At 33.8% G+C, this 144,179-nt stretch overlaps 6 protein-coding genes and 4 pseudogenes across 9 annotated transcripts; 8 read left to right on the forward strand and 2 right to left on the reverse strand.

Moving 5' to 3' along the window:
* The first annotated feature begins 8,414 nt into the window (after nt 1-8,414).
* LOC142618711 (disease resistance protein RPM1-like) lies at nt 8,415-17,849 on the forward strand (annotated as a pseudogene).
* An 8,690-nt stretch (nt 17,850-26,539) lies between these two features.
* LOC142620768 (receptor like protein 22-like) lies at nt 26,540-28,915 on the forward strand. The gene has a single exon (XM_075794079.1). The coding sequence runs from the start codon at nt 26,540-26,542 to the stop codon at nt 28,913-28,915; it is 2,376 nt and encodes a 791-aa protein (XP_075650194.1).
* Nucleotides 28,916-33,428: 4,513 nt separating this feature from the next.
* Nucleotides 33,429-36,120, forward strand: LOC142620769 (disease resistance protein RPM1-like; annotated as a pseudogene).
* A 15,191-nt stretch (nt 36,121-51,311) lies between these two features.
* LOC142621226 (receptor-like protein 7) lies at nt 51,312-54,233 on the forward strand (annotated as a pseudogene).
* Nucleotides 54,234-64,553: 10,320 nt separating this feature from the next.
* LOC142621360 (uncharacterized) lies at nt 64,554-66,570 on the reverse strand. 2 transcript variants are annotated; one of them, XM_075794681.1, is made up of 6 exons: nt 66,229-66,570; nt 65,897-66,106; nt 65,652-65,744; nt 65,448-65,549; nt 65,003-65,355; nt 64,554-64,879 (listed from the first exon to the last, which is right to left on the reverse strand). In XM_075794681.1, exons 2-5 carry the CDS (start codon nt 66,062-66,064, stop codon nt 65,089-65,091), a joined length of 630 nt encoding a protein of 209 aa, XP_075650796.1. In that variant the 5' UTR covers nt 66,065-66,106; nt 66,229-66,570; the 3' UTR covers nt 64,554-64,879; nt 65,003-65,088. The 2 variants fall into 2 exon arrangements, with proteins under 2 accessions (XP_075650796.1, XP_075650797.1); XM_075794682.1 differs by having other exon boundaries at nt 65,897-66,570.
* A 3,715-nt stretch (nt 66,571-70,285) lies between these two features.
* On the forward strand, nt 70,286-73,480 carry LOC142618747 (receptor-like protein 7). Its single transcript, XM_075791756.1, has one exon. It carries the CDS (start codon nt 70,346-70,348, stop codon nt 73,211-73,213), a length of 2,868 nt encoding a protein of 955 aa, XP_075647871.1. The 5' UTR covers nt 70,286-70,345; the 3' UTR covers nt 73,214-73,480.
* A 10,576-nt stretch (nt 73,481-84,056) lies between these two features.
* LOC142621005 (receptor-like protein 7) lies at nt 84,057-88,262 on the forward strand (annotated as a pseudogene).
* Nucleotides 88,263-101,467: 13,205 nt separating this feature from the next.
* Nucleotides 101,468-110,442, reverse strand: LOC142618846 (uncharacterized). Of its 3 annotated transcripts, none has more exons than XM_075791879.1 (10): nt 110,153-110,442; nt 109,891-109,958; nt 109,321-109,382; nt 109,073-109,222; nt 108,464-108,640; nt 105,872-106,084; nt 103,607-105,300; nt 103,067-103,132; nt 102,907-102,976; nt 101,468-102,418 (listed from the first exon to the last, which is right to left on the reverse strand). In XM_075791879.1, the coding sequence occupies exons 1-10, from the start codon at nt 110,347-110,349 to the stop codon at nt 101,726-101,728; spliced, it is 3,390 nt and encodes a 1,129-aa protein (XP_075647994.1). In that variant the 5' UTR covers nt 110,350-110,442; the 3' UTR covers nt 101,468-101,725. The 3 variants fall into 3 exon arrangements, with proteins under 3 accessions (XP_075647994.1, XP_075647995.1, XP_075647996.1); XM_075791880.1 differs by having other exon boundaries at nt 109,073-109,135; nt 110,153-110,427; XM_075791881.1 differs by lacking the exon at nt 102,907-102,976 and having other exon boundaries at nt 102,291-102,418; nt 110,153-110,427.
* Nucleotides 110,443-112,192: 1,750 nt separating this feature from the next.
* On the forward strand, nt 112,193-127,475 carry LOC142619934 (uncharacterized). The gene is made up of 9 exons (XM_075793323.1): nt 112,193-112,381; nt 112,520-112,601; nt 114,323-114,402; nt 121,530-121,632; nt 121,746-121,902; nt 123,222-123,350; nt 124,320-124,406; nt 126,490-126,534; nt 127,086-127,475. Exons 1-9 carry the CDS (start codon nt 112,276-112,278, stop codon nt 127,224-127,226), a joined length of 930 nt encoding a protein of 309 aa, XP_075649438.1. The 5' UTR covers nt 112,193-112,275; the 3' UTR covers nt 127,227-127,475.
* A 2,727-nt stretch (nt 127,476-130,202) lies between these two features.
* Nucleotides 130,203-137,844, forward strand: LOC142620770 (uncharacterized). The gene is made up of 3 exons (XM_075794080.1): nt 130,203-131,800; nt 135,650-135,788; nt 137,740-137,844. Exons 1-3 carry the CDS (start codon nt 130,203-130,205, stop codon nt 137,842-137,844), a joined length of 1,842 nt encoding a protein of 613 aa, XP_075650195.1.
* Nucleotides 137,845-144,179: the final 6,335 nt, after the last annotated feature.

Below are 144,179 nucleotides of genomic sequence, written 5' to 3' on the forward strand. Positions count from 1 at the left end.
ACCAGAAATTTTTCTTTGAGGGTAGAGGGGGAGTCCAAATCTTCTGTCCCACTTTTCCTGCTCCACTCTATGCTCCACCAATAAAAACTTGCCACATGTTCACCGCATTAATTAAATAATACTATTAATTAATAACGGTAGCATTAATAAGTCAATAATGATAATATTTAATTAATTCGGTGAACATGTGGTAAGTTTTTATTGGTGGAGCATAGAGTGGAGCAGGAAAAGTGGGACAGAAGATTTGGACTCGTAGAGGGGGGATGCCTTGGCTACAACCAGGGATGCCTTGGCTACAACCTACACTTTTACTTAAGGTCAACAACCTCTTTCTATTGTGTGACTTCAAAGCCTTGTTAAAAATCTTGAATTTGGTTATGCATTGGATATTTAGCTTCATCACATCACATATTTTACATATTTGGGAGTTGGAGTTTAATTTTAATGTGAGTTTGATTTTTTTTGCTTTTTTATTTTGAATTGTAATTTTGTTGAGTTGTATTAATTTTGAGGATACGTTTTTTTTATTTGTATTGTAGGGTGGAAAAAATTGTGTTTGAGAAAGTTTGTTTAAAACTTAGAGAATAATTTCCAAATTCTATGTACTTTTTAATGATATACAAATTGTTAAAAATAATTGGACAAATTACAACTTTACCCACATGAGGTTTGACCGAAATTTAAGTTGCCTACTTGTGGTTTGAAATCTCATGATGCAAGTGTTCCGCTGGATTTCTTTTTTCTTTTTTTCTTATCCAATCTTGTATTTTTATGTTTTGAAGGAAAGAGACATAAAAATGGAGCAAAATTACATATCTAACCTAGTTTTTAACAGAGGTGGGTTACAAAAATTTAACTGAGCTAATCTCAGGTGGGTACAATGTCAAGTTTCAAATCATAGGTGGACTACTTAAATTTCAGCCAAACTACATGTAGGTAAATTGTAATTTGCCCTTAGTAATTTTTATTAAAAAATAAATATTTTCACAAACTTACCTTTTGAATTTTTGAAAAAAATTGTACTATTTTCATTTTGGTGCGATAGAAATTTTATATATATATATATATATATATATATATATATATATATATATATATATATATATATTTAAGACTTTCCTCTGCATAGTGCATGTTAGCGACTAATTTCTTATAGCAACAAAGGAACCCATTCTAGTCTTGATTGTTCATCCACGTAGCTGTTCCCCAATTGAAACATACTTCTCACCTGAACTAACGCTAAAGAATTGTTGCAAGAGAAATCTCATCCAAGACAATAGTCATTTGATTAAACCGTTCCAAAGCTTCTTCCTCTAACTCAAAATATGCTAGTCCATTGATTAAATAAGTCTACAAAACTGCATTGTGTTATGTGAAGCTATCAACAAGACTACTACCAAGTACCAACTAGAACATCAAGAGTAGTTCCATTTGAACAATCCGTTCATGCAAATTAATTCCCCCATATATTCAACATCATATATATACGAAATTGTATTGTGTTCGATGGCATAGGTTATGGAATTTAGTCTAACACCTTGACTCCACATCTCAACAAAAGTACTAAGGCTTTGAACCCAAAAGTCATTTTAAAAGAAGATCAATAACATTGTGTTCCAAGACACAGAGTCACGTTTAGTCATCTAGTTGAACATTTCAAAACTCATTCCCACCCAATAAAATTTGGAGTATCCATAAATCATATTGTTCCCAACAAAACAAATTTGGATTTGGGATCCTCAAATACACTATCCTAGAATAACTCACTTTTCCCGACTTAAATTGTAATTGTAACTAGAAAATAAAGTTATGTAATCTTCTCTATCGTAAATTGAATCTAGATCAAATCTTTGTAAAAAACTTTCCAACAAATAAGTGGGTCTACAAAAAACGTCAAAAATAATTTTAGAGGTAATTGTCACTTTCTAATGAAACTTATTTCTATACTGTTAAAGGTAATTGAGCATTGAAATAACATTATTCCTGAGATGGTGACATGAACTAATATTTTGTAACGTATAAATTCTAATTAATTGAGATGGGTAGTCTAGACTCTAAAGAACCAAGTCTTCAAGGAGGAAACTTATGGATTTTGAATCTGTGAGTAGATGAAACTCATACAATCAACCTAAAGCCCATTATTATTAACTCACGAGCCATCCAAGTCCACAGGCTGCAAGTACAGCCCACACACTTGAAATAGCCATCCAAAATAATTCAAGATGGGTCCATAACAAGCCCCATGACATAAGCTTCAAAGCCCATCCATATGGACAATAAAGTCCTAAAGCCATTCCATGGAATCAACCAATTGAAGCCCACAAGATTAGCAACAGCTTATGAAAGCCCACAACTGTAACAACTAAGCTTAAGTACAAGAATTTCCCTCCATCACTGAGGAGAGAAACAGCCAGATAAGGGAAATAGAAGAGCAATGGGTTGAAGGGAAAAATGGCCTCTTCATGTCAATTTAGGACCCACCCAAAATTTGACAAATCAGCTTGGAGCACTTGTAAGTAAAAGAACTCATTAAAGAAAAAATTTGTGTGCATTTGGGAATAGCTTAGCTTTTTGATGAAAACTTTTTGTTAAAAGTGTGTTATAATATATTTATACTTTGAAAAAAATAAGAAAAATTAAGAAAAAAGTGAGGTTTTCAAAAAATTTATATAAAATATAAAAATTAAAAAGCTAGCTTATAATCTAGTCCCAAACACATACATAGATTCAGCCAATGTCATCTTTACCTCTATAAAACAAGGACCAATTATCATTAATGCAAAGCTACTGCAAACCTTGACTTCATCAAGTTCAAATTGGGGTCTTCCCCTTAAGGAGGTAGTTTTTAGAGTGATTAGTTAGCCATGTTGTTGTCCCTAAAAACAAGAAACAAACAATGTCTCCTTTTAAGGAGGAACACTACTTTGTTGAGAAATTGTCTTAAATTCCTATTATGGCTTGGAAAGCTAATTGGATTTTCTTATTGAAGAAGGAAAATTAAATTTGGTTATTTTCTTGAATTTCCTTTGTGTGGAAGGAAATATTATTCCTTGAAAGTCAAAGAAAGTCTATTTCTTATCAAAGAAGTAATGCACTCCTTCAAGTCTATTTCTTAGATTTGAAGTCTTATAAATAACTAGTGTTGCAAAAAATTTGATGGTTTTGGCCCAATGGTCCTTTCCTATCAGAAGAGGAGAAAAATAATAGAATTGGGCATGAAACGAAGAGAGAAAAATGAGATTTTTTCTTAGGAGGTACCCCAAGAAGAGAAACAACAAGGAAAATGAAAAGTGAGATAACTTTCTAAAATGTTTTTTGACTAAGTGAAAATTAAATTATTATGAAAACCAGACTTTTGCTTTAGGCATTGACTGGGTTATTTGGGTAACTTCAAAATTTGGAGGCCAAATCTGACTTTGTAAGAGATCGACAAAGTTTGGCTACAAACTTTGTTGTAGCCAATAGTTACGACTTTCACTAAAAATTTTAATATGTCTACATATTTTAAAAATATAACCGCTCGATTACATATTTTTTAAGTTCTTAACACTCAAGTCAAACTTCATGTCAATTAGATTTTATTTACTATTTGATCTATAGACTTTGTTTTTATGCATAATATTATAACTTAAAATTTCACTATTTGATTATTAATATATTTATTGATCTTTGATCTTTAGAAACTTTGTAAGTACGAAAAACATAAGAACAAAAAGCATTATGTCATGGAATGTTAGGAATAAGTTTTGCATATAAATTGTTGATGGAAGCAACTGTGATTGTGGCCAAACTACAGTTCTCCAATTTGCAAATATGAATTCTGTGTTTGTCTTGTTTTTAAATATGCTTATTCGTCATACAAAACAATATATTTAGTGCATTAGATCATTGATAAACAACACATCAGAATGCGCTGTTTGCATTTCTTTTGATGTAAAACATTTTCCTGACTGAACTTTCTTCAATTGAAAATATTTTTAAGGAAATTACTTATTTTCCAACGTTAGGTTGTTCTTGAAAAATTTTTGGAAAGTATTTTTTGATGTTTATCTCGTATTGAAAATCACTATTTTTCTACATAATCACCCTCTCTTCAAAAATCCTTGCCAATTGCTCAGTAATAACAACCACATATCAATTAGAGCATGCAACTGAATATCATAAAATTTTTCAACCCATATTAAATTGATTAATGATAAAATTCACATAAAAAATTAACAAAAATATTTCAAGGGAGAGAGAGAGAGCATAACAGGGATCAACCCATACCTACAATCATGGACGGAGCCATGATTGGACTTGGGGGGGCAATGACCCCTCCAAATTATTGAAAAATTTTGACATCTCCCTATTCCTAAAATGCTTTTTGGGTGGGGGGGGGGGGGGGGGGGTGTTTAAAGAGGAATGGGTTCGAGCTACAAGTTAGCAACATATGGATGTGTAAAGTTGTAATTTATAACTATTTTGTATTGGCTTTAATTTCGTGCCAAATTTTATTGTAATTTTGTTCAATCTTTTGTACCCTGTATTTCATGTGGGATTTATTTGTAAGGGTTGTGTGTGAGAGAGAGAGAGTGTGTGAAGACTCAAGGCAACTATTGAAAACAAAAGAAGATTTCGCGGGTAGCTTGCGAGTAGCTTTCCTGCGAAGTGAGGCATGTGCTCAACACATGACTGGAATGCGAAGAGTCAAGACAAATGGTGACAGCTGGTTTTCGCGAGTGTCTTGCAGGTAAGGCCTTCTCGCGAGATACCCGCGAAATATTCTGTTTTGCTATTTTATCATATCTGCTCCACTACATCCTCATACACACTATATATATCATCATTACATCCATATTGAGTAGAGAGCTTTTCAGATAGAAAACTCTAGCCACAAACCCTTGAGAGTGAGAGATTTGACATACCCACAATTCTCTACACTATCTATTGTGGTTTTCCTCTACTCTTACCTCTCCATTTTCAAATCATTGAGAGGTTGATAGTCCAAACACTTACCACACCCATACTGAGTGTCAAGTGAGCTTTTGGTGTTGTTGGGAAGTATTGGAAGAAGCGAAGCTTTGGCGGATGCAATCAGACGCATTGCGGGATCCGGAAAGCTAGACAAGACACTGTTCTGAGAAACCTTGTTGGAGTAGGAGTTTGGAGGGCTTAGGTGCACTGGATAGATTAGGCTTGGAGGGTCTCTTGCTATTCATGTATCCCAACTTATTGTCTAGTAGATCGATTTACCGCTTGAAGGGCGGCAGACATGGACGGAACTATGCTTGGACCAAGGGGGCAATGGCCCCCCTGGCCCAATGAGAAAAAGCAAAATTATATCATATATAAAACTTGTTTTTTTAATTTTTATGTTCTATTTTTGTTCAATACTTTCTTTATTCAAATTTTCATTAAATTTTGATTCTTTTTGTAGGTTTTTGTCTGGGTTTTAAATGATTTATGAAATTTATCTTAAAGCATTAGCATAGGATAATTTCAGTTTAAGTGTTTGATGAAGTTCCCCAAAGAAGCTTTATAAAACACACACACACACACACACACATGTACATATATATTCTTTTATAAGTTGATTGGATAAAACACATGGTTGTCTTTGGATTATAACAAATTATTTAAACATTTGGGTTTAAGTGTATCTCGCCTCCCCTCATTCGAAATCCTAGCTCCGTACGTGGCGGCAGAAAGATTTTTCACCGAGTTCTTTGGTTTTCTCTTCGATAACACATCGGCGTATTATCTTGTGTTTGCATTTCTCTTCCCTATTCTGTTAACTTTCATTTTACTGCTGTGTTTTGTTGGATATGGCTTAGAATAGTTTTATTACTTGTTCGCTCGCATTTACTCTATTCTGCACTTAGTTTAAGTTAGAGTAAAATCAACCGAGCTATAATTTGTTAATTTAGAGTCTAAACAACTCTTATGTTTTTAACACAAATCAGAGCATTCAGGATGATTTATTTTTTAAAAGGTAAACTACGTATTTGGTCCTTAATTTTTACATCATATTTCAATTTTGTCCATAACTTTTTAATTTGGTCCCTAACTTTTCAATATTGTATCAATTTAATTCATACCGTTATCTCTTGAATGAAAATTGTATACATGACTAATTGTCAAAATAAAAAATTAGTTTATTGTCACATTAACATAAACTAATTATTTATTTTGGCCATTAGTAAGCAAGAAGTACTAAATTGATTAAATTGAAAGGTTATGAACTAAATTAAAATATAGTATAAATGGTAGAGATCAAATACATAATTTATATATTTTTTTTTCCTATTGGGTCCCTTTGGAAGGAGAAAAAGAGGTGTGTATATTGATGAAAAAAAAAAAAAGCTTGATAAATGACTACAATGTATTTTGACCCGGCCAACATGAACGCAAAAGTCATAGAAGTTCAGCGGAAGACGAACCATTTGAAAACAAAATAAATGCGAGGAAAGCGTCTCATATTTGCAGTCCTCCCTATTTGTAATTCTTTTATCACCTTTAATTGTAAACTCCTCTTGTAAGTTCTCCAAGTGTACAATTCTTCTGAAGAAAATATTCAACTTCAAGAGTAATGTTCAAGTGAGTTTATGTTTCAAAAATATTTCATTACTGTATTTTGCATATTTAAAAGCATATATTAGAATTTGATTCTATATTTGATAATTTGTTGTTTTGGATCTCCTATGTTCCACTTCCAACATCTATCATCAAATTGAATATCATATGGTGCAAGCATTGGGTTTTAATTTCGAGCAATTTTGAGAAGTGGAGGTAGGAGTTGAAAATTTTTAAAATTTTTAATTATAGATTATTTTATTAATTTAAAATTTGTAAATGGTACTCCAATTCTACTTATTTACTCTTTGTTAATTACTGAGGCCAAACTTTTTGAGGTTGAGGTTAGGTCAGTTTCAATTTCAATTTTTTTCCCAATTGTTCATCCGTTTTATTAGTAAATTTCATTTGTAAGTGTGGGTCTGTTTCACGAGGAATAGAGTATGAGATCAAGATTTTCTTCATTTCTATCTTCTCACTTGATTTAATCACTTCATTTTCTATATCAAATCTCCTATTTCAGTCTAGTTGGTCACACATTGTCGTAGGACATGTTTGGTACACAAAAAATGATTCAGCCATTCAGGAATGAAATGACTGCTCCTTTGTGAGGCGGAACTAGAATTTTGAGAATGGGGTGTACAAATTTTCCGTTACCTACTCGCCAACAAGTACCCCACCTTAGGACTTCCAAACTTTTATGTATGCTTCTCCTAGCATAGGAATGATTATTCCCCAATTTTGCTTTAGGATCACATTATGGGGTATACTTTGCATTGTATATTTGTCACCAAAGAGGAGGGGTTTGTCAAAAGTCTCCAACCTTGCTTTGCAAGCATAGCCAGATTAAAATCTAGGAGGTTACGAAAGCCTATTCTCCCTTGTAACTTATGTGCACATCTTAGACCAGCCTAACCATGCAATTTTGGGTTTCTGCTATCTTTTAGCCCACCAAAAATTTTGCATTATACCCTCTAAGTCTTCACGTAGGAAAGAAACTCATTGTATATGTTGACACTAACTAAGCAACAGTTTTGATTAGAATCTCTCTCCCTCCAATTTAATACTTAATAAAAAAGAAAAAATTATTTTCATGGAATCATTGGGCGTCTACATATCTACCATTATTAAAAAATTAACAACCAATAGCATTTTATCTCTCATTTAATGTTAACTAATCTTTTTATGACCAAACAATATTAATCTAAGATGATCCTATGCATTGTATATGGTAACATCGTGGATCAACCAATCAAATTTGAATATTAATACAACCATGATGTGGGCATTGTTTTATACACAGAAAGAGACCAATTTTCTTGGGAGTGCACTATCACCACTTGGAATATGGAATTTGTCTGCCAAGGTCATTTAAGAAAATTTTACTAACGGAAAATGATGGCTTTTCCCATATTGCTTAGAAGGTAAAAAAATGATGAAAATGCAGAGAATAAAGGATTGCAAAATGATGTGACTACATAAATATAAGATCATATAATGATTTCATTAATACAAAATGTAAGGAGACAGCTTTCTTGTTATGTTTGAAAATTCATGTGCAAAAATATTGTAATATTTCTCATAGTTAACTTTGGATAAATACAAAACCAAAGTGTTAAACTTAGGTGCCTTGTATTGCTACACATTTCTTTTAGAATTAAAATACCTTTAAGCATTGTTTTTCTTACCTTTATTCTTTTTGTGTAGGTCTTCTAGAAATGGAAAGCAACATGCAAGTCAAAGCATGGCACTCTCTTTCTCTTCTTTCCATTAGTCCATATTAATGTGATATGATTGAAAGAAGGGGACCCTAAAAACTCAGCAATTGAGCTAGAAGGGTGTTTAGTTCAAAGGGAAATATGGACTTGGCTATAGTAAGTAACTTGATTAACAATATCCTTTTAGCGCTTGATACTAAAACATCGTTGTTATGGGGGGTTCGTGATGCAGTTGATCAAATAAAAGATGAATTGATAAGCATGCGATCTTTCTTAGTAGATGCTGATAAAAAGGGAGTAGGCAATGAAGGAGAGAAAACTTGGGTGGCAAATGTGAGAGACATGGCATATGAGCTTGAAGATGTTATAGATCAGTTCATGTATCACATCATTAGCCAACAAATTGGTGGTCGATCTGCTAGGTTCCTTCACCACACTATTTCCTTTCCACAGAATCTATGGATGAGGCCTCAAACTGCTACCAAGTTACAGAAAATCAATAAGACAATTAAGGCCATTCCAGAGGTGAACCAGAGATATGGCATTAATCATATAGAGGGTACAAGTTCTAAAAATAATCATAAATGGGTCGTGCATCGTGGTGAATCATCTCTTTTTCTTAATGAAGATGAACTTGTTGGGATTAAAAATAAAAGAAAACTGTTGATGGACCGATTGATAGATGGAGAACCACAGCAGACTGTCATTTCAATAGTTGGGATGGGAGGATCTGGCAAGACCACACTAGTTGCCAACACCTACAACAATGATGTTGTAAAAAGATATTTTGATTGCTATGCATGGACCACTGTTTCCCAATCATTTGACATAGAATACTAATTAAGGACTATGATTAAGGAGTTCTATGAGTTGAGGAAAGAAGCGAATCCAACAGACTTGAGTTCCATGAACTACATATTATTAGTAAAAATGTTGATGAAGTTCTTAGAGAAGAAAACATATCTACTTGTCATAGATGATGTTTGGGACACCAACCTATTGGATGAAATAAAGGTACCACTTTGAGACAGTTGTCTTGGGAGTAGAATCATCCTTACAACTCGAAAAAAGACGTAGCTTGCTATCACTTGGGATGTAAACAACACATTCATCATATTCAACTGCTGCAAAAGGAAGAGGCCTGGGAACTCTTTTGCAAGAAAGCATTCTCAAGCAATCCAAATGGAAGCTGTCCACCAGAGCTTGAATCGTTTGCTCAAAAACTGGTGGGAAAATGCAAAGGACTACCTCTTGCAATAGCGGCTTTGGGCAGTCTTATGTACTCCAAGAATTTGTCTCAATGGGATGAAATTTACAACAACTTGAATTTGAGTCTAAGTAACAATCCTAAGCTAGAACCAGTGAAAAACATTTTGTTGCTTAGTTTCAATGATTTGCCATATCAATTGAAGCATTGTTTCTTATATTGCTCCCTTTTCCCAGAAGGTCATGAGATTAGAAGGAGAAAGCTTGTTATGGATGGCAGAAGGATTTGTAGAACAAGTTAAAGGATCCACTGTAGGAGAAGTTGCAGAGAGCTATCTAGTAGAACTCATTTTTCGAAGCATGCTTCAAGTTGTAAAGAGGAATGAATTTGGAAAACCAAAGAGATGTAAAATGCATGATCTTATGCGGGAGCTTGCTGTATCAATATCTGAGCGAGAAATGTTTGGTGTTGTACATGATGGAGGAGAAGAAATGAAAGAATGCAAAGCACGCCGTATTTCAATTCACAAAAGTGATACAGAACTCGAATTGTTTACGGGTATGTCAAAACTTCGCTCTTTTCTTGTTTTTAACAAGTCACTGAAAACACTACCTTCTAAAAGTAAAATGTTAAGGGTCCTTGATTTGGAGGGTGTCCTAATTCATGATATGCCTATTAAAATTGTCAACTTATTCAACTTGAAGTATTTGAATTTAAGGGGAACTTGACTTAAAGAGCTCCCAAATTCCATAGGGAGACTCCTTAATCTTCAAACCTTGGACATCAGGAACACACAAATAAAGACCCTTCCTTACGGAATAGGAAAATTGCAAAACTTGAGGCATCTAATTATGTATCGCTAAACTAATAATTGGAATGATTTGAGATATGTTAATGGGACACAAGGACCATCAAATATCAGTAGGTTAAAGAACTTGCAAACTGTAACTCTTATAGAAGCAAAAGACGACTTGATAAGACAAATTCAGAGCATGACCCAACTCACCTTGATTGGTATTTCCAATGTGAAAGAAACAGATGAAAATGACTTATGTGTCTCAATTGAAAACATGAGACTTCTTCTCGACTTGTATATCATGGTAAACAATGAGGAGGAAACTCTCCGAATGGATGCACTCACATCTCCTCCTCCCAACCTTCAAAAGCTTGTTCTAGTTGGAAAACTAGAAAAGGTGCCACATTGGTTTTGTTCACTCCAAAGGCTCACATTTTTGTCTCTGTGCTGGTCAAGATTGGCAGAAGATCGACTCTCTCTTATAGCTGCTTTGCCCCATATGGGTAATCTTTCACTTACTAATGCCTATATAGGAGCACAACTATGTTTCAATACAGGATTTTCTAAGCTTACACAGATGTTGATTCGTAATTTCCCTCAATTGAATGAGATAATAATAAAAAAGGGGGTGATGCCAAATATAAAATTCCTAGATATTGTCAGTTGCATGGAGTTAAAGACAGTACCCAAGGGCATTGAATACCTTAATCTCCAACAACTGTTTTTGAGATCTGTCTCAATAGAACTTAAAGATCGCATCGAGGGAGAAGGTGGAGTGGATTTTCCAAAGGTGCAACACATCCCAAAGATCTATCTCAGGTAGCAATTTCAGGTTCCATAAAGATTTGCCTTGATTCTTTTAGAAAGGTGAGCTTCTTCATTTTATTTGTTTTTCTTCTTCTTTTTATCTTGAAATGAATGCTTGTTGAATTAGTAATCTTATCTAACGATTCATTATACAGTTACCATATACCTCACAAAATTTACCATATCGCTGTTTTATTGTTTTATTGTTTTATCGTTATCAGAATCTTGCTGAAGAAATTATAAGTTTGCCTAGTTTGCTTCAAAAGGATGGGTCCCTATTTGGAGTTCCAATTCCAAGTATTGTTTGGTGAAGGGGATAAAAATAGTAAATGGATGGAGACAGTGAGGACGGATCGACCCCATGAGTGACCCAGCTATGACGGTTGGGTGTTGCTGAATATCCGTCCTGTATAAATTAATTATGGATGCCACGTGGCATGTCGTTTGATATATTTCAGATAAGCCTTTGCTTTATCCCCACGCAAACGTGTATATTTGGACTTCTTGCGACGCACGTTTGGGAAGACTCCTATATGGAAAGGAACTTGAGAAGGAAGTTGTATCCTTAAAGAAAGGTAATTCTACTCAATATAAATACCCCAGAAACCCTAGGTATGAAGGTACGCATAATATTCTTAACTCTAGCACTCTAGGGTTAAAGGAACAAGATTCTAACTTGACCTTCGGAGGGTATTTGGCCGACACCACACCGGTGCTCTCTTCTAGGTCCTTCGTTTTCTTTTTGCAGGTGTTGCTTTCGTTTGAGGAGCGCTTGCAACTCACTGGTGATATTTTCGGCATTATCATTTGGGTTTATGGTTTATTGTTCAATAAATTAATACTCAAGACTTTGTTTCTAAATTGTTTGTAATGAATGTAAATGTTTGAACTCTATGATGGATTAGTGGCCGGTTGTCAGAAGCTTACTACTAGTTCAACCATGGATTTGCTAATCTTCTGTGTTGTATGTAATTTAACTAGTGCAAAGAATTAACATCCCTAATCATTTTTTTTCTTTTGTTTCTGAGGAAATTACCAAATTAACTTGGCAATAGTTTAGACCGCCAAATTTTAATCGCGGCTAAGTTAATTAATGTTATTCTATCAATTAATACAGAATATATGTAATTAACTAAATTATCTGAGCTTGGATACTAACAATTGCATGGATAGGCATACTGAAAAATTAAATGAGCAATTGACAGTAAGTAAAGACCAAAGAGAAGCAAACCAAAGATAATACTTGATGTGTTATAAAATAGGAAAACCGGAGTACACAGTTCTATTCTAGCCAGTTCTTGTGTTTGTTGTTCTTATAGGGGGATGCAATCAACCTATCAACTCGATAAAGCCAATCCAATCAATCCATAACTCAGGTTGATGTTTTGTAGGTTGAAAAAAAAATGGGATAATTACAGATTACCCACATGTGGTTTGCCTCTAATTTGACTTGCTTATCCGTGGTTTCAATTTTGACACTTTACCCACCTGAGATTACTTCCGTTTAGTCTCTGTTACCCACCTCTGTTAATAAAGAGGGGTAAATAAGTCTTTTTACTCTCACTTTATGTCTCTCTCATCCCAAAACAAGAAAAACAAAAGAAAAAGCAAAAGAAAACAAGATCAAACTAAGAAATAAACACAAAATTCCTCAAACTAAGAAATAAACCCAAATTTCCTCAAACTAAGGAACCCATCATACAGACAAAACCAATAAATCGACTTGCCCCTTGAGCCAAAAAGCCAATTCAATCTAACTAGCCCCCTGAAATAGAAATATTCAAAGTAAACCCAGCCATATACCCAAAAAAACAAAACCCAAATCATGAAGAACATACCACTTTTTGGGTATGTTCTTGAGAGTTTGGTAATCAAACATCATCAACCACCCAACCCCATCTTCAGACTCTCTGACCTTCACCTCATTGTAGAACCTCTTCCCCATTATCGAACCAGTCATAAACAACATCGGCATCGTCACGGACAACGACGATGTCGTCTGGGAATTGGAGCTCGGCCCCTTAACGTAAATGCTATTGTTGTTGTCGTTTTTGTGGGTTTTACCATCGGATGAGAATGTGAAGGTCGAGGAAGATGGGTCCTCGGATTGGGGCTCTTGGGCGTTGGCAATGGAAGTGAAGAGACGAGTTTGGATTTGGGATTGGGATTGGGATGAGAATGTTGTGAAAAAATTTGGGTTTCTTTTGATGGAGTTTAAGGTTTTGATAATCAGTAAATTCGCCATTGAATTGGGATTTTGTTTTCTGTGCTCTGGGTTTTGCTGGAAATGTGTTTAGGGTTTTGACTATTTTTACTTCCCAAAAAAACTTTTGCATTTGCAGAGGAATTTTGCTCTTGGAAAAGCTTTGGGCTGGTCGATCAGCTCAATGTTTGGGCCTGTATTGGATATTGTTTTTGGGTTCAACTTCCTGTAATTTTTTAGATTTTTGGGTATGTTCTTCATGTTCAAGATTTGTGGGAAGGTCAAATCTTTCTTCATTTATTTATTTATTAATTTAATTTCTAGATTGATTTATTAGCTATCCATTTGGTTGTTGAGAAAACTGTGGATCTTCGTTTGGCCTGTAGTATGGGAAATCTCAAGCGCATTGCATTGTAGCATCTAGGATCTTAGTTTGGTGAGCAGGTTGGATGTGAGTGAGTTTTGGGAGTGAGGAGTATTTTGATCTGATTGGGCTTTTGTTTTTGACATATTATTTGTTAGAGTAACGGCTGAAGAAGAGGTGGGTTACGGATTAGTAACGGGGGGAATCACAGGTGTGTAAAGTGTCAAAATTGAAACCACGGGTAGGCAAGTCAAATTAGAGGCAAACCAGATAATTTGTAATTATCCACAAAAAAAAAATATATATATATATATATATATAGAGAGAGAGAGAGAGAGAGAGAGAGAGAGAGAGAGAGAGATGATAAGTTCAAGTTACACCAAGTGTAACTCTAAGTGCATGTTTGGATAGCACTGAGAATGAAATTTTCAGCTGCGTTTGGCATTTTGTGTGGGTCCTATACACTATTCACAGGACCCAAAGTATGGATTTCAGCAAATTTTTCTTTAAAACTAGGTCCCATAGCACTATTCACACATTTAAAAATTATTTTGCAACAATGCTTTCAATTGTCAGTTTTCAGCAATAAGCAGTATCCAAACAAACCCTAAATAATATTATATCACCCAATAACTTGTTATTAAATTTATATTTTGAAAATTTCACTGTTGAATTACATATTCTATATATTTTTAACATGTCTGTCAATTTTTATGCTAATCGAATGCTATTTACTATTTGATCCACAAACTCATTTTTTATGAATTATTTTTAATTCAAAATTTTGAATTCAAAATGACATATCTATTGATCTTTTATCACCTTGAAATTTAGTAATCATGGGGAATATATACAAAGATAAGTAATCCAATAGGGAATTTGTCAAAACTCGTATCAAATTAAAAAAAAAAAAAAATTAGTGGTATAAGTGTAACATTTCTTAGAGTTATACTAGATGTAACATGAACCCAAATCTATAATTACACTTCCTTCCCTTGAGATTTGGGAAAATGGCATTCTACCCCAAAATTGAAGAGAAAAAACATTTTTCCCTCCTGGCCTCCAATTGATCAAATTTTGTCAAATTAATATTAAAAAACTTGTGTACTAACCTACCCTTAAGCAAATGGCAAGTTTCCAAAATTATCTTATTTCACAATTAAAATTCATTGTTTTAAAACTTTAATTAAAGTGTATTTTAAAAATATTAAATGTGAATTTTGCTTCTTCTTTTTTTTTTCCTTTTTTCAATGGGTTATGGAGAGATTTTTTATTGATGCTTGATAAATTTTGCATTTTTATTCTAAATTTATCAATTATTTTTCTACTAACCATTTTTAAACTTTTGTAAATATACACTTATAAAAATTTAGAATATTTCATTACTAATATAAACAAAAGGGGGGAATGTTAATTTCTTCAAACCTCAAGGGAGATGAATGCTTTTTTTCCCTTCAGGTTTGGGGTGGAGTGTCATTCCCCAAATCTCATGGGAGGAGAATGTAATTACCCTTTAATAATTTCAAAAATAAATGTATTTTACATTTGTTAGTTTAACTTATTTTGAATTTCACAACTTGTTTTAAATTTGTTAGTTTGATTTGTTATGGTATTTTGAGATTTAGTTTAGATGAAATTGTAACCATTTATTGAATAATGAGGTTAAAAGCTTAATGAAAACCATTTTATTTTATAAGGCTTAGCAATAACTCCATTAGAGCTACCATAGGTTATGTTGGGTTAGATATTTTGCCTGTTGAATTTAGTTTAGATTGAAAAGTATCACAATTCCAACCCAACACACACACACACACACACCTCTCTCTCTCTCTCTCTCTCTCTCTCTCTCTCTCCAGCCAAACAAATTTAGATGCCTAAGACGATATTTTCATAAAGGGCGTTTTTGTTATTAAATAATATTTAACTAGTGTTTTATATTATAATTTTCCATTCTTTTTACTTTTAGTATGACTTTTTTTCTTTTTTGGAAATAGCTAAAGCTACAAAATAAAAAATTGCTATAAAAAACTTACAAATTGATGTAATCTAACGGTAGATTTGTCAAAATCTATATTCAATAAAAAATATTGAGTAGTGTAACATTTCTTAGAGTTACACTTGAGTTGGATTCGAGTCAAGTTGACAAAATTTCTACCTAAATAATTAGACCCAATCCACACTATTAATTAATAATTTCAAAAATAGATGTATTTTACATTTGTTAGTTTGACTTATTTTGAATTTTACAACTTGGTTTAAATTTGATAGTTTAATTTGTTATGGTATTTTGAGATTTTGTTTAGATGAAATTGTAATCATTTATTGAATAATGAGATTAAATAGCTTAAAGAAAACAATTTTTTTTAAGGCCTAACAAAATAGCTCCAGTAGAGCAACCATGGGTTATGTTGGGTTAGAGGCTTGGGAAAGAAAGCATTCTCAAGCAGTCCTAATGGAAGTTGTCCAACGGAGCTTGATAAAACAAATTCAAAGCAAACCATTTTTCTATTGCAACAAATGATGACTTGATAAAACAGATTTAAAGCATGACCCAACTGACCTCGATTGGTATTTCAAATGTGAAAGTAGTACATGAGAAGGACTTGTGTATTTCAGTTCAAAACATGAGACTTCTTAGGACCTTATCTATCAAGGTAACTAAAGAGGAGGAGACCCTCCGAATGGATGCAATCTCATCTCCTCCTCCCAACCTCCAAAAGCTTTTTTTGACTACTAAACTTGATAAGGTGCTACGGTGGTTTCATTCACTTCAAAGCCTAACATTTTTGTATTTGCATTGGTTGGGACTGGAAGAAGACCTACTTCCTCATATCGCTGCTTTGCCCCATTTAGGACATGTTGCACTTAATAATGTCTATGTTGGAAAGCATCTACGTTACAATACAGGCTTTACTAAGCTTACAAGCATGCTAATTTGTGTTAGGATATATGTGGTTCACTTGTTAAGAACATATGTCATTCTTTTATGTAATTGACTAATCCTTTGACAAAATACACTTTACTTGTATTTTGGTAGGTCTAGGATGTGTTTAATACTTCAAAGAACATATTGTTCAAGTCTAGTATTAAAGCCATGAAGATTAGACCAAGAAACAAGTGAAGAAAAGGCGTTTACTAAAGCTGGACAGATAGCTGGACACTTGCGGATAGCTGTGGATAGTTGCTCGACAGCTTCTCGACGGATAGCTATCTATCGAGGTTTAATGAGGTTCGAAACCTACTATCTATCGAGGTTACAAGAATTCAAATTTCCAGATCTAATTTTCGGCCTATGTTTTTGTATTTGTGTAGGGTTTCTTTTCTCACAACCCTAGACATATATAAAGCATATTTTAGAGGTCGTCACATAAGAGAATACAAGGAGAACATATGTAAAAGGTGACTGAAGCCTTATTCTCTCATAAAGAAGCTACTGCGTCTTTGCGCATTAAGGTTTTGTAACCAAGTGTTTCTTGATCTTCATTGTTGACGAAGTGAAGAACTTTGCAGCCAACATTCTTCTTTCTCAAGTTGGTGAGTGAGTCACGTACTGGATTCGTGCAAAAGAGTGAGTCACGTACTGGGATCCATGCATCAAAGGGTGGCGTCCACATATTGAAGAGTTCAGAGGTTCTGAAGCGGTAGAAGGTTTCTACTATGAGTTCATCTACGGGGATTGTAGAGTTTAGGGACAAATGTTTTGTACTAGATCTGAAACTTCTCTTTACTATAGTAAATTAATTTTCAGGAAGGTTTCCCCTCAGGTTTTTTACTGTGAAACTGGTTGGTTTCATTGGTTTTCCTAGGTCATCATATCTTGTCTTATTTATTTTTCCGCTGCTTATGATTTTGACATGATATTGATGTTTGTTTGTTTTAACAAGTTTTATGCATAATAAATCTAATTAACAACTTGGGTTTAAAACTTGTTAATTCTATCAACCGGAGTCTAAATTTCTCAACAAATTTGTAATTTTCTTCAATTGAATGAGATAATAATAGAAAAGGAGGTGATGCCAAATCTGAAATCCATAGTGATTGACAACTGCATGGAGTTAAAGACAATGCCCAAGGGCATTGAATACCTTCAAAATCTCCAACAACTGCTTTTGAAATTTGTCTCAATGGAACTTAATAATCGCATCTGCAACATGGATTTTCCAAAGGTGCAGCACATCCTAAAGAAGTACAGCTGGTAGTAATTCAAAATGTTTTGTGAAGGTAGCTTCTCAATTTTTTTTTTTTTTTTATATAATCTTTTAGTAAACTAGTTGTTAACCCATGCTTCCCATGAGTTTTTATTTTATTTATAAATTTGTAATTATTAGTTCGTAAATAGCTACTACATTTTTTTAATTTGAATTTCTTAAGAAATATAATGAGTGTCGTCATTTTTATTGATAATAATTATAAAAACCTATAGTGTCTATTTCATGAAATTCATTACTTAATAGAAGTTTATATTAAATTTTTCTGTATGAACCAAGTTAAATAAAAACTAAAAAGAAGATTTCAATTGTTAATCAACATGAAGGCAATATCCTATGATTATATATCCACCATCTCCCATTTAGTAATTATGAGTGATTTTTTTCATGTTAATTATGAGTAATTTTTTCTTTAACTTGGACTTCCCAAAATGTCTAAAGAAAATTTTGACATTAGAAAATATTTCAATTTATGAAAGAACATAATTCTATATCCATTGTTACTTTTTTTTTTTTTAATTATTATTCATACGTCGACTATAAAAAATAATTTCCCTCATCATTGGAATCTATATTTATATTTTATATTTCCATATTATTATTTTTAAACATATTCATTGTCTATTTTTTTCCATACACAAGCACAAAAATATTTGTACTACCAATAACGTATATGGGAATAAATTAATTATCTTCATCATTGTCACATTATGGGATATAATTATAAAAAATTTGAAGATTATATGAAAATTAAGGAAAGTAATGCTCATTAATATCATAAGGTTTTGAATTCTCAACGTTGTAGACTTATCATTTGAAAAGTTTACTATCTTGGATAGTTTTAATAGGGAACAATAATGATAATAACCTATCAAAAAATTGTAAAATGAAAAAGATTGAGAAAAAAATGATGGTGAAGTATTGTTTAAGAAAAATATTAATAATTCAACCATGGTAAATACTTTTCTTTTTCTCTCATTTTCTAGCACCTCCATGATAATAGCGGCACCTTAATTAAAAACAATTGTATCAACATAAGATTGAAATCATGGAAGAAAACAAAGAGCTAGGCCAAAGACATGTCATTCCTCAAATCAATTATTATACCTGCAAGTACCAAAACCTCCCACATCGTCAACGCACACACAATATATAAATCCAAATGTAAATTGAATCTAAAAACAAATAGATTTAAAGATTAAAAAAAAAAAGTTTCTCAACATCAAAATCTTCTCTTATTTCTCCCATGTGAACTTTAGGTCACTATGCTTAGGGTGGGTCAATCACTAAGCATGAAGATCAAGTAAATTACGGCTCTTGCTCTCCTCCGTAGCATGTAGATCAAGAAAAGAGTATTCATGATTCAGCAGTGTTGAGGAAGGGGAAAAATTGGGGAAGAGGAAGATACCCTGGATGTTTTGGTAATTGAAAATTTTATTTGCAACATACAAGTTGCATAGTTAATTTGATAGTGTGTGTGTGTAAACTCATCCAATTCAATGTGGTAGCATAATAGCAAGTATGAATAGAGGACTTTTAATTTGGGCTACTATTTAGGTTTTTGGAAAATTTGAGACTTTTCATATTCATATTTTTTTTTACCAAAAATGTTTATAGAGAGAAAATAATTGCCTTTATAAATGATAATTAGATTTTCTATTCCATATTTTCATAGTTATTGTCAATATTATATATATATATATATAAACATTTATTGTTTCTTTTTTTCAATTAGATGGAAGAAATATATAGGTAGTGGATTTTTTTATCTTTTTTTTTTTTTTTGAAAACTAAAGTGGATTTTTTTTTCTTTCAATTACACATATTCAGCACATTTTAAAACATGCACTTTAGGATACTCCAAAAAAATGTCTTTTAGGCTCCATTTGGGAGTTCATAAGGAAAGGGAATTGAATGGAATGAAATGATCATAAGGGAAAGGAATGGAATGTAATGTATTTAAATAAGATAAAGGAATGGAAAATAATGGAATGGAATGGAATTAAGTAACCTTATTTGGATGTTTTAAAATAAAGGAATGGAAAGGAATGAAAATGAATAAAATGTAAGTAATCTTGTTTGGGAGTAATATAGAGGGAATGGAATGGAATCATTTTATAACAATATTACTATTAGACCCCTATTTTAAAATAAATAGTTGAATATATAAGAGTATTTTGGGAGTTTTAGTAAAAAATTCATTAAATCTAATTTCATTCCCCCTCATTCCTCCCAATTTCGGAGGGAATGAAAATTTGAGGTTTTAAGAGAATAGAGAGAAATGAGTGTTCCCTCCTACCCATTCAATTTCCTCTCACTTAAACTCCCAAACAAGGGAATGGACTTTCCATTCCCTCCATTAAAACTCCCAAACAAGGGAAGGGAAAAATATTCTAAAATTATTCTTTTCATTCATTTCCATTTCATTCCATTCCCTTCTCCCAAACGAGGCCTTAGGTTACTGACGAAAAAAAAAAATTGAGGGAAAAAGGAAAGGGAAAAAAAGTTTATGGAGTATTTAAAAGAGCTTACAATGAATATTTATTATAATTGTGGAATTTATTGTTGACAATGGCAAAAAAAATTGACATATACTAATAATTGTATGTCATGTGACGTTACCTTTCCAACTTTATATGTATCATTGTTTGATGCATTGTCAAAAGAACACATGTCACTATTGTGTGCATCCTCCAATTTGAGGATCTAACTTTTATAATATACTAGATAAATTTCCTATGCAATGCGCAGATACTTTGCAAATTCATTTGAAATCATTTTTATGTTTTTTAAGACCTATTTATAATACACATTTTGTTGCATAATTAATATTTATGTTTTCCCACAATATTAATGAATGCTTTGAAAATCAATTTTCTTAATTCGTATTTTATATTTTTTTAAAAATTGTCATAGAATTGGTTTCCAAATATTGGGTGAAATTACTCTACTAATCTAAATTTCTGAGGTTGGAACAGTTAAGATTTTTGGACATTTCTAGGAGACTAATATATTATATTATATGTAGACTTTATTTTTTAAATTGATTAAATGATTTTGAAATTTAAATTTATAAAAATTCAAAGCATAAAATACTTTCATATCCTAAAATTACAAAAATTCAATCAACCTTCCAAATACTTCATCTACTACTCCATTTTTCACAACCAAATACTAACCCACAAATCTCAAACACAAATTTCATTATCTCAATGAAAGGAAATCATTTATTAGTTCCGGCGAACGTGATAAAATAGAGAAAAAATGATTTAAAACATTTCCATTTATAAAGATTTAATTGCCTTTAGCTAGGCTTCCACATAAAATAAAATAAAATAAAAACACTTTGAAATTATCAATATTGAGTTTCACTTTTATCATCATAGCACATATCAATATTGCACTAAATAGCAATAAAAAAAACTACAAAGAAACCTACAAATTATGAGTTCTAAAACAAAATATATAAAAAAATAAAAAATAAAAACAACTAATCTCATCAATGATCAATTAGAATGTTTCTTTCATGCCTTTTTAGTTCTAAAACAAAATACAATTATGACTTTCTCATACCAAACACCTAAAGACCCAAAGCCAATCACATCCTTTATAGAACTCAAAACATCTGACCTTAGCATCAAAACAATAAGTCAATGTTGTCACTCAATAAAAAAAGCAGGATTTATTTCTTGGTTTTAGCCAACTCACACAGGTTAAGATTAGATGAGACAGCAGAGTTGAAGCTAGGTAGATATCATTAAAAGGTAGAAGATATATGACATCATTCTTGGTTGAGATGTATTTGAAATGAGATGACATGAAGGGTAGGCATGTATATATAAAGGAGTAAAAGTGCAAGAGCTTTTTAGCTTGAAACATTGAACCAAATAAAATAAAAAGTACACTAACACGCCAACACCAAAACTCATGCGGCAGTTAGTGTCGCAGAACAAGTGATAAACTCCTTCTCAATATCACACCTTACCGATGTGGGACGACTCAATAATACTGAGTATCCTTTTTTTTTTTTAGAAAAACACACCCACACACACATATATAGGGGAAGGAAATGTGATACAGGAATACACTATATATGTGTGTGTGTTTTTCTCAAAAAAAAAAAAACAAAACAAAACAAAAAGTATTACAAAGAATCCTTATTCTTTAATAGGAAACCAAAAGTCTCTATTTTTTTTTTTTTTTTTGTTCTTATCTAGTGGTTTTAAAAATTATTTCAATTATTTTTTCTAAAAGAAAGACCACTACAGAATCTCATACTCTTTCACATTAATTTTTTACTTTTATATATATATATATATATATATATATATATATATATATATATATATATATATTGATTGATTATGGTTATTGCATTCATTTTTATCATTTATCATTAAAATAAAAATAAATCATCATTTAAGCTATTTAACAAATTTATACATCAACGTAACATGCTTGATTTATATTATTAATTCACTTTGAAATGGCTTATTTTTTTTGGAATTAATGTTTTCTGACATGATAAATAATTAATCTTTTCTAACGATTAATTTTCCTTTATCGTATCTCTGTTTTTTTTTTTTTTCTTACCCGTGGTAAAATCAGGCCCACTAAATGCTTTCTACTGCTTGTAGTTTGTTTTAGCTACCATCTTCGCGTAAACACACCAAGTTCCTCAAAATAGAACAAATTAGATTCTGGGTCTGACTCAAAATGTTGTGTATAATTGCATTATATTCTTATGAGTTGAACCTTGACGAAATTGACCATATCTCCGCTTCTTTTCTTTTCTATTTTGGTCGTGGCAGAGTCATGCTGAAGATTATGAGTAATGAGTTTTCCTGTTTGCTTCAAAAGGATCGTTTTGGAGCTCCAATACTAAGTATGGTTTGCGTATTCTGTTTATTGTTCAATAAATCAATTGTACAATAAACTGTTTCTAAATTGTTTGTAATAAATGTTAAAAGTTTGAACTCCAAGATGCCCTAGAGGCAATTTACTGGAAGGTTGTATCAGAATAAAGGCAAGGAAAAGAAGCAAGAACTGCTGGCTCACAGCGGGACTTCGACAGAAAAGGACCAAGAAAGCAAGAGAACCTGCAGAATTGATTTAGAGAAAAACGACAGTAGCTTAGTAAAATGTAATGTAAACGACTTGTAGCTGATTAGTTTTTCTGTTTTTCTGTTAGTGATTAGCACGTGTAGATGTTTGTTAAGTGCTACTGTACACTGTACAGCACGTGTATAGATTAGTTAGTTAGGCTTTGCCGTTACTATTTTTCCTTCCTCTGTACAGCTTATATATCAGCTTTGTTATCTTTTCTAATTAATTCAATCAATCAGTTTTACCAAAATATCTGATAGGTTGCTAGTGGTTCACTGTTGGATTTGTTCTTCTCTGTGTGAATGTAATTTAGCTTGTGTAAAGTGTAAGCTATAAGTATCAACATCCATCTTGTTTTCCATTGTTTTAGTGAGTTTTACAGTTCTATTTATTTTTCATTGATGTGTAGATAGAATCCGCGAACTCAAAGAATTCGATCCAACCCAATCCAAACTAACACCTCAGGTTGGTTTTTGTGGGTTGAATGGTTGGGTTGGGTCCTATTATTTTTTTTATTTTGAAACTTGGGTTGGATTGGATTCTAGTTGACAATAATTTCAATCCAAGTAGCTCAATCTGTAATCCATGCTATTAATTAATAGTTTAAAAATATGTGCAATTTAAATTTGTTAGTTTGGTTTATTTTGAAACTTAGGTTGGGTCGGGTTTTTGCGAGCAATTTATTCCAAATCTGCTGAAGATCGACATAAGATTGATTCAATTGTGTCAGCTGAGTTCTGCAGTAATTCTAAGCAAATAGATTGGGAAAATTTCTTCAATATTGAGTACTTATTTGTTACTTCCCTAGTTAAATGATTGTTATTATTATTATTATTATTATTATTATTATTATATGAGAGTTAAATGATTATGTGATGAAAAGGACATCTTGGTCCCAAATTCTTAGGACTAGCAAATTAATATATGGTATAATTCTTTAAAAGTTTCAAATCTTCCCAACTATAGATTATTTCATCCTCTTCTAGAAGAAGAAAGAAAGAATGAAGAAGAAGAAGAAGGCAAAAATGTTGTTGGTGGTGGAGTGGGTATGAAGAAGAAGTAGAGAAAAAGAAAGAATGAAGAAGAAGAAGACAAAAATATTGTTGGTGGTGGAGTGGGTATGAAGAAGAAAGAAAGAAGTAGAGAAAACCAAAAAATAAAAAAATAATAAATAACAAAAAATAACAACAACAAGGAAGTTGGTAGAACTCAGTAGACGAAGAAAGAAAGAATGAAAAAGAAGAAGACAAAAATGTTGTTGGTGGTGGAGTGGGTATGAAGTAAAAAGAAAGAGTAGAGAAAAGCAAAAAAAAAAAAAAAAAAGAAGAGAGGAAGCCAGTTGATTTGACTGCACACAAGCTATGGGCCTCATAGAGTTTGAAAATTTACAGTAATACCACCAAGTTTCATATCTCAGTTTTTGAAAACATCCCCTTCTTGTTTCCTATTTTCATTACTCTAACTCAAATTTTTGAGTTTTGAATGATGAAAATAAGGGTTAAAAATCAAGCCAAACAAGAATTTTTTTGTGGGATCCACATGTTTTGAGAACTGAGTTTTGAAAACTGAGTAATATGATTCAAAAACACCCTTACCCAAACAGGCTCTAAGTTTTCAAAGAGAACTTCACACATATATATATTTATATCAAACTAAAGTAGAATTCATATCTTATATCAAAAAAATTATTTACAAGTCCCACAACGATTTTTCTACAAATGTCAAGTTTTTTTTTTTTTTCCATATTGCGGGTCCTACTCTATTTGTTTATTACAATATTTTAAGCAAAAAATTACAGCTTATTTTATTTAACTTCCAGCTTTTAGAATGGTTTTAATAAGGTTAGGTAGCCAGAGCTGTTGGTCCGACAGTCAGAATTGTAGTTCAATTAATGGACAACGTTCAATCATTGGACCCATGGACGTAGCTAGCCCCCCTAATTTTTTTTTAAAAAAATATTATTATATATATGTGTACTAATTTTAGCACTTTTGTTCTATAAAATTACATTTTTTTCCCTTAAACAATATTATTGATTTTTTTAAGAGTAATGCTATACTTACAAACTTTTTTACAACATTTTTACAAATTGTTTTGGTAGCAAATTCTTATTGGTTTGCACATGGACCCACCACTCACATCATTTTTTTATTTACTAGTAACCACTTATTACATCGATAATTTATAATAATAAAAAGTTTGTAGCGCTAGTATTTTCCTCATTTTAATAACTATAAAAAAATTTATAGATCTAAAATCTAAAACAAAATATACAAGCCAAAAAAAAAAAAGTTCAACAACAAAAATTACCAATAATAAAACTTTAAAAAAAAAAACTCAATTTACCAATTTTATTAAAATAAATAACCTGGACATTTAAAAAATTATAAACAAAAATAATTTTGTTCTTACCAACTAAAAAATTATCTCTGTAGCTAAGTAGTAGTAGAGTCAAATATTGAAACTGCTGCACATAGCTAACAGTAAAGCCGCCCTCATTAACTCAAAGCTTTGGTTCTGTCCCTTATTGGACCTCTAGCATCGTTGGTTCTAGTGTTGAGCCAGCAGTTTTGGTGGTTTGTATTTGAAAAATTTTACATATTACACTAAGGATCTGCTTATTTTGCTGAAACTGAAAACTTTTTGCTAAAAGTACTGTAGATAAAAGTAAATGTTAGTTGTAATAGTACAGTAGGACACATGAATAATACCAAAAAATAAAGTGAAACCCATGAATATTAGCAAAAATAAGCTAAATAGTAAAATAAGTTGACAAAAAATAAGTTAGTCAAACAGACACTAAATGCCTAAAAATATTTTACATGTTAAATATTTTAGTAAAAATGATCTACATATTAGATATTTTACTGAAAATGAAATGAAGCTTAAATATTCGTTTTCCATGTTCGGCTTCAGAATTCTATGCATTAGGGCTTTAATAATAATTTAGGTGGCCCATTTACTCCAGTATTGTCGCCCAAGCCCACATTTTGCCAGCTCTCAGCATTACTTTCAATTTCATCCATCAAACTTTTTGACTTCGTCGCGAAATTAGGGGAGATTTGACCCCTGTTTGTTAGCGGAGTCATTTCTCTTTCTTTTTTCTTTTTTTTGAAACTTTAGCGGAGTCATTTCGAAACCCATCCCAAATTGTCATTAAAATTTTTTTTAAAAAAAACATAAAATCTATAGAAGCCCCTTGCGTGACACAAATGCGAGACTCACCATCTCACTGCGTATGTCATATGGGGACCATATCCTTACATTCACACCAAACTACTTATGAAAGAAAAATACAATAGAGCAATTGGATGGAGTCTACACTACAGTACACTCACGCGGAAAAGTGACTAGTCTACTCGACCAAGACTTTCATCATTGAGAATGACACATTTATCGTTTGAAATGGATGGCAATTTCTTATGGAAAATGTTAAGGAGGACTGAATAGAGCAATTGGATAAGAAATGAATGACGTGTGAGGGTGACGTAGAGATTGGTTTAGAAAATCCCTATTCTCTTTTCTATTTATTTGCTTCTCCAGCGTTACAGCAATACAAACTCCAATAGAACATTATGGGTTTATCACTTTCTTTCGTGATGTTCATGCAGTTTCTCTTTCTATTGTCTCTGCTTTCTCTTGTTTCTGCTGGCTCTTTTTCTTCTACGCAGCCACTATGTCATGATGATGAGAGCTTTGCCTTGTTGCAATTCAAAGAAAGCCTTATCATCAATCAATCCACTTCCGCTTACTCAAAGATTTCGTCGTGGATGGCACAAAGTAGTGATTGCTGCACGTGGGATGGTATTCAATGTGATGAAAACACGGGTCATGTGATCAGCCTTGACCTCAGTAACAGTTCTCTTTATGGTTCTATCAACTCCAATAGCAGCCTCTTCCAGCTTGTTCACCTTCAAAAGCTTAATCTCTCCATCAACAACTTCAATCACTCTGAAATCCCCGTTGGAGTAAGGCGGCTTTCAAAGCTTACTCACCTTGACCTCTATTTTTCTGGATTTTCAGGTAAGATCCCATCAGAAATTTTACAACTCTCTAAGTTGGTTTCCCTAAACCTCGCTCTGAATCCGTTGAAGCTCCACAAGCCTGGTCTCAGAAGTATAGCTGAGAAGTTAACAAACTTGGAAGAACTAATTCTGAGTGAGGTGGACATATCGTCCACTATACCCAGTATCTTGGCAAACTTATCTTCTTTAACAACTATTTTTCTTATTGATTGTGGTTTGCATGGTCCAATTCCAACATCTATTTCCAGCCTTTTGAATCTTCATATTTTAAATTTGTATTCAAATAACTTGAGTGGCACAATAGAATTTGACTTGTTTCGAAAGCTCAATAACCTCTCCTACCTCGATTTATCTTTTAACAATCTTTCATTGGTTATTGATCCTAGTACCGATTCTACCTTTCAAAAATTTAAGGTATTAGGACTGGGGTCCTGTAACTTAAGTGACTTCCCAGAGTTCCTTGGAAACCAAGATCAGTTGGAAGTTTTGGTCCTTTCTAGCAACAAAATTCATGGCCAAATACCGAAATGGATCTCAAACTTGAGTAAAGACACTCCTGTGATTTTAGAGATGTCTGACAACCTACTCACAGGTTTTGATCAAATCTCAGATGCTCTCCCTTGGACCAATCTACAAGTTTTGTACCTTTCAAACAACAAGCTTCAAGGGTCACTGCCAATTCCACCTCCATCCATCTTTTATTATTCTGTCTTTAACAACATGTTGAGTGGAAACATCTCTCAAATGATTTGTAAATTGATTTCTCTTTCTTATCTTGATTTTTCATACAACAACTTGAGTGGCTTCCTTCCCCAATGTTTAGGGGACTTGAGAAACCTTTCTATTCTTAATCTTCAGAACAACAACTTCCATGGCCGCATTCCTCAAATATTCATGGAAGGATGCAAATTAAGGATGATGAGTTTGAATCAAAATCGTTTCCAAGGGGCTTTACCAAGGTCACTGACTAGTTGTACTATGTTGGAAATTCTTGATATTGGAAACAATTATATAAGTGATATTTTCCCCTCTTGGTTAGGCATTCTTCCAGAGTTGAGGGTTCTTATTTTGCAATCGAATGGATTCCATGGTTCTATTGGAAAACCTGAAACAAATTCTAGGTTCCCAAAGTTACATGTCATTGACCTCTCTAACAATTATATTACTGGTAAGCTGCCATATGAATATTTCCAAATTTGGAAAGCCATGCAAATCCTTGATGTAAGTGGCCTAGCATATATGCATACAACTCAAGTTCTCCAAAGAAATGGCTGGATTTACTCCTACCATTACCCAATGATATTGACAAACAGAGGCATAAAGACAAAATATTGGAGAATCCAAGATTTCTTTGTGGCCATTGATCTATCAAGCAACAATTTTGAAGGAGAAATTCCAAAAGTTGTGGGAAATCTAAATGCGCTTTACATGCTTAACCTTTCCAACAATGTTCTTACTGGTTTTATTCCATCGTCTTTGTCAACCTTAACAAACCTAGAAGTACTGGATCTTTCTCAAAATATGCTAGTTGGAGAGATTCCTCCACAATTGGTGGAGCTCACCTTTCTTTCTTTCTTGAATGTGTCTTATAATAATCTTACTGGACCTATACCACAAGGGAAACAATTTCTCACATTTCAAAACAATTCATTTGATGGAAATGTAGAATTGTGTGGAAGCCCATTGTCCAAAAGATGTGCCAGTTCGGAGGACTCACCAACCCCACCTTCAAATTTTGAAGCAAACCAAGGCTTCGAGTTTTCATTTGAGTTTGGCTGGAAGGTAGTTGCGATGGGATATGGATGTGGATTTATAGTTGGAGTTTTTGTTGGACAAATTATAATCAAAAGGAAGAGCAGTTGGTTTATTAAGTTTTTTGCAATTGGCCATCCAACAGGAAGAAGGGTGAAGCGGAGGAGACATTAAAAATGAATTTAGTTGGATAAGAATTTTCCCTTATAAATAAACTCATGCATATGTTGCTTCCATTACAAGTGTTCCCATTTTATTTCAGGAGTTTGGGACGGGTATTTGATTATTTATCATACTAGATAATGTTTATTATTATTATTATTATTATTATTTTGGTGAGAAGCTGTGTATTGTATACTTAATGTAATACGTTTTTGTGGTGCTTTTCTTATTGCACTTTTTCCTTTTGGTGATCTTGGTTTCATCATAAATGATAAAATGGTGTTTTATAACGTTTTTTAAATTTAAAAACTTGAGGAAAAATATACAGTCTTTCTAAATCTTTAAATATATTTAAGTTTCATGTATAACGGTTTTAGGCCAGTTGGTGATGAACTAAGCCTATTAATTCCAATCTAAGTAAATTGTGTGGATTGTGTGCCATGTTAATAAAATCAAGGTATTGACCTTGTCAGCAGCAGAACCAGAAATTTTTCTTTGAGGGTAGAGGGGGGATGCCTTGGCTACAACCAGGGATGCCTTGGCTACAACCTACACTTTTACTTAAGGTCAACAACCTCTTTCTATTGTGTGACTTCAAAGCCTTGTTAAAAATCTTGAATTTGGTTATGCATTGGATATTTAGCTTCATCACATCACATATTTTACATATTTGGGAGTTGGAGTTTAATTTTAATGTGAGTTTGATTTTTTTTGCTTTTTTATTTTGAATTGTAATTTTGTTGAGTTGTATTAATTTTGAGGATACGTTTTTTTTATTTGTATTGTAGGGTGGAAAAAATTGTGTTTGAGAAAGTTTGTTTAAAACTTAGAGAATAATTTCCAAATTCTATGTACTTTTTAATGATATACAAATTGTTAAAAATAATTGGACAAATTACAACTTTACCCACATGAGGTTTGACCGAAATTTAAGTTGCCTACTTGTGGTTTGAAATCTCATGATGCAAGTGTTCCGCTGGATTTTTTTTTTCTTTTTTTCTTATCCAATCTTGTATTGTTATGTTTTGAAGGAAAGAGACATAAAAATGGAGCAAAATTACATATCTAACCTAGTTTTTAACAGAGGTGGGTTACAAAAATTTAACTGAGCTAATCTCAGGTGGGTACAATGTCAAGTTTCAAATCATAGGTGGACTACTTAAATTTCAGCCAAACTACATGTAGGTAAATTGTAATTTGCCCTTAGTAATTTTTATTAAAAAATAAATATTTTCACAAACTTACCTTTTGAATTTTTGAAAAAAATTGTACTATTTTCATTTTGGTGCGATAGAAATTATATATATATATATATATATATATATATATATATATATATATATATATATATATATATTTTTAAGACTTTCCTCTGCATAGTGCATGTTAGTGACTAATTTCTTATAGCAACAAAGGAACCCATTCTAGTCTTGATTGTTCATCCACGTAGCTGTTCCCCAATTGAAACATACTTCTCACCTGAACTAACGCTAAAGAATTGTTGCAAGAGAAATCTCATCCAAGACAATAGTCATTTGATTAAACCGTTCCAAAGCTTCTTCCTCTAACTCAAAATATGCTAGTCCATTGATTAAATAAGTCTACAAAACTGCATTGTGTTATGTGAAGCTATCAACAAGACACACACACACACACACACACACACACACACATGTACATATATATTCTTTTATAAGTTGATTGGATAAAACACATGGTTGTCTTTGGATTATAACAAATTATTTAAACATTTGGGTTTAAGTGTATCTCGCCTCCCCTCATTCGAAATCCTAGCTCCGTACGTGGCGGCAGAAAGATTTTTCACCGAGTTCTTTGGTTTTCTCTTCGATAACACATCGGCGTATTATCTTGTGTTTGCATTTCTCTTCCCTATTCTGTTAACTTTCATTTTACTGCTGTGTTTTGTTGGATATGGCTTAGAATAGTTTTATTACTTGTTCGCTCGCATTTACTCTATTCTGCACTTAGTTTAAGTTAGAGTAAAATCAACCGAGCTATAATTTGTTAATTTAGAGTCTAAACAACTCTTATGTTTTTAACACAAATCAGAGCATTCAGGATGATTTATTTTTTAAAAGGTAAACTACGTATTTGGTCCTTAATTTTTACATCATATTTCAATTTTGTCCATAACTTTTTAATTTGGTCCCTAACTTTTCAATATTGTATCAATTTAATTCATACCGTTATCTCTTGAATGAAAATTGTATACATGACTAATTGTCAAAATAAAAAATTAGTTTATTGCCACATCAACATAAACTAATTATTTATTTTGGCCATTAATCAGCAAGAAGTACTAAATTGATAAAATTGAAAAGTTATGAACTAAATTAAAATATAGTATATAAATGAAAGAGATCAAATACATAATTTACACTTTTTTTTTTTTCCCATTGGGTCCATTTGGAAGGAGAAAAAGAGGTGTGTATATTGATGAAAAAAAAAAAAAAAAGCTTGATAAATGACTACAACATATTTTGACCCGGCCGACATGAACGCAAAAGTCATAGAAGTTCAGCGGAAGACGAACCATTTGAAAAAGTGAAAACAAAATAAATGCGAGGAAAACGGTGGAAGACGGTGGAAAGCGTCTCATATTTGCAGTCCTCCCTATTTGTAATTCTATCACCTTTAATTGTAAACTCCTCTTCTAAGTTCTCCCAGTGTACAATTCTTCCAAAGAAAATATTCAGTTTCAAGAGTAATGTTCAAGTGAGTTTATGTTTCAAAAATATTTCATTGCTGTATTTTGCATATTTAAAAGCATATATTGGAATTTGATTCTATATTTGGGTTTCAATTTCGAGCAATTTCGAGAAGTGGAGATAGTAGTTGAATTTTTTTTTAATTTTAATTATTTATTATTTTATTAATTTACAAATTGTAAATGGTACTTCAATTCTAGTTATTTACTCTTTGTTAATTACTGAGGCCAAACTTTTTGAGGTTGAGGTTAGGTCAGTTTCAATTTCAATTTCTTTCCCAATTGTTCTGCTATTTAATCCATTTGTTCATCCGTTTTATTAGTAAATTTCATTTGTAAGTGTGGGTCTGTTTCACGAGGAATAGAGTATGAGATCAAGATTTTCTTCATTTCTATCTTCTCACTTGATTTAATCACTTCATTTTCTATATCAAATCTCCTATTTCAGTCTAGTTGGTCACACATTGTCGTAGGACATGTTTGGTACACAAAAAATGATTCAGCCATTCAGGAATGAAATGACTGCTCCTTTGTGAGGCGGAACTAGAATTTTGAGAATGGGGTGTACAAATTTTCCGTTACCTACTCGCCAACAAGTACCCCACCTTAGGACTTCCAAACTTTTATGTATGCTTCTCCTAGCATAGGAATGATTATTCCCCAATTTTGCTTTAGGATCACATTATGGGGTATACTTTGCGTTGTATATTTGTCACCAAAGAGGAGGGGTTTGTCAAAAGTCTCCAACCTTGCTTTGCAAGCATAGCCAGATTAAAATCTAGGAGGTTACGAAAGCCTATTCTCCCCTGTAACTTATGTGCACATCTTAGACCAGCCTAACCATGCAATTTTGGGTTTCTGCTATCTTTTAGCCCACCAAAAATTTTGCATTATACCCTCTAAGTCTTCACATAGGCATTTGGGTAAAAGAAAGAAACTCATTGTATATGTTGACACTAACTAAGCAACAGTTTTGATTAGAATCTCTCTCCCTCCAATTTAATACTTAATAAAAAAGAAAAAATTATTTTCATGGAATCATTGGGCGTCTACATATCTACCATTATTAAAAAATTAACAACCAATAGCATTTTATCTCTCATTTAATGTTAACTAATCTTTTTATGACCAAACAATATTAATCTAAGATGATCCTATGCATTGTATATGGTAACATCGTGGATCAACCAATCAAATTTGAATATCAATACAACCATGATGTGGGCATTGTTTTATACACAGAAAGAGACCAATTTTCTTGGGAGTGCAGTATCACCACTTGGAATATGGAATTTGTCTGCCAAGGTCATTTAAGAAAATTTTACTAACGGAAAATGATGGCTTTTCCCTTATTGCTTAAAAGGTAAAAAAAATGATGAGAATGGAGAGAATGAAGAATTGCAAAATGATGTGTCTACATAAATATAAGATCATATAATGATTTCATTAATACAAAATGAATGGAGACAACTTTCTTGTTATGTTTGAAAATTCATGTGCAAAAATATTGTAATATTTCTCATAGTTTACTTTGGATAAATACAAAACCAAAGTGTTAAACTTAGGTGCCTTGTATTGCTACACTTTTTTTAGAATTAAAATACCTTTAAGCATTTTTTTTCTTACCTTTATCCTTTTTGTGTAGGTCTTCTAGAAATGGAAAGCAACATGCAAGTCAAAGCATGGCACTCTCTTTCTCTTCTTTCCATTAGTCCATATTAATGTGATATGATTGAAAGAAGGGGACCCTAAAAACTCAGCAATTGAGCTAGAAGGGTGTTTAGTTCAAAGGGAAATATGGACTTGGCTATAGCAAGTTACTTGATTAACAATATCCTTTTAGTGCTTGATACTAAAACATCGTTGTTATGGGGGGTTCGTGATGCAGTTGATAAAATAAAAGATGAATTGATAAGCATGCGATCTTTCTTAGTAGATGCTGATAAAAAGGGAGTAGGCAATGAAGGAGAGAAAACTTGGGTGGCAAATGTGAGAGACATGGCATATGAGCTTGAAGATGTTATAGATCAGTTCCTGTGTCACATCATTAGCCAAAAAATTGGTGGTCGATCTGCTAGGTTCCTTCACCACACTATTTCCTTTCCACAGAATCTATGGGTGAGGCATAAACTGCTACCAAGTTACAGAAAATTAATAAGACAATTAAGGCCATTCCAGAGGTGAACCAGAGATATGGCATTAATCATATAGAGGGTACAAGTTCTAAAAATAATCATAAATGGGTCGTGCGTCGTGGTGAATCATCTCTTTTTCTTAATGAAGATGAACTTGTTGGGATTAAAAATAAAAGACATCTGTTAATGGACCGATTGATGGATGGAGAACCACTGCAGACTGTCATTTCCATAGTTTGGATGGGAGGATATGGCAAGACCACACTAGTTGCCAACACCGACAACAATGATGTTGTAAAAAGATATTTTGATTGCTATGCATGGATCACTGTTTCCCAAGCATTTGACATAGAAGACTTATTAAGGACCATGATTAAGGAGTTCTATGAGTTGAGGAAAGAAGCGAATCCAACAGACTTGAGTTCCATGAACTACAGATTATTAGTAAAAATGTTGATGAAGTGCTTAAAGAAGAAAACATATCTACTTGTCATAATTAATGATGTTTGGGACATAAACCTATTGGATGAAATAAAGGTACCACTTCGAGACAGTTGTCTTGGGAGTAGAATCATCCTTACAACTCGAAAAGAAGATGTAGCTTGCTATCACTTGGGATGTAAACAACACATTCATCATATTCAACTGCTGCAAAAGGAAGAGGCCTGGGAACTCTTTTGCAAGAAAGCATTCTCAAGCAATCCAAATGGAAGCTGTCCACCGGAGCTTGAATCGTTTGCTCAAAAACTGGTGGGAAAATGCAAAGGACTACCTCTTGCAATAGCGGCTTTGGGCAGTCTTATGTACTCCAAGAATTTGTCTCAATGGGATGAAATTTACAACAACTTGAATTGGAGTCTAAGTAACAATCCTAAGCTAGAACCAGTGAAAAATATTTTGTTGCTTAGTTTCAATGATTTTCCGTATCAATTGAAGCATTGTTTCTTATATTGCTCCCTTTTCCCAGAAGGTCATGAGATTAGAAGGAGAAAGCTTGTTAAGTTATGGATGGCAGAAGGATTTGTAGAACAAGTTAAAAGGGTCCACTGTAGAAGAAGTTGCAGAGAGCTATCTAGTAGAACTCATTTTTCGAAGCGTGCTTCAAGTTGTAAAGAGGAATGAATTTGGAAAACCAAAGAGATGTAAAATGCATGATCTTATGCGGGAGCTTGCTGTATCAATATATGAGCGAGAAATGTTTGGTGTTGTACATGACGGAGGAGAAGAAATGAAAGAATGCAAAGCACGCCATATTTAAATTCACAAAAGTGATACAGAACTCAAATCGTTTACGGGTATGTCAAAACTTCGCTCTTTTCTTGTTTTTAACAAGTCACTGAAAACACTACCTTCTGAAAGTAAAATGTTTAGGGTCCTTGATTTGGAGGGTGTCCTAATTCATGATATGCCTATTAAAATTGTCAACTTATTCAACTTGAAGTATTTGAATTTAAGGGGAACTTTACTTAAAAAGCTCCCAAATTCCATAGGGAGACTCCTTAATCTTCAAACCTTGGACATCAGGAACACACAAATAGGGACCCTTCCTTATGGAATAGGAAAATTGCAAAACTTGAGGCATCTAATTATGCATCGCTACACTAATAATTGGAATGATTTGAGATATGTTAATGGGACGCAAGCACCATCTAATATCAGTAGGTTAAAGAACTTGCAAACTGTAACTATTATTGAAGCAAAAGACGACTTGATAAGACAAATTCAGAGCATGACCCAACTCACCTTGATTAGTATTTCCAATGTGAAAGAAACAGATGAAAATGACTTATGTGTCTCAATTGAAAACATGAGACTTCTTGTCGACTCGTGTATCATGGTAAACAATGAGGAGGAAACTCTCCGAATGGATGCACTCACATCTCCTCCTCCCAACCTTCAAAAGCTTGTTCTAGTTGGAAAACTAGAAAAGGTGCCACATTGGTTTTGTTCACTCCAAAGGCTCACATTTTTGTCTCTGTGCTGGTCAGGATTGGCAGAAGATCGACTCTCTTATAGCTGCTTTGCCCCATATGGGTAATCTTTCACTTACTAATGCCTATATAGGAGCACAACTATGTTTCAATACAGGATTTTCTAAGCTTACACAGATGTTGATTCGTAATTTCCCTCAATTGAATGAGATAATAATAAAAAAGGGGGTGATGCCAAATATAAAATTCCTAGATATTGTCAGTTGCATGGAGTTAAAGACAGTACCCAAGGGCATTGAATACCTTAATCTCCAACAACTGTTTTTGAGATCTGTCTCAATAGAACTTAAAGATCGCATCGAGGGAGAAGGTGGAGTGGATTTTCCAAAGGTGCAACACATCCCAAAGATCTATCTCAGGTAGCAATTTCAAGTTCCATAAAGATTTGCCTTGATTCTTTTAGAAAGGTGAGCTTCTTCATTTTATTTGTTTTTCTTCTTCTTTTTATCTTGAAATGAATGTTTGTTGAATTAGTAATCTTATCTAATGATTCATTATACAGTTACCATATACCTCACAAAATTTACCATATCGCTGTTTTATTGTTTTATTGTTTTATCGTTATCAGAATCTTGCTGAAGAAATTATAAGTTTGCCTAGTTTGCTTCAAAAGGATGGGTCCCTATTTGGAGTTCCAATTCCAAGTATTGTTTGGGTTTACGGTTTATTGTTCAATAAATTAATACTCAAGACTTTGTTTCTAAATTGTTTGTAATGAATGTAAATGTTTGAACTCTATGATGGATTAGTGGCCGGTTGTCAGAAGCTTACTACTAGTTCAACCGTGGATTTGCTAATCTTCTGTGTTGTATGTAATTTAACTAGTGCAAAGAATTAACATACCTAATCATTTTTTTTCTTTTGTTTCTGAGGAAATTACCAAATTAACTTGGCAATAGCTTAGACCGCCAAATTTTAATCGCGGCTAAGTTAATTAATGTTATTCTATCAATTAATACAGAATATATGTAATTAACTAAATTATCTGAGCTTGGATACTAACAATTGCATGGATAGGCATACTGAAAAAATTAAATGAGCAATTGACAGTAAGTAAAGACCAAAGAGAAGCAAACCAAAGATAATACTTGATGTGTTATGGAAGAGGAAAACCGGAGTACACAGTTCTATTCTAGCCAGTTCTTGTGTTTGTTGTTCTTATAGGGGCATGCAATCAACCTATCAACTCAATAAAGCCAATCCAACCAATCCATAACTCAGGTTGATGTTTTGTAGGTTGAAAAAAAAAAAGGGATAATTACAGATTACCCACATGTGGTTTGCCTCTAATTTGACTTGCCTATCCGTGGTTTCAATTTTGACACTTTACCCACCTGAGATTACTTCCGTTTAGTCTCTGTTACCCACCTCTGTTAATAAAGAGGGGTAAATAAGTCTTTTTACTCTCATTTTATGTCTCTCTCATCCCAAAACAAGAAAAAAAAAACAAAAAGCAAAAGAAAACAAGATCAAACTAAGAAATAAACACAAAATTCCTCAAACTAAAAAATAAACCCAAATTTCCTCAAACTAAGAAACCCATCATACAGACAAAACCAATAAATCGACTTGCCCCTTGAGCCAAAAAGCCAATTCAATCTAACTAGCCCCTTGAAATAGAAATATTCAAAGTAAACCCAGCCATATACCCAAAAAAATAAAACCCAGATCATGAAGAACATACCACTTTTTGGGTATGTTCTTGAGAGTTTGGTAATCAAACATCATCAACCACCCAACCCCATCTTCAGACTCTCTGACCTTCACCTCATTGTAGAACCTCTTCTCCATTATCGAACTAGTCATAAACAACATCGGCATTGTCACGGACAACGACGACGTCGTCTGGGAATTGGAGCTCGGCCCCTTAACGTAAATGCTATTGTTGTTGTCGTTTTTGTGGGTTTTACCATCGGATGAGAATGTGAAGGTCGAGGAAGATGGGTCCTCGGATTGGGGCTCTTGGGCGTTGGCAATGGAAGTGAAGAGACGAGTTTGGATTTGGGATTGGGATTGGGATGGGAATGTTGTGAAAAAATTTGGGTTTCTTTTGATGGAGTTTAAGGTTTTGATAATCAGTAAATTCGCCATTGAATTGGGATTTTGTTTTCTGTGCTCTGGGTTTTGCTGGAAATGTGTTTAGGGTTTTGACTATTTTTACTTCCCAAAAAAACTTTTGCATTTGCAGAGGAATTTTGCTCTTGGAAAAGCTTTGGGCTAGTCGGTCAGCTCAGTGTTTAGGCATGTATTGGATATTGTTTTTGGGTTCAACTTCCTGTAATTTTTTAGATTTTTGGGTATGTTCTTCATGTTCAAGATTTGTGGGAAGGTCAAATCTTTCTTCATTTATTTATTTATTAATTTAATTTCTAGATTGATTTATTAGCTATCCATTTGGTTGTTGAGAAAACTGTGGATCTTCGCTTGGCCTGTAGTATGGGAAATCTCAAGCGCATTGCATTGTAGCATCTAGGATCTTAGTTTGGTGAGCAGGTTGGATGGGAGTGAGGAGTATTTTGATCTGTTTGGGCTTTTGTTTTTGACATATTATTTGTTAGAGTAACGGCTGAAGAAGAGGTGGGTTACGAATTAGTAACGGAGAGAATCACAGGTGTGTAAAGTGTCAAAATTGAAACCACGGGTAGACAAGTCAAATTAGAGGCAAACCAGATAATTTGTAATTATCCACACAAAAAAAAAAAAAAAATATATATATATATATATATATATAGAGAGAGAGAGAGAGAGAGAGAGAGAGAGAGAGAGAGAGAGAGAGAGAGAGAGAGAGAGATGATAGGTTCAAGTTACACCAAGTGTAACTCTAAGTGCATGTTTGGATAGCACTGTGAATGAAATTTTCAGCTGCGTTTGGCGTTTTGTGTGGGTCCTATACACTATTCTCAGAACCCAAAGTATGGATTTTAGCAAATTTTTCTTTTAAACTAGGTCCCATAGCACTATTCACACATTTAAAAATTATTTTGCAACAATGCTTTCAATTTTCAGTTTTCAGCAATAAGCAGTATCCAAACAGACCCTAAATAATATTATATCACCCAATAACTTGTTATTAAATTTATATTTTGAAAATTTCACTGTTGAATTACATGTTCTATATATTTTTAACATGTATGTCAATTTTTATGCTAATTGAATGCTATTTACTATTTGATCCACAAACTCATTTTTTATGAATTATTTTTAATTCAAAATTTTGAATTCAAAATGACATATCTATTGATCTTTTATCACCTTGAAATTTAGTAATCATGGAGAATATATACAAAGATAAGTAATCCAATAGGGAATTTGTCAAAACTCGTATCAAATTAAAAATAAAAAATAAAAAATTAGTGGTATAAGTGTAACATTTCTTAGAGTTATACTAGATGTAACATGAACCCAAATCTATAATTACACTTCCCTCCCTTGAGGTTCAGGAAAATGGCATTCTACCCTAAAATTGAAGGAAAAATACATTTTTCCCTCCTGGCCTCCAATTGATCAAATTTTGTCAAATTAATATTAAAAATTTTGTATACTAACCTACCCTTAAGCAAATGGCAAGTTTCCAAAATTATCTTATTTCACAATTAAAATTCACTGTTTTAAAAATTTAATTAAAGTGTATTTTAAAAATATTAAATGTGAATTTCGCTTCTTCTTTTTTTCCCTTTTTTCAATGGGTTATGGAGAGATTTTTTATTGATGCTTGATAAATTTTGCACTTTTATTCTAAATTTATCAATTATTTTTCTACTAACCATTTTTAAACTTTTGTAAATATACACTTATAAAAATTTAGAATATTTCATTACTAATATAAACAAAAGGGGGGAATGTTAATTTCTTCAAACCTCAAGGGAGATGAATGCTTTTTTTCCTTCAGGTTTGGGGTGGAGTGTCATTCCCCAAATCTCATGGGAGGAGAATGTAATTACCCTTTAATAATTTCAAAAATAAATGTATTTTACATTTGTTAGTTTAACTTATTTTGAATTTCACAACTTGTTTTAAATTTGTTAGTTTGATTTGTTATGGTATTTTGAGATTTAGTTTAGATGAAATTGTAACCATTTATTGAATAATGAGCCTAAATAGCTTAATGAAAACCATTTTATTTTATAAGGCGTAGCAAAATAACTCCATTAGAGCTACCATAGGTTATGTTGGGTTAGAGATTTTGCCTGTTTAATTTAGTTTAGATTGAAAAGTATCACAATTCCAACCCAACACACACACACACACACACACAAATCTCTCTCTCTCTCTCTCTCTCCAAACAAATTTGGAGGCCTAAGACGATATTTTCATAAAGGGCATTTTTGTTATTAAATAATATTTAACTAGTGTTTTATATTATAATTTTCCATTCTTTTTACTTTTAGTATGACTTTTTTTCTTTTTTGGAAATTGCTAAAGCGACAAAAAAAAATTACTATAAAAAACTTACAAATTGATGTAATCCAACGGTAGATTTGTCAAAATTCACATCCAATAAAAAATATTAAGTAGTATAACATTTCTTAGAGTTACACTTGAGTTGGGTTCAATTCAAGTTGACAAAATTTCTACCTAAATAATTAGACCCAATCCACACTATTAATTAATAATTTCAAAAATAGATGTATTTTACATTTGTTAGTTTGACTTATTTTGAATTTTACAACTTGGTTTAAATTTGTTAGTTTAATTTGTTATGGTATTTTGAGATTTTGTTTAGATGAAATTGTAATCATTTATTGAATAATGAGATTAAATAGCTTAAAGAAAACAATTTTTTTTATAAGGCCTAACAAAATAGCTCCAGTAGAGCAACCATGGGTTATGTTGGGTTAGAGGCTTGGGAAAGAAAGCATTCTCAAGCAGTCCTAATGGAAGTTGTCCAACGGAGCTTGATAAAACAAATTCAAAGCAAACCATTTTTCTATTGCAACAAATGATGACTTGATAAAACAGATTTAAAGCATGACCCAACTGACCTCGATTGGTATTTCAAATGTGAAAGTAGTACATGAGAAGGACTTGTGTATCTCAGTTCAAAACATGAGACTTCTTATTATCTATCAAGGTAACTAAAGAGGAGGAGACCCTCCAAATGGATGCAATCTCATCTCCTCCTCCCAACCTGCAAAAGCTTTTTTTGACTAGATAAGGTGCTACAGTGGTTTCATTCACTTCAAAGCCTCACATTTTTGTATCTACATTGGTTGGGACTGGAAGAAGACCTACTTCCTCATATCTCTGCTTTGCCCCATTTAGGACATGCTGCACTTAATAATGACTATGTTGGAAACATCTACGTTACAATACAGGCTTTACTAAGCTTACAAGCATGCTAATTTGTGTTAGGATATATGTGGTTCACTTGTTAAGAACATATGTCATTCTTTTATGTAATTGACTAATCCTTTGATAAAATACACTTTACTTGTATTTTGGTAGATCTAGGATGTGTTTAATACTTCAAAGAACATATTGTTCAAGTCTAGTATTAAAGCCATGAAGATTGGACCAAGAAACAAGTGAAGAAAAGGTGTTTATTAAAGCTGGACAAATAGCTGGACACCTGTGGACACTTGCGGATAGCTGTGGATAGTTGCTCGACAGATAGCTATCTATCGAGGTTTAATGAGGTTCGACACCTACTATCTATCGAGGTTACAAGAATTCAAATTTCCAGATTTGATTTTCGGCCTATGTTTTTGTATTTGTGTAGGGTTTCTTTTCTCACAACCCTAGACATATATAAGGCATATTTTAGAGGTCGTCACATAAGAGAATACAAGGAGAACATATGCAAAAGGTGACTGAAGCCTTATTCTCTCATAAAGAAGCTACTGCATCTTTGCGCCTTAAGGTTTTGTAACCAAGTGTTTCTTGATCTTCATTATTGACGAAGTGAAGAACTTTGCAGCCAACATTCTTCTTTCTCAAGTTGGTGAGTGAGTCACGTACTGGGATTCGTGCAAAATAGTGAGTCACGTACTGGGATCCATGCATCAAAGGGTGGCGTCCACATATTGAAGAGTTCAGAGGTTCTGAAGCAGTAGAAGGTTTCTGCTATGAGTTCATCTACGGGGATTGTAGAGTTTAGGGACAAAGGTTTTGTGCTAGATCTGAAACTTCTCTTTACTATAGTAAATTAATTTTCAAGAAGGTTTCCCCTCAGGTTTTTTACTGTGAAACTGGTTGGTTTCATTGGTTTTCCTAGGTCATCATATCTTGTCTTATTTATTTTTCCGCTGCTTATGATTTTGACATGATATTGATGTTTGTTTGTTTTAACAAGTTTTATGCATAATAAATCTAATTAACAACTTAGGTTTAAAACTTGTTAATTCTATCAACCAGAGTCTAAATTTCCTAACAAATTTGTAATTTTCTTCAATTGAATGAGATAATAATAGAAAAGGAGGTGATGCCAAATCTAAAATCCATAGTGATTGACAACTGCATGGAGTTAAAGACAATGCCCAAGGGCATTGAATACCTTCTAAATCTCCAACAACTGCTTTTGAAATTTGTCTCAATGGAACTTAATAATCGCATCTGCAACATGGACTTTCCAAAGGTGCAGCACATCCTAAAGAAGTACAGCTGGTAGTAATTCAAAATGATTTGTGAAGGTAGCTTCTCAATTTTTTTTTTTATATAATCTTTAAGTAAACTAGTTGTTAACCCATGCTTCGCATGAGTTTTTATTTTATTTATAAATTTGTAATTATTAGTTCGTAAATAGCTACTACATTTTTTTAATTTGAATTTCTTAAGAAATATAATGAGTGTCGTCATTTTTATTGATAATAATTATAAAAACCTATAGTGTCTATTTCATGAAATTCATTACTTAATAGAAGTTTATATTAAATTTTTCTGTATGAACCAAGTTAAATAAAAACTAAAAAGAGGATTTCAATTGTTAATCAACATGAAGGCAATATCCTATGATTATATATCCACCATCTCCCATTTAGTAATTATGAGTGATTTTTTTCATGTTAATTATGAGTAATTTTTTCTTTAACTTGGACTTCCCAAAATGTCTAAAGAAAATTTTGACATTAGAAAATATTTCAATTTATGAAAGAACATAATTCTATATCCATTGTTACTTTTTTTTTTAATTATTATTCATACGTCGACTATAAAAAATAATTTCCCTCATCATTGGAATCTATATTTATATTTTATATTTCCATATTATTATTTTTAAACATATTCATTGTCTATTTTTTTCCATACACAAGCACAAAAATATTTGTACTACCAATAACGTATATGGGAATAAATTAATTATCTTCATCATTGTCACATTATGGGATATAATTATAAAAAAATTGAAGATTATATGAAAATTAAGGAAAGTAATGCTCATTAATATCATAAGGTTTTGAATTCTCAACGTTGTAGACTTATCATTTGAAAAGTTTACTATCTTGGATAGTTTTAATAGGGAACAATAATGATAATAACCTATCAAACAATTGTAAAATGAAAAAGATTGAGAAAAAAATGATGGTGAAGTATTGTTTAAGAAAAATATTAATAATTCAACCATGGTAAATACTTTTCTTTTTCTCTCATTTTCTAGCACCTCCATGATAATAGCGGCACCTTAATTAAAAACAATTGTATCAACATAAGATTGGAATCATGGAAGAAAACAAAGAGCTAGGCCAAAGACATATCATTCCTCAAATCAATTTTTATACCTGCAAGTACCAAAACCTCCCACATCGTCAACGCACACATAATATATAAATCCAAATGTCAATTGAATCTAAAAACAAATAGATTTAAAGATTAAAAAAAAAAGTTTCTCAACATCAAAATCTTCTCTTATTTCTCCCATGTGAACTTTAGGTCACTATGCTTAGGGTGGGTCAATCACTAAGCATGAAGATCAAGTAAATTACGGCTCTTGCTCTCCTCCGTAGCATGTAGATCAAGAAAAGAGTATTCATGATTCAGCAGTGTTGAGGGAGGGGAAAAATTGGGGAAGAGGAAGATACCCTGGATGTTTTGGTAATTGAAAATTTTATTTGCAACATACAAGTTGCATAGTTAATTTGATAGTGTGTGTGTGTGTGTAAACTCATCCAATTCAATGTGGTAGCATAATAGCAAGTATGAATAGAGGACTTTTGGGCTACTATTTAGGTTTATGGAAAATTTGAGACTTTTCATATTCATATATTTTTTTTTATCAAAAATGTTTATAGAGAGAAAATAATTTCCTTTATAAATGATAATTAGATTTTCTATTCCATATTTTCATATTTATTGTCAATATTATATATATATATATATATAAACGTTTATTGTTTCTTTTTTTCAATTAGATGGAAGAAATATATAGGTAGTGGATTTTTTTCTTTTTTTTTTTTTTTGAAAACTAAAGTGGATTTTTTTTTTCTTTCAATTACACATATTCAGCACATTTTAGAACATACATTTTAGGATACTCCAAAAAAATATGTCTTTTAGGCTCTATTTGGGAGTTCATAAGGAAAGGGAATTGAATGGAATGAAATGATCATAAGGGAAAGGAATGGAATGGAATGTATTTAAATAAGAGAAAGGAATGGAAAAGAATGGAATGGAATTAAGTAACCTTGTTTGGATGTTTTAAAATAAAGGAATGGAAATAAATGAAAATGAATAAAATGTAAGTAATCTTGTTTGGGAGTAATATAGAGAGAATGGAATGGAATCATTTTATAACAATATTACTATTAGACCCCTATTTTAAAATAAATAGTTGAATATAAAAGAGTATTTTGGGAGTTTTAGTAAAAAAATTCATTAAATCTAATTTCATTCCCCCTCATTCCTCCCAATTTCGGAGGGAATGAAAATTTGAGGTTTTAAGGGAATAGAGAGGAATGAGTGTTCCCTCCTACCCATTCAATTCCCTCTCACTTAAACTCCCAAATAAGGGAATGGACTTTCCATTCCCTCCATTAAAACTCCCAAACAAGAGAAGGGAAAAATATTCTAAAATTATTCTTTTCATTCCTTTCCATTCCATTATATTCCCTTCTCCCAAACGAGGCCTTAGGTTACTGATGAAAAAAAAAAATTGAGGGAAAAAGGAAAGGGAAAAAAAGTTTATGGAGTATTTAAAAGAGCTTACAATGAATATTTATTATAATTGTGGAATTTATTGTTGACAATGGCAAAAAAAATTGACATATACTAATAATTGTATGCCATGTGACGTTACCTTTCCAACTTTATATGTATCATTGTTTGATGCATTGTCAAAAGAACACATGTCACTATTGTGTGCATCCTCCAATTTGAGGATCTAACTTCTATAATATACTAGATAAATTTCCTATGCAATGCGCAGATACTTTGCAAATTCATTTGAAATCATTTTTATGTTTTTTAAGACCTATTTATAATACACATTTTGTTGCATAATTAATATTTATGTTTTACCACAATATTAATGAATGCTTTGAAAATCAATTTTCTTAATTCGTATTTTATATTTTTAAAAAAATTGTCATAGAATTGGTTTCCAAATATTGAGTGAAATTACTCTACTAATCTAAATTTCTGAGGTTGGAACAGTTAAGATTTTTGGACATTTCTAGGAGACTAATATATTATATTATATGTAGACTTTATTTTTTAAATTGATTAAATGATTTTGAAATTTAAATTTATAAATTTAAATTCAAAGCATAAAATAATTTCATATCCTAAAATTACAAAAATTCAATCAACCTTCCAAATACTTCCTCTACTACTCCATTTTTCACAACCAAATACTAACCCACAAATCTCAAACACAAATTTCATTATCTCAATGAAAGGAAATCATTTATTAGTTCCGGCATATAGAGAACATGATAAAATAGAGAAAAAATGATTTAAAACATTTCCATTTATAAAGATTTAATTGCCTTTAGCTAGGCTTTCGTATAAAATAAACTATAAAAAAAACACTTTGAAATTATCAATATTGAGTTTCACTTTTATCATCATAGCTCATATCAATATTGCACTAAATAGCAATAAATAAACTACAAAGAAACCTACAAATTATGAGTTCTAAAACAAAATATATAAAATAAAAAATAAAAAATAAAAACAACTAATCTCATCAATGGTCAATTAGAATGTTTCTTTCATGTCTTTTTAGTTCTAAAACAAAATACAATTAGGACTTTCTCATACCAAACACCTAAAGACCCAAAGCCGATCACATCCTTTATAGAACTCAAAATATCTGACCTTAGCATCAAAACAATAACAACATTGTCACTCAATAAAAAAAAGCAGGATTTATTTCTTGGTTATAGCCAACTCATACAGGTTAAGATTAGATGAGACAGTAGAGTTGAAGCTAGGTAGATGTCATTAAAAGGTTGAAGATATATGACATCATTCTTGGTTGGGATGCATTTGAAATGAGATGACATGAAGGGTTGTGGGCATGTATATATAAAGGAGTAAAAGTGCAAGATGGTTTTTAGCATAAAACATCGAACCAAAGAAAACAAAAAGTATTACAAAGAATCCTTATTCTTTAATAGGAAACCAAAAGTTTTTTTTTTTTTTTTTCTCACCAGTGGGATCAACCTACAAAATCAATGTGGATGCAGCTGTGTTTAGTGAGCTGAATGCATCAGGAATTGGAGCAGTAGTTCGTAATGATAAAGGCGAAGTAATGGCAGCTTTGGCAGCAAGAGGAATCATGGTGCAGGATAGCGAAGAAGCAGAAGTGTTGGCGTGTAGAAGGGCCGTGGAATTTGCAATGGAAGCAGGTTTTGTGGAGATTATATTTGAGGGGGATAATGTTAATGTCATTAAAGCCATTATGGACCCAAGGACTAACAACTCCAGGTTGGGAAATATCTATGAAGATATCTACTATATTGGGAGGGGTTTTAGACAATTTTCTGTTAGCTATGTTAGGAGCGTAGCAAATTCTATGGCACATTCTTTGGCCAAATTTGCTAAACACATAAATGGAGAGAGGATATGGTTGGAAGAAGATCCACCTCCTGCTCTTGAGGCCTTGTATGTTGACAATTGCAATATTATAAATGAATGATATGGTTGGTTTTGGTTTCAAAAAAAAAATTCAATTATTTTTTCAAAAAGAGCGCCACATGGCAGAATCTCGTAGTCTTTCGCATTAGATTTATACTTTTATATATATATATTGATTGATTATGGTTATCGCATACATTTTTATCATTTATCATTAAAATAAAAATAAATCATCATTTAAGCTATTTAACAAATTTATATATCAACGTAACATGCTTGATTTATTTTTTTTTTGGGGTTTTGCTTGATTTATATTATTAATTCACTTTGAAATGGCTTATTATTTTTGGAATTAATATTTTCTGACATGATAAATAATTAATCTTTTCTAACGATTAATTTTCCTTTATCGTATCTCTGTTTTTTTTTCCTTACCCGTGGTAAAATCAGGCCCACTAAATGCTTTCTACTGCTTGATTGCTTGTAGTTTGTTTTAGCTACCATCTTCGCGTAAACACACCAAGTTCCTCAAAATAGAACAAATTAGATTCTGGGTCTGACTCAAAAAGCTCTGTATAATTGCATTATATTCTTATGAGTTGAACCTTGACGAAATTGACCATATCTCCGCTTCTTTTCTTTTCTTTTCTATTTTGGTCGTGGCAGAGTCATGCTGAAGATTATGAGTAATGAGTTTTCCTGTTTGCTTCAAAAGGATCCTTTTGGAGCTCCAATTCTAAGTATGGTTTGCGTATTCTGTTTATTGTTCAATAAATCAATACTCGAGACTTTGTTTCTAAATTGTTTGTAATAAATGTTAAAAGTTTGAACTCCAAGATGCCCTAGAGGCAATTTACTGGAAGGTTGTATCAGAATAAAGGCATGGAAAAGAAGCAAGAACTGCTGGCTCACAGCTGGACTCGACAGAAGAGGACCAAGAAAGCAAGAGAACCTGCAGAATTGATTTAGAGAAAAACGACAGTAGCTTAGTAAAATGTAATGTAAACGACTTGTAGCTGATTAGTTTTTCTGTTTTTCTGTTAGTGATTAGCACGTGTAGATGTTTGTTAAGTGCTACTGTACACTGTACAGCACGTGTATAGATTAGTTAGTTAGGCTTTGCCGTTACTGTTTTTCCTTCCTCTGTACAGCTTATATATAAGCTTTGTAATCTTTTTAAATTAATTCAATCAATCAGTTTTACCAAAATATCTGATAGGTTGCTAGTGGTTCACTGTTGGATTTGTTCTTCTCTGTGTGAATGTAATTTAGCTTGTGTAAAGTGTAAGCTATAAGTATCAACATCCATCTTGTTTTCCATTGTTTTAGTGAGTTTTACAGTTCTGTTTATTTTTCATTGATGTGTAGATAGAATCTGCGAACTCAAAGAATTCGATCCAACCCAATCCAAACTAACACCTCAGGTTGGTTTTTGTGGGTTGAATGGTTGGGTTGGGTCCTATTATTTTTTTTATTTTGAAACTTGGGTTGGATTGGATTCTAGTTGACAATAATTTCAATCCAAGTAGCTCAATCTGTAATCCATGCTATTAATTAATAGTTTAAAAATATGTGCAATTTAAATTTGTTAGTTTGGTTTATTTTGAAACCTAGGTTGGGTCGGGTTTTTGCGAGTAATTTATTCCAAATCCGCTGAAGATTGACATAAGATTGATTCAATTGTGTCAGCTGAGTTCTGCAGTAATTCTAAGCAAATAGATTGGGAAAATTTCCTCTATATTGAGTACTTATTTGTTACTTCCCTAGTTAAATGATTGTTATTATTATTATTATTATTATTATTATTATATGAGAGTTAAATGATTATGTGATGAAAAGGACATCTTGGTCCCAAATTCTTAGGACTAGCAAATTAATATATGGTATAATTCTTTAAAAGTTTCAAATCTTTCCAACTATAGATTATTTCATCCTCTTCTAGAAGAAGAAACAAAGAATGAAGAAGAAGAAGAAGGCAAAAATGTTGTTGGTGGTGGAGTGGGTATGAAGAAGAAGTAAAGAAAAAGAAAGAAAGAAAAAAGAAAGAATGAAGAAGAAGAAGACAAAAATATTGTTGGTGGTGGAGTGGGTATGAAGAAGAAAGAAAGAAGTAGATAAAACCAAAAAAATAAAAATAAAAAATAACAACAAGAAGAAGGAAGCCGGTAGAACTCAGTAGACGAAGAAAGAAAGAAAGAAAGAATGAAGAAGAAGAAGACAAAAATGTTGTTGGTGGTGGAGTAGGTATGAAGTAAAAAGAAAGAAGTAGAGAAAAGCAAAAAAAAAAAAAAAAAAAAAAAAGGAAGCCAGTTGATTTGACTGCACACAAGCTATGGGCCTCATAGAGTTTGAATATTTATAGCAATGCCACTAAGTTTTATATCTCAGTTTTTGAAAACATCCCTTTCTTTTTTCCTATTTCCATCATTCTAACTCAAATTTTTGAGTTTTGAATGATGAAAATAAGAGTTGAAAACCAAGCCAAACAAGAATTTTTTTGAGGGATCCACGTGTTTTGAGAACTGAGTTTTGAAAAGTGAGTAATATAATTCAAAAACACCATTATCCAAACAGGCTCTAAGTTTTCAAATAGAACTTCACACATATATACACTTATATTAAGCTAAAGTAGAATTCCTATCTTATATCAAAAAATTATTTACCAGTCCCAGAATGATTTTTCTACAAATGTCAAGTTTTTTTTTTTTTTTTTTCCATATTGCGGGTCCTACTCTATTTGTTTATTACAATATTTTAAGCAAAAAATTACCGCTTATTTTATTTAACTTCCAGCTTTTAGAATGGTTTTAATAAGGTTAGGTAGCTTATAGAATGGTTTTAAAGCCGTTGGTCCGACAATCAGAATTGCAATTCAATCATTGGACCCAGGGACGTAGCTAGCCCCCACTAATTTTTAAAAAAATATTATTATATATATGTGTACTAATTTTAGCAATTCTATTCTATAAAATTACATTTTTTTTCCCTTAAACAATATCATTGATTCTTTTAAGAGTAATGCTATACTCACAAACTTTTTTACAACATTTTTACAAATTGTTTTGGTAGCAAATTCTTATTGATTTGCACATGGACTCACCACTCACATCATTTTTTTTATTTACTAGTAACCACTTATTACATCGATAATTTATAATAATAAAAAGTTTGTAGCGCTAGTATTTTCCTCATTTTAGTAACTATAAAAAAATTTATAGATCTAAAATCTAAAAAAAAAATATACAAGCCCAAAAAAAAACTCAACAACAAAAATTACCAATAATAAAGCTTAAAAAAAAAAACTCAATTTACCAATTTTATTAAAATAAATAACCTTGACATTTAAAAAATTATAAACAAAAATAATTTTGTTCTTACTGTCCAAAAAAAAAAAATCTCTATAGCTAAGTAATAGAAGAGTCAAATATAGAAACCGCTGCACATAGCTTACAGTAAAGCCGCCCTCGTTAACTCAAAGCTTTGGTTTCATCCCTTATTGGACCTCTAGCATCGATGGATCTAGTGCTGAGCCACTGGTTTTGGTGGTTTGTATTTGAAAATTTTTACATATTACACTAAGGATCTGCTTATTTTTTCTGAAACTGAAAACTTTTTGCTAAAAATACTATAGATAAAGGTAAATGTTAGTTGTAATAGTACAGTAAGACACATGAATAGTACCAAAAAATAAGTGAAACTCATGAATATTAGCAAAAATAAGCTGAATAATAAAATAAATTGACAAAAAATAAATTAGCCAAACAGACACTAAATGCTTGAAAATATTTTGCGTGTTAAATATTTTAGTAAAAATGATCTACATATTAAATATTTTACTGAAAATGAAATGAAGCTTAAATATTCGTTTTCCATGTTCGGCTTCAGAGTTCTATGCATTTGGGCTTTAATAATAATTTAGGTGGCCCATTTACTCCAGTATTGTCGCCCAAGCCCACATTTTGCCAGCTCTCAACATTACTTTCAATTTCAGCCATCAAACTTTTTGACTTCGTCGCGAAATTAGGGGAGATTTGACCCCTGTTTGTTAGCGGAGTCATTTCTCTTTTTTTTTTTTTTGAAACTTTAGCGGAGTCATTTCGAAACCCATACCAAATTGTCATTAAAATTAAAAAAAAAAAAACATAAAATCTATAGAAGCCCCTTGCGTGACACAAATGCGAGACTCACCATCTCACTGCGTATGTCATATGGGGACCATATCCTTACATTCACACCAAACTACTTATGAAAGAAAAATACAATAGAGCAATTGGATGGAGTCTACACTACAGTACACTCACGCGGAAAAGTGACTAGTCTACTCGACCAAGACTTTCATCATTGAGAATGACACATTTATCGTTTGAAATGGATGGCAATTTCTTATGGAAAATGTTAAGGAGGACTGAATAGAGCAATTGGATAAGAAATGAATGACGTGTGAGGGTGACGTAGAGATTGGTTTAGAAAATCCCTATTCTCTTTTCTATTTATTTGCTTCTCCAGCGTTACAGCAATACAAACTCCAATAGAACATTATAATGAGTTTATCACTTTCTTTCGTGATGTTCATGCAGTTTCTCTTTCTATTGTCTCTGCTTTCTCTTGTTTCTGCTGCCTCTTTTTCTTCGGTGCAGCCACTATGTCATGATGATGAGAGCTTTGCATTGTTGCAATTCAAAGAAAGCCTTATCATCAATCAATCCACTTCCGCTTATTCAAAGATTTCGTCGTGGATGGCACAAAGTAGTGATTGCTGCACGTGGGATGGTATTCAATGTGATGAAAACACGGGTCATGTGATCAACCTTGACCTCAGTAACAGTTCTCTTTATGGTTCTATCAACTCCAATAGCAGCCTCTTCCAGCTTGTTCACCTTCAAAAGCTTAATCTCTCCATCAACAACTTCAATCACTCTGAAACCCCCGTTGGAGTAAGGCGGCTTTCAAAGCTTACTCACCTTGACCTCTCTTATTCTGGATTTTCAGGTAAGATCCCATCAGAAATTTTACAACTCTCTAAGTTGGTTTCCCTAAACCTCGCTCTAAATCCATTGAAGCTCCACAAGCCTGGTCTCAGAAGTATAGCTGAGAAGTTAACAAACTTGGAAGAACTAATTCTGAGTGAGGTGGACATATCGTCCACTATACCCAGTATCTTGGCAAACTTATCTTCTTTAACAACTATTTCTCTTAGAGATTGTGGTTTGCATGGCGAGTTTCCAACCGGAATTTTTCAGCTACCAAATCTCAAGATTCTCAGTGTGCGCTACAATCCAAAACTCACTGGCCGTGTACCAGAATTTAATAGAAGTTGCCCCCTAGAAGATTTGAGACTTGCGGGCGCAAGTTTCTCTGGAAAGCTACCAGATTCAATGGATAACCTCCAGTCCTTATATGAATTGGATGTTAGAAGTTGCAATTTCTCTGGACCAATACCATCATCATTTGCTAACCTGACGAAGCTCAGGTATCTAGATCTTTCAGAAAACATTTTTAGCCGTGGGACTCTCTCTTGGGTTGGTAAGCAAACCAAACTCACTATGTTACTTCTAGCAAATATTAGTTTATATGGTGATATCCCGTTTTCTATTGGAAACCTGACTAAACTTACATCATTAGTACTTGGTCGGAATGAATTAACCGGTCCTATCCCATTGTGGCTAGCAAACCTCACCCAACTAAAGACTCTATGGTTTCCATACAATAAATTGTTTGGTCCAATTCCAACATCTATTTCCAGCCTTTCGAATCTTCATATTTTAGATTTGTATTCAAATAACTTGAGTGGCACAATAGAATTTGACTTGTTTCGAAAGCTCAAAAACCTCTCCAACCTCGATTTATCTTATAATAATCTTTCATTGGTTATTGATCCTAGTACCGATTCTACCTTTCAAAAATTTAAGGTATTAGGGCTGGGTTCATGTAACTTAAGTGACTTCCCAAAGTTCCTTCGAAACCAAGATCAATTGGAAGTTTTGGAACTTTCTCAAAACAACATTCATGGCCAAATACCAAAATGGATCTCTAACTTGAGTATAGACACTCTCGTGTTTTTAAGCATGTCAGGAAACTCACTCACAGGTTTTGATCAAACCCCAAATGCTTTCCCTTGGCGTAGTCTACAAATTTTGAACCTTCTAAACAACAAGCTTCAAGGGGCACTGCCAATTCCACCTCCGTCCATCTTAGCCTATTCTGTCTCTAACAACATGTTGACTGGAGACATCTCTCAAATGATTTGTGAACTAAGTTCTCTTTCTTATCTTGATGTTTCATACAACAACTTGAGTGGCTTCCTTCCCCATTGTTTAGGAGATTTGAGAAACCTTTCCGTTCTTAATCTCCAAAACAACAACTTTCATGGCAGCATTCCTCAAATATTCATGGAAGGATGCAAATTGGGAATGATCCAATTGAGTCAAAATCGTTTTGAGGGGTCTTTACCGAGGTCATTGGCTAATTGTACAATGTTGGAATTTCTTGATATTGGAAACAATCATATAATTGATTTTTTCCCCTCTTGGTTGGGCAATCTTCCAGAGCTAAGGGTTCTCATTTTGCAATCAAATGGAATCTATGGTTTTATTGGAAAACCTAATACAATTCAAAAATTCCCAAAATTACAAGTAATTGATGTCTCGAACAATAATATTAGTGGTAAGTTGCCATCTAAATATTTCCAAATTTGGAAAGCCATGCAAAGCTTTGATGAGAGTCACTTAACTTATATGCAAGCAAATGGTCAACTGCAAAAATATGGAAGCAATGGTTGGTCAGTGACGCCGTATGCCTACTCAATGGCATTGACAAACAAAGGCATAAAGACAAAATATTTGAAAATCCAAGATTTTTTCGTGGCCATTGATCTATCAGGCAACAAGTTTGAAAGAGAAATTCCAAAAAATTTAGGGAATCTAAAAGCGCTTCACATGCTTAACATTTCCAACAATATTCTTACTGGTTTAATCCCTTCATCCTAAATCACTAGACCTTTCTCAAAATATGCTAGTTGGAGAGATTCCTCCACAACTAGCGGAGCTCACCTTCCTTGCTTTCTTGAATGTGTCTCATAATAATCTTTCTGGACCTATACCACAAGGGAAACAATTTCTCACATTTCAAAACAATTCATTTGATGGAAATGTTGAATTGTGTGGAATCCCATTGTCCAAAAGATGTGCCAATTCGGAAGACCCACCAACACCACCTTCAAATTTTGTAGCAAACCAAGGCTCAAAGTTTTCATTTGAGTTTGGCTGGAAGGTAGTTGCAATGGGATATGGATCTGGATTTATAGTTGGTGTTTTTGTTGGACAAATTATAATCACAAGGAAGAGTGGTTAGTTTATAAAGTCTTTTGCAATTTGCCATCCGACAAGAAGGGTGAAGTGGAGGAGACATCAAAAAAAAATTTAGTTGGGTAAGAATTTTCCCTTATAAATAAACCCATGCATATGTTCCATTACTAGTGTTTCCATTTTATTTCAGGAGTTTTAGAGGTGTGTTTGATAATTTATCGTCCTAGATAATGTTTGCTGTCTACTCAATGAATATGTTTTTGTGGTATTATTCTTACAACACCTTTTCCTTTTGGTGACCCTGGTTTTGTAATAAATGAAAAAAATGGTGTTGTGTTTTAAATTTAAAAACTTGAGGAAATAATGAACTAAGCCTATTAATTCCAATCTAAGTAAATTGGGCAGATTGTGTGTCATATTTAAGTAAATTGGGTAGATTGTGTGCCATTTTAATAAAATCAAGTTATTGATCTTGTCAATGGCGAAACCAGTGTGGGTGATACCGTACCGTACCGGCCGGTATATACCGTACCGGCTAATGCACCGGTACAGGTACACCTCCTGTTTCGTACCGGAAAAAATACCAGCCATACCGGCCGCATACTGGCCAATATGACGAAATCCGACTGTTTCAGTCGGTAAATGGATACCAGGCCAAAACACGAAATCCAAATCTGAGTAAGCTAAGAAGGAGAAAAAGCCAGCAAAAAACTAAGAAAACCCAACAGAAAGAAGGAGAAAAATAAAAGAAAAATGCAAAAGGTAACTGGTGAACATATATAAATTCCAATTTTACAACATATATAAATTCAAAAAAAAAAAAACAAATAAACAAACAATCCTCGGTAGCAAAATTGGTACCATCCCAATTGCGCTGTTTGCCATGGCCAGTTAACCACGCCACTAGTGTTCTTGCTGGGAGTCTGTAATGCCACTCCTCGGTGGTGACACTAGTACAACTCTTTTTCTCTTGCCACTGTCGTTTATTTGCTCAACACTGCTGTGAAGCAGCTGCAGTTTTTTGACGAAAGAAGATAGAAGCAGCTGCAGTTCTCTTTGACCGAACAAGCAAACTTCTAGACTAAGTAAAGACTAAAGAGGTGTTGTACAGTTGTTTGGTTTACCAAACGAAAAAAAAAAGTGTTGTACAGCTGTTATTAAAATTTTACTTGGGATCAACCACCTCTTTCTATTGCGTGACTTCAATGTTTTATTAAAATTTTTTAGTTTGATTATGCATTGGATATTTGGCTTCATCACATCATATTTGATATGTTTTATACATTCGGGAGAAGGAGTTTGATTTTGATTAGAGTTTTATTTTTTTTCATTTCTTTTTTTTTATTTTGAATTGTAGTTTTATTAATTTTGGGGATACGTTTTTTGATGTTTTGTATTGTAGGGTGAAAAAAAAAAATAGGCTTGAGAGAAAGTTTATTAAAGCTGAAAGCATAATTTTCAAATTTTATATACCTTTTAATAATACACAAATGTTATAAATAATTTTTAATAAAAAAATGAATATTTTCACAAATTTACCTTTTGAATTTCTAAGAAAAATGTACTGATTTAATTTTTGGTTCAATAGAAATTATATATATTACATTTATTTAAGACTTTCCTTTGCATATTGCATGTTAGCGACTAATATCTTATAGCAATAGAGGAACCCATTCTAGTCTTAATTGTACATCCATGTAGCTGTTCCCAATTGAATTTTGAAACATATTTCTCACCTGAACTAACGCCAAAGAATTGTTGCAAGAGAAAACTCATCCAAGACAATAGTCATTTGATTAAACCATTCCAAGGCTTATTCCTCTAACTCAAAATATGCAAGTCCACTGATTAAATAAGTCTACAAAACTGCATTGTGTTCTTTAAGCAATCAACAAGACTACTACCAATTTTTTTTTTTTTTTATACAAGATAGAATTTCTACTCTAGCCTAACCTAAGTGTATATGTGTATGACGCTCCCTCTCAAAAACTTGAACCCTGGTCCTTGCCCCCCACACCCCACAAACATTTATACTTGTAGAGTAACCACTGCACCAAAGGGAAGCGGCGATAAGACTACTACCAACTAGAACATCAAGAGTAGTTCAATTTGAACAATCCAATCATGCAAATTAATGCCCCCATTCAAGATCATATGTATACGAAATTGTATTGTGTTCAATGGCATAGGTCATGGAATTCAGTCTAACACCTTGACTCCACATCTCAGCGCAAGTACTAAGGCTCTGAACCCAAAAGTCATGTTGAGAGAAGATAGATAACATTGTGTTCCAAGACACAGAGTCACATTCAGGCATCTAGTTGAACATTTCAAAAGCCATTTTCACCCAATACAATTTGGAGTATTCATAGATCATACTGTTCCCAACAAAATGAATTTGGATATGGGATCCTCAAATACACTATCCTAGCATAACTCACTTTTCCCAAATTATATTGTAACTAGAAAATCTATTTACGTAATCTTCTCTATCTTAGATTGAATCTAGGATCAAATCTTTGTATAAAACTTTCCAAGAAATTAGTGGGTTTACAAAAAGCGTCACAAGTAATTTTAGAGATAATCGTCACTTTCTAATGAAACTTATTTCTATACTGTTAAAGGTATTGAGCTTTGAAATTAAATTATTCCTTAGATGGTGACATGAACTAATATTTTATAACATATAAATTATAATTAATTGAGATGGGTAATCTAAACTCTAAAGAACCAAATTTTCAGGGAGGAAACTTATGGATTTGGAATCTATGAGTAGAGAAAACCCTACCATCAGTCTAAAGCCCCTTATTATTAACTCACGAACCATCCAAGCCCACAGTCTGCAAGTACAGCGCACACATATGAAAGAACCATCCATAATTAATTCAAGATGGGTCCATAATAAGCCCCACGACATCAGCTTCAAAGCCCGTCCAAATGGGCAATAAAGTCCTAAAGCTACTCGATGGAATTAGCCAATTGAAGCCCACAAAAGATTAGCAACAGCCAATAAAAGCCCACAGCTATAACAAATATCAAGCTTTTTAAGTTCAAGTATTTCCCTCCACTAGTGAACCATGCTCACTGAGAAGAGAAACAAGCCCAATAAGGGAAATAGAAGAGCAATGGGTTGAAGGGCAAAATGGCCATTTCGTGTCAACTTGGGCCCACCCAAAATTTGACAAAATCAGCTTGGAGCACTAAGACCATTGGGTCTATAGTTTGATGCCATGTGTAAGTAAAAGAACTTATTAAAGCAATAATGCATCTATTGTGATACAAATTTGTGTTTTTAAAAATAGCTTAACTTTTTTGCTGAATTTTTTTTTTGTTAAAAGTGTGCTAAAATATATATTTGTATTTTTTTTAAAATGAGAAAAATTAAGACAAAGTGAGGTTTTAAAAAACTTTATATATATAGCTTAGCTTTTTGCTGAAAACTTTTTTGTTAAAAGTTTGCTAAAATATACTTGCACTTTGAAAAAATGAAAAACATTAAAACAAAGTGAAGTTTTAAAAAGCTTTATATAAAATATAAAAATAAATAAAAGCTAGTTTATAAGCTAGTCCCAAACACACACAAAGTTATAGCCAATGTCATCTTTACCTCTATAAAACAAGGGCCAATTACCATTAATGCAAAGCTGCTGCAACACTTGATTTCATCAAGTACAAGTTGGGGTTTTCCCCTTTAAGGAAGCAGTTTTTAGGATGATTCGTTAGCCATGCTGTTGTATCAAAAACAAGACATAAACAATGCCTCCTTTTAAGGAGGAACATTACTCTGTTGGAAAATTGTCTCAAATTTCTATTGTGACTTGGAAAGCTAATTGGATTTTTTTTATTGAAAAAGGAAAAATTAAATTTGGTTATTTTCTTTAACTTCCTTGGTGTGGAAGGAAATATTATTCCTTGAAATTGAAGAAAATTATATTTCTTGTCAAAGAAGTAATACATTCCTTGTGTATCAAGGAATTTGATTTGAAGTCTTATAAATAGACAATGTTGCAAAGATTTTGTTGGTATGAGAACAGAAGGAAATATTATTCCTTGAAATTGAAGAAAATTTTATTTCTTGTTAAAGAAGTAATACATTCCTTGTGTATCAAGGAATTTGATTTGAAGTCTTATAAATAGACAGTGTTGCAAAGATTTTGTTGGTATGAGAACAGAAGAAAAATAATAGAATTGGGCGTGAAGCCAAAAGAGAAAAATGAGATTTTTGTTTGGGAAGTACCCCAAGGAGAGAAACAACAAGGTTTGGGTCTTCTCTACAAAGCTTTTGTAAAGCGCACAAATCAAGGAAAAATTTGAGGTTTTGATTCATGTTGTGAAGTGAAGAATAGAAAAAAGGTATTGCCGCAATGTGAATATAGTGAAGAGCAAAATATTGTGTGAAAAGAAGAAGGAACCACAGTGAGTGCAGTGAGTGTGTGTGAGAGCAAAGAAAAACATAGAGATTTTTTCTTTAATTGCGAAACATACACAAGGGAGATAAATTTGAGATTTCTTGAGAAAGATATTGTAATTGAATCTATAATAATTAATTTATCTAGAGTTTGCCCCGTGATTTTTCTCTTCAAGGAGAAAGAGTTTTCCAATTAAATTTATGCGGTCTTGCATGTGATTGATATTTTGGCTTGGTGATTTTGGTGATTGATTAAAATTGTTAATTGATTTTCTTAATTGACACAAGACTAGATTGGGACCCAACATACTCAATATCAAGGAAAGTTAATACTCAATGGCCACAACCGATATTTCCCTCATTCAATAGGTCTTTAATTGATTTAAACATCGCCATAAATAAGAAGTAACCCGAAATGTGGGGGGGTAGGGGGCTAAAATTAACTCTAGACTAGAAATCACAACACACATACATTACACACACGTTTGAAAAAATAAAAATTGAAGCATTTATACATCTTGGGACATTAGTTACATTCAGTGGAGGCGCAAACCATGTTTTTGAGCTCTCAATTACACAAATAGAAGTGCCCCTTTCTCCTTCAACTTATTAATCCCACTTTCCCTTATTTCTTGGAGCTAACATCTATTTTCCTCAAGTTGTGTAAGCTGTTTTTTTCAAGTTTTTATAGTTGCTACCGTTTCACACTTGATAGTATGAATCCTTGGGGCTAGAATTACTGCATGCACATCATTATTTGTTTCGGCCAAGAGAGAAGTATGAGTTGCTTGTAGCTAAGATAGGCTTCTAATACTCACCACCTTATATATACATGCTTGGCGTTGCTTGTGAATTGTGATAAGCGACAATTTATTCGTCTATGCCAAAGTTAATATGAGCTGCTTGTCAAATATACCTGCTTGTCATTGCTTGTGATAGACTAACATAATCCTTTCATATTTATTTGCATATGCTTCATAGTTTAAATTATCTACACATAAGAAAAGTATTTTTTTTCTCATTAATTTATTATTTCTATCCCTCATTATTTTATGTTTTTTGCCAAAGAGAAACACAATGGTAGCGGTTATTCTTATTAAAAACAAAAAAACAAAAAACAAAACAAAAAGGTAGTGACTATCTGGTAACAATTGGTGTGAGTACCTAACTTGACTGTCACAAAAAATACTCAAATCTAACACGTACTTATCAAAACACAACTCGTGTCACGACCAAGAAAAGACACTAAACAAATCCCTAGTCTCAGATCAAGCATCCAGCTATGTGTGACAAATGACAGTTTCATCTATGCATCTCGTGTATTATCAGGCGAAAATAGCAAATTAGCCATTACTTTCCAACTATATAGTTAGTAGTTCCTGTTTACAAACTATATTTTTTACTAGCATCTCGAGTTTTAGAGGCTCGATTTTGGGCCAAAAATCGAGTTTTTGAGGGTCGATTTTTAATGTCTGATGTGGCATTTTTTTCCACCTGGAAATCGAGTCTCTAAGACTCGATATACAAACCCACCACCATGGGAAGATCACAACTGAACAGAACCCAACACGTACAAAAAAAAAATAAAAAAAATAAAACCAATGCCCCAGATCCACAGCTGCCTGGGTCGCGGCGGCCTGGGTCTCACGACCTGGGGCGCGCCGGCCTGGGTCAGCGTGGGTCGGCGGCGGCTGGCTGGCTTGTGCTGGAGGAGGAAGAAAGAAGCAGATGGAGATGGAGAGTAGTGAGGTAGAAAGAAGCAGATGGAGAGTAGTGAGGAAGAAAGACATGATGATCAGATGTGAAAGGCAAAATAGATATAAGATATAAATCGAGTCTCTAATACTCGATTTCCAACTAGACGCCACGTGAAAAATATGCCACATTAGACAAAATTAGACCATGAAAATCGACGCTCAAAAACTCGATTTTTGACCCAAAATTGAGCCTCTGAGACTCGAGATGCTAGTAAAAAATATAGTTTATAAACAGAAACTACTAACTATATAGTTGGAATGTAATGGCTAATTTGCTATTTTCGCCGTATTATCACAAAACAATTTACTGTAGCGAAGATTCTGTGCTTTCCTTTTCTTGTGATTATTTTATTATTAGTTAATATATATATTCATATCACTTCTTTTTCTTTATTTATTTATTTTTTCAATTCAAAAGCTAGTCTGATTATCTAGCATGCAAATAATGATCAGAAAAAGACAAAGCCCATGCAGTGTGAAACCGAAAAAAGGTGGAACTTAAAATTGGAGCTATTTTCAAAGAATATATAATATGCAGTCCTACCATTTTCCTTAGTACACGGGGTCCTTATTGGTGATTAGTCCTTAATTAGTCACACGATCCACACACCTGAGGTCCCACGCGGTATAGCATGTGGAAATTGGCAATTATTGTCTTTAACCAACCAATTAAGGCTGTGGGTATGGGCTCTTATCCTTCCTTTTGATGATGATTGCTAATATATTTTTTGAAAATAGCCCCAATTATAAGTTCCACCCTTTTTTGCGGTTTCACTTTCACACTGCATGGGCTTTGTCTTTTTTTGATCATTCATTTGCATGCTAGATAATCAGACTCGCTTTCGAATTAAAAGTAAAATAAAAGAAAGAAAAAGAAGCGACATGAATAGCTAGTGAAAAAGACATAAAAGTTGGTAAAGAAGTGGCCGCAACAGCTAGTGGAAGCCTTGCTTTTGTAAAATGATATATGCAAGTCTCTCCCACGGTTACCTACGAAATCTTTTTTTTTTTTTAAGAAAAATTAAAATCAATTTCTGAAATTTCCAGTCTCTTTGGCATTGTGATGATAATGCTCCCTCCTATTATTATTATTAATAGGTTATTATTAAGAGTGCCAAAGTTTTCTTGTAGTTGATTTTTTTTTTATGTATATAAAAGGGGAAAGTCTTATTTATTTATAAAAGTTTATACAACAACATGTGCAAAGACCTTCAAGGGACATAGTCTCTAGTCCTGAGGTACTGTGTTGTATATATAGGTATATACAAGGTAAATTGTAATAATGATGTTTGAGTTTGGAGAATATAATTTCATAAAGTGAAAATTCAAGTTTTGGAATTTTCTAAGTGAAAATTCGAAAATTAGTATTTTCAATCGGTCGAAGTTTTGGCTCAATCGATCGAAAATGGTAAAGAAAAAATCCTAAAGTTTTTGGATGTATTGATCTCTGTTCAATTCTTGTTCGATCGATTGAAAATAGTACTCGATCGATCGACAGTAATTTTTAACTGATCAAAAATTGTGAAACAGGATTTTCTGTAGAATTTTCTAGTGACTGTTCAAAAAGATTGAAGAGGTTTCAAGCCTTATTAACGGTTTTATGAAACGTTTTAACCGCACAAAATAGTAAGTTTGAGAGAAACACAAGAAATCCTGTTGTCATTCTCCAAAATTGCTATCTGTAGAACCTAACATCTTGATTGTATCTTGGGGATAAATTGCAATAACCCTTTAACAACAATAGTGTGGGGGGCAAATATTGTCTAAGGAAAACGATATAGTGCCTCCAAGTTATCTATTTTTTGTTTGTCTTTTGTGTTAATCTTGTTTTTACATTATTACTTTGTGTAATATCCCCAACATGCTGCATATCCCAAACAAAAGGTGCATGCACAAAGGATGGGCAGGTATCATAAATTTTCAAAAGGCATTGTTGTTGACGACCCCTTTTTGCTAGACCATCCGTGCAGCCATTAGCCTTATGGTATATGTTAAGCAGCTGGATGGGTCCACGCGCGTGCCATAAGGTTCCCGCAACCAAAGAGTAATGGGATAATATCTGGTGATAAATCATTAGTAGTAGTTAGCAAGGAAAGAACCGTCATAGAATCAATCTCATGGTGAATAAATTTAAAACCAAAATCTCATGCCAATATAAGACGTAGTTCGCAAAAGACCACCTGCTCCAACCAACCCAGGATTACCTAAGGAGCTACCATATGTATTTAATTTTATAAAAGGATCAAGTGGAGTGATTCATTTAATAATCCTAGGTATACCTATTTTAGTTGTTTTAGCAGGGCAAGCCAAATAAAAATATTTTGTAGCTAAATGAACTGCTTTGTGGACTAGATGAGGTTGGGAGCTAGATTGATTATGAAAAATACGCTCATTCATAGCTAACCAAATATGCCAACAAAGGAAAGAAAAGAGCACCTTCCAAGGAAGCTGATGACCTGTGAGAATATTATCTGATGTAGAATTTGTTTAAAGCCAAGGTTAGAGTGGTAGTTGAAAGAACGAAAGAGGCAAGATACTCAGAGATTGAAGCCAAATCTCCTTAGCCCAAGGGCAATTTCTTAAAATATGAATAGTGGTTTCAGGATTGTTACACCTAGGGCATCGGTCACTAACATCCAGGCGAGAGAAAGATAGATATTGCCGAGTGCTAAGCCAATCACACATCGACTTCCAAATGAAGAATTGGAGTTTCTTGTAGTTGATTCTTCAAATAGTTCGTAATTTGTATTTCTTGGGTCAATGTGTAATTGGGTTGAGGTTTCATGAGCTAAAATTAAAGTTGTACAAGCTAGAAGTTCAGTCAAGCGAATATGGAGAAGTGTGACAATAATTTGAAAAGCTATTAAGGCAGTGATTTTGCAGGATGTTCACCTAACACTTGATCAAGAAAATTTTTCGCATAAAATTCTGTTACAAATTCATCTACTATTTTAGCATTTTCCCATCATATATATACCTCATTTCCCATGAAACAAAACCCTAATATTTATCTAAAGATTGTGAGAAGCCCCAACAAATTTTTGAGAGCCAAACAATATCAGTTTTCTCTATCTTCTGCCTCTCAAAATAGCCATATCCTATAAAAACATATTAAGACCACATCCACATCCATCATTAGCTTTGAGTTTTGTTTGTTGATTGGAGCTTGGAATCATTGGAGCAGCCCAAAATCAAAACTGGAGGTTTGAAGTTGCAATTAGAGTTCAATTGCGGATTCAAAAGCTAGAGTTGTGAAATGATCACTTGCAAAGTCCATTGCGAGCAAGAGCTTGAAGGGCTTGAGTACATAATTAATACTAGATTTGGAGGGTCTTGTAAGTAATATGTACTGCATCTATTTATTCTAGTAGATCATTTTCGACGGTGAGGCTATGGAGAGGTCTTTACACTTAGTACTCGAGTTTTTCTCTTTATTAGCACTTTGGTGTGTTGTGGGTGTTTACTTTACTATGATTTCCATGTTAATCCTTGCTTACTAATGTTAATTGGTTAATTATGTACACATTTAGGCTTTGAATTGTTAGATTTGCTTAAAATTAGCATTAGTTGTAATTGTAATTTGGGGTCTAAATCATAATCATAGTTGAATTTGATTATGTCAAAATGTTTTCTTATGAGTTCCTAACACTACAAGAAATCTGGGTTTAGGCGACGTTTCTAAAACGTCACTAAAACCCCAAAAAACGTCACTATAGACACAAATGATCTATAGCGACGTTTTTTTTTGCGACGTTCAAAAACGTCGCAATAGAGCAGTCACTATAGGTCTATTGTGACGTTTCGAAAAACGTCGCTATATGTTAATCTTTAGTGGCGTTCAAAAGCTTTTAGTGACGTTTTCTAAAACGTCACTGAATTATATAACATTTTCGTATATAATGTAAGAAAATACATTTAGCGACGTTTTTAAAACGCCACAAATAATTGCACCTATAGCGACGTTTTTAAAAACGTCGCAAAAGCAGTTGTCCTCTTGTTTTTTTAGTGACGTTTTTTAAAACGTCGCTATAGGAATAAGGATTTCTCTTACTTTTTAGTGACATTTTTAAAACGTCGCAAAAACCTGCTCATTATTTTTTTTTAATATTAAAAATGCTACATAAACCTGCTTAAAATTCAACAATAACTACCACAAACTTGTAATAAATCAAATATACCTATTGATCATCAATATTCCACAATAACACAATAACCATAGATTCAATATATATATATATATATATATATATATATATATATATATATATATATATATATATATTTGTTTAATACCAATACATGTATCATCTTGAATTGAACAAAACACTTGTCTACCTACACAAAAAAAAAGTGTGGACAACCATCTAAACTATGACAATATTAAACAAAATACAATACTTCCAAAATAAATGTGGTTGTAACAAAACACTTTTCTACCTATACAAAAAAAACAACCACCCAAACTATGGCAATATTATAAACAAAGTATAGTAGTTCCAAAATAATTGTGGTTGTTCAACTATGTAATAGCCCATGGAGTCCTTAAAACACTGCATGTACCGCTATCCACTAGCTTCTTGATGGGATGAAGCCTGTGACCTATAAGGAGTTGGAGATTCACGATCTAAACCGAAACCACCCTGAATACAAATTAAAGTATCTAGTAAGTTCATAAAGAAATCATTTCGAGTAACAAAATAATAGTTGCTATACTTAAAAAATTTAAACGCTAAATATATTCTTAAAACATTAAAATTTAATACCCGACTAGCTTCTGAAGAATGATTTTGTTGATTTTGCACCAGTTGCATGAATTGGGTCATTTGCTCCTTCAAGTTTTCATAATCCTTCATTTCTCCATTAAAAAACCCACTTGATTCTTCAATTGAGTCACTTCAGCATCCCTTTCTTGGCTTCTTACTTGAGCAATTGCAGGAGTGCTCTTGGCAGGATGCATACTTGGAGTTGGGCCAAATCCCACACCCCGAACACGACCATTGCGCTCATTACCAAACACTTGAGCATATACATCATCTGGTGCCCATGAAATACTACCAGTAAGGTCAGATGACTGCACACGATTTGAGGACTCACTCAACAGTTCGTTGATTTTTTCCTAAGATTCAAAATTTGAACACAATAACACATTAGAAATTAACAATGTTAATAGATTCAATATTACACTTAGTAAATCATGATATTACTTACAATGTTGCTTTGTGCTTCGGCATTAACAGGAGTACCATCTTTACGAAGATGGAGTTTTACATATACATCTGCACGCTCTACAGGTTTCCCAAGTGTTGTTACCTAAATTATGGTCATTACATTTATTTAATTAGGAATAATGGTTTCATACAAACTTAAGAACAATCTAATAAGTCATTTACAAGATAATTATCGAGTCAATACCATTTCTTTTGCATGCGAAGCAAAGCTTTTTGAACCACCAGTATGTACATTTTTTTGCTTGGAACGACTGTCCTTGTTTTTCAAAGCAAGATCCTACGTTCAAAAAAATTACATATTTAAACAAAGTATTATTTGAATATATTTTTCATGGTAGATATTCAATGTAGAATAAGGATATCTATATATAATGTTCTTGTTCTGATGATGATGTAGAACAATTAAAGCATATCAATATAGAATAATACCTTCGTTTTTTGTAAACTCCAATGCTGAACAATGGCTTCATAATCTTCCTGAATTACATTTGGCGGTGCTCGTGCTCTATTTCCTCTTCCTAGGAAATACTTCTTCTTCAAAGTTGACTTGTGGTTCCTCCAATATGTCGCAATTGAGGACAATGTCCTATTCTTCATTGCCTTCAACCTAGCAGGTTCTTCGGGCAAAATCCATTTTGACTACATGCAATAGCTTAGTTAGCAAAATCCATATCTAGTAAAATCCATATCAAGCTAAACACTTGTGTAAAACTGAGTACAAGATAGAATAATACACATATAGTCTATAACTTCCTAAATACCTGAACAATATCCCATATTTCTTCCTTCAATTCATCTGGAATTTCTGTCCAATTCTTATACTTAATTGGGCATAAATGAGGTTTTCGTGCAATTGTACCCAACCAACCTGAGAAGTGCCTCCCTGCCTGCTGAATTGGCTGATTTGAACTAGTTAATGGCAATTCAATCTTGTGATTTTCAGGGAGATTCCAAATGAATGAGTACTTGCTAGGACCGCGAGTAGCACGTACTGGTAGCGGCACAACTGTAATTGATGGATTAACTGTGGATGATTAGCCAATTTCTTGTTGTGACTCATGATCCACATTTTCATTAGAGGCTTGTTGTGACGACCTTACCGGCTATGGTGGTGGCAATGGGTGGTGGCTAGAGAGGGAAGAGCTTGTAGATCGGTGGGTCAGCGGTGGCTATGTGTGGCAAGGGCGGCGGCAGCGGTGAAAACAACTTCTTAAACACCTAGTTTCATAAACATGCAAAAAAATTACACATAACCTTAAATATAATAAACAACTCATATCAACTCTATCCATATCTTCATTCACACAAATGTATTAAGTCTTGAAACTTTCAAAACTTAAGCAAAAACCATGCCAATAGGATTCCACATAATCTTAAATATAGTACACAACAACTTCATAAACACTTAGTTTCATAAACATGCAAATAAGATTACACATAACTTTAAACTTCATAAACAAACCATAGCTTAGTCAGTTTGATTATGTACCAAACTAACACATGTGATGGAAGCTTTAGAGTTTAGATATACCTGCTATAGCTAAGAGACTTGATTATGTATCAAGATTTTAGGAACTTTTTGTTTGTGATGTAATCTCTTTTATGCAAACTGCCAACACCAAACCAAACTTTCATCCCTTAATGTAACATGAAAACAATGTCCAATATGCATTAGGTGTCAAATTATATATAGGGAACACAAAAACCATTATAACCACATGGCAACGAATCAAACATAGAACATTAACTACACATTAGATTAGACAACTATCATTGAAGTCGTTGTGACTTAGAAATCTACTGAAAAACCATGGCATTATAGGCACTTTATAATACCAACTAATCATGTACTCAGATGCCCATGACAACACCTAGTAGTTAAAAGTTCATCAAGAAACTTTTATCACAAACAAGTTGAAAGGAGCCTGACAATCACCCAAAAAGAAAGTATCCATTATATTCATTTCAATAAGTTTTTTAGGAGTTTCTATATAGTTGCAATCAGAAACAAAGTGAATCATCCAGTAATTTAACTAAATCCATTGTGATACATATATGGGTTTGGACCCTCTAATAGCATGAATAGGATAAAAATAACCATAAAACTTATGTATAATATTTTAATTGCAATATATTAGAATTAAATTCTCTAATTAAATTAAGAAGGCATAGTTACATCAAACTTAATTATCTTTAGAAAAAATAACATTATTTATTTATTTATTAGTTAATGCATTGCAACCATGTATTTAATTGGGGAATCTAATGTATTGCACAAAAAATTGTACTTAGATTTTGCTCTAAAAATAATACTACTAAGCATATGCATGACCAAACCCATTAGGCTTGGCTTTTCACATGGTGCCCTCCCCCCTGTGCAAACTACACCATTTGAATGAGTCAAAGATAAATTTGGTTTGGGGTATGGAGAACAAGTCCCACCAACAACAAGAGCTTGGACGTAGTTGGACTTATTAGATATTGTAAAGCCAAAGAAGGTGGGCAAAGATCATGTTACCATCCACGGACCCACACCCCATATGACTATTTCTCAACACTCATCAATTAGCTAAATGGGACCCCACGACCTTCATTTACTTCTTCAATTTTCCTATCCATTCATGCACTCCATTTTCATGATTTTCAATAGTCAAGCCTCCAAGTTCACATTAATTAGTGAAATGGGACCCCACCACCTTCATTTACATTAAATAGTCAAGCCAACTCTCTTTTTGGCTGTATCTTTTTTTCTAGTGTTCATGAAAAAGGTCATCAAGAATAAATTATTAAACACATTTTTCATGGGTCTTTTTTATGTTGAAATTTGGACTCACTTTGCTTCATGCGGCTATCTACTTCAATCTTTTCTTAACTAATAAATCTCTCTTTCACATACACTCACAACACACAGGCAGAAGCTTACATAAGGAAACTAAGTGATACATTTTGATGACTAATGGGTTCTACAAAAAGTAATGGAAGAAACCCAAATGGTCATTACCTTGCCCCACCAACACCATGACTTACCTCTGGGTATTAATCTTGTGATTTTTTAAAGTGATAAAAGTAACAAAAATATAACAAAATAGTCTATTAAATGAAAGATTCTAGAGTTTTCTTGCAATTTTCCTAGTAACCAAACAGAAAGTTAAGGGATTTAGAAAAAAGAGAGGAGAAAGAAGAGAATAGTACAAACCTGCAGAGATTGTTGAGGAGTTTCTGGGGAGGGAGGCCGCTTTTGAAAGCAGCACGGTGGCTAGGACGGTGGCCGCTGGGGTGGTGGTTAGGGGTGGCGGCTGGGAAAGAGAAGAGGTGTGATGGGGAGACACACAGAGAAGTGAGAGCTGAATGAAAAGAAAGAAGAAAAAAGAAAAGAAAAGAAAGAATGAAGTGTATAGGACAAAAAAATAAATAAATAAATAAAGTGTATAGGACAAAAAAAAAAAAAAAAAGAATAAAGTGTATAGGACAAAAAAAAAAAAAAAGCAAAAAAGTGGGAAAAGAAAATTTCCGGAAACGTTTGTGCGGGAAGAACCAAAAATGGGTTGCATTTAGCGACGTTTTATAAAACGTCGCTATAGAATTTTTAATTCTTTTTTATCTTGACTGATGGAGTCTTCATAATAGCTATAGCAACATTTTATAAAACGTCGCTAAAGACCAGAAACACGTCACTGAAAATGAACTTGTTGCGGCGTTTTGGGAAACCCCGCTATTGTTCTGAGTTACAGTGACGTTTTTTAGAAAACGTCGCAAAAGCTCACTCTTTAGCGGCGCTAGTCAAAAACGTCACTATATACCACGTATAGCGGCAGATTTGAAAACGTCGCTAAAAAAAACGCCACCTAAACCCAGATTTCTTGTAGTGTAACTATAAGAGTTTAGAGTGTCTTTGCGAAGCTGTAAGATTTTCATCTATTCCTCTTTCTTTCTTTTTTTCTTAATTACTAGGCAAAAAAAAGTTCCCTGCCCTTTCATTTCCGTCTGATTTGATTATTTCATATTTGAACCAGCAATTCAGTAGGTAAAAGAATATTCAGTTTTGTAAAAATAGCTTGCAAGCCTCTTTGGGTATGATTTTCTAGAATATTTAAGCTATAAAGGAACAAGATGTATGGTAAAGAAGTGTTAAGCATCACAAGAGCAACCTAGGAGTACTATACATTAATTTAAAAACTTTGGATTACAGCATTCTCTAACAAATTGTGAATAGGCAAAATTCTGGACGCGTTGATCCATGGGTTTGTTATCTTTCTGAAACGTACCTATACTCTCTTCCCCTTTGTATAAATGGAGAGAACATTATAAATAAACTTCTTGTGTTAGTGATTGTGTACATTACATTACTAATTAAGCACTCGGACATATACAAAAAGAAATGCTAAAGCCACTGCATTTTATTATTTTAATAGCAATTTCATTATCAAACTAAGTAAGTCATAATTAATTACAAAAATCACATCTGAAAAATACAAATTACATGTGGAAATTTTGGAAAATGTGTAGACTAAAATACCTTCTACATAATATAAAACTAATCTACAATACAATTTCTAATACACTTTTTTTTCCACTACAAAAACCTGTAAGCCTTAATTAAATAAACACTCGATTGGATCACAGAAATATTCTCTAACAAATTGGAAGGTGATTTCTTCTCCTTCTTTTTCCCTCATGAAATCATATTCCTCCTTTTACCTTTTCCAAAAAGTGAAAGCGAAAATGGTAACACGGAGACGACTTTGACTTGCATGAATACCACATGTGCATGCACAGTGATATTAAGTGGACGAGACTTCAATTTCAGTATATAAAAAGCTCCTTGATTCACCTCCATGCGTATGAAAAGAGTGCTAAACAAAATCCAGTAAAAACATTATGGGATTATCTCTTTCTTTCTTCATGCGCTTTCTTTTTTTACTGTCGTTGTTTTCTCTTATATCTGCTGGCTCTTTTTCTTTAGTGCAGTCACCCTGCCATGATGATGAGAGATTTGCCTTGTTGCAATTCAAAGAAAGCATAATTATCAATCGGTCTGCATCTGATGATCCTTCTGCTTATTCGAAGGTTTCATCATGGATGACACTAAGTAGTAATTGCTGCACCTGGGATGGTGTTCAGTGTGATGAAAACACGGGTCGCGTAACTAGCCTTGACCTCAGTAGCAGTTATCTTTATGGTTCCATCAACTCCAGTAGCAGCCTCTTCCAGCTTGTTCACCTTCATAGGCTTAACCTTGCCTCCAATGATTTTAATCACTCTCAAATCCCAGCTGGTGTGAGGCGGCTTTCAAAGCTTACTTACCTTAACCTCTCTAATTCTGGATTTTCAGGTCAAATCCCATCAGAAATTTTACAGCTCTCTAAGTTGGTTTCCCTAGACCTCGCTTTGAACCCATTGAAACTCCACAAGCCTAATCTTAAAAGTATAGCTGAAACGCTTATGAACTTGCAAGAGCTAGTTCTTAGTGAGGTTGACATATCATCCACTCTACCCAGTACCTTGACAAACTTAACTTCTTTAGAGGCTATTTGTCTTAGAAATTGTGGTTTGCATGGTGAGTTTCCAACAGGAATTTTTCAGCTACCAAATCTCAAGTCTCTCAGTGTGCATCTCAATTCAAATCTCACTGGTCATTTACCTGAATTTAATAGAAGTATCCCCCTTGAAGATTTGAGGCTAGCGGGTACAGGTTTCTCTGGCATGCTACCAGATTCAATCGGTAACCTCAAATCCTTACATTTCTTTGATGTTGGAGGATGTAATTTCTCTGGACCAGTGCCGTTCTCATTTGGTAACCTGACGGAGCTCACTTTTCTAGACCTTTCAGATAACAATTTCAACAGAGGGACTCTCTCTTGGGTTGGTAAGCAAACCAAACTCACCTTTCTAAACCTATATGAGACCAATTTATATGGTGGCATCCCGTTCTCTCTTGGAAACCTAACCCAACTTAAAACTTTAAGTCTTTCTTCAAATGAATTAACTGGTCCTATCCCATCTTGGTTAGCAAACCTCACACAACTTACTCAACTGTGGCTTCAAAAAAATAAATTGCATGGTCCAATTCCTACGTCTGTTTACAAACTTAGGAATCTTCAAATTTTAGATTTGTGTTTAAATCGCTTGAGCGGTACAGTGGAATTTGGCTTGTTTCGAGAACTTATTAGTCTCTTTTACCTCCAACTATCTGATAACAATCTTTCATTGCTTATTGATCCTAGCACAAACATTTCTACTTTTCAAAAATTTAAGGTATTAGGATTGGCTTCTTGTCACTTAAGTGAATTCCCAGAGATTCTCAGAAACCAAGATCAATTGCAAGTTTTACTACTTTCTCGGAACAAAATTCACGGCCAAATACCGAAATGGATCTCAAACTTGAGTAAAGACACTCTTGTGTCTTTAGATCTGTCTGAAAACTTCCTTACAGGCTTTGATCAAGCCCCAAATTCTCTCCCTTGGACCAGACTAGTAGTTTTGTACCTTTCAAATAACAAGCTTCAAGGGCCACTCCCAATTCCCCCACCGTCTACTGTCTATTATAAAGTTGATAGCAACATGTTAAGCGGAGAAATCACTCAAATGATTTGTAATCTGAGTTTTCTTTCTTATCTTGATTTGTCATACAACAACCTGAGTGGTTACCTTCCCCAATGTTTAGGCAACTTGAGTAACCTTTCAATTCTTAATCTACGGCACAACAACTTTCATGGCCACATTCCTCAAATGTTCATAGAGGGATGCCAATTGAGTATGATCAAGTTGAATCAAAATCATTTTCAAGGGGCTTTACCAAGGTCATTGGCTAATTGTACCATGCTGGAAATTCTTGATGTTGGAAATAATCATATAGGTGATATTTTTCCCTCTTGGTTGGGCACTCTTCCAGAGCTAGGTGTTCTCATTTTGCGATCAAATCACTTCCATGGTGCTATTGGAAAACCTGAAACAAATTCTACATTCCCAAAATTACATGTCATTGACCTCTCCAACAATTACATTACTGGTAAGTTGCCACTTGAATACTTCCAAATTTGGAAAGGCATGCAAAGTTATGATGCAGGTGGCTTAACTTATATGCAAGCAAGAGTAAAAATCCATATACCAAGTTGTGGATGGTTATACACCTACACTTACCAAATGACATTGACAAACAAAGGCATAAAGACAGAATATTGGAAAATCCAAGATGACTTTGTGGCCATTGATCTCTCAGGCAACAGGTTTGAAGGTGAAATTCCAAAAATTGTAGGAAATCTAAAGGCACTTCGTATGCTCAACCTTTCCAACAATGTTCTTACTGGTTCTATTCCGTCGTCATTGGTAAACTTAAAAAACCTAGAATCACTTGACCTTTCTCAAAACATGCTAGTTGGAGAGATTCCTCCACAATTGGTAGAGCTTACATTCCTTGCTTTTTTGAATCTGTCTCACAATCATCTTACGGGAACTATACCACAAGGGAAACAATTTCTCACATTTGAAAACAGTTCATTCAATGGAAATGTAGAATTATGTGGAAGCCCATTGTCAAAACGATGTGCCAATTTGAAGGACCCACCACCTCTACCTTCAATATTTGTAGAAAATCAAGATGCGGTGTCTCTATTTGAGTTTGACTGGAGAATAGTTGTGATGGGGTACGGATGTGGATTTATATTTGGAGTTTGTTGTGGGAAAATAATTACCAAGAAGAAAAATGATTGGTTTATGAAGACTTTTGCAATTGGCCATCCACCATGAAGAAGGGTGAATTAGAGGGGACATCGAAAGGCAATATATATGTTTCCATAGTAAATAATTAAATCCATGCATACGTTGTCACTATTTCTATATTTTCCTTTGCTTTTAGTTTAAGGGTTTGGGAGGGGTTGTTAATAATATTACTGTATTTGATGGACTTGTTTGCATACACCAAATCTATGTAATATTTGCTTTTCATTTTTCTTCTCCCACCCTTTTATTTGGGAGATCTTGGTTTTGCCATGGAATAATGTGATATAGTGTATGATAGCGTATTATGTTAATTTTAGGCTAAAATGTAAAACTCACATTCTATGTTTTTTCAAAATTTATTTTAGTCTTCTAACTTTTAAATTAATTCAATTAAGGCTTTTCTATCAACTGTTGTTACATGTTGTGATTAATTTTCCAATTTTTCAAATTTTTCTTCAAAATTTTTTAATTATAAAAATTCAATTGATGATTGAAAAATATTTTTCAATTTCTTTTTCAAAATTTTATTAAAAAAGTTGACGAAAATGCCTTAATTAAATAAATATGAAACTTGGAGAACTGAAATGAACAAAAAAAAATTAAAAGACTAAAATGAATTCTAAAGAAACTTAGAAGATGTGTTTTGCATTTGAACCTTATTTTTAAGTAAGCATTCAAGAGACCGTTTGGAAATGTGATTTTAGTCGGTTAGTCTTTGTTGATAAGCTTTGTGTTTATTAAGTCTTATTATGTGTCTCTAGTAATTATTAATATCTGTCTGGGTGCAAGTTGTAGTAATTATAGGGAATGATTTTAGTCTAAATATATGGTAAAGATGTGGAAATTCAAATCAAGCTTCTTCTTTTTTTCTTATTGATGTTGGAATCCATATCTTTTGGTTGATCAAAGCTACCTTGTACCTCTAAATTTTATAATTCTATCTTCCTTTCTTTTTCACCCACATCAAAACAATGTTGCTTAATTTATTTTATGTTGAAAAACTTTTTTTGTTGTTAAGAATCTTTTTTTTTATTTGTAGATAATTACAATATGCTGCTAACCTTGCAACTTGAACCATTTTCCCTCTCGACCCTCAAACACTTTGTGTATAGGGTAAACCTATAAACCTATAAACCTAAAAAGTAATTTGAAATCGTCATTCGTACGTATTTTGGTGATGTTACTATATATTGTTCTTGTCACAATAATTGATCTATGCACTTAACTTTTTCCTTTATGAATCTGTAAAGAGAAATTTACAAAGCTTTCATTTAAGAAAGCCACAAAGTAATAATGGAAACCTTTGGAATATGTTAAAAGGAATTAGGTCTTACTGCAAAATTGTTTGTTGAACTTATAGAAATGTATAATAATTAATGGGTAATTTTAACCAGAAGCATAAAGCATGAGTAACGTACTTTAAAACATGACTCACCCTTTTAAAAAAAAAAAAAAAAAATTGGTTGACACCTCACCCTTTTACACACACCTCCAACTCTCATGGCCAGCTATTCCCCCACCCAATTTTTATATCCTACACTTTTTCTCTTCATCTTTCTCTTTTTCAAGAACAAAGCACACAACCCTTAGATTTCAAGAGGCAAGACACAAAATCTAAATATTTACCTGGTTGCTTTTTGTTTCAGCTTCTTGTTTTGAATCTAAATGAGGTATTTTGAGATTTTAGGCTAAGGAAGTTCTGGAAATTTTTATTGTCTTGATTGTATTCCATGTTGATTGAGTACAAAAACATGTTGATGTTGAAGGATTACTATGTTTGTGATAATGTTCTGTTTCTAAACTGAATTTTGCAATTGTTTGGTAGTATCTTATAATAGAAATGGGGAAATAAATTCTTTAGTATTACTCTATTATAGGTCTAGTCTTTTTATATTAAAATTTTATATTGAAATAAGGAAAATTATTGAATACTCCAAGAGTACCATAAATACATATTCCCCTCTCTCTCATGAATTGTGGGACCCATTATAAATTTAATTAGTGGGACTCACATTATGTGAGGGGGATACGCATTTATGGTACTCCGAAAGTACCCAATAATTACCCTTGAAATAATACCATTAACATGTCTTGTCGATTTTACAAAGAATAATGCAGTGGTGCCTATAGATAGTTTGCTATTGTTATGGATCAAACCATAATATGGTGTACTCTCACATTAATTGTTGTGCCCTTTTTTTTTTGGGTGGGTGTCATTGGTATGTGTCAATTAATTAATATGATAAATTACATATTTGATTTCTAACCTATGTCAATTTGGTCTCTAGCCTTTCAAATGTGTCAATTTAGTCTCTAACATTTTAATATTGTGTCAAAATAATCTCTGCAGTTAGGTGATAAATGAAAAATACTAACACGACTAACACAAAAATGAAATATTACTTTTATGTCATATAGACTGCCATGTGAACTGACACATGGCCTAAATTAAAAAACTAAAGTGACAAATTAGCTATTTTAAAACCTATTGCCACGTCAAATTTTGGGTGTGGGAATTGCATAATAATTTGTCGAATTCTCTAAGTGTTGGTAATGGCTGGTGGGTCATTGAGCCTAGGGTTTTTGAGAAACGAGGACGTATTGAGGAAGATGTGGTCAAGTCAAGGTGGTATAGCTTTGCCAATGTTGTGTAGAAAAAAATATGAGGGTTGTGGTAGTGAATGGGTGGTGGCTATGCCACTTGTGAATCACAGTCCAGTGTAGCCTCTGTTACGGTTTCAAAAGAAGGAGATAATAGTGATAGTGGTAGGGACAGACCCACAAGGGGACTCAGGCCCCCCTAGTCCAAAGAAATAAAGGGAAAAAAATATTTTGGCCCCCTAGCCCAAAGAAAAAAAAAAGAATTTTTTTTAATGATTATATTTTTTTTTTCTAGAGTTGTTCCTCGCTCTTCCAAAAACTTAGACTACTTCTCTTTTAATTAGCCTAGCCCAACTAGCAACTACCCAACTAAAAAACTTAAAAAAACAAAATTTTAAAATAAACAAATTTTGAAATAGAAGAGCAATGGGTTGAAGGGCAAAATGGCCATTTCGTGTCAACTTGGGCCCACCCAAAATTTGACAAAATCAGCTTGGAGCACTAAGACCATTGGGTCTATAGTTTGATGCCATGTGTAAGTAAAATAACTTATTAAAGCAATAATGCATCTATTGTGATACAAATTTGTGTTTTTGGGAATAGCTTAACTTTTTTGCTGAAATTTTTTTTGTTAAAAGTGTGCTAAAATATATATATATTTGTATTTTTTAAAAAAATGAGAAAAATTAAGACAAAGTGAGGTTTTAAAAAAATTTATATATATAGCTTAGCTTTTTGCTGAAAACTTTTTTGTTAAAAGTTTGCTAAAATATACTTGCACTTTGAAAAAATGAGAAACATTAAGACAAAGTGAAGTTTTAAAAAACTTTATATAAAATATAAAAATAAATAAAAGCTAGTTTATAAGCTAGTCCCAAACACACACAAAGTTATAGCTAATGTCATCTTTACCTCTATAAAACAAGGGCCAATTACCATTAATGCAAAGCTGCTGCAACACTTGATTTCATCAAGTACAAGTTGGGGTTTTCCCCTTTAAGGAAGCAGTTTTTAGGATGATTCGTTAGCCATGCTGTTGTATCAAAAACAAGACATAAACAATGCCTCCTTTTAAGGAGGAACACTACTCTGTTGGAAAATTGTCTCAAATTTCTATTGTGACTTGGAAAGCTAATTGGATTTTTTTATTGAAAAAGGAAAAATTAAATTTGGTTATTTTCTTTAACTTCCTTGGTGTGGAAGGAAATATTATTCCTTGAAATTGAAGAAAATTATATTTCTTGTCAAAGAAGTAATACATTCCTTGTGTATCAAGGAATTTGATTTGAAGTCTTATAGATAGACAATGTTGCAAAGATTTTGTTGGTATGAGAACAGAAGGAAATATTATTCCTTGAAATTGAAGAAAATTTTATTTCTTGTCAAAGAAGTAATACATTCCTTGTGTATCAAGGAATTTGATTTGAAGTCTTATAAATAGATAGTGTTGCAAAGATTTTGTTGGTATGAGAACAGAAGAAAAATAATAGAATTGGGCGTGAAGCCAAAAGAGAAAAATGAGATTTTTGTTTGGGAAGTACCCCAAGGAGAGAAACAACAAGGTTTGGGTCTTCTCTACAAAGCTTTTGTAAAGCGCACAAATCAAGGAAAAATTTGAGGTTTTGATTCATGTTGTGAAGTGAAGAATAGAAAAAAGGTATTGCCGCAATGTGAATATAGTGAAGAGCAAAATATTGTGTGAAAAGAAGAAGGAACCACAGTGAGTGCAGTGATCAGTGTGTGTGAGAGCAAAGAAAAACATAGAGATTTTTTCTTTAATTGCGAAACATACACAAGGGAGATAAATTTGAGATTTCTTGAGAAAGATATTGTAATTGAATCCATAATAATTAATTTATCTAGAGTTTGCCCCGTGATTTTTCTCTTCAAGGAGAAAGAGTTTTCCAATTAAATTTATGCGGTCTTGCATGTGATTGATATTTTGGCTTGGTGATTTTGGTGATTGATTAAAATTGTTAATTGATTTTCTTAATTGACACAAGACTAGATTGGGACCCAACATACTCAATATCAAGGAAAGTTAATACTCAATGGCCACAACCGACATTTCCCTCATTCAATAGGTCTTTAAGTGATTTAAACATCGCCATAAATAAGAAAGGAACCCGAAATGTGGGGGGGTAGGGGGCTAAAATTAACTCTAGACTAGAAACCACAACACACATACATTACACACACGTTTGAAAAAAAAAAAAATATTGAAGCATTTATACATCTTGGGACATTAGTTACATTCAGTGGAGGCGCAAACCATGTTTTTGAGCTCTCAATTACACAAATAGAAGTGCCCCTTTCTCCTTCAACTTATTAATCCCACTTTCCCTTATTTCTTGGAGCTAACATCTATTTTCCTCAAGTCGTGTAAGCTGTTTTTTTCAAGTTTTTATAGTTGCTACCGTTTCACACTTGATAGTATGAATCCTTGGGGCTAGAATTACTGCATGCACGTCATTATTTGTTTCGGCCAAGAGAGAAGTATGAGTTGCTTGTAGCTAAGATAGGCTTCTAATACTCACCACCTTATATATACATGCTTGGCGTTGCTTGTGAATTGTGATAAGCGACAATTTATTCGTCTATGCCAAAGTTAATATGAGCTGCTTGTCAAATATACCTGCTTGTCATTGCTTGTGATAGACTAACATAATCCTTTCATATTTATTTGCATATGCTTCATAGTTTAAATTATCTACACATAAGAAAAGTATTTTTTTCTCATTAATTTATTATTTCTATCCCTCATTATTTTATGTTTTTTGCCAAAGAGAAACACAATGGTAGCGGTTATTCTTATTAAAAAAATAAACAAAAACAAGACCAAAAGGGAGTGACTATCTGGTAACAATTGGTGTGAGTACCTAACTTGACTGTCACAAAAAATACTCAAATCTAACACGTACTTATCAAAACACAACTCGTGTCACGACCAAGAAAAGACACTAAACAAATCCCTAGTCTCAGATCAAGCATCCAGCTATGTGTGACAAATGACAGTTTCATCTATGCATCTCGTGTATTATCAGGCGAAAATAGCAAATTAGTCGTTACTTTCCAACTATATAGTTAGCAGTTCCTGTTTACAAACTATATTTTTTACTAGCATCTCGAACTTTAGAGGCTCGATTTTGGGCCAAAAATCGAGTTTTTGAGGGTCGATTTTTAATGTCTGATGTGGCATTTTTTCCACGTGGAATCTACCTGGAAATCAAGTCTCTAAGACTCGATATACAAACCCACCACCATGGGAAGATCACGACTGAACAGAACCCAGCACGCACAAAAAAAAAAAAAAACCAATGCCCTAGATCCACGGCTGCCTGGGTCGCGCGACCTGGGGCACGCCGGCCTGGGTCATCGTGGGTCGGCGGCGGCTAGCTTGTGCTGGAGGAGGAAGAAAGAAGCAGATGGAGATGGAGAGTAGTGAGGAAGAAAGAAGCAGATGGAGAGTAGTGAGGAAGAAAGACATGATGATCAGATGTGAAAGGCAGAATAGATATAAGATATAAATCGAGTCTCTAATACTCGATTTCCAACTAGACGCCACGTGGAAAATATGCCACATCAAACAGAATTAGACCATGAAAATCGACCCTCAAAAACTCAATTTTTGGCCCAAAATCGAGCCTCTGAGACTTGAGATTATAGTAAAAAATATAATTTGTAAACAAGAACTGCTAACTATATAGTTGGAATGTAATGGCTAATTTGCTATTTTCGCTGTATTATCACAAAACAATTTACTGCAGTGAAGATTCTGTGCTTTCCTTTTCTTGTGATTATTTTATTATTAGTTAATATATATATATATATATATATATATATATATATATATATATATATATATATATTCATATCACTTCATTTTCTTTATTTATTTTTTCAATTCAAAAGCTAGTCTGATTATCTAGCATGCAAATAACGATCAGAAAAAGACAAAGCCCATGCAGTGTGAAACCGAAAAAAAAAAAAAATATATATATATATATATATTCATATCACTTCATTTTCTTTATTTATTTTTTCAATTCAAAAGCTAGTCTGATTATCTAGCATGCAAATAATGATCAGAAAAAGACAAAGCCCATGCAGTGTGAAACCGAAAAAAGGTGGAACTTAAAATTGGAGCTATTTTCAAAGAATATATAATATGCAGTCCTACCATTTTCCTTAGTACACGGGGTCCTTATTGGTGATTAGTCCTTAATTAGTCACACGATCCACACACCTGAGGTCCCACGCGGTATAGCATGTGGAAATTGGCAATTATTGTCTTTAACCAACCAATTAAGGCTGTGGGTATGGGCTCTTATCCTTGCTTTTGATGATGATTGCTAATATATTTTTTGAAAATAGCCCCAATTATAAGTTCCACCCCTTTTTTGCGGTTTCACTTTCACACTGCATGGGCTTTGTCTTTTTTTGATCATTCATTTGCATGCTAGATAATCAGACTCGCTTTCGAATTAAAAGTAAAATAAAAGAAAGAAAAAGAAGCGACATGAATAGCTAGTGAAAAAGACATAAAAGTTGGTAAAGAAGTGGCCGCAACAGCTAGTGGAAGCCTTGCTTTTGTAAAATGATATATGCAAGTCTCTCCTACGAAATCTTTTTTTTTTTTTAAGAAAAATTAAAATCAATTTCTGAAATTTCCAGTCTCTTTGGCATTGTGATGATAATGCTCCCTCCTATTATTATTATTAATAGGTTATTATTAAGAGTGCCAAAGTTTTCTTGTAGTTGATTTTTTTTTATGTATATAAAAGGGGCAAGTCTTATTTAGTTATAAAAGTTTATATAACAACATGTGCAAAGACCTTCAAGGGACACAGTCTACTAGTCCCAAGATACTGTGTTGTATATATAGGTATATACAAGGTAAATTGTAATAATGATGTTTGAGTTTGGAGAATATAGTTTCATAAAGTGAAAATTCAAGTTTTGAAATTTTCTAAGTGAAAATTCGAAAATCAGTATTTTTAATTGGTCGAAGTTTTGGCTCAATCGATCGAAAATGGTAAAGAAAAAATCCTAGAGTTTTTGGATGTATCGATCTCTGTTCAATTCTTGTTCGATCGATTGAAAATAGTACTCAATCGATCGACAGTAATTTTTAACTGATCAAAAATTGTGAAACGGGATTTTCTATGGAATTTTCTAGTGACTGTTCAAAAAGATTGGAGAGGTTTCAAGCCTTATTAACGGTTTTATGAAACGTTTTAACTGCACAAAATAGTAAGTTCGAGAGAAACACAAGAAATCTTGTTGTCATTCTCCAAAATTGCTATCTGTAGAACTTAACATCTTGATTGTATCTTGGGGATAAATTGCGATAACCCTTTAACAACAATAGTGTGGGGGCAAATATTGTTTAAGGAAAACGATATAGTGCCTCCAAGTTATCTATTTTCTGTTTGTTTTTTGTGTTAATCTTGTTTTTACATTATTACTTTGTGTAATATCCCCAACATGCTTCATATCCCAAACAAAAGGTGCATGCACAAAGGATGGGCAGGTATCATAAATTTTCAAAATGCATTGTTGTGGACGACCCCTTTTTGCTAGACCATCCGTGCAGTCATTAGCCTTATGGTATATGTTAAGCAGCTGGATGGGTCCACGCACGTGCCATAAGGTTCCCGCAACCAAAGAGTAATGGGATAATATCTGGTGATAAATCATTAGTAGTAGTTAGCAAGGAAAGAACTGTCATAGAATCAATCTCATGGTGAATAAATTTAAAACCTAAATCTCATGCCAATATAAGACGTAGTTCGCAAAAGACCACCTGCTCCAACCAACCCAGGATTACCTAAGGAGCTACCATATGTATTTAATTTTATAAAAGGCTCAAGTGGAGTGATCCATTTAATAATCCTAGGTATACCTATTTTAGTTGTTTTAGCAGGGCAAGCCAAATAAAAATATTTTGTAGCTAAATGAACTGCTTTGTGGACTAGATGAGGTTGGGAGCTAGATTGATTATGAAAAATACGCTCATTCATAGCTAACCAAAGATGCCAACAAAGGAAAGAAAAGAGCACCTTCCAAGGAAGCTGATGACCTGTGAGAATATTATCTGACGTAGAATTTGTTTAAAGCCAAGGTTAGAGTGGTAGCTGAAAGAACGAAAGAGGCAAGATACTCAGAGATTGAAGCCAAATCTCCTTAGCCCAAGGGCAATTTCTTAAAATATGAATAGTGGTTTCAAGATTGTTACACCTAGGGCATCGGTCACTAACATTCAGGCGAGAGAAAGATAGATATTGCCGAGTGCTAAGCCAATCACGCATCGACTTCCAAATGAAGAATTGGAGTTTCTTGTAGTTAATTCTTCAAATAGTTCGTAATTTGTATTTCTTGGGTCAATGTGTAATTGGGTTGAGGTTTCATGAGCTAAAATTAAAGTTGTACAAGCTAGAAGTTCAGTCGAGTGAATATGGAGAAGCGTCCAAAAAAATGGCATGTGACAATAATTTGAAAAGCTATTAAGGCAGTGATTTTGCGAGATGTTCACCTGACACTTGGTCAAGAAAATTTTTCGCATAAAATTCTGTTACAAATTCATCTACTATTTTAGCATTTTCCCATCATATATATACCCCATTTCCCATGAAACAAAACCCTAATATTTATCTAAAGATTGTGAGAAACCCCAACAAATTTTTGAGAGCCAAACAATATCAATTTTCTCTATCTTTTGCCTCTCAAAATAGCCATATCCTATGAAAACATATTAAGACCACATCCACATCCATCATTAGCTTTGAGTTTTGTTTGTTGTTCAGAGCTTGAAATCATTGGAGCAGCCCAAAATCAAAAGTGGAGGTTTGAAGTTGCAATTAGAGTTCAATTGCGGATTCAAAAGTTAAAGTTGAGAAATGATCACTTGCAAAGTCCATTGCGAGCAAGAGCTTGGAGGACTTGAGTACATAGTTAATACTAGATTTGGAGGGTCTTGTAAGTAATATGTACTGCATCTATTTATTCTAGTAGATCATTTTCGACGGTGAGGCTATGGAGAGGTCTTTACACTTAGTACTCGAGTTTTTCTCTTTATTAGCACTTTGGTGTGTTGTGGGTGTTTACTTTACTATGATTTCCATGTTAATCCTTGCTTACTAATGTTAATTGGTTAATTATGTACACATTTGGGCTTTAAATTGTTAGATTTGCGTAAAATTAGCATTAGCTGTAATTGTAATTTGGGGTCTAAATCATAATCGTAGTTGAATTTGATTATGTCAAAATGTTTTCTTATGAGTTCCTAACTATAAGAGTTTAGAGTGTCTTTGCGAAGCTGTAAGATTTTCATCTATTCCTCTTTCTTTTTTTTTTCTTAATTACTAGGCAAAAAAAAGTTCCCTGCCCTTTCATTTCCGTCTGATTTGATTATTTCATATTTGAACCAGCAATTCAGTAGGTAAAAGAATCAGTTTTGTAAAAATAGCTTGCAAGCCTCTTTGGGTATGATTTTCTAGAATATTTAAGCTATAAAGGAACAAGATGTATGGTAAAGAAGTGTTAAACATCACAAGAGCAACCTAGGACTATACATTAATATAAAAACTTTGGATTACAGCATTTTCTAACAAATTGTGAATAGGCAAAATTCTGGACGCGTTGATCCATGGGTTTGTTATCTTTCTGAAACGTACCTATACTCTCTTCCCCTTTGTATAAATGGAGAGAACATTATAAATAAACTTCTTGTATTAGTGATTGTGTACATTACATTACTAATTAAGCACTCGGACATATAAAAAAAAAAACGCTAAAACCACTACATTTTATTATTATAATAGCAATTTCATTATCAAACTAAGTAAGTCATAATTAATTACAAAAATCACATCTGAAAAATACAAATTACATGTGGAAATTTTGGAAAATGTGTAGACTAAAATACCTTCTACATAATATAAAACTAATCTACAATACAATTTCTAATACACTTTTTTTTCCACTACAAAAACCTGTAAGCCTTAATTAAATAAACACTCGATTGGATCACAGAAATATTCTCTAACAAATTGGAAGGTGATTTCTTCTCCTTCTTTTTCCCTCATGAAATCATATTCCTCCTTTTACCTTTTCCAAAAAGTGAAAGCGAAAATGGTAACACGGAGACGACTTTGACTTGCATGAATACCACACGTGCATGCACAGTGATATTAAGTGGACGAGACTTCAATTTCAGTATATAAAAAGCTCCTCGATTCACCTCCATGCGTATCAAAAGAATGCTAAACAAAATCCAGTAAAAAAATTATGGGTTTATCTCTTTCTTTCTTCATGCGCTTTCTTTTTTTATTGTCGTTGTTTTCTCTTATATCTGCTGGCTCTTTTTCTTCTGTGCAGTCACCCTGCCATGATGATGAGAGATTTGCCTTGTTGCAATTCAAAGAAAGCATAATTATCAATCGGTCTGCATCTGATGATCCTTCTGCTTATCAGGGCCGGCCAACAAAATTTGGGCCTAAGGCGGAAATTTTATATGAGGCTTTTTTATGTAAACATTTATTAAATAAATATATATAATACAAATTAAATTAAGACTAATTTGATGTAAATACAGAAATTGATGAATAATAATAATTAAACTAAGGTTAATTTCATACAGAGGATTGAATATCATAGTTGAACCATAAATTTAAACAAAAAGAACTAGAAAAAATATTATTTTTTTAAAAAAGAAACTTACTATAACTTGGATATATAACTATGCATAGTTAAGTACAGTTGTAACCTAAATTTTAATTTATATATTCTTTTTAAGAGAAAGAGATAGATAAATATTATTTGGTGCGTGGCTTTGTAGGATATTAGTTTACAAAAATTAAGATCTCAAACTATTAGAGGAGATTAGTCATCATTGATATTCTATCACATTTGCAGCATTTTTTTTGAAACATTTTAGGGTTTCAATTGGTTTTAATTTCTATTGGTCTCCTATTTTGGAAGCCTTGTTAGAAATGAAAAAGAAAAATACTAAAGATACTGCAAAATGTTCACAATATAATATGATAATGACTGTAATTAATAAAATAATTAATAAAATTCAACAACTTAATTTATTTGTGTTTGAATTAATTTTTTATGTGATTGGTGACATGTTAGCTAAATTTAAACTTAAACCCATAGTAAAATTTGTAGTATCTTTAATATCACTTAAAAAAAAGTACTAATTATTTAAAAAATGTTATATTTTTATAAAATTTTGGGTCTTCACAAATGAAAATGGGCCTTTTTTTAGTAGGGAATTTTTTTTTTGGGTTGTGGGGCCTTAGGCCTAGGCCTTGAGCCGGCACCGCTGCTTATTCGAAGGTTTCATCATGGATGACACTAAGGGTCCGTTTGGATAGAGCTTATTGTTGAAAACTGAAAACTGAAAACTGAAAACACTGTACCAAAATAATTTTAAAATGTGTGAATAGTACTGTGGGACCCATTTTTAATGAAAAAGTGGCTGAAAAGTAAAATTTGTGGGTCCGTGAACAGTGCACGTGCACTGTTCACGGAAGAAAAGTCAATAACTACGGCTGGGAAGGAAAAAAAAAAAAAAAAAAAAACTGAAGCTGGACGCTGGACGCAGGCGCTGGACGCTGGACGCCCAATCCAAACACACGCTAAGTAGTGATTGCTGCACCTGGGATGGTGTTCAGTGTGATGAAAACACGGGTCACGTAACTAGCCTTGACCTCAGTAGCAGTTATCTTTATGGTTCCATCAACTCCAGTAGCAGCCTCTTCCAGCTTGTTCAGCTTCATAGGCTTAACCTTGCCTCCAATGATTTTAATCACTCTCAAATCCCAGCTGGTGTAAGGCGGCTTTCAAAGCTTACTTACCTTAACCTCTCTAATTCTGCATTTTCAGGTCAAATCCCATCAGAAATTTTACAGCTCTCTAAGTTGGTTTCCCTAGACCTCGCTTTGAACCCATTGAAACTCCACAAGCCTAATCTTAAAAGTATAGCTGAAAAGCTTATGAACTTGCAAGAGCTAGTTCTTAGTGAGGTTGACATATCATCCACTCTACCCAGTACCTTGACAAACTTAACTTCTTTAGAGGCTATTTATCTTAGAAATTGTGGTTTGCATGGTGAGTTTCCACCAGGAATTTTTCAGCTACCAAATCTCAAGTCTCTCAGTGTGCATCTCAATTCAAATCTCACTGGTCATTTACCTGAATTTGATAGAAGTATCCCCCTTGAAGATTTGAGGCTAGCGGGTACAGGTTTCTCTGGCATGCTACCAGATTCAATCGGTAACCTCAAATCCTTACATTTCTTTGATGTTGGAGGATGTAATTTCTCTGGACCAATGCCGTTCTCATTTGGTAACCTGACAGAGCTCACTTTTCTAGACCTTTCAGATAACAATTTCAACAGAGGGACTCTTTCTTGGGTTGGTAAGCAAACCAAACTCACCTTTCTCAACCTATATGAGACCAATTTATATGGTGACATCCCGTTCTCTCTTGGAAACCTAACCCACCTTAAAACTTTAAGTCTTTCTTCAAATGAATTAACTGGTCCTATCCCATCTTGGTTAGCAAACCTCACACAACTTACTCAAATGTGGCTTCAAAAAAATAAATTGCATGGTCCAATTCCTACGTCTGTTTACAAACTTAGGAATCTTCAAATTCTAGATTTGTGTTTAAATCGCTTGAGTGGTACAGTGGAATTTGGCTTGTTTCGAGAACTTATTAGTCTCTTTTACCTCCAACTATCTGATAACAATCTTTCATTGCTTATTGATCCTAGCACTAACATTTCTACTTTTCAAAAATTTAAGGTATTAGGATTAGCTTCTTGTCACTTAAGTGAATTCCCAGAGATTCTCAGGAACCAAGATCAATTGCAAGTTTTACTACTTTCTCGGAACAAAATTCACGGCCAAATACCGATATGGATCTCAAACTTGAGTAAAGACACTCTTGTGTCTTTAGATATGTCTGAAAACTTCCTTACAGGCTTTGATCAAGCCCCAAATTCTCTCCCTTGGACCAGACTACTAATTTTGTACCTTTCAAATAACAAGCTTCAAGGGCCACTCCCAATTCCCCCACCGTCTACTGTCTATTATAAAGTTGATAGCAACATGTTGAGCGGAGAAATCACTCAAATGATTTGTAATCTGAGTTTTCTTTCTTATCTTGATTTGTCATACAACAACCTGAGTGGTTACCTTCCCCAATGTTTAGGCAACTTGAGTAACCTTTCAATTCTTAATCTACGGCACAACAACTTTCATGGCCACATTCCTCAAATGTTCATAGAAGGATGCCAATTGAGTATGATCAAGTTGAATCAAAATCATTTTCAAGGGGCTTTACCAAGGTCATTGGCTAATTGTACCATGCTGGAAATTCTTGATGTTGGAAATAATCATATAGGTGATATTTTTCCCTCTTGGTTGGGCACTCTTCCAGAGCTAGGCGTTCTCATTTTGCGATCAAATCGCTTCCATGGTGCTATTGGAAAACCTTAAACAAATTCTACATTCCCAAAATTACATGTCATTGACCTCTCCAACAATTATATTACTGGTAAGTTGCCACTTGAATACTTCCAAATTTGGAAAGGCATGCAAAGTTATGATGCAGGTGGCTTAACTTATATGCAAGCAAGAGTAAAAATCCATATACCAAGTTGTGGATGGTTATACACCTACACTTACCAAATGACATTGACAAACAAAGGCATAAAGACAGAATATTGGAAAATCCAAGATGACTTTGTGGCCATTGATCTCTCAGGCAACAAGTTTGAAGGTGAAATTTCAAAAATTGTAGGAAATCTAAAGGCGCTTCGTATGCCCAACCTTTCCAACAATGTTCTTACTGGTTCTATTCCGTCGTCATTGGTAAACTTAAGAAACCTAGAATCACTTGACCTTTCTCAAAACATGCTAGTTGGAGAGATTCCTCCACAATTGGTAGAGCTTACATTCCTTGCTTTTTTGAATCTGTCTCACAATTATCTTACAGGAACTATACCACAAGGGAAACAATTTCTCACATTTGAAAACAGTTCATTCAATGGAAATGTAGGATTATGTGGAAGCCCATTGTCAAAAAGATGTGCCAATTTAAAGGACCCACCACCTCTACCTTCAATATTTGTAGAAAATCAAGATGCGGTGTCTCTATTTGAGTTTGACTGGAGAGTAGTTGTGATGGGGTACGGATGTGGATTTATATTTGGAGTTTTTTGTGGGAAAATAATTACCAAGAAGAACAATGATTGGTTTATGAAGACTTTTGCAATTGGCCATCCACCATGAAGAAGGGTGAATTAGAGGGGACATCGAAAGGCAATATATATGTTTCCATAGTAAATAATTAAATCCATGCATATTTTGTCACTATTTCTATATTTTCCTTTGCTTTTAGTTTAAGGGTTTGGGAGGGGTTGTTAATAATATTACTGTATTTGATGGACTTGTTTGCATACCCCACAGTGGTGACTCTAGGAATTTTGTTCAGGGTGTTCCTATTCCACTTTGAAAAAATTTTGGGCCATTTCGGTCTAATTTTGGACGTTTTGGTAAATATCAGCCGAAATTCAAGATGTGGCCAGCATGAAGTTTGTGCTTAAAAAAAAAATGTTCTTAAAATCAAAACAAATTTGCATTCTGTACACCGAAAAACCTCAAAAGGAAAAAAAAAATGAAAAGAAAAGAATTGAACAAAGATACCTGTACAATAAACTATAAGTTCATTTGATATATTAATAAAATTATTAATTATTGTTCTTTAGTTGTTTCATTAATTTGTTTGTCTTTTATAAATTATAATTTGTTATATTGTTGTTTCATTAATTATTAAATTATTAATTATTGTTTAGCTTAACATAATTTAATTTGTTTGTCTTTAATAATGTATTAGTTAATTAAATTATTAATTATTGGTGTTTAGTTGCCTCATTAATTTTTTTTACTAACTACTAGCAGTCTAGCACACACTCCACTGTGCATTAGCACACACTCCACTGTGCATTAGCACACACCTCATGTTTACACACACCCCTACCTTTGCATGCCTTTACTTCCCCAATTCAAATATCCCACCCCTGACCCCACACCACCATGGTTTTGAAACTCGGACCGTTCAATAAACCGTAAAATAGAGAGTTTAAGGTTTTTAAGGTCAGATCGAGGTCAAATCGTGATAACGTCATAATTAATTTTATAATTATTTAAAATATAAATAAATATATTAAATTAGTAAAAAATGAAAAAATGACTAAAATAGTTCAAGTAAATATAGAATTCTATCTTTCAAATGTATTTTTTTTCATATCATAACTTTCATAAAATAAATAAAAAAAAAAAATCCTAAGCAAACATAATAAATAAAACATATAACAATATCATATTTGATCTACTAATTATCAAAAAGAAAATTATTAATTTACATTGTAATATTTACATAACATTTACATTATAAACTAAATAAATGTGTATAATAATATATATATATATATATATATATATTTTTGTAAATATATTCAATATTGTACACTTTATATAAATGTGCAATAATTTGATTACAATATCAACCAATAATTATTTTGCAAAAGAAACATGGTTGATTTATAAAAACTACGGTTGAAGTAAACAAATAATAAACCACTGGAATCAAATTTAAATCTAACATAAAATATTACTAAATATTAAAAAGGTGAGTTGATGAATTCAAAAGCTGCCGTGGTACACAAATATCAACAAAACTAATAATTAAATATAACAAATATTGGTGAAAATCTGAATTTTTGTGGTCTTGATAGAGTGTGGTACACAAAGTGTCAGGCGTCATTTCAGAAAGTGGAAACTACTTTTACCAAATAGATAGATGGACTTCCAAGTCTTCAAAAAGCAAATGACAGAATGAGATGAGAGTTCTTAGCAAAGTAACAAGAACAGTGAGAGACATTGCTCACTGGTCGTCGACTGGAGGTTGCAGAAGACAAGGATTGAAGTTGTGACTGGTGTTTGACGACTTCTGATTTTAGGTTTTGCTTTAGCTTTACCATTTGATGATTGAGGCGGACGCGTATTTGTATTGGGTTTTGGTTGGTTTTCTTTTTTTTTTTTTTAGATTCTCTGTTACTTTTTTTTTTTTTTTTAAGATTTTAGTTCAAAATTTGTTTGGTATAAAAATTTTGAGGGTGTTCCTAATTTTGGTTGAGAGTGTTCCTACTTTTTTTTTTAAGGGTAAAAAAATAAAAAAATTTAAGTTTTTATATATAATTTTTTTTTTTTTTCAGGTCAGGGTGTTCCTGGGAACACCCTGACCTCAATGTGGCGCCGCCACTGATACCCCAAATCAATGTAATATTTGCTTTTCATTTTTCTTCTCCCACCCTTTTCTTTGGGAGATCTTGGTTTTGCCATGGAATAATGTGATATAGTGTATGATAGCGTATTATGTTAATTTTAGGCTAAAATGTAAAACTCACATTCTATGTTTTATCAAAATTTATTTCAGTCTTCTAACTTTTAAATTTATTCAATTAAGGCTTTTCTATCAACTTTTGTTACATGTTGTGATTAATTTTCCAATTTTTCAAATTTTTCTTCAAAATTTTTTAATTAAAAAAATTCAATTGATGATTGAAAAATATTTTTCAATTTTTTTTTCAAAATTTTATTAAAAAAACTGACGAAAATGCCTTAATTAAATAAATATGAAACTTGGAGAGCTGAAATGAACAAAAACAAATTTAAAAGACTAAAATGAATTCTAAAGAAACTTAGAAGATGTGTTTTGCATTTGAACCTTATTTTTAAGTAAGCATTCAAGAGACAGTTTGGAAATGTGATTTTAGTCGGTTAGTCTTTGTTGATAAGCTTTGTATTTATTAAGTCTTATTATGTGTCTCTGGTAATTATTAATATCTGTCTGGGTGCAAGTTGTAGTAATTATAGGGAATGATTTTAGTCTAAATATATGGTAAAGATGTGGAAATTCAAATCAAGCTTCTTCTTTTTTTCTTATTGATGTTGGAATCCAAATCTTTTGGTTGATCAAAGCTACCAATTTAATTATCTAATTATTTTGTTGTACCTCTAAATTTTATAATTCTATCTTCCTTTCTTTTTCACCCACATCAAAACAATGTTGCTTAATTTATTTTATGTTGAAAAACTTTTTTTGTTGTTAAGAATCTTATTTTTTTGAGATAGTTATAATATACTGCTAACCTTGCAGCTTAAGCCATTTTCCCTCTCGATCCTCAAACACTTTGTGTATAGGGTAAACCTATAAACCTAAAAAGTAATTTGAAATCGTCATTTGTACGTATTTTGGTGATGTTACTATTGTTCTTGTCACAATAATTGATCTATGCACTTAACTTTTTCCTTTATGAATATGTAAAGAGAAATTTACAAAGCTTTCATTTAAGAAAGCCACAAAGTAATAATGGAAACCTTTGGAATATGTTAAAAGGAATTAGGTCTTACTGGAAAATTGTTTGTTGATCTTATAGAAATTTATAATAATTAATGGGTAATTTTATCCAGAAGCATAAAGCATGAGTAACGTACTTTAAAACATGACTCACCCTTTTAAAAAAAAATTTGGTTGACACCTCACCCTTTTACACACACCTCCAACTCTCATGGCCAGCTATTCCCACACCCAATTTTTATATCCTACACTTTTTCTCTTCATCTTTCTCTTTTTCAAGAACAAAGCACACAACCCTTAGATTTCAAGAGGCAAGACACAAAATTTAAATATTTACATGGTTGCTTTTTGTTTCAGCTTATTGTTTTGAATCTGAATGAGGTATTTTGAGATTTTAGGCTAAGGAAGTTCTGGAAATTTTTATTGTCTTGATTGTTTTCCATGTTGATTGAGTACAAAAACATGTTGATGTTGAAGGATTACTATGTTTTTGATAATGTTCTGTTTCTAAACTGAATTTTGCAATTGTTTGGTAGTATCTTATAATAGAAATGGGGAAATAAATTCTTTAGTATTACTCTATTATAGGTCTAGTCTTTTTACATTAAATTTTCATATTGAAATAAGGAAAATTATTGAATACTCCAAGAGTACCATAAATGCATATTCCCCTCTCTCCCATAAATTGTGGGACCCACTATAAATTTAAGTAGTAGGACCCACATTATGTGAGAGGAGTACGCATTTATGGTACTCCGAGAGTACCCAATAATTACCCTTGAAATAATACCAATAACATGTATTGTTGATTTTACAAAGAATAATGCAGTGGTGCCTCTAGATAGTTTGCTATTGTTATGGATCAAACCATAATATGGTGTACTCTCACATTAATTGTTGTACCCTTTGTTTTTTGGGTGGGTGTCATTGGTATGTGTCAATTAATTAATATGATAAATTACATATTTGATATTTAACCTATGTCAATTTGGTCTCTAGCCTTTCAAATGTGTCAATTTAGTCTCTAACATTTTAATATTGTGTCAAAATAATCTCTGCAGTTAGGTGATGAATGAAAAATACTAACACGACTAACACAAAAATGAAATATTACTTTTATGTCATATAGACTGCCATGTGAACTGACACATGGCCTAAATTAAAAAACTAAAGTGACAAGTTAGCTATTTTAAAACCTGTTGCCACATCAAATTTTGGGTGTGGGAATTGCATAATAATTTGTCGAATTCTCTGAGTGTTGGTAATGGCTGGTGGGTCATTGAGCCTAGGGTTTTTGAGAAACGAGGACGTATTGAGGAAGATGTGGTCAAGTCAAGGTGGTATAGCTTTGCTAGTGTTGTGTAGAAAAAAATAGGAGGGTTGTGGTAGTGAATGGGTGGTGGCTATGCCACTTGGTGAATCACAGTCCAGTGTAGCCTCTGTTACGGTTTCAAAAGAAGGAGGTAATAGTGATAGTGGCAGGGACAGACCCACAGGGGGGCTCGGGCCCCCTTGGTCCAAAGAAATAAAGGGGAAAAAATATTTTGGCCCCCTAGCCCAAAGAAAAAAAAAAGAATTTTTTTTAATGATTATATTTTTTTTTTTCTAGAGTTGTTCCTCGCTCTTCCAAAAACTTAGACTCCTTCTCTTTTAATTAGCCTAGCCCAACTAGCAACTACCCAACTAAAAAACTTTAAAAAATAAATTTTTAAAATAAAAAATCTCAGTCAGCCTAGTATTAATGTACTAGCATTAGGTGTTCTAAATGGTAAATATTTAGTATTTATAACACCAAATACCAAAAACACTACTATACAAGACATTTCAAATGCTATATTAAAGTAGCAAATGTAAGTTTTAGTTTGTGAAAGTTTTTTTTTTTTTTTTTGCAACAATTGATACTCTTAAGAAACAATATATATATATATATATATATATATATATATATATATATATATATATATATATATATATATATATATATATTTGTCTTTGTTGGTAAATGATTAAATCTTAATGTATTAAGAAATAATAATTTTGTGTATTGATCTTGGTTGATAGGTTGTTAGTACTATATGGATACCTATTTGGATTTTTTTTCTTCCTATACTTCAACCTCCCTAGCTTGAAATCTTAGGTCTGTCCCTAGATAGCGGTAATGTTGTAGGGAAGGATATTAGGATTTTGGAAAGAGAGTTTGAAGTAAAAGCTGATATTGATGAGAATGGTGATGGGGGATGTGCTTGGTGGAAGTGTAAATGGGAGATTTCACAGTGGTGGAGGAGGTGGAGATGGTGGTGATGACAATGGGGATGATAAAGAAGAATATGAGTTTGGGCCAATTTTTAAGTTTGACGAGGTGATGAAGGAGACAGAAGATAGTCCAAATTGTTTTTTTTTTTTTTCCCTCTCTGCTTATGTTTTTGGAATTATTACATTTTGGTTGATGGCGTAATGCGATTGTTTACATGCTTTGGATTTAGGTATTTGGAGTGATGATTGATGATTCCTTTGTGAGGTGCTACGTGGGTGATGAATTGATGATTCCTTGAGGTGCTTCATTTGGGAGTTCATAAAGGAATTGAATGGAATGATCATAAGGGAATGGAATGAAATGGAATGTATTAAAGTAAGGAAAATAAATGGAAAAGAATGGAATGAAATAGAATTAAGTAACCTTAATAAAATGAATAGAATATAAGTAATCTTGTTTGGGAGTAACATAGAGGAAATGGAATAGAATCATTTTATGATAATATTATTATTAGACCCCTATTTTAAAATATATGGTTGCATATATAGGGGTATTTTGGGAGTTTTAGTAAAAAATTCATTTAATCTAATTTCATTTCCTCACATTCCTCCTGATTTCGGGGGGAATGAAAATTTGAGATTTTAAGCAAATATAGAGGAATGAGTGTTCCCTCCTACCTATTCCATTCTCTCCCATTTAAACTCTCAAACAAGGGAATTGACTTTTCATTCCTTCCATTAAAAGTCTCAAACAAGGGAATGAATAATATTCTAAAATTATTTTTTTTATTCTTTTTCATTCCATTCCATTCTCTCCTCCAAAACGAGGGCTTAGAGTTTTTGTTTTGGAGATGCAAATTGGGAAATTTTGTTCCTTTTTTAATTATAATTTTTGTTTAACGCTCTGTTTGTTTCAATAATTATGTTTTCTAGAAAATGAGTCATTTTCTAAAAAGCATTTTTTATAAAACTATCTAATTTTCCAATGTTTGGTAGCAACTTTAAATAAGTTGAAAAACAACCTCCTAACTTTCCTTATTTAGCTTGCTGTGAAATAGAGTTGTTTTCCAAAAAAAATTAATGGAAAACAATCTCTAAAAATAAGCCATACTTTTTATATTGACCAAAGATAGTTTTTCTTTGACTCATATTTTTTTATGCTACCAAACATTGAAAAATAAGAAAAACTATCTTTACACGAGGTTTTCCATTGAAACAAACGGAGCGTAAGTTTTTACTTCTAAAATCTAAAATGAAATAATAAACCCTATATTGTAATAGCTGATGTGTCACTTTAGTTTTTTAATTTAGGCCATATATATGGCAGTCCACATGGCAATTTATGTGGCATAAAAATAATATTTTATTTTTTTCTTAAGCAACGTCATCATTTGTCATCTATCACTTAACGGCAGTGGCTATTTTGACACAATACCAATAGGTTAAGGACCAAATTAAAGCATTTAAAAGATTATGGACCAAATTAACACATTTAAAATATCAAGGACCAAATTGACATATAGCGTAAAAGTTTGGGACCAAATATGTGACATACCCTAGTTAATATTATGTTAGTTAGTTAGTATTATTGAACAATCATGTCTTTTAGATAAGGCATATATCTTCATGAAAGGATATGTCTATTGACAAGAGGCATGAGAGAGTTTATAAATAGATGGCCTCTCATTTCTTTCCGTATATAATTTTCTCATTACAAATATGTTGTATCATTGGTAATCACCCCATAAAAGGAGTGCCATCTACATTTGGGACCAATAGTGATATCAGAGCCATGGTTGGTAGGCACAAATTAATTGTAGTTGCGGAAAGAGAACAAAATGGGTTGGGACAAAGCAAAGAAGACACAACTGTGCAAAGAAAATCACCCAAGTGCATAATGGCATCTTTTCAAATGGAATAAGTGAAATCACGTTTCAGAAAAACCTCATTTTGCATCCAGGAGCTTGCCAAAAGGTGTCGCCACGTTGTTTTGTCATATTCATAAATGGTTGTACACTCTCATTAATTTATTAAATTAGCTTATTTTATAAATTATTAGAATAATTTAATTTAACTAAAACCTATTACCAATATTTTAAGAAATAGAAATTTTTACTCAAAATTAAAATTCTATTTATTTTATTAATTATTATTTTTAGATATCTTATTAATTGTTAAGATAGTTTATGATGGTGAACTAAAAAATTGAACCAACTCCAATTCATCCATAAGAGGCGTCTAGAGCAAAAAAGACATCCCACGTAAGAAGGTCGTCCATAGCAGGATGACCATCCGTGGGAATGAGGGTCGTCCATCAGGAGGGCTCCTGGACGACCCCCTACCACTTAGGAAATTCCCAAGTATGGATTTGCCTACAAGAGCTGGCGATGGAGCCACATGCTATTGTTCCAAGGCATGAGTGAGATCCAAGTTCATTGCTACAATTCCTTATTAAATACTTAACTTTCAATGACAGTTATATAAAAAAGTATAATTCCTATAGCGGTTGTGGAAGTTATCATTGAACTCTCTGACCTCCTCAAATACAGGGAAAGTTACAAATCTAATAACCGTTTATGGGGCATACTATATAAACACCCATTCAGACCAGATAAAGGTACATTTTTACAATTCCTGAAAAGTTGAAATTTCAGAACTTAAGAGAGAAACTAACTTTGGCATCAGAGGGTTCTTGGTCAGTCCACCCTGGTCACTTTTAATAATTTGTTCTTTCTTTTTCAGGCCTTCAAAACAGTTGCTAGCCCTTTGAAACCCAAAGCATCCAGTCGCGGCCACGTCCTCGCCAGTCGCGGCCATGTCCTCGCCAGTCACGGCCTTCTTGAATCTCTCCCAAGCCAAATCCTCATTTTCAACAATGTTCGTAGGGACCTTCTAAAGAGGCTGAGACAAGGTAGGCACGGTAGTCTTGGACGAGGGAACGTGAGCAGGCTTGGACGAGTCTATGTCCTGGATCTGAATGGACGACTATTAAAAGGGAGGGGGATTAGGGAGACCAAGAGTGACAACCCCAGTCTTGGACGCCCTATGATTTGCCCTCTTTTCCTTACGATGGCTTGGAAGATTTTCCAAGTCAATAGCCTTTGATAAATTCCTTTTATCACCAACGGCTGGATGAGGCTGATTTTCAGCCTCTTGCTTGGTTGCCTCGTCCACCACTTCCTTACCTTGTTCTTTTTCATAATTGCCATTCTTGAAGGAAAAGACTTTGTCATCCAAGAGGTAATAAAATTATTTAAAAAAAAAAAAAAGGAGGGATAGAAAACTTACATCTACAGACAGTGAGCTCGTGAGCTAAGGCTTCTTTGGACGGCTCAAGACCAAGTCCCCAGATGGCAAGATGCTGAAGGCTTACCAAAGAGTGAAAAGCCCTGTTAGTATATAGACGAGCCTTCTGGACGCGGTCAAGGTAGAACTTGTTCAAGGTTGGTCGTCTAACACCTATAAAAAAAAAAAAAGAATGAAAAATTGTTAAACAACTGCATGCAAAAAATAAGATATATAATACTGATAATAAAATAATCATAATAAGCATACCTTCAAGACGAAGGTTCCCTATCTCTCCAGTATAAAGGTCAAAAGAATCCCTGCCAACCTCGATAGAGCCTAAAAACCAGAGACAAAGAAAAACTCTGTCTTCCAGTTCCTATATAATGTGACCAAGGATTTTATTAGCCTACAATCTCTCCCTCTGGCTGTAAATTGGTAAAAATCAAGGGATTGGTTAATTTCTGAGGGTTTGTAACAGTAAAGGAACTCGTCCACAATAAGAGGACGGTTCCCTTCAAACACTTCCCTCCACAAAATTTATATAGAGATGACAAGTCTCCACGCATTAGGGTTAAACTGGCAAACTCCTAAACCTAATCTAGTAAGTAATTCTCTAGCAAAGGCATTCAAAGGTAACCTGAGACCCCCTAGAAGGTAAGCCTGGTAAATGCCTATCCCAAAACGAGGCTGGCAGCACCATTCCCCATGGACGGCTAACCTAGGGTTGAGGTCGTCAGGGACTTGGTACCAACTCCTAAGGGCAGCTAATCTCTTCTCGTCTGTTTTGGAAGGAATACCTACAGCGCAACTGTATATAGTCGCTACCTCGTCTATAGGAGTGGATAGAGGAACAATTGTTAAGGTGCCAGCCAGAGACTCTAAGGCTGCCCTCGTCCTAAGGTGTTCTTGAAAGACCTCTAAGGGAATCCCAGGGACCCCAAACGTGTATTCCTCGATATCCCCACTACTGCTACTACTGCTATCTCTGCTAGAACCACTATAACTAGAGTCATGATACTCATCTATAGCTTTCTCTACACTATTGCTAGACTAGGAAACAACAACCTCTTAGACATACCGAAATTTGAAGGAAAGCCTAAGAAGGGGGATGAGGAGATTACCTGGCTCTAGACGAAGAAATACTAAGGACGCTGGAATACTTTTAGACGAGGCAATGGACGAGGAATGTCAAAGAAGAAAATTTGAGAAATGTAAAGGGTACGAGAGGAATTCCACTATTTATAGGCGTTGAAAATTGGTATCTGAAACAACGTGACCAACCAGGAAGCACCACGTGGCATTTTCCTTGAAAACTTAAATCGATGCAACAAGTCGCCAATAACACTATGACACGTGGCACAATCCAAGACAATAAAATTCAACCATTGAAATTGTGACACATGGAACGACATTTGACTACTAATATGAAGACACGCATCCAAAGAACAACAGTAGATCCCCCAGTGCTCTAGACAACCCTTGGACAAAGGGGTAACTGATAGTGAATTAAACAATTGAACCCACTCCAATTCATCCATAAGAGGCATCCAGAGCAGAAAGGACATCCCACATAAGAAGGTCGTCTATAGTAGGACGATCGTCCGTGGGAATGAGGGTCGTCCATCAGAAAGGTTCCTGGATGACCCTCTAACACTTAGGAAATTCCCAAGTGTGGATTTGCCTACAAGAGCTGGCGATGGAACCACATGCTATTGTTCCAAGGCATAAGTTAGATCCAGGTTCATTGCTACAACTCCTTATTAAATACTTAACTTCCAATGATAGTTATATAAAAAAAGTATAACTCCTATAGCGGTTGTGGAAATTATCCTTGAACCCTCTGACCTCCTCAAATACAGGGGAAGTTACAAATCTAATAACCGTTTCTGGGGTGCACTATATAAACACTCATTCAGACCAGATAAAGGTACATTTTTACAATTCCTGAAAAGTTGAAATTCCAAAACTTAAGAGAGAAATTAACTTTGTCATTGGAGGGTTCTTGGCCAGTCCACCCCAGTCACCTTTGATCATTTGTTCTTTCTTTTTCAAGCCTTCAAAACAGTCGCTAGCCCTTTGAAGCCCAAAGCATCCAATCTACTGATTTTCTTCGCATCATCAATTTAATTTATGTAAAACTTTAAGTTTTAAAGAATTTAAAATTCTATTACCAAAAATAATATTTAATATTATTTTAATTATCTATAATGATTTTGTATTTTAATATAAATTGTCTTTATGTCAAGTGGGTCAATTTATGCATCTCTGATAGTTAATTTAAAATTTTTAAGTGACATCACTACAGATTTGTGGCATGATGACTCCACATGTATAAAATTCTTGTGGAGGGGGAGGTAAGGATTAAGATTCAAGTCTCTAAATAGAGGCTTCACATACATATACACTTAGATTATTTTTTAGAATGACATATATACTTAGATTAGGTTAGAGTAGAATTTCTATCTTGTATATAAAAAAATAAAAATAAAAAGTTTTGAATGACTCACTAATTCTTATGATAATCTCAATAATATTAGTAATAATTAAAATATATTTTATGTAAAATTTTGAATTATTTTGTGTATCGCATAGGAAAACTAAGAAAATCACTCACTATTTTGTTATTATTACTCATTGTGAAGCTTTACTATTTAATTAATATGTCACCCAGGTATGAAAATTCCAACAATAGTCAATTATTTATTCTAGCGAAAAAACCAGTTGAAAATTTTCTTCTTTTTCAACAATATTCAATTATTTATTCAGAAAAAAAAAACAGTAAAAAATTACTTACCGAAAAAAGTGAGATGCATCATCAACTGTGGAAAACATGCTTTTATAAGAAATTGATATGAATAATGCAAGTCTCTCACATTGCATAATTGAAAGATTATTTAAGAAAAAGAAAATACAATTGTAATCAAGAATCAGTCAAAAGTCTTGTAGCTAAATTGACACATCTTTCTGTACAAAGTGCTTGGGAATCTAAGAGGAGGAAAGTGTTTGAACTATAGGGTTAGTAACATATTGTAAGCCATCAAAGAGAAAGACTAAACACCTTAAATTCCCATCAGTATAGTGACCATTACACCCAGTGTAATAACCACCTCCAATTATATGAAGACATTTATGAGCATAACGGCTACCTAGGCCACTTATAAAATGGACAATCTCCTTATTTGCTAAGGTATGAGGAAAAAAAACCTACAAATATTAACTCCATACAAAATATATAAATGAATACAAACTTAAGCATCGAAGGCTCTCCCACAGGGGCATACCCCAATAATCACTTCAATTTGCATTTTTGCATTATCAAATAGCAACATCAAAATTGGTTTTAAACCGACCTGGTTAAGTTTGCTTCCTTAATCGGCTTCAAAAAACTTTCTTGGAGATTTTTATTATTTTATTTTTTGTGGGAGTATATTCCAGGCAATCTTCCATGACAGTGGCTTTAATCTCTCATTTAGCTTTAATCTTCACGATTTCTTCCATTCTGATCTAGCAAGGAAATAGATTTTGTAAACTGTACTCTTAATCTAGCAAGTAAACTGATTTAACCGTGAATGTACCTTTGCTATTTGGAGACCACTTAAACTTGTCTTGAGACATGGAAGACGAAAGTATAAACTTATGGACAAAGTTTTACTTCAACTCTACTCCATTTTGACAAATTCATCATTAAATCACATTTTCTTCTTATATCCTCCAGGTTTATGAAATTTTTAGAAAATCTAAAATCAATAACTATGTCATCAATCAAATGTTTAAATTTCAAGTTTTTGTAGTTTAAAATTTTGTATAAAAAAATATGTTTGTAGATCAAATAGTAATAACATCCAATAGACATGAAATTTGGCATGAGTGTTAAGAACACAAAAAACATGCAATCCAACGGTTAAATTTCCAAAATATGTAGTCATATTAAGTTTTTTTGGTGGAAGTTGTTGCTATTAGCAACAAACATGTTTGTAGCTAAATTTTGTCTTAATCTTTATTAATGCATTTTATTGTATTACTATAAAAGTCTTGATAATTTATTTTGATTTCAGTGAAAAATGTCGGGATTTCAATTGAAAAACCCAATTGATACATTCGAGAGGTAAGTCTCCTATAGGTTTATAGGGTAGGTATAAATTTGGTTAAAAAACGGAAACCAAGGTTCCTACCACAGATATCAAACCCAAATAAACTTACTAGTTATAATAATAATAATAATAATAATAATAATTGGTCTTACTCTTTATATTTTATTATTATTATTATTATTATTATTTATTCAAGAATATATAACCAATGAAAAGAAAATTCGTTTTGTGTCATTCAAATATACCACATTCATGATTTATCAACTCATCTGTCTTAATAAAGTTACCAATTTGTAAAATTTGTCATTCCTGTCCATTCAGTAGAATTCTTATAACATGGCTTGGGTGTCTGAATAAAGTATAGAGACTGAAAATTTGTCATTGGCTTAATATCATACATTTTGACCAATGACTTCATCCTATATCAATTGATTGTTCTGCAATAGTAAGCTCTGGGAACCAAATAGATTTCCGGCAGCTTAAACGTTTTTCTTTTCTTCTTTTATGGGAGCTTGAACGTTTGGTATTGCTTTGCTCCTTTAAACAACAGTAAGTTTCAAAGCAAGGAATAAAAGGCTCTATAACTCAAAATAGCATACACGATATACAATGGCACAATGCTAATGTAATACTGTTGTTCATTCTGTACATAAGATCAATATAAATATTATATACAATACATCCATTTGGGGACTTCTAAATTTATTGATACAACTCACAACATCATCAGAATAACGAGGCTGATAAAATAGGTAACATACAAGACCAAAGAAATAACTGGGTGGCCAAGACCATCTAGCATGACTGGTTACGTTGGGTGCCCCATCCAGAATTCCATGTTTCAAAGCAACGCGTGCAGATAAAACAATTAAGCATCTCTTTTTAACATCTCTATAATGGATTCTGGATCCCGGATTTCCTGGCTTTCTTGTGAATCCTCATTCCCCTGTGAAAAATCAACACTAGTGTAAGTCCGGATCCCCGGGCCATGTCCACTACAATCCCTCTCCCTTCCTTGCTGTGCTCGTCTTACTTCCTTTTGATGCTCCGTTAGTTCCAAACTTTTTCTTTTTAACCTTGGAGATAGCTTCTCCTCATGCTGAAGTTGATTCACTGTATCATCCACAAACTCTACTCTTTTGGAGCTCATGTTATGGGTTGCAGCCACCCTGTATCTTTGTAGAGCAGTGTTGACTCCTTGTCTAGAGTGACATCTTTCAAGATATGGTAAGCTTCTCTTGCGGAGGTTTATTTTTCCATTTCTCGAGAGCTTGTCTAAGAGATGAAGCAAGCTTTGAGGGTAATCCAACTTGATTTGCTCACCATAAGTGGAATTCCAGAAGCTGATGGTAGGCTCTGAAATGGATGGATTTGGGTGTTCAAGAGTTTTTTCAAGAAGGGGTGCCTGCAATTTGAGGAGTACAGAATCAAAGATTATAGGTGGCTGACTACTTTGCAAACAATTAAGGATTTCAGTCCACAAGAGTTGAAGTTGATATTTGGTGCTTTCATCCCATATCTCTATATGTGACACCCATTGGAGCAGTGGCCAAGATATTATCTGCAAGTACATGAAAAGATCAAATGCTAGTCAAACAAGATAACCGTTTTCAAGATATAGAATGTGTGTGAAAATATGAAACAAAAGAAGGAAACTTCAAGATCCTGATCACCAACTCCATTAGAAATGTTCTAAAGAAATTTTCAAGGAAGATGACTACAAATGTCCACTCCACATTCTTTTATGCAAACATGTTTTCTATAGACCCCCCCTTCCCAAAAAAGAGAAGGAAAATTGAGAGAGAGAAAGTTAAAAGCAGGAGTAAGACTTTAAAAGCATACACCCTCAACATGTGGTTCAACTTAACGGAAAAAATAAATAAAAGAGCATGGTACGTGCTTACATTAGCCACTGTTCATATGTAACTTCAATGAATTATTAGAGATCATGAGTTTCACTCTAGTGACAGTATATAAAATTGCTTCAGTTTTAACTGAAAGCATGATCTAATTATAGAGTTCGATGCAAAAACCTGGCCGGTGCACTACCTCAATGAACAAGAGAATATCTTGCTTCATGTGAAGACAACTGATAACGCATGCCAATGCAGAAAATAACCTGGGGTTTCATGGCAAAGTGATACACGCATAAGGAGATCACATATGTAATGACTCAAGCACAAAGGGCAAAGGCCAGCTATAAAGTTACCTTGATGTCACAAGAAGACCAGTTGGGGGTTCTGTTGCCAACTTTGTACATAACACCTTCAAATATCTGTATGAGGACACTTGGTAACATGAGCAATGGCAGATGGAAGAGACAAAACACTTGGATAGAGAGGGTTCTGTTTTAGATTAAATCATTTACGTGATACTATAAAACTTAATTGAATTTCATTTGTAGAAAGTTCCAAAACTCCATCTATGTACAAATCACAATGAGATAATATGGAACTGAAGGAATAAGCCAAACAACTTTTAAAAAATCAAAACTCATTCCTATTATTTGGATAGCGAAGATTCAATTTTAAATTAGATAATCTACTTGATATTATAAAACTAAATTGAATTTCATTTGTAGAGTGTCCTAAACTCCATCTATAAACAAATCACAATGAGATTATGTGAAATGACGGGATCCCGTAAGATCCCAAGTCCAGAGTTGGCTGCCAGCCAACCTGCAATGAAAGAATTCCTTAACACCCTATCATGCCTTAACCCAACTCTAAGAAGCAATGTTTGCACCTACCTGGAAGCAAATCTCAAGCTAACATTCATGTTACTGGATATTTTACAGTCACCAATATGTTTGTGTCTACTTTTGTCTGAACCTACTTCTGAAGTACAGTTCTCTTCCAAGAAACATATTACTACATTGCCATATAAAGAAAGGAGATCCAGATCCAGATCCTTATAACTTAAATCAAGATCATTGGCACCATCAAGCATTCTGGCATGTTCATCAAGGCACCCATTTAACATTGAATACAAATCCTCAAGGAAACTGTTTGTAGCAGAACAGTACACATTCTGTGAAGGTTTAAGAGAACTATAAAGTGTCTTCCACACTTCAAAAACATGTTCAAAGTCAAGCTTCCTCTGTGGTGAAACATGAGGCTGTTGTGAGAATCCACTAACCAGTGAGGCTGAATTTTTCTGGGGGCAAGAGCATACTGAAAATGGATACAATAAGAGAGAGCATATGGCAAGAAAACCAGTGCTGTTCGACTCCATTCTCAATAATGAAAGTTCCTTGACATCATCTATGCAGTCTGTCAATCCTTTGGCTATTGCTATCCATATATTTAAGCAGTGGGGACCGACATAATTATACAGTAAACTCATCATAGCAAGGAGAGTTTCCAGGGGATCATATGAAGAGAATAAAAATTTGAAATACTTGTGGATTCCCTGTAAAATTAACTCTGTTTTGGATGTCTTCATAGTTGACTGAAAGACCACACAGAGGTAGGCTACAAGTAAATAAACCACTGGTGAAACCATATTCATGTGAACGATAGAGCAGATATCCATAAATTTTGCATGTCTAATGTTATTAACTGATTGAAGCTTGTCAATGTACTTGAGGTCCAATGAAACCTTGTACAGAGGGGATTCCAATGTAGCAGGTTGTAACTCCTTAGTGACAGCGTCTATAAACCGGAGACAAGTATGATGCAAATCACTACTATCACTGCCTTCTGAACTTACATCTTCACATATCTTCTTTATGAACCTTAATACTGTGCCCAAACACAACATAATATCATTATAATTGGTTGATGGCTTTTCCAACTCCAATCGAACTCCTTTCAGAACAGATAAAAATAACCTTAAAGCAGCATCACATGCGAAACTTTTGTGTTCAATGTTGACAGTTGCAATTGATGCTTGACTGATGAGAATAAAAATTATGTTTAAATGGAAGTCCAACTGACAAATATCCCATGGCAACCATTTAACAGAGTATTGCTTCCATAAGAATTTGGTAGCTGATAAATGATGGCTTGCAGAGTTACTTGTGACATACTCCACTTCTTTACATTTTGCTAAAATAAAATCATCAAGCAGATCTAGGCACAGATTCCATGATCTCACACTTTTACTTTCAGGACCAATGTGAAAAATTGCTTCACAGATAGGCTCCAACACTAGCTTTATCACTGATGGATCATTGACAGAAGTATCAAGTTTATGCAGCAGATAACACCATGTGTTCAAGCATGATGAGTGGACGGATATATCACATTTACTTGATATGATTCCTGTCAGAGGAGTCATTACAAGCCTTATGCTTTTTAAAAACCCATTTGCCTGGATTTTATCACTGGTCTCTCTAGATTTTTGCAAATGTTGTACACCCTTCTCCTCCTTGGATTCATTTGTCTCACAAGCTACTATTGGAGGATGAATTAGAGCATCAATAAGACCTTCCCAAGCAAACTGCAAATTATGGTAAAAAATCATACAAAAGAATGACATTTAAAGCATTATAACGTAGGAATTCTGAAATATTTTAATCCAAAAGGTTACCATAATTGATGGAATAATGACATTCTAAGTGTTGTAATGGAGTACTGGTATATTTAAATGCAGAAATTACCATAGGAGATAATTGAACAGGTAACTAGGCAGTGATATAGCTTTTTCTATTTGCATAGATTGCAATAAAAACTTGGGCAGACCCAGTCCTATGAGCTTACATGCAAGGACCACAACAACTCAAAAAGTTGATAACTAGACACCCTTTTCTGACTTAAGCAAGGACCATTTAGTCTCTTGATTTGGATTGCTGCAAATTTTTTATGCCGCATAATAAATTTGTATCCTTCAAAAGATGACCACTTCTATGCTATCATTGAACTAAGGAAATGGATTAAAGCACCTTCTATTTTTGAGGTGCTATTTCATTGGTAATAAATTCAACAAATAAAGAATTATTTTCTTGGATAATATTACCAGTGATTGGTGATACTGACCAGGTTTCCAAAAAGTCCAACTGTATTAAAAATACCTGTGAAGCAATCTGAACTTGTGGGTTGAGATCTGAAAATGTATTTTCAGGAATTTTCAGCATTTCATTTGTTAATTGCCTGTTCTTCATAGCATAAGATCCTAGTAAGCGAATAAACCATCCCCATGCATGAATGGCTTGGACCTTCATACCCTGGTTTAGCAGCTCCTTCATCTTAGTGAGCAAAATTTGCTTCATATCTTTGACAAGAACCTGTTTAAAGATAGAATAAGTACATTTAGGGATCTTAGAATATACAACAAGATAGATACAATATTGGAATGATTTTAGGCGAAACTTAACCTTGATACCAGAATCAAAGTTAGACAGAAGGAACCTTTCTCATGGTTCTACCTTAGACATTCAGGCCTGATAATGTGAGATAGGCACACATTAATGCACATGAGAGAGAGAGAGAGAGAGAGAGAGAATCATTGGTATTTGAAACTTTTGTGTCCTAGTCTTCATCATTGACTAAATTGCAATATAAAACTGTTAAGGTTAACTACCTATAATACTTTACAAATCTAATGAGGCACTCATTCATGATAGAAGTCGAGAAGTTTTGGAATTTCAAATTGAAAAATTTTCTACTCCATGATGCAGGGATATGGAATGAACCACCAGTACAGTGACTGGTCTTGATTTTGAGCTTCTAGACACCCATTGTGAATTTTATGAAAAACACTTATTCATATGAATTATGGAAGCTGGATTTAAATGACTGTGACCCAACCTCTTATTGATGGTTTGAAGGTTTTTTTTTTGGATAAGTTTAAATATTTGTTTAAGATTTATTTTTACAATTAATGGAATTTTATTTGGCCTAAACCTTTACAACATTTTGTCTTCACCCTCCACACACAGGGAAAAGAAAAGAGTGCTATTTCAATCTCTCAAAATGTCAAAATCATACATGCTACATTGTAGAATTTTTTTTCCATTTGGCCTTAAATTTTTAACAATTTCGTTAGTGGTGATTTTGCAAAACAATGTGGAAAAATAGCATCTCAAGTTTCATGATATAACTCGAGTCTTAAATGCTCTAGTTCCAAAGCTGGCAAACAAAAATTATCCATGTGGAATCCACGTGGAACTCGAGTCTTAGAGACTCGAGTTCCTTCATTAACAAATACCGCTCAACTCCATTTCTTCGTTCTACGTTTCTTCATCTTCCTGGGTTTCTTCTTCTTCTTCATCTTCGTTTTCTGCTTCTTCTTCTTTGTTTGATTTTCGATTGGTTCGGGCAACGGCTAGCCAATCCCAGACTGAATCAGTCCACAACTTCAGTTCTCCATGTTTTCCAGTTCTGCGTTGTTGCGTTCTTCGGATCAACTCCTCTGTTCAGATCGGTTGCGCTCTTTGGATCAATGTTTTCCAGTTCAGATTGTTCTGCGTTCTCCACTCCAAATCTCTGTTTCTCTTCTTCGAATCTACGTTTTTCAGATCTTATTTTCCAGATCGTGTCTTTTTCTTCCTTCGGATCTGTTTCCTCTGTTCTTCAAATACTTCTAGAGTCTAAGAAACTCGAGTTCCACGTGGATAAATTCCTCCATTTCAGCACTAAAACTCGAGTCTTCAAGGCTCGATTTAGTCACCGAACTTGAGTTTCAAAGACTCGAGATGCTAGTTTCCTAAATGGTTTCAAAACCTTGCTAACTAATGATATTCTATCCCCTCACTATGCTAGTCTCCAAATATCCCCCTACATTGTAAATGTAGTTACCACTACAGTTTGCATTTGAAAAGGAAATTTCCTGTGATGTTTCACTTTTGAAACCAGATACATAGTCATGTTAAAGAAGAAATGGTAGAAATGGTAGCTACAAGAATATTGAATGAACCACTGGTACAGTTAACTGGTCTTGATTTTTAGCTTCTGGACACACAATTGGGAATTTTATGTTAAATATCTATTCATATCAGCTATTGAAGCTGATTTAGATGACAGTCAAATAACTCAATAGATCCAAACAGTCTGTGACACAACCTCTTACTATTACTTTGAACTATTTTTAAGGATGTAATTTGAATTTTACTGACATTTTGTGCTAAACCTTCACAGCAGTTTGGCTTCACCAGCCAAAATAAAAATTTTCTACTTCATCCCTTAAAACATCAAAATCATCTATTTTACATTGTAAAGGTAGCCACCCCTGTAGTTTGTATTACAAAAGGACATTTCCCATGATGTTTCACTTTTGAAACCAGATTCACAATCACAGTAAAGAAACTGCTAGCTGTTTAGGCTCACAAATTTTCCTAAAACAAAAAGTTACACCTCAGATTCTGACAAGCACCAATAAGATATAAAATGGGCAAAAATTAGTAATGATTTTTCAGATTCTGCAATGTTATCAACAGCTAGTAAGATGTTTTATTTGAAATACTTCACATGCAAACACATTAAATCCATCTAAATTCTCAAACCTTTTAACAAAAATTTAGGGAAAAAAGATGGTGGAAACAGATTTAGCTAGCTATATCATATTAGCATGTTTAAGTTTTCCATGTTTAAAATGTATATCTCAACTATGAATGCACCTTGATAGATGCACTTGCAAAATATATAGAACATAAGCACATTCGTACCTTGGAGAGAACTAGTGGAGGAGGTAATATTATAGGCTTAATCTTCGATAGACACCTTTCTGACATATCCCTCTCCTTCTTGTCAAAGCTGAGAAGTCTTCTATATATTGGAGGAGCCCATAAATGTGATGAGTCTCTCATTCTCTCGCTTAAATTAGATGCTAACTTTATCAAGGCCTATTATAATAGCAAGAAGGGTTAGCAGGAGAGATAAGTTGACCATACTCATTTATTGATTCTTGTTTAACATAAGATGCTAAGTTCAGCAGTGATATATAAAATATAAGTAACCAACTTGATTACGCAACAACGTAAAATTGAACACTGGAATCATTAGTTTAGGAAAAAAGTTTGACACAATTTGCTTGTGTAACATAATGTTCCGTCCAAGTTTGAAAAAAAAATCCACAATTAAGCAAATAAAACCACTACACTGCCATTTCTTTCTCCAGGACAAGTTATGCACCTTAAACACTTTACAGAAAAAACGATATTGAAATCTATTAGTGACTGACTTAGTCAGTTTATATGCATAGACTTCCACTTAAGAAGTATCACTAGAAGTGGTTGAGGAGCATAAAATAGAAAGCTTGGAAGAATTACTTATACCTGAATAGCCTCAAAAGTTGTTGATAAAGAACCAATTGGGTTGTCAAGTGCATGAACAACCGCCTGCAACAGAGAGTTGTAGTGAGAATCTAGAAATGGTGCATTAAACTGTTGGATGGATATGCACCACACTCCTAAGTTACGAACTGACTGCAATTAAGAGGCAAACAAGTCAAATCAACAAATAAATAATAAAAAGAGCACAGCAAACCTTGAAAACTATCATTATTTGACAATGTGACATTTACCTTCATTTTTGTTGTCGTAATGAGCCTAACTAAAGACTCTATAACCAAATTGGCATCATCCACTACAAAACCAACATAGAGAAAATGCTGATTAAGTACTCATTTCCGATTAAAAGACAACTAAACAATACCGGTCAAATAGGACCGTGGTTTAAGCCACTGTTTTGATAGGGTAAATTGCAAATTACACCCTTAAAGTTTGGAGGTGTTTAGATTTTATACCCTGAAGTTTCGGAATTTGAATTTTAGCACTGAAGTTTAGAGGTTTTTGGATTTTATCCTAAAGGTTCAGAATTTGAATTTTACCTCCTAAAATTTGAGGGTGTTTGGAACACCCAGGTAAAATCTAAATTCTAACACATCAGGGTATGAAATTTAAACACCTCTAAACTTCAAGAGGGAAAATTCAATTCTGAAATTTTAAGGTGTAAAATTCAAATACCCTAAATTTTAGGGGTGTAATTTGCAATATTCGTTTTTTAATATCTAAATTTTGAAAGGCAATAATTTACCAACACCCCATTACTAAAATGTTGTACTAAACAATGGTGTACCACTAGCACAACATACCTGCAATAACGGCAACAAGGGACGGATGATAAATCATGAAACCCAAACACTTCAAAGCCAGTGCAGCACTGTCATCAATTCAAAACCAATATTTATACATGTATTCAATCACCCTCCATTTAAAAACAAAAAATAAAAAACAAACTTTTTTTTAAAAAAAAATCTTCTATTTCGGTTCATAATTGTATTCAAAATTTCATTTCCTTTTCTTTTCCTACACATTTCCCAGCATCCAAACATATCATTTTGATTTGAAACTTACATTTCTTCATCGTTGTCTGAGATATCGGCAACGATTAAAGATAGAAGAGTCTGAGAAATTCCAGCTAGGGCTTGAATTGAAGTAGGGTCGCCACTAGACTGTTCTTGGAAGTGTAAGAGGGTTGAGTAAGCGAGGCACTTTGAGCCAGAGGAAATTAGGGTTTTGATTTCTTCAAGCTGATCGGAGGAATTGGACATTGTTGAGGAAGAGCGTGAGACGAAGAAGCAGTGGCTCCGGATTAAACCCTAATTTGGGAAATAATGAATTGGGATGCGTTTTCTAATTTTCGCGCCAAATTCCCGTATTGAGTTTGGGGACTTAGCTTGGGGCGGGTGAATTTGGGTGGGACACGTGTAATATTACAAATTGAGCTACAATTGAATGACCTTGCGAGGTCATTCAGTTTTGGGTTTTTGGCTCCATTATTTGCTATAGGTAAAATACAAAACTGACTTTTTAAATTTTTTTAGATTTTATTTTAGTCTTTTAATTTTACTTTTGTTCATTTCAGATCTTTAACTTTCAAGTTTATTCAATTAAGATATTTTTTCATCAACTTTTGTTATATGTTGTGGTTAATTTTTCAATTTTATAGATTTTTCTTCAAATTTTTTTAAATTAAAAAAATTCAATTAATAATTGAAAAATATTTTCTAGATTTTTTTTCTAAAAATTTTAACAAAAATTTACAGGAATGCCTTAATTGAATAAATCTAAAATTTAGAAGACTGAAATGAACGAAAACAAAGTTAAAAGACTGAAATGAAATCTGAATAAAGTTAGAGGGTCAGTTTTGCATTTTAGCCTAAAAATATCATGATGTGTGATAGGCTATAGTTGACCAAAAGAAAGCCATCAATTATGACTGTAAATGAACCAAGACATTCATAAATAGCTCGGGCTTGGTTCGATAAAAAGCCCGTTCATGTTTGTTTATTTATAAACAAGCCAAGTTTGAAATTTAGGTTTATACTTTTTTAATAAACGAGCCAGGCCTGAGTAAAAAATATTGTTTATGAACAAGCTCGTGAACACCAAGGCTCGATACAAAAGTAACAAAATAAGTTGAGCCTAGACTTATTTATGAGTTTGGTAATGAAATTGATATGAGCTTGACAAGTAAACTCATATCCTTCTATGACTTTAATTAATTATAAGTTGAGACCACTCATCTAAATCAAATAGAATAGATAATAAACTTAATATATGTTTGATAATATACTTGTGTTGGATCTCAAGCTCAAAAACATAATATTGAGCTTAAGTTTAGGCTTGATATAGAGCTTGAGCTTAGCTTGACTAATGAACTGAGCCAAGGCAAGCCGAACTCAAGCTTTTATACTTTATAACAAGCTCAAGCTTGAACATTATTCGTGGGCTTATATCAAGCTCAAGCCAAGCTTGAACATTTTGATTTTGTTGTCAAACCGAGCTTGAACATTCACTACTCGACAAAACTCGACTGGTTTACAACCCTACCATCAATAGTGAACTCCCTTTCTAGCTTCATTATTCAGTTGGACCTAATTTGACAATAAAAGCTCTATATAGCTCTCTCTCTCTCTCTCTCTCTCTACACACATATATATATATATATATACACACACACACACAAGATAGAAATTTGAAATGAGAATATTTGGCTAGTCAAGGATAAAAATGTCTTTTAAGAACCAAGTTGGTCGTTTTTTAAAAGTCTTGGACTAAAATCGTATTAGCCCAAACCTCACGAGGGTTTAGTAAAATTTACCCTATATTTTATATAAACTAACAATTTTATCCATTCTTACTTACTGTTAACTGATAGAAATAACTTTCTTTTTTATATAAAAGCTATTATTATAAATTAACAGTTTAACTAATTATTTTTTGTGTTATATATGTAATTTAAAAAAGAGTATATTATAGTTTAATTTTTTTTTAATGTTAGATCTTAATTTAGTTATCACCTTAAGCCCAGATGAATAGATAATTAGTATTAACATTAGGCTTAAGGCCTTTGAACAGAATGTAATGGGCTATATGCAAGGCCTCTTTTTATCTCTTGATAAGAATTTTGGACCGTTCTCTGCTCTGCCCTGCTTTCCCGTGAAAACGGAGAGGGAAAGAAAATTCGGCCGAAAATGGCACCGCAGCTATTAAAGCTTCCCATTGCCAGTATCTCACGCTTGCTTCATACCACTCCAAGCTTGTCTTTTCTTTCTCTTTCCAAATCTCCAAAGCTTTCTGGTACCCTCTTTACTCTCTCTCTCTATGTTCTTGTTTAGTTCGTTGTTGATTGAATCTTAATAATTTTAACAAACCCATTTCGTTTTATGTGGATTTTTGTTCTAATTATTGTTTTTTTCTTTTTGAAAATGATTTTAGTGAGATGGGTCAAAGCCCAAATTCACAGTCCCTTTAGAAGCTATGCTGTTGCAAGTTCAGGAAAGCTTCAACCACCAAAGAAGTAAGCTTTTCTAGCTCCAATAGCAGTTTGTTAACTTGTTACTGTTATTCAGTATTTTAAAATGTGAAATGGGTGATGTGTACAGACGATTTACAATAAGAAGTGTGTAAGAATCAATGCCGATTTGTATATGGTGTATGAATCTACTACTTCTGCACTGTTTGTATGCTAGGAAAATGGAAGGGAGAAGAGATGAAAATTGAGGATTTCTTATGTTTTGATTGGACTAAGAAAAAAGCCTAATCTTGATTGGTTCTAGCTTTTAATTCACTATGTTGCTTACATTTTGTATTGATTACTCCCTAGGCATTGAATGGAAGTTCTAGACTTTTCTCAAGCATAAGATTAGGTTTAGGATCAAGTTAGACTTGGTAATTATTTGTGATGTTACACCATTTCATAAATTTTTATTAGATTGAAGAATTCCACTGTTAAATCACATATTTTCTTTGTTCTTAATATGCTCGCTAAATTTCCTGTTAATTAGATTTTATTTACTATCCAATCGTTATTTTAAAGTTAAAGATACTTGAAATTTAACATTTTTTATGATGAGATCGTAATTAATCTCCGATCATCTTGATATTTTGCATGCATGAGTATAACAAGGCAATGTAATCCTAACATTGTGGATGGAGTGGTGTAACATTACAAAGAGTTACACTAGGTCTATATATATAAACACACATACATTTTTTATTTTGATTGGTTAGACACACACATACATACTTATATATTGGTGAATTACGATGCTCTTGAACCTATGACCTCACCCTCCTCACCATACTTTGTGGGTAGTGGTTAAGCTAGTTGATGATATGTGATAAAATTGCCTCAGTTTTTCCAATTAGAAGTCAATAGAGTGGAATGGAGAAACACTGAAACATTTGTAGGCTTAGTGGTAGCCCAAAGTCAGTTTTGTGCACTGGGTAAAGGCATAGTTTGCACAAATGGAGGCAGTGGTGGTATTAGTTGTCATAGAGGAAATGCTTGTGATATTTTTTTAGAAGGAGAGGTACATAAAGTTTGTTGAGGGTCCATAGCCAACCTCAAAAAATATGGGACTAAGGCTTGGTTGTTTTGTTGATGACATATATGGTGGTGTTGGTTGTTAATGGTTTCAATGACCGATGATGGTGGAGGTGATGTAGTTGATGCTTATATGGTCACTTCCTAGCATAATTTTTCATAGTAGTGGCAGTCTCATCAGATTCATGGAGTAGGTGGTGGTGATGTCATCAGCAAAAAATACTTGTTTTGAGTAAAAGAAGCTTTTCCCCCCTTCGGTTGTGAGAAAGTCCTTTACTATCTATGCTATAATATCCTTTCAAAGAAATTAATGCTTTCAAATGCTATCTAAAGATTTAAAAGGCTGGCTTAGTTAACATTAAACCTATTAATCACAAATTACAATAGCAATTAAGCAAACCCAAAAATCTTATTGAATTTTAAAATTATGTAAACATAATAAGCAAGTTCATCCAATTCCTTTAGAAACAAAATTAGAGCTGCTAAGATGAGACTTTTGCTGTTAAGAAAAATTCCCGTATTATTGATTAAATATTTGGAGTAGCCATTTATTACTGATAATAGTCTCAAGACTGATTCAGAGAAGAAGATAAAAAAACTGACCTTGTTGCAAATAAATATTGACTATTAATCTTGAAACCTTTTTATCATTTTTCATATATCATATTTCATTCTGCCGTTGACATTTTCAGGAAAAGGAGGCTGGATGAAATATGTCTTGAAAGATTTCAGCAATACAGCCGAACCTTTATTCAATCATGGATCCTACAAGGTAAGTGACATTTTTTAATATTATAACATATTGTGATGCACTTTAGTGAATGAATATGACTACATGTAGGTTTATGATATTTTGTGGGTTTTTTTAATAATGTATATCAATATCTGTGACATTTGGATTTAGGCAATTGCTTTTTTATGAACCTTAGTGGTGGCAAAAACAAATAGCAAATGTTATGGTGGGAAATTGGTTAAAGCAATACCCTAACAAGTTGCTCGCTAACTAACTGTAACTATGCATGTTTATCTTCAAATAAAAACAAGGCCATGCAGGCCATTAGGCCTGTCAATAATGCCTGTTGGCTTGACAACCGCATCAAATAAATTGTCCAGTTTTTTCAGTGTTTGGATCATCATCTGAAACCAAGACCAGTTCTCCCCCGTTCGTGTCCATTCATACATCCTCTTGCCACCTAGGGTAATAACAAGTAGAGATAAATTCATATGGTGTTTCCTTAACACCCTTAGTTTTAGATTTAATATGGCCTTACCAATATCAACTGGTTATTTTTTTTTTTGATAAATAACGTAAGAATATTATTAATAATAATAAAGAAGTTGCCAAGCCGAGTACATTGGGGATGTACTATGGGTACAAAAATCAAGAAACAAAAGAACAACGGTCAAGAAAAATAGAAAAGGAAGAACAAGAAAAATGAGAAAAAACCACACTCCATTTAAAGAGAGTGTGTAAGAAAAAAGACTTAATCTCTAGCAAAGAGCGTTCGCAGCCCTCAAAACTTCTAGCATTCCTTTCTCGCCAAATGCACCAAATCAAGCAGTGAGGAACTAATTTCCAAACATCAATGTGACGATGTCGTGCAAACTTTCCTTGCCAAGCCTCAAACACCTCAAGAACAGTACGAGGCATAACCCACTGAATACCAAACAAACAGAAAACCAAAGACCACAACTCCCAAGCAATGGTACAATGAAGTAGAAGGTGATCCACCGACTCCCCACACCTCTTACACATAAAGCACCAGTCAAGCACAATCACTCGTCTTTTACGAAGGTTGTCTGTTGTTAAGATCTTACCTAAGGAAGCAGACCAAGAAAAGAAGGCTACCCTTGGAGGAGCCTTCGATTGCCATATCATTTTCCATGGAAAGGAAACAAGATTATGAAGGTAGAAAGAACTGTAATAACCTCTAACCTCAAAACCTGTATTCCTTGCAGGCTTCCAACATACCCTATCTGGTCCAAACCCTCTTGCTGACGAGGAGTAAACTAGCCCCATAAACCGATCAAAGGCTTCTTCTTCCCAGTCTTGTGGAGGACGACGAAATTGCACATTCCAGTGATACCTCCCAGCAGACCAACCCATAACTTCAGCCACTGAGGAGTTCTTGGACCTACTAAGACAATAAAGTTCCGGAAAGGCCTCTTGGAGAGTACAATCCCCACACTACACATGTTTCCAAAATTTCACTCTAGTACCATCCCCCACATCATAAACAAGTAATTTAGAGAAGTTCAACCAACCACTTCTAATATATCTCCACAAGCTGATCCCGTAAGGACTTGTCACCTTCTTCGTACACCAACCACCCCAAATATTCCCATATTTTGCCTCTATAACCCTCCTCCATAAAGCATCAATCTCGGTGCCATACCTCCACAACCATTTACCTAGTAAGGCAGAATTAAAATTACCCAACTGTCTTATACCCAACCCCCCATCCTGCAGTGGCCTACAAACCTTGGCCCAATTAACTAAATGAATTTTAGGTTCACCACCAATCCCATCCCACAAAAAATCTCTCTGTAATTTCTCCATACGCTTAGCCACCTTACCTGGTAAAGGAAGAAGGGAAAGAAAATATGTAGGTAAGGACGATAGTGAGCTTTTAATGAGTGTCACCTTACCCCTTTTAGATAAATACATTCTCTTCCAACCTGCTAATCTCCTCTCCATTCTCTCAAGAATAGGGTTCCAAACAGATAAGTCCTTAAATTTAGCACCTAAAGGAAGGCCCAAATATTTCAAGGGCAGAGAAGACTGCCCACACCCCAACATACCCACCAAAGCCTCCAAATTGGGTACGCCACCAACAGGTACCAACTCAGATTTCCCTAAATTAATATGAAGCCCGGACATCTCCTCAAATCTAGTAAGAACCGCTCTCAAATTAGCAATCTGAGACGGTTCAGCATCACAAAAAATCAAAGTGTCATCTGCAAATAGGAGGTGAGACACCATCACTGATGGACCAACTGCACCGCCCACAGGAAAACCTGAAAATTGCCCAGAGGAGGCAGCCACATCCAACATACGACTTAATGCCTCCATCACAATATCAAACAACAATGGAGATAAAGGATCCCCTTGTCGAAGCCCCCTAGAACTTCCAAAAAAATCAGATGGGCTGCCATTGATCAAAATGGAGAACTTTACAGTTGAAATGCAATACCTTATCCAGTTTCTCCATTTTTCTGAGAAACCACAACGTTGCAGCATATACAATAAAAAATCCCAACTCACATGATCATACGTCTTCTCCACATCCAACTTACAAAGCACACCCGGAACTCCTGACTTCAATCTACTATCAATACATTCAGCAGCAATCAAGACGGAATCCAAAATCTGTCTGCCCTTCACAAAAGCATTTTGTGAATCCGAAATAAGACCATGCGCCACCCTACGAAGCCGATTAGCCAACACCTTAGAAATAATCTTATACATCCCACCAACTAAGTTGATAGGCCGATAATCCTTAACCTCCACAGCATCCACTTTCTTAGGAATAAGGGCTAGGAATGAAGCATTAAGACTCTTCTCAAACACCGCCTGAGAATGGAAATTATGGAATACAGCCATAATTTCAGGTTTCAAAACACCCCAACAAGACTGGAAGAAGGCCATGGAAAAGACATCTGGGCCAGGTGCCTTATCACCATTAAAATCATGGATCACCTCGAACACTTCTCCTTCCTCAAAAGGCCTATCTAGCCAACTTGCATCTTCCACCGAAATGCTAGAAAATTCCACATCATCTAAGACAGGTCTGTGAGCCACCTCCTCAAGGTAAAGCTGCCTATAAAATTGAGAAATACGGTTTGCTATAGCAGCAGGGTCCGAAGAAAACACCCCATCCACCATAAGCCTATCAATAGAATTAGCCCTCCTATGAGAATTAGCTATACGATGGAAAAACTTAGTATTCTTGTCTCCTTCCCTAACACAAAGAACTCTAGATTTCTGTCTCCAAATAATTTCTTCCAATAGAGTAACTTTCTCTAACTCATCACGAATTCTTCCCATTTTCACCCTTTCCTCCACTGATAATCCCGGACTCTCCTCCCTATTCTCTAGAACACTAAGGTCCTTCCACAATTTTTTAATTCGAACATCAACATGACCAAACACCTCCACATTCCATCTTTTCAAATCATTTTTAAGGAGCTTTAATTTATTAGCCAGAATAAAGCTCGGTGCACCATGAACCTGGTAGGAATCCCACCATGACCGAACCCTATCCATAAAATCTTCATCCTTTAGCCACATATTCTCAAATCTAAATGGCATACTCCCTCTCTGAAAAGAACCACCCTCAAGGACAATTGGAAAATAATCTGAGCACAATTTAGACAGCCGTCTTTGAGAAACTGTTGGGAACTTATCCTCCCAATCTGCAGAAAACAAAAATCTGTCTAGCCTAGCCTTCGAAACAACTTCTCTAGAATTTGACCAAGTGAAAGTACCTCCTTGCAAAGGAAGATCAATAAGACCCTGTTCTGAGATAAAATTAGAAAACTCCCTCATAGTAGTAGTGAAAGAAGTAGACCCCAATCGTTCAGAAGGGAACCTAACCACATTAAAGTCACCACCCACACACCATGGGACATTCCACCAGCTATTCAAGCCACAGAGTTCCTCCCATAATAGCCTCCTATCTCAGTGTAAATTAGGACCATAAACACGCGTAAACGCCCATACAAACTGATCTGACACACCTGTAAACTTACAAGAAACTGAAAATCTCCCCACAGCTTCCCCCATTTTATTCACTACCCGAGTGTCCCACATCACTAACACCCCACCAAAAGCACCACAAGAACCTAAGTAAGACCAATCAACATGTTGACCACCCCACAAGCTACGAATCACTGCTCTATTAATCAGCCCCATTTTGGTTTCTTGGAGACAAACCACATCTGGACCCCAATTCCTAATCAAATTTCTAACCCTGAGCCTTTTATCTTGCTCATTCAACCCTCTAACGTTCCAAGAAATAATCTTCACATTCATTGATAAGACACTACCGCCCGCTCGGAACTTGCACTCCTTACTTTATTTGTATCATACTCGACATGTAAAGATGACAGCAAATTCTTCAGCTCCCGCTGACCTTTCTGACCGGACTTAACCAACTTCTTCTGATCACCCACCACAAGTTTCTGTCTATCTTTCTTACTAGCCTCAATGGATAATAACAATCCTGTAATCTGCTCCTCAAAACCTCACAGTGAAGTGCCCACAGATTTCTTGAAAGCCTTTATCCTATTGGTTACCCATTGTGATAGTTGACAACTATCCACACTCTCCTTACACCCAATCTCCTTCATAGGACTAGACTCCAACTCCAACTCCAACGGGCCTTCAGTAGCCAAAGGTACCACAACTAATGGCTCATCACCTCCCTTGCAAGACCTCAACCGTCCATCAGACTCCCACAGCTCACTTACTAACCCGGGAACCACAGTCAAGGAATCTACTAGCCCCTCACTCTCATCTACCCAAGTAACCCTCTTACCTTCATTAGTACAAGAAACAGTACCTGGTGCACCTTCTCCCTCTAGACTTGAGCAGACTGACATACAATCTGGAGAACGATACAGTGACAATGGGAGCACTAATTGCCGGCCATCACACATTTGTAATATCCAGTCTTTGGAGTTACCCCAAGACTTATCCAAGTCTTCAACCAAGTCCCTTATAGATGGGCCAGGTAGTTGAACTCCCTCAAAGTCAGTAATACCCGAACCTTCCAAACCCATATTCTCCTCATCCCCATCCTCCGACGCTCCTGAAGAAGACAGAGACACCAACTCTGACACTATCGGGTTTACCGGCTTCATTCCCTGCTTCGATTTCGTGGCCGATGACACCACCGGCACCAATCTCGACCCACACGGAGCACTGGTCAGCGACACCTGATCGTGGGGGACTTGGGCCACCACCGCCGGTCCTGTCGGCTCAGTGGTTGGCTGCTCTAGTCGCATCGAGTTGGGTTGAACACCCTTAAGCTCAACTTCCGTCACTGCAACATCCACCGATACCGTCGGCGATGACGAAGGGTGCTCTGAGATGGTGGATGTGACCATCGATTCCGTCGGCGACATCACAGGAGGTTCCGATGTCCTGGATGGGATCACCGATACCTTCGACGCCATCACTGGTTGCTCTGATGCGGTGGGTTTGGCTCTTGAGCACCTAAGCTCCTTTGTAGCAGTGAGCTCACTTCTACCTGGACTTGGCACCGTGAACCCATTCTGGTAAGAGGACTCCAGTTCCCTTAGCCCACTGAATGAGCTTTCTCTGGCCTCAAAATTAGATGGGCTTAGCAGACCCAGGCCCAAAATGGGTTCTTTATTACCCAACGAGGCTGGGGCTGTTATCTTGGATGGGCCCAGACCCACTGCATTATTAGAAACACTAGTGCTTGGTACCCATTTGCCAGCTTGCTGATTTCCCTTAACAGCATCCCAAGATACCCGCCTCTTTCCATATTCATTTACACTCACAGTCAGCCCTCTCCCCAGCCAACGTCCCTTCCTATTATCACGCAACTTTCCAAACTCAACCATTTTTGAAATCAAATTGGGCTTCAAAGGGATATTGCAATTAATTCCTTCCGGGATTTTCTCCTCAATTTTATTCTTGCCATTAGTATCACCTGCTCCACCCTCACCACCACCCACGGCTGCCTGATGAAAACTATCAGTCTGAGTTTCAAAAGCTACAACCTGTGTAGAAGACTTGTCACTTGGAATCTCCACAGTACTCTTCACCTTATCAGCCTTAACCTTATCTTTGTAGAGGGGCTGCTGAACATGCTTCAACATTGGCTGCACAGGAGCTTTGATAGCTTCCACAAAGGACCTGTTAGGATGATGCTTTGGAATCTGCTTAGACCTGTACGGTACAAACTTCAATCCACCCAACGCATATTGAGCAGGTTCCAACATCCTTCGTAATTCAATCCCAAAAGTTCTCCATCCTTGTTGTAATTTACCGGCAGGAATAATGATAGTTCGCCACCGCCCACCAACCTTAAGCTCTGTCACTGAAACATACTGCCCAAATGAATTGGACCCCCGTTGCAAGGTGTACGCAGTCGCACCCTCCCTAAGCGTGAAAAATTGCTTAGGACTAACCCCAATCACAATGTGTTCCAAATTCCGCATTATCCAAAGAGCTGCACTCTTGCCCATAAACACCGATTGCATATAATATTTTCCCCGTTCAAAGATCTGAAGGGAGAAAACATTCCCTCCTTCCTCAACCACCAACTGAAACAACTTAGATTCAATAAAGAAACTTCGAAAACCCCAAATACTGATCTTAAAACATAGAAACTAAAACAGAATTTCTGGCTAATTCGAGGTAGCCAGGCCTCACGCTTCCTCCGGAATGAACAAGTTAATCATTGGCCAACGTACAATCTATACCAGTAGAAAACTGGCTGAACCAGCCAAATCCAGATGTGAACCGACTAGAAACCCAATAGATCAGTCTTAAATATAAATTAAAGATGTGGTCAGGTTGGTTTTTCTCCAATCCTGATGTTTCAAAAAGTAACAAACTTCAACTGGTTATGTAATCAAGAGAAAAATTGAAATCAAGTTTTTCCCCATATATTTCCAAAATAAAACTGGGTGTAGTTTTAACTTTTAAACCAATGTGCATTTCCCACATAATTCAGTATTGCTTGGACCCTATACTAGTTTTATTATGTTTTGGGTATCTATCTTGCAAATTTCTAAGAACATGCTATTATCTTGGCTGAAAATTTTGATTATGGATTGCATTGTAAAGTGTAGACTACCCCCCCCCCCCCCCTCACACACACATCATATATCCTTCCTCTCTCTAACATGTTTCTGGTGTAGGAAAAGTGTCCGTTGATGGAAAGGTGGTGAACAAAGCTGGAACACCTGTCTCTGAGAAGGCTGTTGTGCAAATAATGGCTGAAATTCCTAAATATGTATGTAGGTGATTACTCTCCAAAACCAATGCATCATGCATGCTTAGTACAAAAAAAATTATATTACTAGTAGATTTGGTGAGAATATATATTAATTTAAGCTCTCTTTCTTTGGATATAGAGCAGGATATAAGCTGGAAGCTGCCATTGAACAGCTAGGCGTCAATGTTGCTGGTAAAGTAGCTCTTGATTCAGGGTTATCCACTGGAGGATTTACTGACTGCTTGCTTCAATATGGAGCATCATTTGTTTATGGGGTTGATGTAGGTTATGGGCAGGTAATGTGAAGTTCTAATTCTTTCTTTTTGCTTAGCGAATTTGTGCTAGACAGCATCTGGACGTGAAGTGCCATTCCTTTTTAGTTTTGGACGGTAATACAAAAGAAAAAAAAAAATGTAAATGGTTCTCTAATTGAAGATGTGATAGGAAATTTGATGGCAATTCTATGCTTATTATGATGCTGAATCTTTCTTGCTGTGATATTTTAGGCCTTTCTAATTAGCACTCTTTAATTGATGATTTTCGTAAGTTAGTTTATTGTAATTCAAAATATCACTAATTAAAATGCAGCATTTTATTTCCAAAATTGAGGTGCCCATGAGTTACTTCCACTTTTAGAAAATTATTATATATATTTGCATACTAATTTTGTGAAGCTTGGTAAGTAGTTTAAATAGTCAGTTAACTAAAAAAAAATTGTAAAGAAGGAACATCCTTATCTTGCCAAAATCTGCTTTAAATTAGTACGATTTTTGAAGGTGTTGAATGTCTTCAGCACATTATTAATTAGTCTTTGTGGGATCTGTGTATGACTGAATTACTATTATATGCGGTATAGCTTCCTCATCGGTTTTAGACCTTTTGAATTTCAGGTTGTAATTCTTTTGGAGTCTTTTGATACACTTCATGTATATTGAAACTATCTTCTCTTTTTAATAAAAATTATTTTACTTACGTTAGAAAAAAAAATCATCATAGCCTTGTGCTATGATGATATCCCTAGAGCTTGATTTTGAGGCTTCTTGTGGATCTTGAAACTTAGATACCAAAAGTTGATATTTTATTATTAGCTTTAGAGCTTGACTTTCAGGGCTTTTTGGGTCTTATAATGTAACACTAAAAGAATTTTGTCTTTTCATTATTCTAGAAATGGTTTGTTGAGAAACACTTGCCCAGTCAAAGTTTGTAAGAGGGACTAAAGGGTTGAATTTGATTTTGGGACTAAAATGTTTGATTTTCACATAAGATGACTAAATTAGCCTTTTAGTTTTCCATCAGCAATCACATCCTCTAAAGGAAAATTTATATAACCTCTGGTCTTAAATAAATATATAAAAATTTAAATTGCTTATTGTAGAAATTGAATAGAACTTATACATTTTTTGATAAGTGAATAGAACTTATACTTAATAGGTTGTTAGAGCAGCTTCTGTTTTATTTTCATTTTTATGCCAGATTTTTTTTTTTTATTAGGGCAGATTCAATTTTTCGACATTTACCCAAAAATTATTAATATGATGATCCTCCCTTGTCCACTTTTTTATAAGAACTGTTGATCATTAATGGTTCTATCAGTAATCACTTCTGACTTCTTTAGGTGGCTGACAAAATTCGTCGAGATGAACGTGTTTGTGTGATAGAAAGGACAAATCTAAGATACCTTTCGGAACTCCCCCAAAAGGTTGATTTGGTGACTCTAGATCTTTCATTCATCTCAATTCTCTTGGTAAGCTTTCAAATAGTGGTAGAAAATGTAGTGGTCAGATGTTTTAAAGAATTTTTTGACCGGCTGCTTTCAACCCATCCTTTTGAAGTATTAAGTGGTAGTGTGGTTATGAGGTTTCTTTTTCTTTCTTTTTTATTTCCAATAAATAGTTTTTTTGATTCCAAGGGGAGATTTGAACTAGTATCCGCTTCATGAGGTGTGGTTCCCAGCCAATTATGCTACCCCTTGGGTTGATTATGATTCTTCTCCTTTTCCTTTCTTGGACTTTTGTCAATTCAAAGATTGAACTTTAGAGGCCTATTTTATTTAGAGCATGTTTTGTTGGAGTGATGTTAGGAAGGATGAAAAAGAGAGGAGAGAGGGGAAGAAAGAAAAGTTTATTCTCTTGTTTGCTAGGAGAGAAGAGAGGATGGAAAATGGGGTGGGGTTATTATCTTCCCTAGCCCACAATTTTAATCTATTCAAATTGATAGGAATGATGAGAGGAAAATATCTGGCTAATGTTAAAAAATTTCTTTTTATATAATAGGGATTTAAAAGTAAATTGTTACAAATCACTATCTCTTTCCTCTCATTTTCCTTTCCTAACAAACAAAGAAAGATACCCTAATTTTCCATTCTCCCATTTTTCAATCCTTCCTATCCTTTCCACCCTTTCACTTCTTCATCCTCCCTACTAAACAGGCCCTAAGGCATCAGAGGTGTTCCACTTCTATACTTATTTACATGTATCACCCCTTCTCTTGATGCTTTAAATCATTACTCCTTTCTTGTACCCTTTTCCATAAAATAAAATGATATTTGAAAAAGATTGCACTAGTTATATGTATCACATACTTGTTTTTCTTTTCCACCAGACACACACACACACACACACAATGTTGACAATTGCATTTCTAATATTTTGGTTCTTTATTCATTTTCTCCTTAAACTTTTAGATCTTTATATGTTATGTACATTTTGAGCAGGTCATGCCTGCTGTAATCAATGTGATGAAGGAAGAGGCGAGCTTAGTTACCTTGGTTAAGCCTCAATTTGAAGCTCGAAGATCACAAGTAAGAAACTCTTATTGTTGTGTATATTTTAATCTTTCAGGCAGTCTCCCTGCACAGGTTTCTATTCCCTGCAGTGATATGAAGCTAATTCAAAATATTTTTCTAATGGTTCACATTGACATAGTTTTTACCATTTTTCTGTCCTGCATTTTCACCCCAGTCTAGTATAAGTACCGGGAGCTGTGTCGAATTTGATGAAACAGATCTTGCTTAGTGTACAAATTCTATGAAACAGATCTTGCTTTGTGTACAAATTCTTTAACAAAGGCAAAGATCTCTTTTTAGTTTTTCGGCTTGAGACTTAGCTGATTCTTGACATGCTTAACCTAAATTATGAATTAGTGAAGAATTATGCAAGTTTACACACTTAATTTTGTAACTGGTTGAGGGTTGTGATTGTGGGGCAAGCACATGGACATTATGTTGCTAAATAGAATGCTATTCAGCATCAGCATTGATTTTTTTTCCTTATCCGTTAGTAAATTAATTACAAGGCGCCAAGATGATGTTACATGGCACAAGAGTATGTGAGAAAAGTGTTCCAGGGAAAATTTTTTCTTTTGGGTAAAAATTACACAAACCCTCATTGCAGTTTGAGGAAATGACACTCCACCTCAAACCTTAAGGGAAATTCCGGGCAGTTTGAGGAAATCAACACATTAGTCCTTCCCTTAATAACAGTAACAGAAATTCCAAAATTTGAAAATCTTCCCTTGACCAAACCCTAACCACAGTTTGGTGACAAGGAACAATATCTAACCAAATAAAATTTCAATGACCATGGTTAGGGTTTGGTCAAGGTAATCTTTTCACCATTTGGAATATTATTTTATTGTTAGTAACGGAAGGACTAATGTGCTTAATTTCCTCAAACCTCAAAAAGAGGGGAGTGTCATTTCCATTAAGGTTTGGGGCGGAATGTCATTCCCCTAAATCTCATGGGAAGCATGTGTAATTTACATTTTCTTTTTATTAGTATGGTTTGAACTAATGAGGTAGAGTCACTTGAGATGGTTTAGTTAAGTTCAGAGGAGAGTGATTATTGCATTGGTGAGAAAGAATTAGTTTATTCAAGTTGAGGAATAAAAAACTAGTGGAAGACCAAAAATAACATTAATAGAAGTAGTAAAAAGGACATGCCAATTAAGGAAGTAATAGAGTATGACTTCGGATTGAATAGAATGGCATAAAAGAATACAAGTGGCTAACCTTGAATAATTTGTTGAGGATCAATAGCTTACCCCAAAAATTTGGGACTAAGGCTTGGTTATTGTGTTGATCATTTGATCTAAAGAGGAAATCTAATGGCTACCCACTCTATTTCTACCTAAGCCATGGCCCAATGGCACCAAAAGCTCTAAATATAATGAATTGTAAATTTTTTTCAAAGAAGAGACATGAGAATCGAAAGAGAATCCAATTCACTCTCTGTACAAGAAGTAGTCCAGAACATAAACAGATTGATTAAAGGTCACAAACAGAGCATTACACTCATTCAGGAGTTGGGCAATTGCATTTCATCATCACACGTCAAAACAATTAGAGGACAGCTGTCTCCTATTGTTGTAATAGGTTGTCCCACAATTGTATCTGTTTTGAACAAAGATACACTAAAAAGATATTTACATAGGCATATTGTAATCAATTATAGAGAATTTATCCAAAAAAAGAATTTATCCATATATATATATATATTTGATAATTCGACAGTTGCAATAGGGGAAAGGAGATTTGAATCTTGGATGTTTCTGTTGGAAACACGAATTAGCTACAAGGCTCTTGGTGAAAAAATAAAACAAATAGATTTTTACCTAGGCTTTTATTATTTTCTTGTGTAAGAACACATTTTCCATGTTAACAATTATTTATCTGATAAATATGCATGGAATCCTAGTTGCTTTGTCTAAGATTCAATCTTATACTAATAATTAGACAGTTTTGTAGGTTAATGAGATCATCTTATATGCTTGTTTCTTTTAATGTTTTATATGGGTAGCATTTAATTGATAAAAGCAATGAAGTGTAATATTTGTGCTAAGAGATTCCATTTATTTACGAATTTAAAATTTCAATTTCTTTGCAGGTAGGAAGTGGTGGGATCGTGAGAGATCCTATGGTTCATCAAGAGGTATGCATGTGTCCCTGCTTTGGTTGATAATTGACTTTCAGATTTTCAGATTTAGCCCTATGTCCAAAGAAAAAGGCTTTAATTTATCCTTAAAAATAAATAAAAAACAAAAAAACATAAGGTTACCTTCTAGAGCCAAGCCAACTACTTGAATTGCTATGCATTAACACCTCAAGAGAGTCATCAAGACAAGTCCTGCAGCAAATTTTCTCTCGAGCATGAACTTGATAAGACTGATTTGTACCAGGATGAAACTTGATTTTGTGCAATATTTTAGATTCTTAATTTTCTCAACCTTCCATACTTTTGTTGGTGGGAATTCCTTAAAGTTTTGTTAATTTCCCTTTATTTTTTCTTGTACCTTTAGGCGCCATTTATTAGCTGAGAAATGAGATATAATAGGACTACTTTCGAACCTTTCTCATATTTTTATGTACAGAGTTTTCTTTCCTTTCTTTGTTCTTTTACTAGTAGTAAAACATAATTGGCATTAACTCTGAATTTTTTTTTTTTTTTTGAAGCTAAGTTACTGATTGAGTTTGTTTATGCAGGTTCTTGAAAAAATTATAAAGGGTGTAGAGAATTTTGGATTCTGTAGCAGTGGGTGGATAGAGTCACCATTGAAGGGTGCTGAGGGTAATACAGAATTTCTGGTTTACTTTAGCCGAACAGCTGAGAGAAATGCAAATTGATTTTGTATCTACAATCTTATGGTAATACAAATTTGTCCTTAAAAGTATTTGCCCCATAAATTTCATGATCTTGCAATTTGGGTGACATGTTTTGATCACATTTCTCAAGTGGTTGGACATGTATTGTTTAGTTATTTTAATTTCCGTGCATTATGTCCCAAGAGCTGTCTAAAAAAGATTTTCAACATGTTTATTGTTTAGTCACAAAGAATCATTGTGGAAGTAGTGCTGAGTTTGTCAGATTACTAAGGAAAGTTATCAAGATTGGCTCAATATAGTTAGGGTTAAGGCATAACTTCAAAGGACATTTTTTATAGAATAAAATGTATTTTTGGTCTCTCAAATATGGGGTCTATTCGATTATGGTTCCTCTCTTTAAGAAGGAAAAATAGAGAGAGTAACATATATATATAAAGCAAAGACCTCATGGGAAAAAGAATGAGGTTCTGCTAAGTAACGCATTCTATGCAAAGAGAATTGAAATATTCTCAAGTGCTACTTTAAAGATAAAAACAAATTAAATATTGATTTTTTGTTTCATTTGATTCAATGTTTTAAAACTTTTTTAATTAAACAATAAATATTTTTTGTATCTGTTAGTTCAATGTTTCAAGACTTTTCATTCTTCACACTTGCATACTCTTTGCATTTTAATTCATCATTTTCACCTCTTGCATTTCTACCCCTTTATATATACCTACTCATAGCCTTTCATGTCATCTCATATCAAATATACACAGACCAAAAATAATATAATTTACTTTCAATCTTTCGACAACAACTATCTAACTCTAACATTGTGTCTCATCTAATCCTATCTTGTATGAGTTGGCTACAACCAAGGAAGGGAGGCTTGCATCTTATATTGAATAACAACGGCAATTACGATTTTAGTGTTAAGGTCGGATGTTGTGGATTAGTAGGTTTGTAAATGATGCGATTAACTATGAGTGTTTGGAATGTGTATTATATTTTAGAATTAAGGGAAAAAAAAAAAAACATTCTATATCAATTTTCATTCTATAATATTCCTTCAAAATTTTTTTTTTTCCTCATTACTTCAATTAAATAATTATAATAGATATGTATGTGCAATTTATAATTGTTACTTTTTATGATGAACTTATTTATAATAAAATTTTATAATAATTATGTTATACATGTGCAACATTCTCGAAAACCATCTTATATAAAATATTAATTCCCTAGCATCACACAAGTAATTTAATAGTAGTTAGAAATGTACCATTCTCCTTATTAAAAAGAAAAGAAAAGAAAAAGAAATGTACCATTATCTTTCTGCTGTAGTCATCGTTAACTGGAAAGAAAGAGACCTCAATTCTTAAAGCTTACAGTCTAGTCAACTCTTTCTGGATGCTTTTGATGATTTGTGTGTGAGTGTGTTGCGTGGATGCCTTTTTTGATGAGCTTATTGGCCTATAGACTTAAGAATGTATAAGTCATTATCTATAAGCTTTGCAATTCTATTAACTTATTGCAAAGCTTATAGATAATGACTTATACATTCTTAAATTATTCAGCAAAAAAAAAAATCTATAAACTTTAATTTTGATAGCTGGGATTATAATCCAATCATCTTAAAATTTTCTATAAAAATATCAAATAATTTATCCAAACAAAATGCTTAAGAAAGTATGTCAACGTTTAATAAACCTTGCTTTGCTTCCGAAGAAATTATAAAGTCCTTTGGTAGACCATGTCATTTGTTCAAAAGACTTCCACTTGTTTAAAATTGTTGAGTCAGTAATTAGTTTCTATTTAAAAAAATTTACTAACTCCACAATTTTAGGGTCCGTTTGTGTAGCGGCTGCATTTGTGTTTGTGTAGGTTGCATTTGTTTTGCCTGGTCCATTGACACTGTTTATGGACCAACCAAGTGATAAAAACGTGTGAATAGTAATTTGCAGCAATTAAAAATATTTTCCTATAGTGTTTTTAGCAATAAATTTTTAGTTTTTAGCAAAATAAGCAGTATCTAAACGCGCACTTAAACAAGTGAGAGTCTTTTAGTGGAATAGCGGACCACATCACGTGACCTATATATTTCTCCTACTACTCTTTGAATTTAACGTGGCCGACAAGGGCAAACTATAAAATTGTCCATATAACTACCCAATATGTGTTTTTTTTCTCCCTGTTGTGTGGGTATTTTATGAAATATATATTGAGTAATATATGAGGAACAAGTCCTGAGCAATGCACATGTGCCGTGTAGGAATCTTGATAGAGTTTACAATTACAGGGCCAAAGTCAATCTTGCCTAGTGGGAATTTTCCAGTGTATGTGATAATGTTTCTAAAAGAAATTCCATACCAAAGAGATACATGATACTGGTTATGGACTTGGTCTCCTGAGCATTTCTTTAACACATAATAGTGTCATAGTGATAATACATTCTCGCAAGTTGCATTAGCATTTATCTGGTGCTTATTTTATCAATCTTGCCTAGTGGGAATTTACCAGTGTATGTGATAATGTTTCTAAAAGAAATTCCATACCAAAGAGATACATGATACTGGTTATGGACTTTGTCTCCTGAGCATTTCTTTAACACATTCTAGTGATAATACATTCTCGCAAGTTGCAGCAGCATTTATCTGTTGCGTATTTTTATATATACATTGGAGGAAGTACCAAAAATGGGATGTATTAATCTCCTATTCATTTCCCACGTCTCTAAGATTCCAACCAAAACCCAATTCTCATTTCTCAAAAAGTGTCCGAACATTTACTCTCCCACACCAAATCGGCTAGCAACGGAGATTATTGAAGACTTTGTGAGTAGAATTTGACTTGTGCTGCCATCTCTCAGATAATCTAAATCAAGGTATGTGTCTATCTCCAATAATTTTCCCTTACTGATCTAGATTTGGATTTAGGGTATGTACCACCTAGCCCTGTTGTGTATATTTCTTTTTTAAAACAGATTAGATGTTTTCTATTCATGTGATAGAGATGGAGATTCAACGTTTTTGCCAACATGAGCATCGTTTGGTCTTCAATGAAGATGAGAGAGGCAGATTTATTTGTTGGGGGTGCAACGAACCAGTAATTGGTCCTAGCTACAATTGTATAAAATGTTTTGCCTATCACCATCATAAATCATGTGCCGAACTACCCCATGAATTGCAACACTCCTTGCACCCAAAACATCCTCTTATTCTCTTTGATGAAGGGCCATATATTTGCAACAAAGAATATAGCAAATGTGAAGTTTGCAAAGAATTTCGCTGGGAATATACTTATGGTTGTTCCCATTGCAACTTCAACGTTCATAACAAATGTATTTCTTCACCGCTCACCATAAAATCTGAAGTCCACAACCACCATTTAACTCGCATTTGGAAGTTGATGAAGTTTACTTGCGACCTTTGTGGTGAAGAAGGCAATTTGCCATATCTTTGTGTCCCATGCAATTTCTGTATTCATAAAAGTTGTACTTCTTATTGGTCTAGTGTCAAAGTTATGCGTCACATCCACCCCCTCCACCTCACCCATTCTTCTCGTCAAGTCCATCAAATTGTCTCCCAATTTTGTCAACTCTGTGTTCAGAAAGTGGACACAGAATATGCGTTTTACTATTGCTCAAGTTGCGATTTTGTTGCCCACCTTGATTGTGCTACGGACAAGAGAAACAGGGAGGACATAAATATGCTGAAACTTATAGACGGGGAGTCCAATGAGCCAAAAAATGAGGATTCTGAGCTAGATAGATCTGTTGACTCTACAACTTACATAGTAAAAAATATGAATGTAGGTGAGGATGGGATTCAAATTGCTACAGAAATCAAACACTTTAGTCATGAGCATGACTTAAAGCTTATTGATGAGGTTGAGAATAACAAAAAATGCAATGGTTGCTTGCGAACCATTCTCCCTCCGTGTTACAATTGTGCGGAGTGCAACTTCTTTCTTCATAAATCTTGTATTGAATTACCCAAAAAAAAGCTACACTCACTTCATTGTCACCCTCTCACCCTCCTCCCAGAGTCACCTTATAGGGCCAAGTGGTTTTTTTGTAATGCCTGTGACCAGCCTTGCAATGGCTTCACTTATAATTGTAAGAAATGCACGTTTGATCTCGATGTTCAATGTAGTTTGATCTTAGACATCCATACCAACAAAGGTCATGAGCATCGTCTTTGCCTCTCCAGCACAAATTATAGTCATAGCTGCAGTAGTTGTGGCGTTGAAAGTTCCCAAGTATTCCATTGTATCACTTGTGAATTTGCATTAGACTTTAAATGTGCTACACTACCAATGACTGCAAGGTATAGACAACATGAGCATCCCTTCACTCTCAGTTATGTTGTTGAAGATGACTCTGGTGAATACTATTGTGATATTTGTGAAGAAGAACGAGATCCAAATCATTGGTTCTACTATTGTGCAGATTGTAGTTATCCTGCTCATCCGAAATGTATTCTCGGGAAATACACAAATATTAAGTTTGGAGGTACTTATACATTTGATTGCCACCTACACCCGCTTACTATTATTGAGGAAACTGAAGACCACCTTGCATGTCACAAATGTGGCCATCCTTGTGAAGTGTTTATCTACCAATGTGCTCCATGTAATATCAACATATGCAAATTTTGTTTATAGAAAGGACAAATGTGATTGATACTACCATTATAATAAATCATGTGCGAAACTACCCCACAGGTTGCAATATCCCATGCACCTAAAAATCCTTTTATTCTCTTTATTGAATTGAAATATTTTGGAGACGAAGAATATAGCAAATGCAAATTCTACAAAGAATTTTTCTAGGAATACACTTACAGTTGTTCTTATTGCAACTTTAACTTTCACAACATATGTGCTTCTTTACCACTCACTATAAAATCTGAAGTCCACGATCACCCATTAACTCACATTTAGAAGTGGATGAGGTTCACTTGCATTTTTTGTGGCAAAGAAGGCAATGTGCCCTATCCTTGTGTCCTATGCAATTTTTGTATTCATAAATGTGGAACTTCTTAGCTACGAAGTGTCAAAGCTATAGGTCATAACCACCTACTCCTCCTCACCCATTCTTTTCTTGAAGTCCTTCAATCCAATTCCTGATTTTGTCAAATTTGTGTTCAAAAAGTGAACACATACTATGAGTTTTACTTTTACTCGAGTTGCGATATTGTTGCCCACCTTGATTGTGCTATGGACAAGAGAAACAAGAAGGACATAGATTTGTTGACACTTACAGATTGAGGGTCAAGTGGGTCAAAAAAAGAAGATTCAGAGTTTGAAAGATCTAATGACTCTGTAACTTACATAGTCAAAAAATCATTGTAGGTGAGGACGAAATTGAATTTGCCATAGAAATCAAACACTTCGGTCATATACATAACTTAAAGCTTACTGATGTGGATGAGAAAAAAAAAAAAAAGCAATGGCTACTTGCGAACCATTCTCCCTCTATTTTATTGTTATGCCAAGTGAAGCTTCTTTCTTCATAAATCTTGTACTAATTAACTAGAAAAAAGCAACGCCGACTTCATCAGCACCCAATCACCCTCCTCCCAAATGAGTCTTATAGGAAGAGGAATAAGCCATTTTAGTGTGATGCCTGTGACTAGCTTAGCAATGGCTTCACCTACAATTGTAAACATGCAAGTTTGACCTCGATATTTATTGTAGTTTAATCTTGGACATCCTTACCCACGAAGGTCACAAGCAATGTCTTCACCTCTTTAGCACAGTATATAAACTGAGGTGCAGCAGTTATAACTTTGATAGTTCCCAAGGATTTTGCTGTATCACTTGTAAATTCGAACTAGACTTTAAATGTGCTACACTACCACTTACTATAAGGTACAAAAAACATGAACATCCCTTCACTATTAGGTATGCTGTTGAAGATGACTGCAATGAATATTATTGAGATATTTATGAAAATTGTAATCTGATTTTGACAAATAGAGTAGGAATTATCAAACTATCCTGAAGATATCAGTTCCTAAGCCTTTCTACTTTTCCACCTCGAATTTGATCTTCCCTTCCCCCCCCCCCTTCCAAGAGAGAGAGAGAGAGAGAAATTGTATAATTGCTTGTGCGTTTGCAGTTAGGAAATTATCAACTGCAAAAGGGATTTTTTGAATGCATTCTCTCGATGTCACTGATATTTTACATCCTTATGGTAAAAACTTGTTTGTTATTCTTATTCTTCCACCAAATCATTCTGGAAGAACTCCTCCTTTGGAGGGGACAAGGTGGTGATCATTAGATTTATAAAAATGTGGTGACCAAAGTGGAAACTGGCCCAAAATGTAGGGACCGATATTTTCACCTAAATTTTATTTTCCTGATACCTTAATTTGAAGGCACGCAATATACTCCATAAATTTTTAAGAACATTATGATTTGGGAGCAATAACTGTTAATAACTTGGTTGGTTGAGTTATTTTGTCTAATTGAATGTCTGTGTAATATTTAAAACCTTGCTAGGTGTAGAGAATGTGATGCCTTTGAATTGCATATGTTTTTTTTTTTTTTACACAAATGCATGAAAGTTATAGGTCCATCATAAGCATTAAAGATGATCATAAGTTTAGATATTGACAAACAATTGAGATACTGCGAGCATAGATTATGATAGCATTTGTCCCTTTTGAAAATATAAATAATTTATAGGATTCTAGCTACAAATATTTGGCATATAATATATGATGAAAAAATAATTTTGGTATCCCATATGGTAGAAACTAGAGACTATAGAGACTTTTAGTTAGATACACACCATTTTTTTTAAAGTCTCCCAATAGTATTTATTGTTTTAGTTTGAAACTAATATAATTTAATAATACTTTTTATGCAAAGCTCAAGACCAATATACTTTTAGGCAAATTTTTCCTATACGTCACATTGGTTTCCGACTAGTAAATTTTGAAATGTAGATTCCGTTCTAGTTACAAAACTAGTACATTAACCCTACCTTATTCTATCTCGAACCAATTACATTTTGGTCATATCGTCTATAGTTAACAAGGATTGAGATCCAAGTATGCTAAAGCACATGCCAAACAGACTAGGAGTCGTATATTTTTTTTTGGATAATCCAGCTTAATTTTATATAAGCAACAAAATAGAGTACGGAGGGAAAGATATGAAAACACAGGAGAAGATAACCTCCTAGACTCCCAGTTTACACTCAAACTAAGCGCTAAACAAAACAAGCCAAAGCATAATAGTAGAGCAACTGTAAACAGACATCTTCGCACCCCCCAATCTGATAGGCCAAATACGTATTGACCCCTTGTGATAAATTGATTGATTAATTAGCCAAGTTTATTAATTAATCAAATTAACATATAAAAATGTGTGATAGCACAAACAAATTACCAAACAACTAAATGAAGCAGAAATTAAATTTAACACGGTGATTTGTTTACGAATGAGGAAAACCTCCAAGACAAAAACCCCACCGGGTGATTTTAAGGTTACCACTCTCGAGAATCCACTATTATCAAAACAAGTGGTTATAAGTAAAGGAATCTCGGTACCTTATACCAACCTACAGTTGAACCCTTACCCCAATACCCAATTGGACTTGTTTTGTAATGACAATCTCTCCCTTGTATTGCACAGTTCCCAGTATGTGACTAACTAATTGCGCGGATTTCAGTATGCGATTTCAATCACCAACTTGAGGAAGATGTTGGCTACAAAGTTCTTCTCCTCTTCAACAGATGAAGATCGTGAAGTTGCTTGGTCACAAAACCCTACGGTGTACAAACACAGCAGCTTCTTCAAGAACTAGGGCAAAACTAGGTTTTCGGTCACACTTGTGGAATTATGTTATTGTGTAATTGTGCTCTCAGCTGTGTAACTAGATACGACCCTTAAAATAATCCTTATATATGTTTTGGGTTGTGAGAAAAGAAAGCTCAAACACATTAATCACGGATTGAATGAAAAACAGTCCAGAAAAATTGAGTTTCATAAACCTCGACAGATACCCTAGCTGTCAAGCCACGGGCTAAAACAGCTCTTTAAATCTCGATAGATGCTAGCTGTCGAGCTTTAATGAAAAGCACTTTTCACACTTGAATCTTGGACAAACTTGCATGGTTTCAATACTTGGACTTGAACTCTTGTTTCTTGAAATATTAAACACATCATAAATCTACACAATTACAAGTAAAGTGTGTTTTGTCAAAGGATTAGCCAATTACATTAAATGTTGACATATGTTCCTAACATCCAATCACATATGTCCTACCACAATCAACACTTGAACTAAATAGTTTATTACAAAGAAAACTAAATAGCAAAACAATCAAAAGCAAACCAAAGCAACACATAGAGTGCTAAGATATTAGAGAGACCAGGATACCATTCAGATCAGATGGAATCATTCTGGTCCGTGAGGCTGATTTCATTGGTTATTTTTGTGTCAGGAGTGATGCCATTAACACCTTTACCGCCACTGCTAGTGTACCAAATTTGGTCAAACACTCGCTAAAACAACGAATGAGTGCCAAGAAGAGGTCTAGCAGAGTAACCACTTTGAAAGCCAAAAGCCTACTTGCTGTCGCTGTAACAAAAGAAGCTGCATCAACTATGAAATAAAACATAAATAACTGTAGCCATTTTTACCTGTCACTTTGTGCAGGAGACAAAAAAAACCATTGACAAAAAGTGCAAGAACTAGGAGGAGGCTGTGGGGGTGAGGCATATATGGGGCACACCACTTTTCGTGAGTATGAAGGAGCTAAAAAGGTTTCTGCAGAAAATTAAGTTTTGGAGCGGTGCTACCCCTATTCGGGAGTTCCTAAGAATTGCACTTGTTTTGCAGGGGAATGAGTCAAGAAGGTTTGAGGGTTTGATTAGCTGCCATTCTTCATTCTTTTGGTTGGTTAAAGGAAAGTGGAAACAAATTTAAACGAAGACGAATGACCTTGTACAGTCAGAAAATCAGAACCACAAAAGATTTATAGATTTCGTTGTTGGATTTAAAATGTTAAAATAAATTCCTACTCAGAGACTTTACTTGTTGGTAAAATAGTATTAAGTGAATAAGAAATTAATTTTTTCTATGTTCACTTGAAGATGTTATTATAAGTGGTAAAAATCCTAAGTCCCACATAGGAAAGGAAAGAGATAATATATGAGTTTATTGCTCATGAGTTGGACATTGGGTTGGGCTTTTGGCATATGTGGATTGGGCCTACTTGTCCAAATAATAATATTTTATTATTTTAATTTTTTGAGTCAGTTAGTTTGTGCACAATAGTTAATATTGAAACAGAGTGCTTATTTAGTAATGTATAATTTTTCATAGTCCCTCATTCATAAAAACAACTTTAAAAAAAAAAAAAACTCTCCCAGTGAGAATATTTTGTGCATTTCATTTTGTATCAAAGAGAGCAAGAGACATTGAGTAGTTCGCAGAGTACAACCTTGTGTGCTTCGTTTTCGTGTTGTAGATCATTTTATCCTAGGAGGCAGACGTCCGTGAGTCTCAAAGCACCATAGTGATTGTGTGAGGGGCAAAATCTGCTTTAAGGAGATTGTGTCAAACACAAGACTTGATCTGAATTGTTCATCCTTCATGCATTTGGTCCGTAAGTTTTTAATTATTTGCAGATTTCTCTTTATATATATTCAGTAGTTGTGTTATTGTTTATTCTTAGATCTGTGTATTGTTCCTTTTGCTTTATCACAAAAGTAAAATTTTGAAATATATCCAACAGTCTTAAAGTAGATTTAAAATATGTTTCAATTTATTTTTGTGATTTAACGGTGAAAGAAATTTGTGTTTGTTGAAAAAATGCTAAATCGGCAACTGTATTCTTCTGCGCAAGATTTGGGAAAAACCGATTTGGTGTTTATCCTTTATCGTGATTATCTTTGTACTGGTTTATTTTATAATGTTAAACTGTGAACTTTGATTTCTTGAAAACGTTGTTTTTCATACTGCAGAATTTGTTTTATACATACTGGTTTGTGGTTGATTTTTTCTTCTTGATTATTATATTAGAGTAGGACCTTTCTCTTATATGCTGTGTCTTGTGTCTTAGATATTTTCCAGCCATTTGATAAAATTTATTGAATGCTTAACAGTAGTGGTGTGTTAAATTAAATTGTATTATATTAGGATATTTGTCTTCTTGAATCTTTGTTTGACCGAGTATTGGTCTATAGATTTGCTGTATTGTGTTTCTTAGATATTGTGTAGACTACTTTCACTATTAAATATCTTTTGTATATTCTAGTATTACACAGTGACTAGTTGGTTAAAATATTTTATTTAATGTTAAGTTTTTTTTGTCTTATTTGCTTGATTGGGCATTTTTTTTTAGATTCTATAGTTTAGTGTATGTGTACTGTGCTACTCTATTTCTGCAATTCAGTGTTGAAAGAAAAAAAAAATTGGCTGGCTTGACTTTCCTTTTACATAGTAACATTTGGAAGTTAATATTTATATTTATTTCTTAAATTTGGCTGGTCTTGAGGATTCAATTTGTTTGAATTTTGTTGAACACAGATGTCAAACAAAATTGTTGTGAATCCAGTTATGGCTCAAACCAATATGAACCTTTCTGTTGTGATTTCTGAAGTGAACTTGGTAGGAGGAAATACCAAGGAATGATGGGTGGACACTAGGGCTACTCGCCATGTATGTTTAGAAAAGAAAATGTTTTTTACATATAATCTTATGGGTAATGAAAGAAAAATTTTCATGGGAAATTTCTCAACCTCTAAGATTGAAGGAATTGGAAAGGTTGTGCTCAAAATGACTACGGGCAAGTTTCTTACTTTGAAAGAGGTACTGCATGTGCCAGAAATTCAAAATAACCTTGTATCTGGCTCATTGTTGAGCAAAAATGGTTTTAAGTTGGTTTTTGAGTCTGATAAATTTTCACTCTTTAAGAGTGAAATGTATGTGGACAAAAGATATTTGAGCAATAGCTTGTTTAAGATGAATGTAATGACTGTTATTGATAATAATAATAATAATAATAATAAAGGAGAATCTTCTGTTTACATGCTTGAGTCATCTAATGTATGGCATGGTAGATTGGGTCATGTTAATTATCATACTTTACATAGACTAATTAATTTAAATATATTGCCTAAATTTGAAATTGATTTTGATCATAAATGTGAAACTTGTGTGGAAGCTAAGATGATTAGAGCATCTTTTAAATCAGTTGAAAGAAGCACTGAACCTCTAGATTTAATACATAGTGATGTATGTGACATGAAATCTGTACAAACTAGAGGTGGTAAGAAATATTTTATCACTTTCATAGATGATTGCACTAGATACTGTTATGTGTATTTGCTAAGGAGTAAGGATGAGGCAATTGAGACATTCATGCAATATAAGAATGAGGTTGAGAATCAACTCAACAAAAAGATTAAGGTTCTAAGGAGTGATAGAGGTGGGGAATATGAATCACCTTTTGGTGAGTTCTATTTACAACATGGTATTATTCATCAAACCACTGCACCTTATTCACCTCAGCAAAATAAAGTTGCTGAAAGGAAAAATAGAACCTTGAAAGAAATAATGAATGCAATGTTGATAAGTTCCGGTTTACCACAGAACTTGTGGGGGAAGCTATGAATTATGGAAAGGTAGAGTACTCTCTTATAAATTCTTAAAGGTGTGGAGGTGTTTGACAAAAGTGGTGGTTCCTATTCCTAAAAGAATAAAGATGGGACCGAAAACCGTTGATTATGTTTTCATTGGTTATGCTCATAATAATACTGTATATCGATTTCTAATTTATAAGTTTGACATCCTGACCGACATGTCAATACTATTATTGAATCCAGGAATGCGTCATTTTTTGAGGAGATATTTTCTTACAAATCCACACAAGAGTCAAGTTCTCAAAAGAGAAACTTTGAGTCTACGTCTAGTACCTCTCATGATCAAGAGTTGATGGAAGAGAGGAATGAGATTGAGCCTAGACATAGTAAGAGGGCTAAAATGTCAAAATCGTTTGATCTGGATTTTTTAACTTATATGTTAGAAGATGAATCTCAAAGCTTCAAGGAAACTAACTCTACACCTGAGGCGCCTTTCTGGAAAGAAGCTATCAATAGTGAGATTGAATCCATCCTTCAAAATCATACATGGGAACTAGTGGATCTTCCACCAGGTTGTAAACCTCTAGGATATAAATTGATATTCAAGAGGAAATTAAAGGCTAATGGATCTATTAACAAGTATAAGACAAGACTTGTTGTAAAGGGTTACAAACAAAAGGAATGTGTGGATTATTTTGACACATATTCACCCGTTACAAGAATAACATCTATTCGGATGTTGATAGCTATTGCAGCGTTGCATAACCTAGAGATACATCAAATGGATGTAAAAACACATTCTTGAATGGTGAATTAAATGAGGAGATTTATATGGAACAACTAGAATGGTTCATTGTTCCTAGTCAAGAAAAGAAAGTGTGCAGGCTTGTTAAATCTCTTTATTAATTAAAGCAAGCTTCAAAACAATGGCAGGAGAAATTTGATAATGCAATGATTTCAAATGGGTTTAGAATCAATGAGTGTGACAAATGTGTGTATATTAAAGATACTACAAATGGCTATGTCATTGTGTGTCTCTATGCTGATGATATGCTCATTATAGGTAGCAATAATGATATCATTAAAGCTACCAAGAGAATGTTGACTAATGAGTTTGACATGAAAGATTTAGGTGTTGCAGATGTGATACTAGGAATGAAAATTTCTAGAAAATCTGATGGACTTGTCTTATCTCAATCACATTATGTTAAGAAAGTTCTTGAGAAATTCAAGAAATGTGATGATAGTCCAGTGAGAACGCCTATAGATGTAAATTTATATCTAACTAAGAATAAAGGGCAAGACATATATCAAATTGGAGTATTTGAGAATAATAGGCAGTCTTATGTACATAATGAATTACACTAGATCGGACATATCATATACTGTCAGCAAGCTGAGTAAATACACTAGTAATCCAGGGGAAGACCACTGGAAGGCATTAGTTAGGGTTTTGAGGTATTTGAAATACACCCTAAACTATAGGTTGCACTACACTCGGTATCCAGCTGTACTAGAAGGGTATAGTGATGCTAATTGGATATCCGAAACAAAAGATACCAAATCCACGAATGGATATGTCTTTACACTTGGTGGTGCAGCAGTATCTTGGAAGTCTTCTAAACAAACATGCATTGCTAGATCCACAATGGAATAAGAATTTATCGCATTGAACAAAGCAGGAGAAGAAGCAGAGTGGATTCGTCATTTCCTGGAGGATATGCCAATGTGGATGAAACTTATGCCCTTTATTTGTATACATTGTGATAGCAAATCAGCTATTGGTAGGGCACAGAGTCATATGTACAATGGTAAGTCTTGACATATACATCGAAGACATAATACCATGAGACAGTTGTTCTCTAATGGAATTATTTCCATTGACTTCATAAAGTCGAAAGAGAATATAGCAGATCCGTTAACCAAAGGTTTGAGTAGAGAGCAAGTAAACTGCTCATCGAGGGGAATGAGGTTAAAACCTATAACCTAAAGTTTCCATGACAGTAACCCCATCTAGTTGACTAGAGATCCCAAGATCTAGGTTTTCAAAGGGACAACAAAATTGTGGAGACTAGTTTTTATCACTATGGAGATAATATCTTTCACCTATTCCTATGATGAAATAGTGATGCCTGTAAGCGATGTTCAGGGTAAGTTTTGCTTTTAATGATTCTTATATCTTGGAATTTCGAGTGGGGTATAGTAGGATACTCTTAATAAGAATCACCTATATGAGTGTGAAGTGGGTCACTTCCATGAGAGTTTCAAGGCTGAATTCTCTAAAGCACTTCATGAATTTACTAGGATATGTTCAGGGCCGAAATGAACACAACTATAAGAATGAAATATGTGTGAAAAGGAGTTGTGTGAATTCTATGTCTTGGTATACACAAACGGCTGAATAGTTCAAGACATCATGTTCACTGGTTAGCTAGTATATCTGATAGTCTTTCACAAAGGAAAGTTCAAAGCCACAAGCTACTTCTCCCGATACAGTAACTTTTTTTCTACTCCCTTTGTGTCTGCATCATCATTTGCATTGTGTTTATCAATTTTTTTTCATATGGGGGATTGTTGGTAAAATAGCACTGAGTGAATAAGAAATTGATATTTTCTATGTTCACTTGAAGATATTATTATAAGTGATAAAATTCCTGAGTCCCACATAGGAAAAAAAATAGATAATATATGAGTTTATATGCTCATGAGTTGGACATTGGGTTGGACTTTTGGCATATATGGACTGGACCTACTTGTCCAAATAATAATATTTTATTATTTTAATTTTTTAAGTCAGTTAGTCTGTGCACAACAGTTATTACTGAAATAGAGTACTTATTTAGTAACGTATAATTTTTCATAGTCCCTCATTCATAAAAACAACTTAAAAAAAAAAAAAAAACTCTCCACGTGAGAATATTTTGTGCATTTCATTTTGTGTCAAAGAGAGAGCAAGAGACATTGAGTAGTTCGCAAAGCATGACCTTGTGTGCTTTGTTTTCGTGCTGTAGATCATTTTATCTTAAGAGGTAGACATCCGTGAGTCTTAAAGCACCACAGTGATTGTGTGAGGGGCGAAATCTGCTTTAAAGAGATTGTGTCAAACACAAGACTTGATCTAAATTGTTCATCCTTCACACATTTGGTCTGTAAGTTTTTAATTATTTGCAGATTTCTCTTTATATATATTCAGTATTTGTGTTATTGTTTATTCTTAGATCTGTGTATTATTCCTTTTACTTTATCACAAAAGTAAATTGTTGAAATATATCCAACATTACTTACTACTCACGTCAAACAAATGGGGAAAACGTCAATTTATAGGAACAAATGCAGCTTGCCAAGTTGTAATGAATTTAATAAGTAATAAATTTTAGTCAATTAGCAAGAAGCTTAGAAATTACCTTGAATGCGACATTGAGCCCGTTTGGATAAGCGTTTGCACCACACAAACGCACGTTTTTGAATTAAAACACAAAATTTCCATCGTTTGGCATTGCGATTTTTTAGTGATTGCGTTTTCAAAAATGCCAAATTTGGCATTTTGGAAATGAAATACAATCGAACTTTTTCGAAACCGCAATTCTAAAAACTCATCACAATCCAAATTTGAAGGGTGTCAATACCTAAAATATCCACAAAATTTTGCTTAATGACGAAATTATTGTTTAATGACAACTTGTACCTGCTACTTCTGGTTGTTCTCTATGCAAGTTGCAGAACAACATCACAACAAAGCTCCAATGGTAGCTAAGACACACTGGGTAGAGGCTTCTAGTCCTAGTGTACCCAAATCGCATGTAGCATCATATATTGGAAGTAGAAAGAAGACGCACTGGCAGAGCCTCAATTGCACCATCTGCAAGCTCAATCACCACAAATAGAGAACGCCATTGCTGCAGGCTCTTTCTTTCTCCCTCTCCCATTAGCTTTTCAGTACGTTATTTTGTGATTTGGGTTTCAACTTTTCAACTCTATTTTGTTTTTGTGGTTTAGAATAGATGGTAGGCCTGACTTGGGAAAGTAATTTATTATTATTGAGTGGTGAACAGCTATAGTGGTGAGGATGTGAGGTGACTGTATTGGACGACTGGGGTGTCTGACTAAAATTATTTTATAAGTGTACTTTGGTGATAGAGTTGTGTCCTATTTTTGTAATTTACGCTCAAATAATATTTTTAGACAAATACAGATCAAATGCTTAATTAACAATAAAAAACTTCTTTCTCAATATTCTCATAAATTTTGCCAAACGCTTAAAAATGGTTTTAAAAATTGTGTTTTAAAAACGCAAATTTTAAAAACGCACTTTTTAAAATAGCTTATCCAAACAAACCCATTATATAAACTTGAATGGCAATTGTTGTCACATCTAGATAGAACTTGGGTACAAACATAGAAAGCTAAATATTTGAGAGACATGTTTCTTAAATTCACAACCTAAATCTAATTCCTCACCCGTAGAGGGGGATCTACAAGGCTGAGAATGTGCTAAAAAAGGGCATTTTTCTATCTTATTGGCTTGGTTTTCTTATTTACCTCTTCACTCCCAATATGCAGGCAGATCAAACTCCTTCCACTCAATGGGTTTATGAACTTAGCACACCAGTAGACAGTGTGATGTGATAAATAAAGAAGGCTCTTTGATAGGTGAATGTTAATCATATACTGTGTATTCACCTCTCATCCTCTAATTCTGAAGACAAATCTATTTGGATCCTTAATTAACAATAAATATTTCTGTCTGCCAATCATCTAGATAATCAATCAATTAGATTTGCATCTTCCAGTCCTCTACAACTGAAAGAATGAAACAGATTGTGGAAGCTTAAAATCATCTTGTGGAAGCAAGGGAGATTTTGCCTCACAAGTTCTAACTATGTCATTAACAAGGGATTGCAAATCCTAGATTCTTCTTGTTCCTAATGTTGTTCAAATTCAGAAACTCTTGAGCATATTTTCTTCAGATGCCCATTCGCCACAATCACTTTGAGAAACTTTAAATGGCCATTTAATTTTAAAGCCATTCATCCCAAATCTACTGCTGATTGGACTAGAATGATCATTTATCCTGAATACAAAAAGAAGAAATATCATTTTCTTTATTTTCTTAAATCCTCATTGACAATATCTAGCAGGCACGTAATAAACTTGTGTTCCAAGAAGTAGATTCCTCCCCCGTTGTTGCTTGCAAATGTTATCAACAAATCATACATCTCTCACATCTACATCGGTATCTTTCCGAAATTCCTATGAGTAAGTGTCATAATCCGTATCTCCAAGTTGGTGGAAAATAAATTTTGAACCAGCTATCAGACAATGGGGAGTTTTTCTTGCAGAAGTTTGTAGTTCTATCTCAATCTCATACCATTTTTTAAGCTCCCA

Source organism: Castanea sativa, chromosome 12 (genome assembly GCF_040712315.1).
Source record: "Castanea sativa cultivar Marrone di Chiusa Pesio chromosome 12, ASM4071231v1".
Classification (NCBI taxonomy): Eukaryota; Viridiplantae; Streptophyta; class Magnoliopsida; order Fagales; family Fagaceae; genus Castanea; species Castanea sativa.

Bases quoted from the DNA above. Each gene is read 5' to 3' on its own strand.
- LOC142620768 (XM_075794079.1), top strand. From the start codon at position 26,540: ATGGGTTTATCACTTTCTTTCGTGATGTTCATGCAGTTTCTCTTTCTA.
- LOC142621360 (XM_075794681.1), bottom strand. From the start codon at position 66,064: ATGAAGAATAGGACATTGTCCTCAATTGCGACATATTGGAGGAACCAC. The intron at 65,745-65,896 runs GTATTATTCTAT...TTTTGAACGTAG, and splicing joins GGAGTTTACAAAAAACGAAG to GATCTTGCTTTGAAAAACAA. The intron at 65,550-65,651 runs GTATTGACTCGA...ACCATAATTTAG, and splicing joins CTTCGCATGCAAAAGAAATG to GTAACAACACTTGGGAAACC.
- LOC142618747 (XM_075791756.1), top strand. From the start codon at position 70,346: ATGGGATTATCTCTTTCTTTCTTCATGCGCTTTCTTTTTTTACTGTCG.
- LOC142618846 (XM_075791879.1), bottom strand. From the start codon at position 110,349: ATGTCCAATTCCTCCGATCAGCTTGAAGAAATCAAAACCCTAATTTCC. The intron at 106,085-108,463 runs GTACGAATGTGC...ATCTTTAAACAG, and splicing joins CTCCACTAGTTCTCTCCAAG to GTTCTTGTCAAAGATATGAA. The intron at 103,133-103,606 runs GTAGGTGCAAAC...GTCCTCATACAG, and splicing joins AGCTTGAGATTTGCTTCCAG to ATATTTGAAGGTGTTATGTA.
- LOC142619934 (XM_075793323.1), top strand. From the start codon at position 112,276: ATGGCACCGCAGCTATTAAAGCTTCCCATTGCCAGTATCTCACGCTTG. The intron at 112,382-112,519 runs GTACCCTCTTTA...AAATGATTTTAG, and splicing joins CAAATCTCCAAAGCTTTCTG to TGAGATGGGTCAAAGCCCAA. The intron at 121,903-123,221 runs GTAATGTGAAGT...TGACTTCTTTAG, and splicing joins TTGATGTAGGTTATGGGCAG to GTGGCTGACAAAATTCGTCG.
- LOC142620770 (XM_075794080.1), top strand. From the start codon at position 130,203: ATGGAGATTCAACGTTTTTGCCAACATGAGCATCGTTTGGTCTTCAAT. The intron at 131,801-135,649 runs GTTTATCTACCA...TTTTTGTGTCAG, and splicing joins TGTGGCCATCCTTGTGAAGT to GAGTGATGCCATTAACACCT. The intron at 135,789-137,739 runs GTAACAAAAGAA...TGTTGAACACAG, and splicing joins AAAGCCTACTTGCTGTCGCT to ATGTCAAACAAAATTGTTGT.